The 144179-nt window shown below is 40.3% G+C and overlaps 4 protein-coding genes and 1 pseudogene across 4 annotated transcripts; 2 read left to right on the forward strand and 3 right to left on the reverse strand.

Annotated features, from left to right (window-relative positions):
- Positions 1-21981: 21981 nt before the first annotated feature.
- LOC137298149 (NF-kappa-B inhibitor alpha-like) lies at positions 21982-24608 on the reverse strand. Its single transcript, XM_067830262.1, has 2 exons — positions 24532-24608; positions 21982-24091 (listed from the first exon to the last, which is right to left on the reverse strand). Exons 1-2 carry the CDS (start codon positions 24577-24579, stop codon positions 23021-23023), a joined length of 1119 nt encoding a protein of 372 aa, XP_067686363.1. The 5' UTR covers positions 24580-24608; the 3' UTR covers positions 21982-23020.
- Positions 24609-34466: 9858 nt separating this feature from the next.
- LOC137297850 (serine/threonine-protein phosphatase 6 regulatory ankyrin repeat subunit B-like) lies at positions 34467-63083 on the reverse strand. Its single transcript, XM_067829812.1, has 10 exons — positions 63055-63083; positions 61284-62327; positions 56237-56413; positions 54447-55552; positions 50328-50363; positions 50111-50221; positions 49478-49662; positions 43005-43114; positions 41066-42184; positions 34467-35585 (listed from the first exon to the last, which is right to left on the reverse strand). Exons 1-10 carry the CDS (start codon positions 63070-63072, stop codon positions 34467-34469), a joined length of 5025 nt encoding a protein of 1674 aa, XP_067685913.1. The 5' UTR covers positions 63073-63083.
- Positions 63084-72529: 9446 nt separating this feature from the next.
- LOC137298270 (uncharacterized) lies at positions 72530-98516 on the forward strand. Its single transcript, XM_067830451.1, has 3 exons — positions 72530-73018; positions 92225-92428; positions 96321-98516. Exons 1-3 carry the CDS (start codon positions 72999-73001, stop codon positions 96562-96564), a joined length of 468 nt encoding a protein of 155 aa, XP_067686552.1. The 5' UTR covers positions 72530-72998; the 3' UTR covers positions 96565-98516.
- A 3524-nt stretch (positions 98517-102040) lies between these two features.
- LOC137298393 (uncharacterized) lies at positions 102041-131907 on the reverse strand. The gene is made up of 18 exons (XM_067830651.1): positions 131654-131907; positions 130945-131103; positions 130309-130406; positions 130073-130159; positions 128879-129064; positions 128518-128627; positions 128110-128271; positions 119547-119658; positions 114849-114893; positions 113003-114453; positions 112177-112253; positions 107717-107796; positions 107135-107273; positions 106481-106684; positions 105639-105757; positions 104385-104459; positions 103604-103671; positions 102041-103476 (listed from the first exon to the last, which is right to left on the reverse strand). The coding sequence occupies exons 2-18, from the start codon at positions 131036-131038 to the stop codon at positions 103350-103352; spliced, it is 3234 nt and encodes a 1077-aa protein (XP_067686752.1). The 5' UTR covers positions 131039-131103; positions 131654-131907; the 3' UTR covers positions 102041-103349.
- A 9637-nt stretch (positions 131908-141544) lies between these two features.
- On the forward strand, positions 141545-142558 carry LOC137297854 (uncharacterized; annotated as a pseudogene).
- Positions 142559-144179: the final 1621 nt, after the last annotated feature.

Raw genomic sequence — 144179 nt, forward strand, 5'->3', positions numbered from 1 at the left:
AGATCATACTGGAACGCGTCTCAACGACTTCATTATATTGATTATGAGCGATGAAGATCACATCCCTCTATTCTTACACGGGCGCTTTCCCAAGACTGTGAACACGGTAACATGACTGCCATAAATAGGTATTAGGGTATAAAGGTTGAGTCATCAGGGGATATTTTAGCTGACTCGCGTTTATCCAAAATCTTACAGAAAAGTAAAATCAGTTGATTATCAATTAAGGACAGTAAATTGCGAAATAAAGCTCTTTCAACTTAACATTCTCAGCGGAATGGTCAAGGACACCAGGGACTGATACGTGGCTTAGAAAATTTGTATAAGCTGTTTCGCAGGTGTTTCGTTTTGGCTTTTGGGTCATGTAGCTGTAATTGGTGTAATAACATGGGAGAAGGTTGGGGTGGTGGGGTGGTGGGGTGGTGGGGTGGTGGGGAGGTGGGGTGGTGGGGAATGGGGATGGGTGGGGTTGTGCCCAGTAGATGCAAAGTGTGCCTTGATTTGGCTGAACTTTAGTGTTTGAGAACTCACTCATTTTATGTATACAGTGACATGGGCAAAAATTAATTAGTTATCGTCTTGTAGAAATCCCTACAAACTGTTCAAGGCTCTACGTCAGCTGGGATTCCGCTTGCTGTTTCCAGTAGAATATGTGCGTATCTGAAACGTTAGAAATAACCGACAGTGAGAGTGGTAACAAATGGGACTGGGTCCAACACTGGGAATTGTTACTTCGTACAAATCCAAATATCCGTAATCGAAAACGTCATGAGTCTTAACAGGATTATGTTATCTCAACTACGACTATCAATTCCAGCTCCCAACTACACGCCCTGACCCACACAACACCACACCACACCCAACTACACGCCCTGCCCCACACAACACCACACCACATCACACCCAACTACACGCCCTGCCCCACACAACACAACACCACACCACACCCAACTACACGCCCTGCCCCACACAACACCACACCACACCACACCCAACTACACGCCCTGCCCCACACAACACAACACAACACCACTCCCAACTACACGCCCTGCCCCACACAACACAACACCACACCACACCCAACTACACGCCCTGCCCCACACAACACCACACCACACCCAACTACACGCCCTGCCCCACACAACACAACACCACACCACACCCAACTACACGCCCTGCCCCACACAACACCACACCACTCCCAACTACACGCCCTGATCCACACAACACAACACAACACCACACCACACCCAACTACACGCCCTGCCCCACACAACACACCACCTATAAATCCACGCCCAAACCCACCCACACTCAAAGCCGGACTCTTAACGCTACACCCAGACTAAAACCCACACCGAACTAACTGACCAGGAAGTCTCAGTTAGGGAGTCACATAATTCTGTATACGATCATATGTGTTACAAAACTCAAAAATGGATTACTCGTTGCTTGTGTTAACTTCACAGCGGCTGAACTATAAATCCAACATTTATCCCGTATTCGTTATCCCATACCATACCATAACATTCACATCTTCAGAAATGCATCCATTGACACAGTCTGAGTGATCACATACCTGATATAAGCTATAAAAGTAATTCCATGCACACACTTTTTCATGCTGACAACGCTGAAGCAATCAGAATTCAAAATTAAGCCTGTATCTGATCCAACACTATATATGTGACCATCTGCTGGTATGTACACCATTCATGTGTAGCAGATACACACAGCTGTAGAAATGGACACACATGCAGCTAACCTGGTTTAAATATCAATATACAAAGAGATTCAGGCACAAAAATCACAAATTATGCTAAGATATCGTTCTGAAAGCTTCCTGAGTTAAAGGGTTTGTGAATCGTTAGCTACGTTGTATTGGTCGGTGTCGACGTGGCGAGCGGCAAGCAGTCCTCGACCATACGTCTGTTTCTATGAAAACTGATAACAGTTTTTCCGAGAATGAGTCCTGTTAATGTCATGGCGACTACACTGTTTGCTTGTACCAGTAATTCTTGTTTGAGTTGTACTTGTCCGTGTCAACAAGAGTTCCCCACCCTCACATATAGGAATGTAATGTCAATCATAGTAAAAATGGAAAAATCGCTTTCCTCTTTTACTCAGTGATACAAAACTGTTGGGTTTTTTGTTTGTTTTATACGTTTCAATTTTGTTCTCATTGTCTTATCATTATTATCATACATCATTATTGTGTTGGGGATGGAATGTAGTTTTGCCCATGTAGTTGTTTGGGCTAGGTTACTTTTTCTAAACGTGTGTGTGTGCAAAAAATTACATACGTATAAGGGACAAAATCATAGCATTATCATGCTGATTTATGTTCTGCTAGTTCACTTTCCAGCCTCCGACCCGCGACTCAATGATCACGTTGAGTTCGGGATCCAGGATAATAAATGCGAATTATGTATTTATAATATATGTTACCATTCTCGTTAATACTTTGCCCGATTTGTAATGGAGAAGTTCATTCTAGGACAAAAATGTCCTAATGTGTCTTTCACAGCATTATTCAGTTACAGCTACAAAAACATCACCTGAATTTCGGGATAAGTTTTATCCAGCAATCCAGGTAAATAACGGACAATGTGCAGTCCAGGGTCATAAGAAATATGTGCTACAAAGCAGAGTTGATTGTATGCTTCAATCCTCATCATAGGCATGTGTTCATGGATCACTATCAACTCTTGATGACTGCAGGTGTTAGAGAAAAGGTGAGTATAATCCTGCTCCACTATTGATACCATACCATACCATAACATTCACATCTTCAGAAATGCCTTCACTGTCACAGTCTGAGGGCGTGATCACATACCTGATACCAGTTACAAAAAGAAAAAAAAACCATGAATAGGCTATCTGTTTGATTGGCATTTTAGAAGTTGACGGAAAATAGAAAAGTATAATATATTTACTTTCTGGCTAACATCTTCTTTATTTCTATGATTCGACGTTTCGGTATAGCTTCGCATCATAGAAATAAAGAAGGTGTTATCCATGTCTATGTTAGATGCCCATGGTGTATATTTTCCTGTGTCTCTACTATGTCATTCCATGACACGGAAACTTTACACGTACACTGTGTTGTGTTCGTGGGAGAAACAAGTGGAATGTAAACACGGGATTACAATTGACCAATGGCCCTGAACTGGATGAAATGTTGACGGAAATAAAAGCTTATTGACATCCGTGTGGGAATAGTACAACCAGTGTATGTGGTATTGTTTTGTATTGGGAAATAGTTCAGCAGTTAACACTGTAGCTGACAATTAACGGATGGACTGTGAAGGTATTTCAGGACCTTATTATTAAAAAAATGTTAGATTCGACAGGAAACAGACTGACTGGTGTTATGATTGTACATAAGGCCGGTGGAGTAGCCTAGTGATTAAAGCGTTCGCACGTGAAGCCGATTGCTTGTGTTCGATTCCGTACATGTGTACAATATGGAAAGCCCTTTCCTCGAATAAAACTAAACTCACGTTCTCAATTCCAGACTTGTATATGAAGTAATGTCATGTGGAGACCAGGTTCTAATGGGAGAAATTGCACATTGAAGTGCAGTTACTTAAAACAAAACAAAACTTGAGCAACACAGTCAGTAACACATCAAAATGAGATATTCTGTAATTATCTGGTTCATATATTTTCATAATATGTGAGTGTGTTTGTATGTGTGTGTGTTAAATGTAAAATGGGATTCATATAATCACAAAATGCCACAGTGACCTTATAATGTGTGTGTGTGTGTGTGTGTGTGTGTGTGTGTGTGTGAGAGAGAGAGAGAGAGAGAGAGAGAGAGAGAGAGAGAGAGAGAGAGAGACCTTGATCCCTGATGATGAAATAAGTCCATGTCTATGTCCCCATTACGTGACGGTATTGCACAATGGTAAGCGTCTCATATATTGCATCACACTGTGCGATGAGGTGACAACACAGGTCAGGACATGTTCAGACTTGCTGAAGTGAAAACACAGCCAGTCGCTATATGTAGGTCTGAGGTTATCGTGTCACCTTCATGGTGTTGATATGTATGCTATCAGACAAGGCCATAATACGTTCACATGTGGTTGGGCTGACTGTAACTAGATACAGGCGTATTGTAGCATTACATAAACTTACACGTGTGATGTACAGCATATAGTCTCTGAGAAATCTTCAGCGAGTATTGCTTAATATCACATCAGCAATTTCGCAGCCATTCGCAACGATTATAGGACCGAACACTTTTTTATACTGATTCATAAACATCAAAAGTCAAACGCCGAAGATTAACCAGTCTAAATAATGAAAAGCAAAATAGTGATGAAAATTACAGAAATGGATCTTTAAAATGTTTCTTTAAAGAACAGCATTTCCTCTCCTCTATTCATCCTCTATTTGCGTAAAATGTACGCTTTCTTCGTTGACTGTATCCAGTAACACTCCTGCCATACGAATTGTTAGGATACTTAGATACAGTTAGGAATCGTACAATTTCTTATACGCTTTTAAACCTTCAACTTCATTACATATGTTTTACTAATCAATAACTAATTTAAAAGTATATTTAGGAAATAAACGTACGCGTTCGGTTTTAAATCAAATTTAGCGCTATTATAATTTCGTTAAATACCTCTGATTTTCCAGCACAGTATGTTTATCTATATTCGACCATATCCGCGTTATTCAGATTTTAAACACATACATAATGCTGTGGAAAATCAGAGGTATATAATATGATTATATACCTGTGAATGACTTTGATAAACCAATCACAATCCCGTGTTTACGGAAGTCATGGTAGAATAGCTACTATACTTCCTATAATGCAATGTAAACTAACATGGTTTTCAGAGGACTATGAAGCTGTAACACTTATATTTGTACGGAATTATAACTTATCTGTAACAGTTGTAAAGTTCAAAATCGAGTGGATAGGTTTTGATACCCCTATTACCTTATTCCAGTTAAGTTTAATACTGGAGGAAGCCCCGAAGGCATTGCGGGTCTTAGACGTTAGCCACGCTGGTAAACCACGGAGTAGAACCCATGATATCATACATTTTGGCACATTTACAGGAAGTACCACATGTGTGGTCATCCGAGACGGGCAACGCCTACGCGACATAATAGACTATTGACTGTTTTTAAATAAACATGCTATACATATGTGCCTCAACAACAGCGCTCACTCTTACACATAACATGCATATACAGAAGGTGCACCATAAACAAATGTCTCAAATTTCATTTTGGTTTTAGACAGTACTCTTATCCGTAAAGTGCTATTATAAACGCAGGTTACTCTTCATCGTCAAGGGAAATCACAGTTTTGAAATATTGTTTGGAAATTCAGGAACTACACCTATGGATCATTCAAATGAGTCAGATGGAGGGCATGATCATAAGGGTGGAATCTCCTCTTCGTTTCCGATATGTCACAAACAGGTGTCCAATGTAAATGTAAAAGGAGTGACAATTTAGGGGCATGGTGGGCGAGCTGGTTAAGGCGCCAGGCTAGTGATCCAGCGAGGTTTCGGTTTCGGGATCGAGCCCACCTGTGACCGGGTGTAAAAACCTTGGAGTCTACTTTGTGTGCAGACTCTTTCCGTGTTGTCACAACCCCTAGTGTACAGTACATAACCCTGTGCACTTAAAAGAACCCACGAATCCGTTGGTATATGACCAGATGGTGGCCACTTGAACACGTGCATACACCGAGTTGCTGGTACAGCAACGTGCAGTAAACTTGGACAAAGTGCTGTGACTATGTGTCCAAGTCCACACAGCTGTCAATTGGGTACCTCTTTAAGGATGAGAGAGCCACTATAAACTCGGTGCGCTTAGTGGCAGCAAGAGTTGTATACTCCCCGGGGAGTTGAGATTGAAATACAATGTGCTGTTGAGATTGACATCCAGTGATCGAGGGAAAAGTACCAGCGCCTTGAGCATGCACTAGTGCGTGGATATGTGCGCTATATAAATATCCTATCCATCTAATACTAAAGGGTACATATTCCGCCCATCTCCTGGGAACTGCCATAAACCTTTGGATAGTCCCATTAATCAGCAAATAGTTGTCACGTTCTCATTAATAGCTTCATCTGCCCTTCAGGTATTACCTAGGCGTGGCCAGCACGTGGCAATGCATATTATGATGGACTGATGTTGGTAATTCTGTAAACTTACTTTGTCACGTTCTTGCTAATAGCATAGGGTTTCCACACATAGGGTAAACACTTCTTCATGCGCCCTTTCCGAATGCAATATTGCTTTTAATAGAATATATGGAAAAACCACCCACATATATTAGAAAAAAAATATCTGTTCAAAGATATACATGGACTTAAAATTGCAATCGTGAATAAACGTTTACAATATGAACAGGTACACTTCCAGCTATGGTACGTTCAGATTCATGCACATAAACAGTCACTATAATAGACAGGTGTCGTCAAAATAGTTCCCTGCACATGTTTACTGCATATAAAGTATTAAAATAATTTAACTGTAAACAGTTTGCATTGACGAGGACTCTACCTACGTACATTTGACGTCATAAATGCTGGCAATCTCTCTGACAAGCATTTGAACCATTGTAGTGATACACCTCGACCCGCGGGAGATGTCTCCTCAAGCCTATTGTGCAATACACCTGGGTATAACAGTATGACGCAAGTAAACCCTGGCACAGGTACAACACGTTACACTGACTCACCTCGCCAGCATTCACAATATTGCACAAGGCTTTCAAATAAGCACGAGTTCTTGAATATATCGATTATATATATGGTAAAGGTAAGGGCCTAGAAATTGATCAACTTTGACGACATACTGGGACTTTTAGCCGGATAACACTGTGTGTGGGTGAATATCAACAGTCGTTCTATTTCAAAAGCAGCATAACTGGATACACGGGGATAACTTGCCGATTATTTTCATCTCGTGAATGTTTTGCATTGGAATAACAAATGAGTTATAGAATGATACTTCCCACAACGGATGGATTAATAATCTCATTATCATAATATGTTGTTTACAAAATATTTTACGGTTAACATTTAATATCACTCACGGAAACTACTTCTTACATATCTGCAACTAGAGAAATATAGAAAATAGAAGCTCAAATCTGTCAGTTGAGATTGCAATCCGACACTTATGCAAGCCAGTGAATATTTAGAAGAACAAAATTTATTTTCATATATGTAAACATAAAACAATATGTCACACTTTCCTTACATGCTGGGGTTTGTTGTAGGAAAAATCATTTTTTTAGGTTGCTATATGATCTTTGTTGCCAGTAAAAACTTAGTGATTTACTTATTTTCCTATTGTTTACAGTGAGATGTTAAATGCATGTTGACTTTAATCCCACCCCAACTCCTACATCTCAAAGTCATAATTAGTAGGAAGTACGAATTCATTCCGATGTAATTGTCAACTAATGATCAGTTATCATTATAAAAACACTGCTTTCCAAAGAGGTTGGGAAATGACCAGGCAATAATATTCTCAGGTGGGTAATGTCCAAGTGGGTAATCACCCTGCACCCCTCCACCCAGAATACCCACATGCCACCTACACCTTGTAACAACAAACCAATTCGGTATTTCCTGGAACAGTGTTAGAAAAAGCAAACATGCTTTTTCACCAATTCAGGTTTCTGTAGAAATATAATATGTTTTAAAAAAACAACCCTAAATTGATTAATATAATTGTTTACTCATTCCAGTCAATCTTAATCTGTTAATCTCAGTCTGTTAATCCAGCTTTCATCTTTACTTGGTTCTTCCTTTACTCTCATAGAGTAATTGGTTTTTAGGATTCTTCCATTATACTTAGGTGAAATCGTTTTCTTGTTTTAACTAAATGTACATAGACTGGGCTGTAGGTATGTCAGATGTCAGAGGTGTTGCACTGTTTATAGGTATAAGAGGAATAGATTTGAGCATGAACCAGATATCAGCTGAGGAGATCATCACACACCAGTTGACAATGGAGGAACAGAAGTTTTACAAACTGCTGGATGACCACATAGTGCAGCTTGACAAGAAGGAACAAGAAACATTTTGCATCACCCAAGAAACATATGACAAAGCTGTGGAAGCACTGCAGTTGAATAAGGATGTAAAGTGTTCAGCAGGCAGCCATTTCAAGTTCTGGTGTGCTAAGCACTTCAAGCACTTCAAGGGTCTTCTTCATGTTACATATTCTATCAACACTTCCACCAGTTCAACAACCAAGAAGTCATCGTATGAAGTCGTCGAACCACCCTCCTCGAACTGACTGTGCTGTGCTGGAAATACTGGATGAGCAGGGCATTCAAGATGAGGACGATTTAACAGATCTTTTCAACCAGTTGGAGAGCAGACACGTTGAAGATCCCACCGGCCCACTGACAAACCAGACTTCAAGTGACTGTGCAGACACAGATCCTCGACTTCTGCCATGCAAGGTCCTACAAGCTCAAGGTGCAGGGAAAGATGCAACATACAAGCTATATACAGCACATGGTCGTCTGAGAAACACCTATGGTGCAGAGAAGCTGGTTGGCATCCGTAATGTTTGTTTTCCATCATTACAGCATGTGGATGTCACCAGTCTAGAAGAAATCTCAATCATCCAGGCAATCATCAAGAATTAACACAGGCTGGGCAACATGAATGACACAAGGATCAAGTGTATGTGCTTGTAAGGGCAGCTGTATAATTAACAGATGTTGTAAAAACAAGGAGTAAAATGTTCTACAAAGTGTCACACAACCACAACTAATGTGTGTCAAAATAAAGTTTAGTACGGTTTTACCTGTTGTGTAAGTAAGATGTGTAAATATTGAAATAAATGTATCTAACTGGAAACATTCTATACCTTAGTAAAATGCATAAAATCTTCATTGTTACCTGATTTGAATGATGTGTGTCAAAATAAAGTTTAGTACTATTTTTACCTGTTGCGTAAGATGTGTAAATATAACAATAAATGTATCTGTAACTTGAAATAGTCTATACCTGAGTAAAATGCATTGTTCAGCCATTGTTCCACAGATAAATCGGCGTTTGTACCAGCTGAATTGCAAATTGACAATTCAGTGGAGACAGTGATTGCAATTTCTACTAGTAGGATCAGAGATTCTACCAAATTGCAGTCTCTACCTTGACACATACATACATGCATGCATGCATACATGCATGCGTACCTACCTACCTATCTACCTACCTACCTACTTACCTACCTACCTACCTACCTACCTACCTACCTACCTACCTACATACATACATACATACATACATACATACATACATACATACATACATACATACATACATACGTTTAGCGGATTGGTTTATGGAAATCACAAGATTTATAATGCTATTTCCATTCATATGATGTTTCAAATTGTAATTGTACTGTAGAACCTTATTTTCCAACATTGTAGTCGAATACAACAACAAAGAAAAACGATGTAATATCTTACGGTTAATAAACTGCCGTGACAAAAGCTGTCAGAATCCCGTTTGAACCAGCAAAATATACCACAAACAAGTCTGAAATATTCAACAATAAACTATCGTCCAAAAGAAATGCCACCCAATATTCATTGTCTACAGCAACAATTAAGCTAAATACGGTAACATTAAATTGTTATTGCAAAATCAATCATTCAGCAACAGTATTTAGTGGATAACAAAAAGAAAAACGACGCAGCGAAAGATTATATGAATGACACTGGGGTGCTTTATCCAGTATTCCGACTCTCATTAACCTACTCAGATAATGACCTACTTTTCAGCCGATAAACAACTCAGGTCACACTGAAATACAATTCCTTTTTTCACAGGAAAATGGTATTTTTAAATGAATTTTAATTTTAATTAATTATTTTAGTAGAATGCAAACGAGTGGCTCAGTCACAAGTCTTAAGTAATGGATCACTAACATATTAATTCTTGGCATTAGAGGAAGAGCAGAAATTCTAAATGAATCTTGTTTACACAGAGCAGTCAGGAACGGAGTGTCAATCTTGGATGCAGGTTGTAGGTCTGATGTTGTTGACAGTCGATAATAGGCAGAGCACACAACTCCAGAATAATTCCGTAAGCCCGTGTACAACCAGCCTTTATACATAATGATTTGGTCAGAACTCTCGCGAACTGGAAGTAAACAATAGATTGCCAAAGACAGGTAACTGGAGCGGTATCAAGATGGCCTGCCGCTAAATACTATTGCCATTGAATTTATATAATATGAAAGTGACCTACAACTGAAGCTCAAGACTCTAAACATCGTGACCCAGTGGTAACTACAATTTAACCCATGATAATACAATTTACAGAAAATATACTCTCGTAACAAATAGACATGTTGTCGGACAATGACTAATTGGATAAGGTAGTTTCTGCAGGTGTATGATTGTGAAGGTTATCATTCTGCTTCGACACTACTCGTGATTGTTATCGATCACTCGTTGTTATCAATACCCGTTCGTGAATGACTGAATCATTTGCAGAACAGTATTAAATCATTACTGAAGGCAAGGTCCATCGTACGATTCCATTATCTATCATGATAATGTGGTTTTGAATCAGTATCAATTGCCGATAACAGTTACTTCTTTGAGAGGCATTTTATAAATTGTAAAGATGAAGGAAAAGCAAGTTCTATGGATAGTTAACGTCTTTATTGCAGTGAGTGGGACTTTTCGGTGTAGGTACTAAGATGGCTATCAAGCAAGCCACCAGCAGCCGTTCCTGAAAAAAACGGCCCTGGGGTAGTAAAAGGTGTAATAAAGTGCCCATTCAAAACGCTGAATATCCGGGTTCGATTCCCCACACAGATCTGATTTGAGCTGACGTTCTATTTGTACTTAAAGGCGGTAGGGTAGCCAAGTGATTAAAGCGGTTGCTTGTCACCCCGAAGGCCCGGGTTCGACTCCCCATATGAGTACAATATGTGAAGCCCATTATTGGTGTTCCTTGCCATGATATTCCTTGAATATTTCTAAAATTGGCGCAAAACTATATTCACTCACAGTTGCCGGAAACATGAGCAAAATCGAATCGAAATCTTAGGAGATAGACAATGTGCGGTTGTACCTCAACGTTTGTGAAAACAAGACACCAAACAATAGCGATAGCATCCTTCGTGTTAAAGACTCTTGTGAAAAGACCGTTGTCATTTTGGTCACAATACGTATGCATATAGATAAGAATTTAGAGCAAATAAGGCACCCACCCATTTCTAGCTTTGGTAGTTCTACCTTTAACACTGTTTATTTTATTTTTTTTTATTACAAGATATCAAATCGATACACAGAAGTTCAAGGGAAACTACTGGGTAAAAATCCCCGTGTTTTGATTTTGAGATCAGAGAAGAGATTCCTATTCAGCAATGTTAAAATAATAACTGGGAGAACAGTTGGTGTTCACGAGGTTGCTAACCTTTCAACGAAAATGCTTTGACCAAAAAGTTTCAAACAATTTCCCTGGTACCTTTGAAGCTCTGCATCTAAGTAAACGTCAAACGACATCTGACTTCAATTTTGACAAATAACCCTAACTCTTGAAGCTAGATTTTAAGACAGAGACGTAAATACAGGCATGTGACCAGGTCTTGTGACACACACATACCCCACTGACCAAAGAAGGAAGCATTCTTGTACTTTTTTGTTGCGACAGTGGCATACAAAGTTGGAAAGGCTGGTTTTCCTTATTGGACTTCGGAGACAGCAAATAGTCACACACATCCATGCGTTTTGGAGATTTCATAAACCCTTTCGCTTGTCTATGCTTTGGGCTGTGTAAGTGCATCAACATCCCACCTAGAATCACATAAAGTACATAAACACCCGGCATGTGACCGGTACGACCAACTTAATGTTGCCTGTCGAAAGTCAAGACACAAAAAACACAGACCCCTCGTGACAAACCAAATGTTCCTTACCATCGGACAATAGAGCATCATACCATGGGCATCCTTCTTATATAGATTTGTAATAAATTATGCATATATATATATATATATATATATATATATATATATATATATATATATATATATATATATATATATATATGTGTGTGTGTGTGTGTGTGTGTGTGTATAAAATTCTTATTTCACATACACATCAAGAGTCAATCTATAAAAAAGGATTCTGTCAACTTTGAACACTTAACAGTACTTGAAAATAGGATCGAATGTTTAACTGTCTATAGATAATAGTATACAGATAGAACTAGAAAACAAAATTGTAAATATAGCAATTATACGTCATTTCCAGCTCCTTTACATAAATATTATCAGATACTGGGTCTGTGGCTACACTGCCGAACTTTTGCTTCTTTTCTTGCAGTGTTCTATTCTTGACACCATTTTATCATAATGATCAAAATACATCACGGATGAAACATAACATTATTATCTTTCATCGCGTCTGTGCCTTATTCTCTGGGAAAATGATACCGTTGTCTCATTTACTTGACACTGTCGCTTTCTACACGTACCCCATACAAAACATTACTAACGGAAGTTGTTTTGGGGACAGATTACATTTGTGGGGAACACTGCATATAAAATGTATATAAATACCCAAGGTACGTTTAAGTTTCTTTTCTTAGATCTGATACACATCAAGGTTTACAGTGATATCCCCTCAAGAAAAATATCTCGTTGTGCATGATGGCCAAACTGCAACTCTTTCTATTATAAAACACACATGAAGCAACTGGCTAATACTGCGAAGAGTATTTTCGTCTATTTTTTCCGCGATGATACTCATGGCTAATAAGGACAAATTCTCAGAATCATCAGTAATTTTGTCGCTTTTTCAGTAACTGCGTATTAGTCGTTTTCTTGCATTCCAGTCCGTCTTTTTCGTATCCTTGTTAAAACCGCGACATGGTTTCTGAGGTTAAACTGCAGCATGGTTTCTGAGGTGGCTTGAAAAGTACAACCCTTTCTTAGCCCTTCTCCGTGAAATTAATACTTCATTGGAGTGAAACAGACACAGAGGAATATTTAACATTATTGGAAAGTTAGGATTTGATAAGAGATGTGTAAATTTACAGTTTCTCTGTATTGTTTTAAATGTGACATTTTCTAGACAGTGTAAACAATACCATACTGATCTAACTAAACGTGTAAACCTTAAATTGGGCTTTATGACGATGAAGTTCATGTATCATTAATTGTGATAAATATAAAGATATGAGAGAGAAATATCCTCCACATATCAAACATGTCCATAAAAACATTATGTTAAAAGTAAATTTATTGAACACCCCAAATCCTTTTGTTATACATGCTGTTACAGCGTTGCTAAAACATATATTTATTGCTAAATAATTACTTTAATTTGTATTCACACGACATTATATATGCATCATATAATAAATGTAAAATGTGCCATATGGCCGTAAATTACAAACAGTCTGCCTGTTTGTTGTTATGCTTGTTACATATTCGTACCTGGTGAGTTATCACCTCGTTACACAGAGAGGGCGATGTTGTTTGTTGATGAGGCTGGTGTCGAGTGTTCATAGTGGTGTACAGTGTGGATGAGGGTAGTGGTTTGTGTGGATGAGGGTGGTGTCTGGTGTGGATGCGGGTGGTGTCGTGGGTGGATGAGGGTGGTCTGTCTGGATGAGGTTGATGTTGGTGGTGATGAGGGTGGTGTCTTGTGTTGAGGTGGTGTCGTGTGATGATTAAGGGGTGTCGTGTGTTGATGAGCTTGGTGTCGTGTGTTGAGGTGGTATCGTGTGTTGATGGGGTGGTGTCGTGTTTTGATTAGGGGGTGTCGTGTGTGGGTGAGGGTGGTGTCCTGTTTGATTAGGGTGGTGTCCTGTGTTGATGAGGTTGGTGTCGTGGGTACATGACGATGGTGTCGTGCGTTGATTAGGGTGGTCAGTGAGGATGAGGTTGGTGTCGTGTGTTGAGGTGGTGTTGTGAGTTGATGAGGGTGGTGTCTTGTGTGGATGAGGGTGGTGTCGTGTGTTGGTGTCAGTATGGGTTGGATGAATTAATTGGAGAGTTACAGTTCAACAGTCGTAGTGCAAATGCATCAATAAACATCACGAGGATCCTATTTCTATCAATAACCCTGAAAATATGTTCACATACAAATGCCCGGTACACAAACACATTGTCTTGTTAAACTTACTTGAGAGTGACCACTGTGTTTTCGGGGAAAGGTTTGTCGTCTCTGAAGGCGGAAGTGTATGTTTCCTACTGTTGTGAAGTTTTCTCCCACAGATGCAGAAGTACTACGGACAACAGCCTTTCCTGGGGAATTGGAACAGAGTCAAATGGGATCTGAAGTATGCGCATACAGGGATGTTTCAAATTCCCTGTTTGTTTTATCGACGAGTGTTAGTGTTGTTCACTTTCAGTAGAAATACATTCGTAAACAGATACAAAATATAGTGTATGCATACTTTGTTCTTCAAGAAAGGTACTAACTGAGGCCTGCTCCTATCTTCGGTCGTGCAAATACCGTTTCCTGAATCTTCTCCTTAACCAAATGAAATGTCATTAGACACACTTAAGGTATTCAGATATTTATGTTTTCCGCAATGTGCACGTGTCAAATGTACTTAAATGAACATAACGCCAAGCTTCTCTATCCAGCTATATTGCTATTTGCGTTCAGTCAATACAACGTAGATCATATCTTGATGTGGTTTTCAGTTATGTGGCAAATATTCATTGAAAATATCATCAGGAGATAGCAACAGGAGCACGCGTTCCCGGGAATGTGGCTTAATCGCTCATTCTCCTTTTTGATTGGTTGATCGTGAACCAATGAATGATGAAAAGTTGGACATTATGCTTTAATAGGTTGGATACTGCACTTTAATTCTGACGTGATAGTTCTGATATGTCTGATATTCGACACCGTTAAGTTCATGTGACAGCAATACAATTATGAATATAATTTATGCTTTGGGCGTTTACATGTCTATAATCACATGGGTGAATATTTTCTCGCGAAAATATAATGGAAACATATATTTGTACGTCCACTCACTATTATAAGGGTTTCATTTTGCTTCGCGTCCTTGGTATTGATGTTTAGGCACAATTAATAGGGGAGTATTACAGATGTGTATACGTTTATATACGTTTATTACTTTGATGACAAGCGCGATACTACTCACGGATTTGGTGCTGACAAAGCTCGAAACATATATAGTCGGAACGAATCGGGATGCGAACCCGCTGTCACATGTTTTTTGTGTGCTACTCATAGAGAAGAAAATTCTTAGCATATACAGACCATCAAATACACATTAATTAATACGTATGTACACATATTTATATCAGATTTGAAAACATTTTTCCATGAAACGTGATTCCAGGGGAATATCGGTATCGTATGAGAAACGACGTCATAAGTCGTGAAGGGTTAGCAAATTTCTTTTACATTATACTTTGATTGGTGGATATGGAAGTATGACTGTATAGTGCATATACCAGAAACACTAATAACGCTAACTCACCAAGCGAACTCCAGATTGAAATTTCCCAGGAAATAGGTATGTTACCGTCCTTGGACAAACGACAATAAATTCAGTGGCGCGTTTCGGCAGAATGTATACGATTGTAGACAGCAGTATTTAGGTATGTTACATATCTGGTTTTAGAGTCTGGGTCAAGGCAGCTATGTACACACCTATCTTTGGCTTATGTGACATTTTTCACGTGACACGCTCATATATTCCTCCCCACTATGACCTGGGAAGTATTGAGAAAAAGAGTGAAGATTTTAAAGAGAAGGATAGCGGTGGGTCTGACCATGAATAATTGTTTGGAAATTAGGTTTAAACTGGTACGCCATGTAAGGAAGACTGGTACTGACTGGACCACCCACCCATTCACCAACTCGCTCACCCACTGACACAGCCATTCACCCACCGACTCAACCATTCACCCACTGACACAACCATTCACCCACTGACTCAACCATTCACCAACTTGACTCAACCATTTACCCACTGACTCAGTCATTCCTCTACTCGCCCACCCACTGATTCCACCATTCACCCGCTCACTCACCCCCTCGCTCATCCAAACACTCAACAGTTCACTCGCTCACCCACTGACACAACCATTCATCCACTCACTCACCCACTCGCTCAACCACAAACTCAACAGTTCAATCACTCACCCACTTACTCAACCATTCACTTACTCGCTCGCACACTCACACAGTTTATTTACATCGTGGCATATACATGGTTGAAACATTCCAGACACAAGAAGCGCTGTAAAGAGTTCTTGAACAGTGTTTTGTGCGTCAGTATGACGTGCGAGTCCGACGTGATGGGCTTGGACGTCAACCATCTTGGTGACACCATTGAGCCGGGAGGTTAATACATAATAATGTATATCAGATGTGACTGAAAACATTTGTCTGAAAACATTTTTCCATGAAACTCTAAGTGGTTGTGTCGGATTATGGAAAATGAGCGAAACGTTTAACAGAAAGGATAAAAGTTCTTGTAACCATGAATGGTAGTTTGGAAAGAAGATTTAAATTGGTACATAATGGGTGTACGGGTTTTGGATAATTTATGGTAAAGCACGACGCAGAAACAGACATTCTCTTCATGTGAAGCGACAAGGATGTTAAGAAGACAGACGACTGTAAAAGTTTCTTGAATAAGAAATTAGAATTCGGTGAAACAAATTGCTTACACTGTATCCGTTTGTTATGAAAAACTGTTGGTACATTAGAGCACCATGTGTCTATCTTTGTCAGGTAATGGTAGAGGCCCAACGCTTAACAGGTGTTCCGTAGACTCTTTGGGTGGGATCAATGCCCTTTTTGCCTCTGTTCGAGCCAAGATGAGGCCGTCCTATAGATACAACATGTAGATAACAGCAACACGTATTTCATTATCTCTCTAAGATGCGGCGATGTGAAGACTTTCGGAGCTAACGTCTTCGGAAGCCCTTAATATCATGACTGCGATTCAGAGTAGAAATCCCTGCTCTGAATATGTTTTGAACGAGTCTCTTCCTTATTGCATCGTGTAGGCAAGTGGCCTCGTATGCTCGTCACACTGGAGGCCTAGGTCTGATTCCCCGCAAGTGTGAAAATTATGAAGCCTATTTCTGGTGTCCCATGGCTTGATATTGTTGGAATAAAACTGAAAGCGGTACAACAACATACTGGCTCACTTACTGACTTATACTACAGAACGAGTTTCAAGATGATTATCTAAAAGTTGTGAATAAAAGGGTACATCATCAGGGTACATACAAATTCAAAACCACAAACGTACGTATAAACGTAAAATTTGTAAATGTACCTGTACATAGCCATTTGAACAAATTTAAAGAGCTAGTGCAGGTTTAAGGTATGTACGCGCGTCACACACGTATCAAGCAGTGCTCAAAATGCATTTTAACATAACGTGCAGAAAAGTACAAAAGGGACACATGAAAGAAATGTTTTCTATCAAATGAATGAGACTTGAATCTCTATCTATGTCTGTGGAATGTCCTAACACCTCCATGCTTACTACAACATTGAGAGATCACTTCAAACCTCTAAATCAGTTTTAAATAACGACACAAGTATAACGATATGAGTAATGCCATTGCATGCCTTTTTTTAAAAATCATACAAACATGTGCAAAAAACCAAAGCCAGTACTAGACCTTCTGAGAAGCCTGTATAACATTAACACCACCAAGTTTATCATCCAAAACTGTGTTCCACAGGAGATATCGCTTGTGTCAGATCAGACGATATCTCCTAGGAGATATCGTCTGATCAGTAGATTTTGCACAATGTCTGACAATGCTATGATGTCATGAACTTCACGACGGCACAATGCTATGACATCGTTGCACTGTAAATCTAATGCCAGTGCTGTGTTCAGAGATGTACATTTTTCATTGACAGCTACACTGGGGCAGGTGTTTGTTGGACACGTGACCACATGACCCACCTCTACATTCACATGTGTCCTTCTCAGTGAAGCTAAGACTGCCAAATTCCACATTAAGATCCATGTTTCTCCCTGACCTTTGTTCTGTGTTAATTTTGTGTGATACAATCTGAAAAGAAAACAAGAAAACATAACGTACAAGACTGCAATAAGGTTGAAGAGTGGTTCAACAATGAACTTATATCAATATTAATTTGAAATCCCCCCAAAGTGTAACCCAGGAATGGGACCGAATTCCTCATGCAAGAATGAACGTGAGAATGGTGTCTCAAAATTAAACGAACACTTAACACATAAAGAATACTCTGTATAAACAAACTACTGTGATATATATCAGTCAGCATTATTTGAATCCAGTGCCTGTTTACATCGGTGTTGATTTTCATTCTTACTCCTAATGTCGTACTTGTAACATAATTATCGTTAATGTGGTGAGTATTTACATATGGAATATAGAATACCAAAAATAGGCTACTGTCCCACATCTTACATCAGGTGTAACAACTGACGACAGGTTTAGTGACATGAGCAGTGCCAAAGTTTATTCATTTACTCGTTTCATCACAACTCCGATTTACAACTTTTCTTCTGCAACCAACGCTTAGGAGTGATTAAGGGATCGAGTGGTGGGGCCCGATGACCTGTTGGTTCATGCTATCCTTTACCCATTGCGTTGATCGATGTTCGTCAAGCACAAGACTGATTTGTCCAAACTTGATTATTTACAGAATGATGTCACATGGCTGGAATATTTTTAAGGGCAGAAGCAACAAACAGAAATAGCATTATCACATTTTCACGATATTCACACTCAGTGAGCAGGTAGTCCCCTGATTCCACCAATCAGACATTATTAATCGAGACAGGGTCCATACCTTCACAGTGAGAAAATCTCACTTCCTTCACTTTTAAACCTTAAGCGTAAAAATATATCAGATAATAAACTGGTCTCATATTTGCACTGTTTGGGGCTGGGTTTTTTCAAATAACATTAATTAGAATCATAAATAGCATATTCAGAAGGAACAATATGAAGGTACTTCAAAATTCGGAATATTGATTATTTGTATTTCTCATAAATCCATGAGTCGTTGCATATTATTACGAACAGAATATAAAATACAAACTGAAAATGAACATAGGCAGCAGATTATCTGCCTATACACATTTCCACACGACAAGAGTATTGAGAAGGGTTAATCATCACTTTGTATTAAAATTGTCTTATAACCAATAACTATTTGTTGCTACTTGTAGAGGGACATGTACGGCTCCCGGCCCCTTTCATCTCGCCCATAAGTAGTGGTGTTCCGATTAACTGAAATATTCGAAGATTAGGCACCAAACGACCGAGCAGTCGATCGCATTTTCTCATAATCGAACACGAACACTTGATGATGGAACATATCTTCAATGTTGCTAGGGTCTGAAAACTTATTTAATTCTTAGAAAACTCACTTCACCAACTGAAAAGTCATGACTAGAAATTCTTGAATACTCCAGGAAGCGTATGGCCATGACATATTAGTCATCACTGTAAAGTATGAAGTCACATCATGTTATACATATCTGCAGGACCAACCTGGATAGGACAAGCCAACTGGAAAATGACGCAAGCCAACTGTTTTCGTTGGTAATGAAGCAAGCATAAATTTGAGATTTCAGCCAATTCCCAACATTACGCATTTAGTTTTAAATACAATGCTTCTGTCTGCAGGTACTCTTTACTGTAATTTAGTATCATAATCGGACGAACAACACAGTATTGTATTGTGAGCGAGCTTAGTTTTACAACGCATTTAGCGGTATTCCACAATTTCACGGTAGGGGAATTTCACACCGACACCCACCCCTCCCTCTGGTTTGAAAATGCCCACCTCATCGATGATGACTATATTCAAATAATATACCTTATATGCGTTGATAGTATGTAAATAAGTCTTTATCACTTGCCCCAAATACCAGTGTAATATCACGTGGGTGATATTGCTTCAGCCTTGCTTTGTATCTACTGTGAAAATGGGTTATTTCCGCGACTGTAAATACTTCCTTTTGAGTTTCGCATCAGCTGGCCACAAATCACAAACTCACACAGCGTGTGAAGTGTATCAACCATATGCCAGTCAATGTTCTCATGTAAAATTGACAGGAATGCTAATTACTACCCGGAAGCAATATTAAATGGTTCTTTAAAAAACTAGTCTGATCTCAGTTAAAATAGAAACTTGCATTTCCCATCCTTTATATCTCAATAACATATTCACATAATCTGACTTTGTTTTAGCTTGAACATACTTCCGTAAGCGCAAGCAGTAAGTAGATGAATACACTTAACCGTATTTAAAGACAGTTTCCGCCTACCATTTCCAAGATATAATATCACACATACGCAAACGTTTGCCACAATATTGAGTATACTAGCAATGACAATCTACATTCAGCTTGGCTTGCAATGGGTAACCTCAAGTCGGAATACCACATCGAGAGCATTACATCGCTCAATGCCCATGCTGGGCAAGACAAATGTAGCCTGTTCCTGTTAGTGACATTACTGGAACCTCTTCCTGCGGTGAGTTATTGCCAGTAGGTAACACGATGGGACACGCATATACGCCCAGTCACCAAAGGAAAATCCTAACCACTGAAGTGAATCGTTTAGTGAAAATCCAGGCCATAGTGATTTTAATTATAGTTACGAATTACGCGATAAATAGCACAGTATAGTGGTGTCCTGTATTCCTAGATCTGCTGCCCCTTGTCTGATGGTACATCCTTGAAAGTGACTTGACGATAAAGTCAATGATGACGATATATATTCCAAATTACGAAGTCATCTCACTGTCACCACAGGGACGTGCAGAGTAAATACACAAATATCATCGTTAGGTGCTGCGTCGTATAGTGCTCACAAACAGAATGAGTCGGACGGCACTGAATGTTTGTTTTCGTCAAATATTTGCCAATACTGTAGCAATACTGTATAACAAACACGTACGCCGTAACAGTAATACTGCATGTCAAAGACGTAATACGTAATAGGAACATCTAATATCAAACACGTACTCCGTAACAGTAACACTGTATGTCAAAGACGTAATACGTAATAGGAACATCTATCGATCAGCAGATCGATGGTCATGCTGTTGATCACTGGATTGTCTGGTCCAGACTCGATTATTTACAGACCGCCACCATATAGCTGGAATACTGGTGAGTACGGTAACAGTAATACTGTAAGTCAAACACGTATGGCGTAATAGCAACAGTAAGCCAAACACGTACGTGTTAAGACTGATATTGTAAGTGAAACACGTCTGCATACGTTTTAACAGTGATACTGTATGTCAAGCATGCATACGGTACGACTGATACTCTGCGTCAAGCACGTATGCCGTAAGACTAATACCGTAGGTCAGGCACGTATGTCGTGACGACCGTATTGTTCCGTAAACACTCCTGCGGTATCAGGTGATATCGCCTAACCTCTCCTCTAAATCGCGTAGATCTACACGGCTAGTTGCCTTTCACGGCGATCCTTGTCATATACAGCATCCTGGTCCCCTTGTACTTGTGAAAGAAACCTACACGAATCGGAGGTTTGTATGACTTTGTTGAGTGAATGTCTTTGTGCAGTGGGGAAGTAGAACGAAAACATGTGCTCATACTATCTGTTACGGGTTTGTCAGGTCCAGGTTCGATTATTTTCAGGCTATAGTGATACAACTAGGATGCTACTTACTTGAACGGTAATACACCAAACACAAACACGATCTGACTTGAAATCGTGCATGTACAGTAGCTGACACCAACCTTGCTGTATTCTTGTATTAACCATTGTAAAGATTCAAGAAATGGGATAGGAGAATATGTACGAGAAAGCACAGGAAGTTACTTCTTTTTGATGAATATATCGGTGTCTCTTAAAAGAATGTTGAAATCCCGTTTTCTTGTAAGTTATTTCTTGTAGGAAACTGTTAAGTCAACTTACGTCTCATCACCAGAGTGACAAAAAAACTAAACATTTTCTAATCAAGAGGTCTGCGTTTATTCGTGTATAAACATAATAAAATATATAACATCCATATTTTCTGAACCAACAAAAATGTTGTTTATGCAAGTAAAAACATGTCCAACAGTAACAACCAAACTTAACTATCAAATCATAAAGACACACACAACGTAATAAGCATTAACAAAACAATGTTACTTTTCCGATCACAGGGAAATACTGTAATAATGTAACAAACATAAGCCCCATTACTAAGCCATGGAACTGTTCCAAGCATCAAAGAACAGTTACAACGAAAGGTATCAACATAAATTACGGTTCTTTTCAAAAGCAAAGTACCGGTGATCACACAGATACATTATTTTGATACAGGCAATAGAGTTGTATACATTGATCAAAAAAGTAACTTTTGCAGCTTCCAAATGGTTGAAATGGGATTTTTGAAACCCACGAACTTTCATGAACTTTCAGCATGCATAACAAAACCTTACAAAGCATCTTCAGATCATTTTACTTGAAATAGTCAGCGGAAGAATTCTAACATAGATATAATAAATTACCATAAAACCATCGTAACTTTTGCCTTTGAATATTGATTATATAAACATATGCAAACAAAAAGCAACAGATGCCATTGCTGGACACTCTGACGAGCCTGAGTATAACATTAACACAACCACGTAGCTGCATATTCTGAAGTAGAGCAGATACTACGAAGGAAAACTACATAACAGTGTTCATGTGACAGTCATTCATATCACAAATATTTGATTTTTGGCACATGTGTACATAAATCAAGAAATACAGACATGAGGTAGTTAGCAGACAGAGATTATTTCACAATATACGATACACACATGAATTCATAGACTGAAATCTGTTCAATTGGTTACTCGTCTGATGTCATCATATAAAATAAATTCAAGTAATGACAATGGTAAACCTAACACAACTGAGTACGTCTTCGTTAGACAGGTTTCAAAAGTTACAGAGTACTGCCCCATATCAAACATGGTTTGTCCATAAAATGTGACACATGAGATCATGTTGGTCACAAAACAACAGAGTGTCCATTGATACAAAAGTCATCAAACATTTCACCTTCCGACTGATCGGAACCGTCTATCTCCGTGACGTCTGCACCGTTGGCGAGGAGGATGGAAACGACATCCCCATACCCCCTCCCTGCTGCAAGACGAAGAGGAGTCTGACCTCCGTATGTCCTGCAACAAATGTCAAGATGGCGCTGTGACAACAGGAAGTCAAGAAGGATTCTGTTTCCGGTTTCAGCAGCGTAATGGAGAACTGTCCTGCCACTGGTGCCGTCACGGACATTGATGTTAGCTTTCTTAGACAAAAGAAGCTCAAGAACTTTGAGATGTGACGACATAGCGGCCAGATGAAGACATGCATGTCCATCATAGTTCCTTTTCTCCAAGTCCTGGGGTATCCTTTGGTATGGAATTTCATGCTGGTTCAGAAGTGTCTCCTCATAATACACAGGTCGAAGAAGACACTCCACGATCTCTTGGTATCCCTCACGACATGCAATGTGAAGTGGTGTGTTGCCATGGATATCGGTAACATCAACTCTTGCTCCGGCCGTCATCAGTCGCCGAACGATATTCACCTGACGAGTAATAACAGCCAGGTGAAGGGGCGTCTGTTGAAGAAAGTTTGTAATGTTCAACCACTCACTGTTGGGTGCCGCCGATATAAACAACAACACCAATGATGAATGTCCTTGAATGATTCCCGTATGAAGATCCGTGTCTCCATCTTTATCTTGATGATACACCTGAAAGACATCAATCGATCTCACGGGTGTCACAAGTCTGTTGTTGCCGGTCTCCTGAACGGACACTCTGTCTGTGAAAGATATTGACTTGCTTTCATATCCTTCATCTGTAGAAACATACCTGGGGCAGGTGCTTGTAGTGTCTAGTCGGACACATGTGTTGATCTCTTCATCCCCGTTGCCCCCCTCTACCCCAGATTCACATGTGTCCATCTCATGCTCATTGAGGTTGAGGCTACCAAAATCCACATCAAGATCCATGTTTCCACCTCGACCGGAATGCCTCTCTAACTGGCGGTCTTTGGTCATATTTTCCACAGGTGTCTGAAAGCATGGTATTTATATTGTAATGACGAAAGGTTCATCCTAAATTCATAAACGTAACAACTTAATGAAGCTTATAACTCTGAAAGCCTAATGGTGCCATTTTCGTAGTATACATGTTCCTTTCCAAACCCAAACTCATCGTGTTTTTACAAAGTAGAATTCAAGAATTTTCTATTTGTTTTCAAAATTTTTTCGCGAAAAGTCGGAGAAGTCATTTTCACTTTTAAAACATAATTCACCCTATCCCCATTAACGACAGATATAGCCAGCAGAATTATGAAAGACTTGGTTGTGGCGAAAGATGTAATACTTTGGAATGAAAAAAAAGTGGCAATTCAAATTCTCAATAGGGGGTATTTACATATGAACTGCGCTGTACGTTTTGATCCATGAAAACGAGGTAAATTCTATCTCTGATATAGTGAACGAAAACTCACGGAGATCATGGTCTGGCGTTCAGTAACTACGTCTTTCTCTTTGGCCATGTTTAGTGCTGGCTGACTGTCTTCACCGTTGTGTTCACCTGCCCCACCGACGAAACCATATATACCGTGATGGGGGATTTCCCTGCTCTATATATAGACATATTGTAACGCTATACCGCATAAACTGACACGCCTCGGTATACTGCGTGTGGAAAATCCCCACTGATATGTAACGCGGCAGTGACTATTTAATGAGTTCGTATGTTTGGTTTTTTTTTCTCTTTTCTCAAGAGACCATAAGGCACAGAAAGACGCGTACGGATATGCTTTCTCACTTTTCCTGACATAGTTGAGTACTTTGATGTTTAGTGTGAACATGGCCGCCGCTACGAAACATGCTCACATTTACGCGAAATGGAATACCTCCGGTATAAGCATTAAGCGAAATGGAATATCTCCTTAAGCATAAGGCAGGGTCGGCACTATCTGGAACTAGTCGCCTCGGTCAAGGAGCGGAAAGCTTGTGTTTTTTTTCTCGAATATAGTAAAGAATTGTGTAAAAGCATAATAGCATTCAATGATTTACTCACGCTCAAATGAGGAAATACTGAGTAATACAATAAAACATGAAATTGTCCAACTGAAACCTGGAGGAGTAAATATACATTGTTTTGATGCGTACATATTGACCGTGACTGTAGTGGCTCCTATGATTTCCCGGAAGTAAGTATACGTGTGTTCCTGCACCGCCGTATATACTGATTCATGAAATTTTCATGTAAAGGAAAACGGAAACTATTCAGACATTCCCTGTGAATATGAACATGACTTATTAGTAACATAGCAGGTAATCAATTTCACGATCATAATGTTTCTCCATATAACCAAGTCCGACGTATTAAGAATCATATCGCCGTTTGAGTATTTTACGTACGCTTCAACTCTTACCATCACGCTGTGCTTGAATAGCCTTAGGCCACCTTCACTTCTTTTGTACCATATATTTCTTTCTAATTCGCTGTTGTATTAGATTTGTGTCACCGATTCCATAACACCTTTCACCAACTTTACCAATTTGCAATCACTGAAAATGCAACGTAAAAGGTTTTTCCTTAGTAAAATAGTGAAGCAAGTTCAAGATGCGTTTTTTCTCAAATGATTAATACTTTCACAGTCTTTATGGGGTATACGAAGTCAACGAACTTCAGGTGTGAAAATGAAAGTAACTCGGCGATACCTCCTTTAACAGGAAGACATCCCGGACAAGAGGCATAACTCACAACATGGTCCTGGAAACGTGGTTTCATTTTTGTGAGAGCGGCAGGCCGATGTGTATGTTTGCTGCGCAGTAGGGCTGAAAGAGTATTTTATCATCCTCTTTAATTTAATGTTGATAGTTCTCCCTTTTATAAGACTAATTATAGGGATGAACTTTCTATCAGGTAAACAAGTGTTGAAATTCACTAATGAAAATAGGCTTAGGCCGGATAACTTCGATTAAGTACCATGGAAAGAATTTCGTATAGATTTAAAAGTATATTTTCATTGTGAAACCAGGCGGACCACTTCATATTCCAGTGAAATGTGCCGGAGTTTTTTCATTCGATAAAGACTAAATGGTAGCCCTACCCGAGTTAACGTTACTGTCTTGAAGATACAATGTAAGGGAGACTACTCAGAGTTGACCCGTTGTCTTCCAACAAGCAAATTGTCATCTCGAAGAGAAAGCGCGAGCGAGACCATGTAATACGTGCCCGTTGTGTATTTCAGGTAAATATTCTCAGGGTTCAGGGATCAAAACCAAATACTGAGGGTACAGCAACCTATGTCGCCCTAATGTTCCGTGAACAACGTATTTATCTTAAACATATCAATGTTGAATTGTTAGAAGCACGGATATCGGATCATATTAACAAGAAGTATCCGAGTAAAAAATTATAGACTGTGGCTAATACCGACAACGACAGAAAAAAGAGCAAAGGTACCTCCCTTCCATCGATTTGCATTCGCAAAATGTTACTCGCTTGTAAGAAAGGTACATTGAAAATAACAGAAGAGCGATCATCCAATCAGAAAACGACATGTATGTATGTATGTATGTATGTATGTATGTATGTATGTATGTATGTATGTATGTATGTATGTATGTATGTATGTACGTATGTATGTATGTATGTATAATTTATTCAATTTGCCTTTAGAACCTTTTTTCCTGTATGCTTTACAAGGGTACATATGAGGAGTATATCACTCCCGTCATTTTATGGTTTCGATACTGTTGATGTTAATTCGTGGTTTTGTTTTGCGTCAATGCTAAAAACCATTTATCATTTCAAACCTGTGTTCCACAGGAGATATAGCATGTGTGAGATGACATGATATCTTCCAGAAGATATCGTTTTGAGAGTAGATTCTGTGTAATGCCCTGACAATGCTGTGACGTCACGAACCTGATTAGGTAACAATGCTATGACATCCATGCACTGCAAGCCTAGTAGTAGTACAGTGTTGAGAGATGTGCAGTGGTGACATTTTTCCTTGAAAACTAATGAAGAATGATGTTTTGATGGTAAAAATAATCTCATCCCCGTGTCTAGTAATATCAGTTATATATCAACACACATAAATAATGTCTATTTTCATAAGTTGAATTCGTTAGGTTGATAACTGCAAAGTAAAGGGGAAAACGCAGAATTGATATACTTTAGCAAACAAGCAACATTAAGTTTTAATACATGCGATCATTCCAGTAATCCAAACTTTCCCCACGTGTTCATATTAAGCGGGGTTTAACTGAAGCAAGGAGCTATATTTCATTGCATTAAACGTCACAGTCATATGTATGCATGTCAGTCACATGGTTCTGACGCCGTGTTTTCTAATAAAGAATGAGTTATGTATATTGTCACGGCCATGAATATTCTTGTGTTGTAATATACAGTGATTTTATGAAACTCAAATATTTCCCTCTCTCGCTTTCGGGAAATACAACGCGATCAGAATAAACGATATCTGTATTATCACAATCGTTATGTCGTCCAACAAACTTCTAAAACTTTACATATTACAATTCCATGTTACATCACCATTAACACTGGAGGCTTATCAAATTTGATTTCATGTAACTAAAAAAATATCCAGCTCTTTTAACTATCACTCACACCATAAGCAGTTGAAGCTGTCATCACATGACCCATACCCTCTGAAATTTTGCAAAGTTGTGCCGAAAAAAGCATATTGTTGATGTTCGAAAACACGATATCTGAGATACCAATCAACTGCTATGTTACACGTGTTCCTGGTATTTTTTAAAGCATTTCTAATCAAATGTTACTTTAGAAGAAATACATGTAGATATATTCTTCGGGTGTTGACTTGGTGCCAGTACTGTTCATTCCAGTTTTCTTCTTTTATCCAACTAATGTTCATTTATAAAATTAACAGGAAAGTTTAGTTAGTCTATTTTAGCTATTTCTCCTCAGGTTATATGGATTATGGTTACTATAGCAATTTGGTGTGATTGTAATATGTGATTGTTAACACTAAAGATCTATATGTGTCCTTAAGGGTCAGTTGTCAGACATTTAATTTTCAGGAGACCCGCACTGGCTGAGTGGGTTAGATCGCTGACTTTGTGTAGCCTCGCTCTGAGATTAGAGGTTCGCAATTCTCCCAAATGCTAAAATCTTTACCGAAAAAGTGTATCCCAAATATGACATGTTTACATTCTAACACTTTCTAGAAGGTACTGTGAATTCAAATGTGATTGTTATGGCGGCGTAGTAGGGCCACGGTGACTTTTTGTGTGAAACTATCTCCTGCGAAGGGCATTGTATCGCCTGTGTAGGAGTTATAAAGTCCTACGTAAGACATATACTCCCCTAAGTAAGACTTAATATAGGGGGGCTACGGAGGAAGAGTACCTCATAAGAATGATTTGATATCACCTGTTTAGCACAAACTATCAGTGTGTGTGCATGTGTGTGTGTGCGTGTGCGTGCGTGCGTGTGTGTGTGTGTGTGTGTGTGTGGCGTGGACCTTAGTGTAATTGCAGTTGTGGAGGTTTGGGTGTGGTTATGTTCCATCTATTGCACGATCTATCGTTCGCATCCACACCTCGCACACAACTCTCGTTTGAGGCTTGTTTTATCATGATTGTTTCCAGGTCGACTTTCCTGGGGTTGAAACGTGCTGAGTACGGAATAAATACTGGCAATATCGAAAAGGCAAAGAACTGTCGTTATAGTTATTTTATGATCATAAGGGAATAAGTACACATAGATTGCCACCGATAGTCTACGACACAGACTATTTGTGCACCCAGATTATGACTCATGTGCAACGACCTCTGAAAATCCAACACATAATAGTAACGTAGACCACAATGAACACAAAGAGGTAAAGAATAACAATCGGTCGAACTCATGTCAGTAGTGTGCAACAATTAGTTGAACACATGAAGTGAAGGAAACAAAAGACCCTGCCAGTAAATGAAACACATGATAGTAGACTCTAATTAGGAGATAAACGCCGTCGGTTCCAAATGCATTCCCGTGCTTCAAATACTCAATAACACCCGGAAATTGGCCAACACATGATGTTTATCGACATTGTAAACACAAAAGTAACCCAAAGGGTTTTACTGTCTGCACTCGTTTACATCGAATACGGATACAGCAGTGAAGTGTCATCAGCTGGCCGTTTCAGCTGGTTCCCATGGTAGCATTTGGAGTTGCTCATTTGTGACGTCATTCTAACTTTACGTCACAATATGATTTGAATGACGTCACCACTGTTGATGACGCACTGTTCTACGTGTCAGTACGCAGTAAATAGTCTTGCAGATTGCAGAACACAGTAACTTTTGGTTTACAATAGTAAATGAAACACAGCTGTAAACTCTATACTAGTGAATGAAACACATGACTGTACACTGTAACAGTGACTGAAACAGTCAGGTGTATGTATATTAACATTTATAGCTAAAATGGATAGAATTATCATTAAAACGACCGCACGTTATCAGAAATGAGCGGGTCACTGTAACTTGATAATGCCCGCAAAATGCTTGACGACGGGCCGTTATCAAGCCCGTTGTTAGGTGACCTCATAAGTAGCTCATCTGTTGAAGTTCAATCACCTAGGGCTCGTTTGAACGTGAGTTCATTATTGACCATATATCTGGCTCACATTCGTCACATGTGCCTGTGTCATTATGCACTTTCCTGCCTGTGCCAACCGTAACAATTGTACCATAAATGACAACATACAGCAATGAAAATATCGACTTGAAGTCTAACGTTGTTGATCACTGAAAACAATGGCGGCTGGTAGTATGAGCAAAGGTCAAGGTCGAATGTCGTCACTCTCAATAGTGACGTCATTTGTGTTGTTCTGTGACGTGTCTATATTTGTAAAATGTGTGTCAGTGACCTCCGTCGTTTTGTTGTTGGCAGTAAATGCTTCTAAACCGTTGCCACTGTTTTTATTCTTATTTTATTAAAAATTCTATTCATTTTAGCTATAATACTTTTAACTCTATTTTTCAGGGCATTATCATTTGCAGAAGCCCTCGGTCTTTTCAACAGCCCTCCTTCCTCGGTCAGTTAATGAAAGACCTCGTACTTCTGCAAATGATAATGCCCTGAAAAATAGAGTTACCCTTATATATTATACCGATCATCAAGAAGATTTTAAATACTACATAGGAGAGGGAGTGTCCTACGTAGGAGATACAAAGTATTACGTAGGAGGTACATCTTACGAAGGAAGTAATAACTCCTACGTAGGAAATACTAAGTACTACGTAAGTGCTAGTAAGTTCTACGTGAGAGATAGTATGTCCAACGTAAGATAGTATGTCCAACGTAGCGGTCTTACGTGGGAAATACTAAGTCCTACGTAGGGGATAATGGGACTACTACGCTTCTGTAGAAAATATTCTACAGAACAAATTCTACAGAAGCACAGTGTGTGTGTGTGTGTGTGTGTGTGTGTGTGTGTGTGTGTGTGTGTGTGTGTGTGTGTGTGTGTGTGTGTGTGTGTGTGTGTGTGTGTGTGTGTGTGTGTGTGTGTGTGTGTGTGTGTGTGTGTGTGTGTGTGTGTGTGTGTGTGTGTGTGTGTGTGTGTGTGTACAATTAGATAGGTGTTCCAAATACTACTTTTTGTTTTGAGGCCACACATGAAGGTCACTTATAAAGCTTTATTACTTCTCCTTTCATGATTTACACTATACTTCATACATTTAAGACTATATGTGTCTTTAATTCGGATATTGAAGCATGACTGAATAGAACATGCCGTAAACCTTTTTTCTGCAGCCTATTCACCTGTAACTTCAGCATAACTTCATCGGGGTAAATTTCTTTCAGCTTGTAGCTGCTTGTTTTTTATGCTGCTGTATCGAATCAGTTTTGTATATACAAAGGTAAAATTGTTTTTTGGTTTATTTTAAGAAACTGGCATATCGTTTTGTACGTGCCATCATGAGTGACCAAAATACGCACAGTGTTCGCGGATGTGTTTATTAAAAACAGCAAAGGCAACATGCTTGTGGTAAAGCTCATGCACGTGCTGTGGTACTACAAAAGATGTTTACCGATATGTCCTAGGAAGACAATGAGAAGGCAGACTGGATAGGTTGTCACTTCACACACCGTCGCTCAGCTTCGGCTCGATGTGTGACTACTTTTCTCATGGCTTGTTGTTGAATGGCTCCATGAGTTGGGAAGCCCCAGAAACAACTTCAAAGACACGTTGCAGCCACGTGGCATTGCAATGTTACTCTTGATTCTAAATATAGATACACTTTTCATTTATATATGATGCTGATGCAATTTGACTTTAATGTGCCAATGACAATTAGCCACATATTTCAGAGAACATATAAATGAGAGGTAAAATAACAGTTTAATATTTATTGCCTATCGTCAAGGAGGTTGACTAGTAATGATAATGTTTATTATCCTGACGCCATACATCATGTTCTGTACATGACCAGAGATCCAAATTGGCTTGAGTCAAAATAAAGTGAATTTAGGGTATCAATCTGTTTGCCATCAGGACGTCTTGGCAACATGTCTAGGTTTTTGTGAGTTGTGGCCGTTTCATTTTTTTCTGTTGTTGTTGTGTTTTGGGGGTTTTGGGGTTTTTTGGAGTTTTTTTTGTTTTTGTTTTATTTTGTTTTGTTTTTTTTGTGTTTGTTTTTGTTTTTGTTTTGGTTTGGTTTTTTGGGGGTTTTTTTTCTTCGGTTGCTTTTGTTTTCCCGGACAGGTCAGAACATCTGTGTTATGAATCTGTAACGTATGTATAATTCTGAACATTAAAGTGCTGAACATATCCAAATGTTATATTTACAATCATCGTGTATCGATAATTCGAATGTCGATAAGCCATAAGTATGACACGCTTTGGACAGGACCGTCCAGTGTTGTTTTTGTTTTTTTTCAAGAAAGATAACTCTGTTTACCTTGTGACTCGGATGGTGAACGATGACTACGAAAATACACGTGTATCATTGAAAGATATACATGTAACAGCCATCAAAATCGTATTTGTCTTAGTATGGGACTGGCTGATGTCAGACTTATAAATGGTAGGCATATTTTGGATCTTCGTCATCAATTCCACATGCAATGCTTACTTAGTAGCTAAAATTACCAGGATTGAAATTTAAGCATCGGGCATAAGGAGCGTTAGGAATTCAAGACAATCTGAATATTCTGAAATGATAATGAATATTTCTGATGAAATAACGCATAATAATTACATATGAAAAAACGCAATCAGGAACGAATTCTGACCAAAGCTTACGAAGTGTCGTAAAATCCACTAAGCTGTTCCAATTCATTCAAAACTGCCACATGAGTCTTCGCATCCTCACAAGAAACATAAACATTGGCGAGCATTACCTAACAGTATGTGCTGTGAAAAGAAGCCTCCGCTAACATTACGTCATAGAATACTCCAGACTAAATCACAAATTTCGATCGATCACCCAATTCGAGTAATTTCCTCGACTTGAACCCAAGTTGGTTGAAATATAGCATCACTATAACTGCACAATGACATTAGCTGTGCCAGTTTTACTCGTAAAGAACGAATGCTCAATGAAAGCTTAGCCCAGAACAGACTGCATCATGTGTAACAGGACGCCAGCATGCGGTTTTAGACGAGATAAATGAAAAAAGTACTTCTGGACCGGTCAAGTCTCTCATGCTCGTCCACATTCTTCATTGGTTCCATGGAGTCACTAGTTGTTGATCGATGGCTGAGTTGATCTTCGAAAAGATCCGGGTTAGTCTTCGGAACCATATTTGTCGTAAGAGGCGATTGACGGGATCGGGTGATCAGGCTTGCTAACCAGGTTGACACAGATCTGCTGCACCTGAGCACTTGACACACAACTGAATGCTTTCTCATATGTAGATCCTGAACATTAACAAATGTGAAGGAAATGCAACCTGTGGTTATAACGGTAGTTCACTGCTGTGATAATCTTATGAAAATAAATTTCATATCCCAGTTGTGTAGATTGAAGTTGAACCTAATGAGACCGACAAATCAATTATCGTGCTGATCTAAACTGTAAACGTTCATTGTATTACATCAAACCATTCAAAATATACAAAATAAAATATGTGTCTCTGACATGACTTACACTAGCAACTAGTCTGAAATGAACATATTTTATTGAAAAAACATTCATAGTAAAAAAAGAAATTTATGTAATGAAATGGAGCCCTGACACTTTCTTCATTTTCAGAAGCTAAGGAAATCTAGACTTGCCACATTTTCTAGACTTGCATGGGCTTTCTGCTTTCTTGGACATATTTGCTTCAGGGTCTGTACGTCAGACTATGACATGATTGAACGGACTTGCATATACACCAACAGGTTACTGGGACTATTACAACAGAATTATTACAGCGTGGGCAAGTTAAGAAAAATAGTGTCAAACAAATGACGTAATGAAATGACGTATGTTTTGTACATGCACACTGAGAAATGATCAGAGTAACGAACCTAATATTGCACATAGGATCACAAACAGTGGTAAGTCTTGTTTACACAATAACAACAATGTACAGTTGTAAAAAGACGTAACAATAGAATATACAGACAGATACAGAGTTATACATTGTATTGTTTCTTTTGCACTTACCATGAAACATTGCTCGATAAGGTAATGGAAGCATTAATGGAAGCTCGATAAGCAAATGTCTCCATACTCATTCTTAGGCATAGCCCTGGTAACAAAGGACGCGTTTCGTCTTTTTGACCAGATTAAGTTCAAAAGAAAAGCAGAATCTTTGAACAATTCCAACAATTTCTCCATATATCAGTGTTACACATCCATCCATTCAGTCCACTTTTTCCAAAACAACTGTCGTGTGTGTCCATTAATCATCAATACGAAAGTCATCAAACAGCTCATGAAGTTTAATCATACGTGATAAAACATTGATTATACAAACATATGAAAACAAAAAGCAATAGATGCCATTACTGGACACTCTGACGAGCCTGAGTATAATATTAACACAACCACGAAGCTGCATTATCTCAAATAGAGCAGATACTACGAAGGAAAACTACATAACAGTGTTCGTGTGACAGTCATACATATCACAAATATTTGATTTTTGGTACTTTTGTACACAAATCATCAAGAAATACAGACATGAGGTAGTTAGCAGACAGAGATTATTTCACAATATACGATACACATATGAATTCACAGATTGAAATCTGTTCAATTTGGTTACTTGACTGAAGTCAGTTATACATTTTGTATGAGCATACAAAATAACAAACTTAAGGTAAAGACAATGGTAAACCTAACAGAACTGAATACGTCTTCTTTGAAACGGTTTCCAAAATCACAGAGTACTGTCCCATCTCAAACATGGTTTATCCATAAAATGTGACACATGAGATCATGTTGGTCACAAAACAACAGAGTGTCCATTGATACAAAAGTCATCAAACATTTCATCCTCCGACTGATCGGAACCGTCTATCTCCGTGACGTCTGCACCGTTGGCGAGGAGGGTGGAAACGACATCCCCATACCCCCTCCCTGCTGCAAGACGAAGAGGAGTCTGACCTCCGTATGTCCTACAACAAATGTCAAGATGGCGCTGTGACAACAGGAAGTCAAGAAGGATTCTGTTTCCGGTTTCAGCAGCGTAATGGAGAACTGTCCTGCCACTGGTGCCGTCACGGACATTGATGTTAGCTTTCTTAGACAGAAGAAGCTCAAGAACTTTGAGATGTGACGATATGGCGGCCAGATGAAGACATGCATGTCCATCATAGTTCCTTTTCTCCAAGTCCTGGGGTATCCTTTGGTATGGAATTTCATGCTGGTTCAGAAGTGTCTCCTCATAATACACAGGTCGAAGAAGACACTCCACGATCTCCTGGTATCCCTCGCGACATGCAATGTGAAGTGGTGTGTTGCCATGGATATCGGTAACATCAACTCTTGCTCCGGCCGTCATCAGTCGCCGGACGATATTCACCTGACGAGTAATAACAGCCAAGTGAAGGGGCGTCTGTTGAAGAAAGTTTGGAATGTTCAACCACTCACTGTTGGGTGCCGCCGATATGAACAACAACACCAATGATGAATGTCCTTGAATGATTCCCGTATGAAGATCCGTGTCTCCATCTTTATCTTGATGACACACCTGAAAGACATCAACCGATCTCACGGGTGTCACACGTGTCTTGTCGGTCTCCTGAACGGGCATTCTGTCTGTGAAAGATATTGACTTGCTTTCATATCCTTCATCTGTAGAAACATACCTGGGACAGGTGCTTGTAGTGACACTGTCAAGTCGGACACATGCATTGACCACTTGATCAACCTTTACCCCAGAGTCACAAGTGTCCATTTCACTCTCTAGAAGACTGAGGCTAACAAAGTCCACATCAAGATCCATGTTTATATTTCGACCAGAGGACCTATCTAACTTGCAGTCAACATCAACATCAATGTTTTCAATGGCGTTGGAAAACGTACTCATTTTCCTTCTCGTTTTCATACTCTGCGAAAGAGTCTGAAAAAAGAAGCAAAATTGAGTAAGACCAAAATAACATTTCCAAGTATACAGTTAAAACAAATGTAAAATAGCAGTACACATATACACCCACACACATATAAAAACCTTCAACACGTGAGGGGGTTGATATATAATCCTACGTCAGCATTATCTGGACGACATTAGGTGTTTACATCACTATTGAACATCATTGCATCATAACGTCACATGATACTCACACGTGTCTTGTGCAGCATTCTCCCACGTTTTAGTAGTATCTAATTCATCAACTCGATAGAAGTAATTTATATTATTATTATATGTGGAATTTCCATATGAGATCTAGTTTCAGTCGTTTTATTCCAGTCCAGAGAAGTAAACAAGTAAACAAGTGAAATGAATAGTAAACATTTCAGTAAACATGTACCGCTGAACACGTGACCAAACATATCCGAAAGTATATTCTGAAACATTTCATAGCCAAAACTCAGTACTTTTAAAATGTACCTGGTATATCGAGACACTGAAAAAACTTACTTGAGTTGTATGATGCTGTCTGTTGTCTGCATGGTCGTCTTTCGCCATGTTATTCACCAGCCAGCGTTCTGTCAGTGGCCTTTGTATGCCCGTATGCTTATATATATCTATACGCCATGTACATCCGATCTATTTATAGTCCACCTCCCGTCGTCTTTCATTCCATTATGAAATAGGAAATCGATGCTCATTCCTACATTCCCATTATTAATCATTTAATATAGAATTTGAGCTCGTACATAGATGTCAATACCGACGTGATATAAGTCAGACAGACATTTCCTTAAATATGACCTGGGGAAAAACCCTACTGGTCACGTGACCACTTTCCAGTGCATTCGTGTTGAGACTCGACTGTTGCAGAACGCCGAGGTTTGTGCAGGGGCGTCTCTCTCTGATCTGATCTACATCAGATGAAATACCATTCCTACTATGTAATGACAATTATTTCCTTGATGTCACACGATAATCCTCAAAATATGATTTTATATGTCAGGCAAATGAATATCGAAGATTTATTTCTTTGTGTTCTCCCAAAATGAAACACGCATGTGATATTTAAAATTCAGTCCTGCCCATTTCACAAATACTACTTCACAGTCGTTTCTATATGGAATGCCTGTTCCAAATGCACTGTTTAGTTTTGTAATGACATTTACAAATTGACACAAAAAACATGCCTTGAATACAGCCTGCATACAGTTGGGAATGTATTAACGAGGCACTGTGTATAAAAGGGTAGTATTCTTTCTGTAAACTGGTGCAATTTTTGAACAGTGAGAACATACTGTTCTAATACTAGAGCGACAAATTGAAATACTTGATCACTGGATTGTTTGATCCAGACTTGATTATTTACAGACAACAGTCACGTAGCTGGAATATATATTGCTGAATGTGGCGTATAACTAAACTCACTAGCTCACTGAAACTAGAAATAATGGGATCAGACATAACGTCAGATGAGTGTCATTTTATCATCCACCACATCACAATGTCACGTCTTTTAGGCAGAAGTAAATTGCATGGGTCCACAACAGGCCCCATGCACCGGCCAGCGAGTGAGTGATTATGGTTTTACGCCGCTTTATCAATATTACAGCAACATCATGGCGGGGGACACCCCCTAAATGGGTTTCACATATTCTACTCGTGTGAGAATCGAACCCGAGCCTCTGGCGTAACAAGCAAACCCTGTAACCTCTAGCCTCCACACCCCTACTCACCCTATCCTGCCCCCACCAAACACCGATCATCACTGTAATAGCTCAGGACCTACACACAAGGGGCTTCCATTGTACGTCATAGGAACGCTACAGTCACCACCGCCTCCAGTGTTTCCGATCCACGTAGGGTGTTGGTACAAAGTTTAGTGTTATTCCACAACGACAGTACTGACACTTGTGTGCCCGATTGGGTTCAGTCCAGTGTTGAGATGGCGAACCAATATCTTGAGTGGCAGAAATGAATATTTTGCTAAAACACACACTATCTCGTAATGAACCGAGCCGGAAGTGGTAGTCACGATATATACACTTTAAAAGAAGTATATTCTCCGACCGAAGAACCCATACGGCTGCATTTTAGTATCAAGATGAAACTCTCCAACGTCACCGGTTTCCCGTTATTGAACACATACGAGAGATATTTCAGCATGCTATTGTTGTTTTTGGGATAATTAAACATGTTATCTGACCACGGATGTCCTGCAGAATTCGGACACTACTGTGATCCCTTGGCCATCAAGATTGCCCGATTTAACTATAATGCAGTATAGTGAAAATATGTAAACCGATGGCTGTTTAGGTTTCTGAAATAAGGAGAATGGGATACATTTTAGATATGAAAAAATGGCACAGGTGCAAACAAAACATATTGATGACGGCTGAATATATAAATGAAATATGAAAGAGCAATTTTTTCTACATGTCAATCAATGTAGTAATAGTTGTGTCATCTGGAGTACCTGGGATCAAGGATCCCATAATCCTTGTTTCAAATTATACGATTCACCTTCATTTTGTCACCTGGTTTGACAGCACGACTCCTGCTCGCTACTTGCATGCCACCTGCACGATAATTGCGCTATACTTGTAGCAAGCCTATATTGGGATTATAGACATGTGAATGAAACAAATCAAGCATTGTCGATTTTTTAGCCCCGAAGTAATATTTTCTAGTGATACAATGTTTGACTGGAGAGATGTTGTTATCTCACTTGGTCTGTCAGACGGTGCATGTCATTCGGAAGCTACTCGCCTCGTTCCGTGACCTGCCATCCGGAATGACACAAGTAGGTACGAATGGGCGCATATAGGTTCTTCCCTCGGAAGATATGACTGTACATCATGACTATCACGTACGGCTCTGTTCATTACGAGATAATATGTTTTAGCTAAATATTCATTTTTACCACTGAAATTTTTGGTTCGCATATCTCGACGGCTGACTGAACACAATCGGTCACATAATTGGCGGCACCGTCGCAGTGGCATAACATTTAAAAAGGGCCTTAAGACTCGAACACCGGGTTCGATTCATAGCATAACTGTGAAATCCATTTCTGACGTCCCCCGACGTGAAATTGCTTGAATATTGCTATAAGCGGCGCAAAACAAAAATCGTTCATCAATCATTCACTTACTCACTCACTTGCTGGTCAGTGAGGCTTATTATAGACCTATACAGTTTAATCGAAAGAGGTGAAATTGTGAAATTTGGATGTCAAACTGACAGGCAGCGGACGATATGTCCGTTCCTGTTATTTCGATTTGTACTGAGTGAGTTAAGTATTACGCCACACTCAGCACTATGTACTCTATGTTCTGACATTGGTGCCTGCAGACCGATTAAATGATCACTGGACTGTCTTATGATAGACGGCCGCCACATAGCTGGAATACTCCTGAGTGCGGCGTAATACTTAAATTCACTCAGCACAAATCGAAATAACAGGAACGGACATATCGTCCGCTGCTGCATGTCTCTCACACACACACACACACACACACACACACACACACACACACACACACACACACACACACACACACACACACACACACACACACACACATACACACACACACACAGCCATCCCATCCTATTTCCTTGAAAACCTCGCGAAAATTGAATGGAGATGATATTCAAACAATGCTCTTTCTGGAATTTTCGAGAAAAAAAACAACTCTCAAATGTCAATATATTACTAAACAGTGCACACTGTCAGGCAATCCAAACAGAAACGACTGTCAGACGCCTATTCGCCAGGACAAAGTCAGCCGCCAAAGCAGCTCAGCCAAGGAAAGATAACTCTGAATTTCCAAAACTCCAGGAATATCCCATATCCCGAGGGCAAAACAGCTATCCAGTCATTCCCTTCGTTACGATGTCTCAGTGCTTGTCAGTTGCCGATCGTTTAGATCAAAGTTTATGTTAAATTGTGCTCTGCATAGTTTAGCCATGTTTCAAAGTTCGAGGGTGCCGCCAGTTTCATGCACCAAAATATGTTTCACTACGCTCGATTTGATTGGTTTGCCACGATTCTTGGTAGTCATTTTCGCTTGTTGAGAGATCAGTATCAGTGATCAGTAGCGGCCAGGTACAAGGTATGAGTTTCGAGTCTTCTTGTAGGTTAAGGAAAGAATAATTACGAATGGTGCATGAAGTGGGCTCGCACGACTGCTTTGTTATCCACCCACCTTCCCGGTAGATTTATTGATTTGCAGTCTAAGTATTATTCGTTACACTCCTACACAAGTCTAACAAACCCTAATTGAAGGTCGCATCAGGTAACACTTGAGCGACCCATGACCGTCCAGTCAACTGTGAGACAGCGACTGTTTATTAGGAATGGGCGGGACTTACAAACTTCCCCGGTCACTGATACCGATCTCTCAACAAACGACAATCCTCATAAAACACAGATATCTGACCTGCAGCATGTACGGTGTGGGGTTTCTGTTGACCTGCTTACCATGGGGTAATATCTCCACAAGCTGACACTTATGAATACAAACAACAGATCCGTTGACAGGTAATCCGATAACATGATGATCGGATCTTCTCTCTAAATGAAGAACGTCCGACGGACTTGTACCGTTTATGTCCGTCCCTTGAAGCATATGCTCACTTCCACTTGCTAATATACTGGAATTAGCTTCATCCCTGTGTATCGTTTATTAAGAATGAAAATTGTCCTAACTTGTGATGGAATCAACAGTTTGATGTGTTGACTGACTGAAATCCACTCCAAAGCCAACGTTTGTATTGATTGACTGAAATCCACTCCAAAGCCAACGATGTGGGGATTTCGTGAGATCGTGAGATCGCCACAAGCGACTGAGTTAGGTCACCACAATTCCACATCTCATATTGCTTGTATCTGCTTTGAGCAACATCGTGGCGCTCAGGTAACTGGATCATGATGAAGTTAAAAGAAAGTCTTTCACATACAATTAAATACGCTAATGGATTGAAGCACAATACATCAGCACGTTTATTGAGAACAAGAAACCAGTACTTGAGTAGACCTTGACACCAGTTGAATGCAAGATCATAAACAAGTGTCAAAGGAATACTGCCTATAAATATAATAGTAGTTTACTGCTATGATCTTCTTACTAAAATACATTTCAAAACACTGTATGTGACAACAGCAAATGTCCTAGTCATTACAATAATAATATACGTTACAGTAACAGATCACTGAAAACTATCATGCTAGAAATGTCACAAAACTGATCAAATCAATCAACTGATATATCAAAGATTGGATGTTGTTCTTGTTCGTTGCCTTCAGGAACGAATCAGCTTCTAATTCCGTGAGGAAATTGGTTCGCGTGATTGTTAAGGGGAAACAAACACACTGACACAAGCGCATGGGAGAAGAATCTCTCTTCTCTTCATCTCTCAGATAGATGAGATAGATATACACACTATCTATCTAGCACTACTTGTCACAAAACAACAGAGTGTCCATTGATACAAAAGTCATCAAACATTTCATCCTCCGACTGATCGGAACCGTCTATCTCCGTGACGTCTGCACCGTTGGCGAGGAGGGTGGAAACGACATCCCCATACCCCCTCCCTGCTGCAAGACGAAGAGGAGTCTGACCTCCGTATGTCCTGCAACAAATGTCAAGATGGCGCTGTGACAACAGGAAGTCAAGAAGGATTCTGTTTCCGGTTTCAGCAGCGTAATGGAGAACTGTCCTGCCACTGGTGCCGTCACGGACATTGATGTTAGCTTTCTTAGACAGAAGAAGCTCAAGAACTTTGAGATGTGACGACATGGCGGCCAGATGAAGACATGCATGTCCATCATAGTTCCTTTTCTCCAAGTCCTGGGGTATCCTTTGGTATGGAATTTCATGCTGGTTCAGAAGTGTCTCCTCATAATACACAGGTCGAAGAAGACACTCCACGATCTCCTGGTATCCCTCGCGACATGCAATGTGAAGTGGTGTGTTGCCATGGATATCGGTAACATCAACTCTTGCTCCGGCCGTCATCAGTCGCCGGACGATATTCACCTGACGAGTAATAACAGCCAAGTGAAGGGGCGTCTGTTGAAGAAAGTTTGGAATGTTCAACCACTCACTGTTGGGTGGCGCCGATATGAACAACAACACCAGTGTTGAATGTCCTTGAATGATTCCCGTATGAAGATCCGTGTCTCCATCTTTATCTTGATGATACACCTGAAAGACATCAACCGATCTCACGGGTGTCACAAGTGTGTTCTTGTCGGTCTCCTGAACGGGCATTCTATCTGTGAAAGATACTGACTTGCTCTCATATCCTTCATCTGTAGAAACATACCTGGGGCAGGTGCATGTAGTGACACTGTCAAGTCGGACACATGCATTGACCACTTGATCAACCTTTACCCCAGAGTCACAAGTGTCCATTTCACTCTCTAGAAGACTGAGGCTAACAAAGTCCACATCAAGATCCATGTTTATATTTCGACCAGAGGACCTATCTAACTTGCAGTCAACATCAACATCAATGTTTTCAATGGCGTTGGAAAACGTACTCATTTTCCTTCTCGTTTTTATATTCTGCGAAAGAGTCTGAAAAAAAAAGCAAAATTGAGTAAGACCAAAATAACATTTCCAAGTATACAGTTAAAACAAATGTAAAATAGCAGTACACATATACACCCACACACATATAAAAACCTTCAACACGTGAGGGGGGTGACATATAATCCTACGTCAGCATTATCTGGACGACATTAGGTGTTTACATCACTACAGAACATCATTGCATCATAACGTCACGTGATACTCACACGTGTCTTGTGCAGCATTCTCCCACGTTTTAGTAGTATCTAATTCATCAACTCGATAGAAGTAATTTATATAATTATTATATGTGGAATTTCCATATGAGATCTAGTTTCAGTCCTTTTATTCCAATCCAGAGAAGTAAACAAGTAAACAAGTGAAATGAATAGTAAACATTTCAGTAAATGTGTACCGCTGAACACGTGACCAAACATATCCGAAAGTATATTCTGAAACATTTCATAGCCAAAACTCAGAACTTTTAAAATGTACCTGGTATATCGAGGCACTAAAGAAACTTACTTGAGTTGTATGATGCTGTCTGTTGTCTGCATGGTCGTCTTTCGCCATGTTATTCACCAGCCAGCGTTCTGTCAGTGGCCTTTGTATGCCCGTATGCTTATATATATCTTTTCGCCCTGTACATTCGAATTATTTATAGTCCACCTCCCGTCGTCTTTCATTCCATTATGAAATAGGAAATCGCTGCTCATTCCTACATTCCCATTATTAATCATTTACTATAGAATGTGAGCTCGTACATTGATGCCAATACAGACGTAATATAAGTTGTACAGACGTTTCAGTTTAGCTTAAATATGACCTGGGCAAAGCCCCTACTGGTCACGTGACCACTTTCCAGTGCATTCATGTTGAGACTCGACTGTTGCAGAACGCCGAGGTTTGTGCAGAGGCGTTCTACAATGATCTCATCTACATCAGATGAAACACCATTCCTACTATGTAATGATATAATTGTTTCCTTGATGTCGCACGATAACCCTCAAAAATATATGATTTTATATGTCAGGCAAATGAATATCGAAGATTTATTTCTTTGTGTTCTCCCAAAATGAAACACGCATGTGATATTTAAAATTCAATCCTGCCCATTTCACAAATACTACTTCACAGTCGTTTCTGTATGGAATGCCTGTTCCAAATGCACTGTTTAGTTTTGTAATGACATTTACAAATTGACAGAAAAACATGCCTTGAATGCAGCCTGCATACAGCTGGAAATGTAGGAACGAGGCACTGTGTATAAAAGGGTAGTATTCTTTCTGTAAACTGGTGCAATTTTTGAACAGTGAGAAAATACTGTTCTAATACTAGAGCGACAAATTGAAATACTTGATCACTGGATTGTTTGATCCAGACTTGATTATTTACAGACAACAGTCACGTAGCTGGAATATATATTGCTAAATGTGGCGTATACCAAAAATCACTAGCTTACTGAAACTAGAAATAATGGGATCAGACATAACGTCAGATGAGTGTCACTTTATCATCCACCACATCACAATGTCACGTCTTTTAGGCAGAAGTAAATTGCATGGTTCAACAACAGGCCTCATGCACCAGCCAACCAGTGAGTGATTATGGTTTTACGCCACTTTATCAACATTATAGCAACATCATTGCGGGGGACACCCCTTAAATGGGTTTCACATATTCTAGTCATGTAAGAATCGAACCCAAGCCTTTGGCGTAACAAACAAACGCTGTAACCTCTAGCCTCCACACACCCACTCACCCCATCCTGCCCCCACCAAACACCGACCATCACTGTAATAGCTCAGGACCTACACACATGGGGCTTCCATTGTACGTCAGAGGAACGCTACAGTCACCACCGCCTCCAGTGTTTCCGATCCACGTAGGGTGTTGGTACAAAGTTTAGTGTTATTCCACAACGACAGTACTGACACTTGTGTGCCCGATTGGGTTCAGTCCAGTGTTGAGATGGCGAACCAATATCTTGAGTGGCAGAAATGAATATTTTGCTAAAACATACACTATCTCGTGATGACCCGAGCCGGAAGTGGTAGTCACGATATATACACTTTAAAAGAAGTATATCCTCCGGCCGAAGAACCCATACGGCTGCATTTTAGTATCAAGATGAAACTCTCCAACGTCACCGGTTTCCCGCGTTATTGAACACATACGAGAGATATTTCAGCATGCTATTGATCTTTTTTGGGATAATTAAACATGTTATCTGACCACGGATGTCCTGCAGAATTCGGACACTACTGTGATCCCTTGGCCATCAAGATTGCCCGATTTAACTATAATGCAGCATAGTGAAAATATGTAAACCGACGGCTGTTTAGGTTTCTGAAATAAGGAGAATGGGATACATTTTAGATATGAAAAAATGGCACAGGTGCAAACAAAACATATTGATGACGGCTGAATATATAAATGAAATATGAAAGAGCATTTTTTTGCTACATGTCAATCAATGTAGTAATAGTTGCGTCATCTGGAGCACCTGGGATCAAGGATCCCATAATCCTTGTTTCAAATTATACGATTCACCTTCATTTTGTCACCTGGTTTGACAGCACGACTCCTGCTCGCTACTTGCATGCCACCTGCACGATAATTGCGCTATACTTGTAGCAAGCCTATATTGGGATTATAGACATGTGAATGAAACAAATCAAGCATTGTCGATTTCTTAGCCCCGAAGTAATATTTTCTAGTGATACAATGTTTGACTGGAGAGATGTTGTTATCTCACTTGGTCTGTCAGACGGTGCATATCATTCGGAAAGTACTCGCCTCGTTCCGTGACCTGCCATAAGATATGACACAAGTAGGTACGAATGGGCGCATATAGGTTCTTCCCTCGGAGGATATGACTGTACATCATGACTATCACGTACGGCTCCGTTTATTACGAGATAATATGTTTTAGCTAAATATTCATTTCTACCACTGAAAATTTTGGTTCGCATATCTCGACGGGTGACTGAACACAATCGGTCACATAATTGGTGGCACCGTCGCAGTGGCATAACATTTAAAAAGGACCTTTAGACTCGAACACCGGGTTCGATTCATAGCATAACTGTGAAATCCATTTCTGACGTCTCCCGACGTGAAATTGCTTGAATATTGCTATAAGCGGCGCAAAACAAAAATCATTCATCAATCATTCACTTACTCACTCACTTGCTGGTCAGTGAGGCCTATTATAGACCTATACAGTTTAATCGAAAGACGTGAAATTGTGAAATTTGGATGTCAAACTGACAGGCAGCGGACGATATGTCCGTTCCTGTTATTTCGATTTGTACTGAGTGAGTTAAGTATTATGCCACACTCAGTACTATGTACTCGATGTTCTGACATTGGTGCCTGCAGACCGATTAAATGATCACTGGACTGTCTTATGATAGACGGCCGCCACATAGCTGGAATACTCCTGAGTGCGGTGTAATACTTAAACTCACTCAGCACAAATCGAAATAACAGGAACGGACATATCGTCCGCTGCTGCATGTCACACACACACACACACACACACACACACACACACACACACACACACACACACACACACACACACACACACACACACACACACACACACACACACACACACACACACACACACACACACACACACACATACATCCCATCCTATTTCCTTGAAAACCTCGCGAAAATTGAATGGAGATGATATTCAAACAATGCTCTTTCTGGAATTTTCGAGAGAAAAACAACTCTCAAATGTCAATATATTACCAAACAGAGCACACTGTCAGGCAATCCAAACAGAAACGACTGTCAGACGCCTATTCGCCAGGACAAAGTCAGCCGCCAAAGCAGCTCAGCCAAGGAAAGATAACTCTGAAACTTGCGACTCCAGGAATATCCCATATCCCGAGGGCAAAACAGCTATCCAGTCATTCCCTTCGTTACGATGTCTCAGTGCTTGTCAGTTGCCGATCGTTTAGATCAAAGTTTATGTTAAATTGTGCTCTGCATAGTTTAGCCAGGTTTCAAAGTTCGAGGGTGCCGCCAGTTTCATACACCAAAATATGTTTTTGGGACAATTAAACATGTTATCTGACCACGGATGTCCTGCAGAATTCGGACACTACTGTGATCCCTTGGCCATCAAGATTGCCCGATTTAACTATAATGCAGCATAGTGAAAATATGTAATATACTGATGGCTGTTTAGGTTTCTGAAATAAGGAGAATGGGATGCATTTTAGATATGAAAAAATGGCACAGGTGCAAACAAAACATATTGATGACGGCTGAATATACAAATGAAATATGAAACAGCATTTTTTTCTACATGTCAATCAATGTAGTAATAGTTGTGTCATCTGGAGTACCTGGGATCAAGGATCCCATAATCCTTGTTTCAAATTATACGATTCACCTTCGTTTCGTCACCTGGTTTGACAGCACGACTCCTGCTCGCTACTTGCATGCCACCTGCACGATAATTGCGCTATACTTGTAGCAAGCCTATATTGGGATTATAGACATGTGAATGAAACAAATCAAGCATTGTCGATTTCTTAGCCCCGAAGTAATATTTTCTAGTGATACAATGTTTGACTGGAGAGATGTTGTTATCTCACTTGGTCTGTCAGGCGGTGCATATCATTCGGAAGCTACTCGCCTCGTTCCGTGACCTGCCATCCGGAATGACACAAGTAGTTACGAATGGGCGCATATAGGTTCTTCCCTCGGAGGATATGACTGTACATCATGACTATCACGTACGGCTCTGTTCATTACGAGATAATATGTTTTAGCTAAATATTCATTTCTACCACTGAAATTTTTGGTTCCCATATCTCGACGGCTGACTGAACACAATCGGTCACATAAGTGGCGGCACCGTCGCAGTGGCATAACATTTAAAAAGGGCCTTAAGACTCGAACACCGGGTTCGATTCATAGCATAACTATGAAATCCATTTCTGACGTCCCCCGACGTGAAATTGCTTGAATATTGCTATAAGCGGCGCAAAACAAAAATCATTCATCAATCATTCACTTACTCGCTCACTTGCTGGTTAGTGAGGCCTATTATAGACCTATACAGTTTACGCGAAAGACGTGAAATTGTGAAATTTGGATGTCAAACTGACAGGCAGCGGACGATATGTCCGTTCCTGTTATTTCGATTTGTACTGAGTGAGTTATTTATTACGCCACACTCAGTACTATGTACTCGATGTTCTGACATTGGTGCCTGCAGACCGATTAAATGATCACTGGACTGTCTTATGATAGACGGCCACCACATAGCTGGAATACTCCTGAGTGCGGCGTAATACTTAAATGCACAAATCGAAATAACAGGAACGGACATATCGTCCGCTGCTGCATGTCACACACACACACACACACACACACACACACACACACACACACACACACATACATCCCATCCTATTTCCTTGAAAACCTCGCGAAAATTGAATGGAGATGATATTCAAACAATGCTCTTTCTGGAATTTTCGAGAGAAAAACAACTCTCAAATGTCAATATATTACCAAACAGAGCACACTGTCAGGCAATCCAAACAGAAACGACTGTCAGACGCCTATTCGCCAGGACAAAGTCAGCCGCCAAAGCAGCTCAGCCAAGGAAAGATAACTCTGAAACTTGCGACTCCAGGAATATCCCATATCCCGAGGGCAAAACAGCTATCCAGTCATTCCCTTCGTTACGATGTCTCAGTGCTTGTCAGTTGCCGATCGTTTAGATCAAAGTTTATGTTAAATTGTGCTCTGCATAGTTTAGCCAGGTTTCAAAGTTCGAGGGTGCCGCCAGTTTCATACACCAAAATATGTTTCACTACGCTCGATTTGATTGGTTTGCCACGATTCTTGGTAGTCATTTTCGCTTGTTGAGAGATCAGTATCAGTGATCAGTAGCGGCCAGGTACAAGGTACGAGTTTAAGGAAAGAATAATTACGAATGGTGCATGAAGTGGGCTCGCACGACTGCTTTGTTATCCACCCACCTTCCCGGTAGATTTATTGATTTGCAGTCTAAGTATTATTCGTTACACTCCTACACAAGTCTAACAAACCCTAATTGAAGGTCGCATCAGGTAACACTTGAGCGACCCATGACCGTCCAGTCAACTGTGAGACAGCGACTGTTTATTAGGAATGGGCGGGACTTACAAACTTCCCCGGTCACTGATACCGATCTCTCAACAAACGACAATCCTCATAAAACACAGATATTTGACATGCAGCATGTACGGTTTGGGGTTTCTGTTGACCTGGTTACCATGGGGTAATATCTCCACAAGCTGACACTTATGAATACAAACAACAGATCCGTTGACAGGTAATCCGATAACATGATGATCGGATCTTCTCTCTAACTGAAGAACGTCCGACGGACTTGTACCGTTTATGTCCGTCCCTTGAAGCATATGCTCACTTCCACTTGCTAATATACTGGAATTAGCTTCATCCCTGTGTATCGTTTATTAGGAATGAAAATTGTCCTAACTTGTGATGGAATCAACAGTTTGATGTGTTGACTGACTGAAATCCACTCCAAAGCCAACGTTTGTATTGATTGACTGAAATCCACTCCAAAGCCAACGAGGTGGGGATTTCGTGAGATCGTGACATCGCCACAAGCGACTGAGTTAGGTCACCACAATTCCACATCTCATATTGCTTGTATCTGCTTTGAGCAACATCGTGGCGCTCAGGTAACTGGATCATGATGAAGTTAAAAGAAAGTCTTTCACATACAATTAAATACGCTAATGGATTGAAGCACAATACATCAGCACGTTTATTGAGAACAAGAAACCAGTACTTGAGTAGACCTTGACAAAGTTGAATGCAAGATCATAAACAAGTGTCAAAGGAATACTGCCTATAAATATAATAGTAGTTTACTGCTATGATCTTCTTACTAAAGTACATTTCAAAGCACTGTGTGTGACAACAGGAAATGTCCTAGTCATTACAATAATAATACATGTAACAGATCACTGAAAACTATCATGCTAGAAATGTCACAAAACTGATCAAATCAATCAACTGATATATCAAACATTCGATGTTGTTCTAGTTCGTTGCCTTCAGAAACGAATCAGCTTCTAATTGCGTGAGGAAATTGGTTCGCGTGATTGTTAAGGGGAAACAAACACACTTACGCAAGCGCATGGGAGAAGAATCTCTCTTCTCTTCATCTCTCAGATAGCTGAGATAGATATACACACTATCTATCTAGTACTACTTCTCACAAAACAACAGAGTGTCCATTCATACACAAGTCATCAAACATTTCATCTTCCGACTGATCGGAACCGTCTATCTCCGTGACGTCTGCACCGTTGGCGAGGAGGATGGAAACGACATCCCCATACCCCCTCCCTGCTGCAAGACGAAGAGGAGTCTGACCTCCGTATGTCCTGCAACAAATGTCAAGATATCCTTTGGTATGGAATGTCATGCTGGTTCAGAAGTGTCTCCTCATAATACACAGGTCGAAGAAGACACTCCACGATCTCCTGGTATCCCTCGCGACATGCAGTGTGAAGTGGTGTGTTGCCATGGATATCGGTAACATCAACTCTTGCTCCGGCCGTCATCAGTCGCCGGACGATATTCACCTGACGAGTAATAACAGCCAAGTGAAGGGGCGTCTGTTGAAGAAAGTTTGGAATGTTCAACCACTCACTGTTGGGTGGCGCCGATATGAACAACAACACCAATGTTGAATGCCCTTGAATGATTCCCGTATGAAGATCCGTGTCTCCATCTTTATCTTGATGACACACCTGAAAGACATCAACTGATCTCACGGGTGTCACAAGTGTGTTGTTGTCGGTCTCCTGAACGGGCATTCTGTGTGTGAAAGATATTGACTTGCTTTCATATCCTTCATCTGTAGAAACATACCTGGGACAGGTGCTTGTAGTGACACTGTCAAGTCGGACACATGCATTGACCACTTGACCATCCTTTACCCCAGAGTCACAAGAGTCAATTTCACTCTCTAGAAGACTGAGGCTAACAAAGTCCACATCAAGATCCATGTTTATATTTCGACCAGAGGACCTATCTAACTTGCAGTCAACATCAATATCAATGTTTTCCATGGCGTTAGAAAACGTACTCATTTTCCTTCTCGTTTTCATATTCTAAGAAGAGTCTGAAAAAAAAGCAAAATTGAGTAAGACCAAAATAACATTTCCAAGTATACAGTTAAAACAAATGTAAAATAGCAGTACACATATACACCCACACACATATAAAAACCTTCAACGAATGAGGGGGTTGATATATAATCCTACGTCAGCATTATCTGGACGACATTAGGTGTTTACATTACCACTGAACATCATTGCATCATAACGTCACGTGATACTGACACGTGTCTTGTGCAGCATTGTCCCACGTGCACGTGGAATTTCCATATGAGATCTAGTTTCAGTCCTTTTATTCCAGTCCAGAGAAGTAAACAAGTAAACAAGTGAAATGAATAGTAAACATTTCAGTAAACATGTACCGCTGAACACGTGACCAAACATATCCGAAAGTATATTCTGAAACATTTCATAGCCAAACCTCAGTACTTTCGAGAGTATATCGAGACACTGAAGAAACTTACTTGAGTTGTATGATGCTGTCTGTTGTCTGCATGGTCGTCTTTCGCCATGTTATTCACCAGCCAGCGTTCTGTCAGTGGCCTTTGTATGCCCGTTTGCTTATATATATCTTTTCGCCATGTACATTCTTCGTCTTTCATTCCATTATGAAATAGGAAATCGCTGCTCATTCCTACAGTCCCATTATTAATCATTTAATATACACTTTGAGCTCGTACATTGATATCAATACCGACGTAATATAAGTTGTACAGACGTTTCAGTTTAGCTTAAATATGACCTGGGGAAAGCCCTATGGGTCACGTGACCACTTTCCAGTGCATTCGTGTTGAGACTCGACTGTTGCAGAACGCCGAGGTTTGTGCAGAGGCGCTCTACAATGATCTCATCTACATCAGATGAAATACCATTCCTACTATGTAATGATATAATTGTTTCCTTGATGTCGCACGATAACCCTCAAAATATGATTTTATATTCAGGCAAATGAATATCGAGGATTTATTTCTTTGTGTTCTCCCAAAATGAAACACGCATGTATGAAAGGGTAGTATTCTTTCTGTAAACTGGTGCAAGTTTTGAACAGTGAGAAAATACTGTTCTAATACTAGACCGACAAATTGAAATACTTGATCACTGGATTGTTTGATCCAGACTTGATTATTTACAGACAACAGTCACGCAGCTGGAATATATATTGCTGAATGTGGCGTATAACTAAACTCACTAGCTCACTGAAACTAGAAATAATGGGATCAGACATAACGTCAGATGAGTGTCATTTTATCAACCACCACATCACAATGTCACGTCTTTTAGGCAGAAGTAAATTGCATGGTTCCACAACAGGCCTCATGCACCAGCCAGCGAGTGAGTGATTATGGTTTTACGCCGCTTTATCAATATTATAGCAACATCATGGCGGGGGACACCCCTTAAATGGGTTTCACATATTCTACTCATGTGAGAATCGAACCCGAGCCTTTGGCGTAACAAACAAACGCTGTAACCTCTAGCCTCCACACACCCACTCACCCCATCCTGCCCCCACCAAACACCGATCATCACTGTAATAGCTCAGGACCTACACACATGGGGTTTCCATTGTACGTCATAGGAACGCTACAGTCACCACCGCCTCCAGTGTTTCCGATCCACGTAGGGTGTTGGTACAAAGTTTAGTGTTATTCCACAACGACAGTACTGACACTTGTGTGCCCGATTGGGTTCAGTCCAGTGTTGAGATGGCGAACCAATATCTTGAGTGGTAGAAATGAATATTTTGCTAAAACATACACTATCTCGTAATGAATCGAGCCGGAAGTGGTAGTCACGATATATGCACTTTAAAAGAAGTATATCCTCCGACCGAAGAACCCATACGGCTGCATTCTAGTATCAAGATGAAACTCTCCAACGTCACCGGTTTCCCGTTATTGAACACATACGAGAGATATTTCAGCATGCTATTGATGTTTTGGGGATAATTAAACATGTTATCTGACCACGGATGTCCTGCAGAATTCGGACACTACTGTGATCCCTTGGCCATCAAGATTGCCCGATTTAACTATAATGCAGCATAGTGAAAATATGTATACTGATGGCTGTTTAGGTTTCTGAAATAAGGAGAACGGGATACATTTTAGATATGAAAAAATGGCACAGGTGCAAACAAAACATATTGATGACGGCTGAATATATAAATGAAATATGAAACAGCATTGTTTTTGCTATATGTCAATCAATGTAGTAATAGTTGCGTCATCTGGAGTACCTGGGATCAAGGATCCCATAATCCTTGTTTCAAATTATACGATTCACCTTCATTTTGTCACCTGGTTTGACAGCACGACTCCTGCGCGCTACTTGCATGCCACCTGTACGATAATTGCGCTATACTTGTAGCAAGCCTATATTGGGATTATAGACATGTGAATGAAACAAATCAAGCATTGTCAACTATTCGCCTCGTTCCGTGACCTGCCATCCGGAATGACACAAGTAGTTACGAATGGGCGCATATAGGTTCTTCCCTCGGAGGATATGACTGTACATCATGATTATGACTTACGGTTCTGTTCATTACGACATAATGTGTATTAGCTATATATTCATTTCTACCACTGAAATTTTTGGTTCGCATATCTCGACGGCTGACTGAACACAATCGGGCACACACGTGTCGGTACTGTCGTTGTGGAACAACACTAAACTTTGTACCAACACCCCACGTGGATCGGAAACACTGGCGGTACCATCGCAGTGACATAACATTTAAAAATGGCGTTAAGACCCGAAGCCCACGATGGCCGGGGTCCGATTCATCGTATGACTGTGAACCCCATTTCTGACGTCCCCCGACGTGAAATTGCTTGAATATTGCTATAAGCGGCGCAAAACAAAAAATCATTCATTCACTTACTCACTCACTTGTTGGTCAGTGAGGCCTATTATAGACCTATACAGTTTACGCGAAAGACGTGAAATTGTGAAATTTGGATGTCAAACTGACAGGCAGCGGACGATATGTGTTTTCTGTTTATTGATTTGCAGTCTAAGTGAACTCTCAGTATTATTCGTTACATTCCTACACTGAGTCTAACAAACCCTAATTGAAGGTCGCGTCAGGTAACCTTAAGCTTTGAGCGACCTATGATCGTCCATTCATATGTGAGATAGCGACTGTTTACTAGGAATGGGCGGGACTGATACTGATCTCTCAACAAACGAAAATCCTCATAAACACAGATATTTGACCTGCAGCATGTACAGTTTGGGGTTTCTGTTGACCTGGTTACCATGGGGTAATATCTCCACAAGCTGACACTTATGAATACAAACAACAGATGCGTTGACAGGTGAGTGAGTGAGTGTGGTTTTACGCCGCACTCAGCAATATTCCAGCTATATGGCGGCGGTCTGTAAATAGTCGAGTCTGGACCATTGATGAACATCGACCTGCGCTATTGGGAACCGATTACATATATCAGCCAAGTCAGCGAGTCTGACCACCTGATCCCGTTAGTCGTATCTTACGACAAGCACAGTCACCTTTCATGGCAAGCATGGGTTGCTGAAGGCCTATTATACCCCGGGACCTTCACAGGTCGTTACGTTGACAGGTGATCCGATGATTACCATGATGATCGGATTTTCTCTCAAACTGACGAACGTCCGACGGACCCGTACCGTTTATGTCCCTTGAAGCATATGCTCATAAGATCATAAACAAGTGTCAAGGGAATAATGCCTATAAATATAATAGTAGTTTACTGCTATGATCTTCTTACTAAAATACATTTCAAACCACTGAATGTGACAACAACAAATGTCCTAGTCATTACAATAATAATATATGTAACAGATCACTGAAAACTATAACGCTAGCAATATCATAAGACTGAACAAATCAATCAATTGATATATCAAAGATTGGATGTTGTTTTTGTTCGTTGCCTTCAGAAACGAATCAGCTTCTAATTCCGTGAGGAAATTGGTTCGCGTGATTGTTAAGGGGAAACAAACACACTTACGCAAGCGCATGGGAGAAGAATCTCTCTTCTCTTCATCTCTCAGATAGCTGAGATAGATATACACACTATCTATCTAGCACTACGTGTCACAAAACAACAGAGTGTCCATGGATACAAAAGTCATCAAACATTTCATCTTCCGACTGATCGGAACCGTCTATCTCCGTGACGTCTGCACCGTTGGCGAGGAGGATGGAAACGACATCCCCATACCCCCTCCCTGCTGCAAGACGAAGAGGAGTCTGACCTCCGTATGTCCTGCAACAAATGTCAAGATGGCGCTGTGACAACAGAAAGTCAAGAAGGATTCTGTTTCCGGTTTCAGCAGCGTAATGGAGAACTGTCCTGCCACTGGTGCCGTCACGGACATTGATGTTAGCTTTCTTAGACAGAAGAAGCTCAAGAACTTTGAGATGTGACGACATGGCGGCCAGATGAAGACATGCATGTCCATCATAGTTCCTTTTCTCCAAGTCCTGGGGTATCCTTTGGTATGGAATTTCATATTGGTTCAGAAGTGTCTCCTCATAATACACAGGTCGAAGAAGACACTCCACGATCTCCTGGTATCCCTCGCGACATGCAATGTGAAGTGGTGTGTTGCCATGGATATCGGTAACATCAACTCTTGCTCCGGCCGTCATCAGTCGCCGAACGATATTCACCTGACGAGTAATAACAGCCAGGTGAAGGGGCGTCTGTTGAAGAAAGTTTGGAATGTTCAACCACTCACTGTTGGGTGGCGCCGATATGAACAACAACACCAATGTTGAATGTCCTTGAATGATTCCCGTATGAAGATCCGTGTCTCCATCTTTATCTTGATGATACACCTGAAAGACATCAACCGATCTCACGGGTGTCACAAGTGTGTTGTTGTCGTTCTCCTGAACGGGCATTCTGTCTGTGAAAGATATTGACTTGCTTTCATATCCTTCATCTGTAGAAACATACCTGGGACAGGTGCTTGTAGTGACACTGTCAAGTCGGACACATGCATTGACCACTTGACCATCCTTTACCCCAGAGTCACAAGAGTCAATTTCACTCTCTAGAAGACTGAGGCTAACAAAGTCCACATCAAGATCCATGTTTATATTTCGACCAGAGGACCTATCTAACTTGCAGTCAACATCAATATCAATGTTTTCCATGGCGTTAGAAAACGTACTCATTTTCCTTCTCGTTTTCATATTCTAAGAAGAGTCTGAAAAAAAAGCAAAATTGAGTAAGACCAAAATAACATTTCCAAGTATACAGTTAAAACAAATGTAAAATAGCAGTACACATATACACCCACACACATATAAAAACCTTCAACGAATGAGGGGGTTGATATATAATCCTACGTCAGCATTATCTGGACGACATTAGGTGTTTACATTACCACTGAACATCATTGCATCATAACGTCACGTGATACTGACACGTGTCTTGTGCAGCATTGTCCCACGTGCACGTTTTAGTAGTATCTAACTCATCAACTCGATAGAAGTAATTTATATAAGTATTATATGTGGAATTTCCATATGAGATCTAGTTTCAGTCCTTTTATTCCAGTCCAGAGAAGTAAACAAGTAAACAAGTGAAATGAATAGTAAACATTTCAGTAAACATGTACCGCTGAACACGTGACCAAACATATCCGAAAGTATATTCTGAAACATTTCATAGCCAAACCTCAGTACTTTCGAGAGTATATCGAGACACTGAAGAAACTTACTTGAGTTGTATGATGCTGTCTGTTGTCTGCATGGTCGTCTTTCGCCATGTTATTCACCAGCCAGCGTTCTGTCAGTGACCTTTCTATGCCCGTTTGCTTATATATATCTATACGCCATGTACATTCGTCGTCTTTCATTCCATTATGAAACCTTTACCCCAGAGTCAATTTCACTCTCTAGAAGACTGAGGCTAACAAAGTCCACATCAAGATCCATGTTTATATTTCGACCAGAGGACCTATCTAACTTGTAGTCAACATCAACATCAATGTTTTCACCTGTGTTGGAAAACGTACTCATTTTCCTTCTCGTTTTCATATTCTGCGAAAGAGTCTGAAAAAAAGCAAACTTGAGTAAGACCAAAATAACATTTCCAAGTATACAGTTAAAACAAATGTAAAATAGCAGTACATATACACACCCCCACACATATAGAAACCTTCAATAGGTGAGGGGGTGACATATAATCCTACGTCAGCATTATCTGGACGAGATTAGGTGTTTGCATCACTACTGAACATCATTGCATCATAACGTCACGTGATACTGACACGTGTCTTGTGCAGCATTGTCCCACGTTTTAGTAGTATCTAATTCATCAACTCGATAGAAGTAATTTATATAATTATTATATGTGGAAGTTCCATATGAGATCTAGTTTCAGTCCTTTTATTCCAGTCCAGAGAAGTAAACAAGTAAACAAGTGAAATGAATAGTAAACATTTCAGTAAACGTGAACAGCTGAACACGTGACCAAACATATCCGAAAGTGTATTCTGAAACATTTCATAGCCAAAACTCAGAACTTTTAAAATGTACCTGGTATATCGAGACACTAAAGAAACTTACTTGAGTTGTATGATGCTGTCTGTTGTCTGCATGGTCGTCTTTCGCCATGTTATTCACCAGCCAGCGTTCTGTCAGTGGCCTTTGTATGCCCGTTTGCTTATATATATCTATACGACATGTACATCGGATCTATTTATAGTCCACCTCCCGTCGTCTTTCATTCCATTATGAAATAGGACATCGCTGCTCATTCCTACAGTCCCATTATTAATCATTTACTATAGAATTTGAGCTCGTACACTGATGCCAATACCGACGTAATATAAGTTGTACAGACGTTTCAGTTTAGCTTAAATATGACCTGGGGAAAACCCTATGGGTCACGTGACCACTTTCCAGTGCATTCATGTTGAGACTCGACTGTTGCAGAACGCCGAGGTTTGTGCAGAGGCGTTCTACAATGATCTCATCTACATCAGATGAAATACCATTCCTACTATGTAATGATTATAATTGTTTCCTTGATGTCGCACGATAACCCTCAAAATATGATTTTTTATCTCAGGCAAATGAATATCGAAGATTTATTTCTTTGTGTTCTCCCAAAATGAAACACGCATGTGATATTCAAAATTCAATCCTGCCCATTTCACAAATGCTACTTCACAGTCGTTTCTGTATGGAATGCCTGTTCCAAATGCACTGTTTAGTTTTGTAATGACATTTACAAATTGAGAGAAAAACATGCCTTGAATGCAGCCTGCATACAGTTGGAAATGTAGGAACGAGGCACTGTGTATAAAAGGGTAGTATTCTTTCTGTAAACTGGTGCAATTTTTGAACAGTGAGAAAATACTGTTCTAATACTAGAGCGACAAATTGAAATACTTGATCACTGGATTGTTTGATCCAGACTTGATTATTTACAGACAACAGTGACCTAGCTGGAATATTGCTGAATGAGGCCTATAAGTAATCTCACTAGCTCACTAAAACTAGAAATAATGGGATCAGACATAACGTCAGCTGAGCGTCATCATCCACCACATCACAATGTCACGTCTTTCAGGCAGATGTAAATTGCATGGGTCCACAACAGGCCTCGTGCACCAGCCAACCAGTGAGTGATTATGGTTTTACGCCGCTTTATCAATATTACAGCAACATCATGGCGGGGGACACCCCTTAAATGGGTTTCACATATCCTACTCGTGTGAGAATCGAACCCGAGCCTTTGGCGTAACAAGCAAACGCTGTAACCTCTAGCCTCCACACACCCACTCACCCCATCCTGCCCCCACCAAACACCGACCACCACTGTAATAGCTCAGGACCTACACACAAGGGGCTTCCATTGTACGTCAGAGGAACGCTACAGTCACCACCGCCTCCAGTGTTTCCGATTCACGTAGGGTGTTGGTACAAAGTTTAGTGTTATTCCACAACGACAGTACTGACACTTGTGTGCCCGATTGGGTTCAGTCCAGTGTTGAGATGGCGAACCAATATCTTGAGTGGTAGAAATGAATATTTTGCTAAAACATACACTATCTCGTAATGAATCGAGCCGGAAGTGGTAGTCACGATATATGCACTTTAAAAGAAGTATATCCTCCGACCGAAGAACCCATACGGCTGCATTTTAGTATCAAGATGAAACTCTCCAACGTCACCGGTTTCCCGTTATTGAACACATACGAGAGATATTTCAGCATGCTATTGATGTTTTGGGGATAATTAAACATGTTATCTGACCACGGATGTCCTGCAGAATTCGGACACTACTGTGATCCCTTGGCCATCAAGATTGCCCGATTTAACTATAATGCAGCATAGTGAAAATATGTATACTGATGGCTGTTTAGGTTTCTGAAATAAGGAGAACGGGATACATTTTAGATATGAAAAAATGGCACAGGTGCAAACAAAACATATTGATGACGGCTGAATATATAAATGAAATATGAAAGAGCATTTTTTTCTACATGTCAATCAATGTAGTAATAGTTGCGTCATCTGGAGCACCTGGGATCAAGGATCCCATAATCCTTGTTTCAAATTATACGATTCACCTTCATTTTGTCACCTGGTTTGACAGCACGACTCCTGCGCGATAATTGCGCTATACTTGTAGCAAGCCTATATTGGGATTATAGACATGTGAATGAAACAAATCAAGCATTGTCGATTTCTTAGCCCCGAAGTAATATTTTCTAGTGATACAATGTTTGACTGGAGAGATGTTGTTATCTCACTTGGTCTGTCAGACGGTGCATATCATTCGGAAACTACTCGCCTCGTTCCGTGACCTGCCATAAGATATGACACAAGTAGTTACGAATGGGCGCATATAGGTTCTTCCCTCGGAGGATATGACTGTACATCATGACTATCACGTACGGCTCCGTTCATTACGAGATAATATGTTTTAGCTAAATATTCATTTCTACCACTGAAAAGTTTGGTTCGCATATCTCGACGGGTGACTGAACACAATCGGTCACATAATTGGCGGCACCGTCGCAGTGGCATAACATTTAAAAAGGACCTTAAGACTCGAACACCGGGTTCGATTCATAGCATAACTGTGAAATCCATTTCTGACGTCCCCCGACGTGAAATTGCTTGAATATTGCTATAAGCGGCGCAAAACAAAAATCATTCATCAATCATTCACTTACTCTCTCACTTGCTGGTCAGTGAGGCCTATTATAGACCTATACAGTTTAATCGAAAGACGTGAAATTGTGAAATTTGGATGTCAAACTGACAGGCAGCGGACGATATGTGTTTTCTGTTTATTGATTTGCAGTCTAAGTGAACTCTCAGTATTATTCGTTACATTCCTACACTGAGTCTAACAAACCCTAATTGAAGGTCGCGTCAGGTAACCTTAAGCTTTGAGCGACCTATGATCGTCCATTCATATGTGAGATAGCGACTGTTTACTAGGAATGGGCGGGACTGATACTGATCTCTCAACAAACGAAAATCCTCATAAACACAGATATTTGACCTGCAGCATGTACGGTTTGGGGTTTCTGTTGACCTGGTTACCATGAGGTGATATTTCCACAAGCTGACATTATTGAATACAACAACAGATGCGTTGACAGGTGAGTGAGTGAGTGTGGTTTTACGCCGCACTCAGTAATATTCCATCTATATGGCGGCGGTCTGTGAATAATCGAGTCTGGACCAGACAATCCGGTGATCAGCAACATGAGCATCGATCTGCGCAAATGGGAACCGATGACGTATGTCAGCGAGTCTGACCACCCGATCCCGTTAGTCGTATCTTACGACAAGCACAGTCACCTTTTATGGCAAGCATGGGTTGCTGAAAGCCTGTTCTACCCCGGGACCTTCACAGGTCGTTACGTTGACAGGTGATCCGATAATTACCATGATGATCGGATTTTCTCTCAAACTGACGAACGTCCGACGGACCCGTACCGTTTATGTCCCTTGAAGCATATGCTCACTTCCACTTGCTAATGTACTGAAATTAGCTTCGTCCCCGTGCATATTATTGGAAGAATGAAAATTGTCCTGACATGTGATGGAATCAACAATTCAATGTGTTGGTTGTCAAAGACGCTTCTGTTCACTGTAGGCATAATAGGCAAGGAACTTACAACTACTACATATTGGTACCATAAACAATTCCAGGTTGCCTATTTAAAGAGTTCCGATGGTTGAAGTTCGGGTTAGATCACGGAACCATTTTCAAGGGAGTTGCTGAACTATAAACGCCCACACCAAACCAACGAGGCTGGGATTTCGTGGCGAGATAGCCACAAGCGACTGAGTTCGGTCACCACAATTCAACACCTCATATTGCTTGCATCTGCTTGCAGCATTATCGTGGCGCTCAGTGGATCATGATGAAGTTAATATACAAATAAATACGCTAATGAGCTGCAGCACCACACATGAGCACGTTTATTGAAAACAAGAAAAAGAACAGACCTAGACATGAGTAGAATGCAACATTTCCACAGAGAACAGATCCTAAGATCATAAACAAGTGTCAAGGGAATAATGCCTATAAATATAATAGTAGTTTACTGCTATGATCTTCTTACTAAAATACATTTAAAAAAACTGAATGTGACAACAACAAATGTCCTAGTCATTACAATAATAATATATGTAACAGATCACTGAAAACTATAACGCTAGCAATATCATAAGACTGAACAAATCAATCAATTGATATATCAAAGATTGGATGTTGTTTTTGTTCGTTGCCTTCAGAAACGAATCAGCTTCTAATTCCGTGAGGAAATTGGTTCGCGTGATTGTTAAGGGGAAACAAACACACTTACGCAAGCGCATGGGAGAAGAATCTCTCAGATAGCTGAGATAGATATACACACTGTCTATCTAGCACTACTTGTCACAAAACAACAGAGTGTCCATTGATACAAAAGTCATCAAACATTTCATCTTCCGATTGATCGGAACCGTGTATCTCCGTGACGTCTGCACCGTTGGCGAGGAGGATGGAAACGACATCCCCATACCCCCTCCCTGCTGCAAGACGAAGAGGAGTCTGACCTCCGTATGTCCTGCAACAAATGTCAAGATGGCGCTGTGACAACAGGAAGTCAAGAAGGATTCTGTTTCCGGTTTCAGCAGCGTAATGGAGAACTGTCCTGCCACTGGTGCCGTCACGGACATTGATGTTAGCTTTCTTAGACAAAAGAAGCTCAAGAACTTTGAGATGTGACGACATGGCGGCCAGATGAAGACATGCATGTCCATCATAGTTCCTTTTCTCCAAGTCCTGGGGTATCCTTTGGTATGGAATTTCATATTGGTTCAGAAGTGTCTCCTCATAATACACAGGTCGAAGAAGACACTCCACGATCTCCTGGTATCCCTCGCGACATGCAATGTGAAGTGGTGTGTTGCCATGGATATCGGTAACATCAACTCTTGCTCCGGCCGTCATCAGTCGCCGAACGATATTCACCTGACGAGTAATAACAGCCAGGTGAAGGGGCGTCTGTTGAAGAAAGTTTGGAATGTTCAAACACTCACTGTTGGGTGCCGCCGATATGAACAACAACACCAGTGTTGAATGTCCTTGAATGATTCCCGTATGAAGATCCGTGTCTCCATCTTTATCTTGATGATACACCTGAAAGACATCAACCGATCTCACGGGTGTCACAAGTGTGTTGTTGTCGGTCTCCTGTACGGGCATTCTGTCTGTGAAAGATATTGACTTGCTTTCATATCCTTCATCTGTAGAAACATACCTGGGGCAGGTGCTTGTAGTGACACTGTCAAGTCGGACACATGTGCTGACCGCTTGACTCACCTCTGCCCCAGAATCACACCTGTCATGAAGACTGAGTCTAGTAAAATCCACATCAAGGTTCGTGTTTGATTCTCGACCGTGATACCTCTCCAATGTGAACTCCGTGTTCATATTTTTCGGACGAGTCTGAAATAGAATTGAATGAAATTTAATAGGAATAACTATAAGTTTAGGATTTACATTTTGGTACAAAGTCATGAAACATAAATAATCAAAGGTGAACTTTGTAATGATATAGATATATACATTTGCATGTAGAGAGGTACAGATCAAAGTGTGATCATTGTCGCATATTGCTTATGTGCAGGCTGCTGCAACCAAAAAGTCACGGGGATCGTTCATTGAACCCTCGACATCAAATTTATAATTCAAATATAAAGAATCCGGCATTTGGAGATATTTGTTTTCTTGAATAACAAAACTTCTAAGCTTAAATATTTTCCCTTTTACGGTATCTTGCATCACAGAATTATTGAGACTTGTTTTTGTTCGTCAAAAGAATAAGAATTCTCCAGCACATCATTTTTTTCCAAACAATCTTGCATCGTCGAAAGATGGCACTTAGACAGTGGGACAATCAAATCCGACTAGAGACTACAGTCACATCATTTCGAATACTGAATATAGTTGTGGATCCACAGAAGGACCTGTGTCACCTGACCTCCGAACAACAGCTGCATGTATGTGCAGTCGCAAAGGAAACTTGACAAAGGTACATGTATACTGAACACGAAATAGAGCCTTAAGCGATGCCATCCTCACTTGGTGAAAGTTTAACATCAAATCAGTATTATCAGTCGATGTAAGCGGCATGTGCATCATAATCATCATGCTAACACCACATGATACTCACGTGTGTCTTGTACAGCATTGTCCCAACTTTTAGTTGTAAACTAATTTATACCGGCGTTTGTTAATACTTATACATCGCATGTGGAAATACCACAATAGATCCAGCTTCAGCCTGATGGGTCCAGCATAGACAAGTGATCCGGTAAATAAATCGACGTCACTGACAAACACGTGCTACTGGGCACGTATCAAAACATGTTAGCAGAAAATAGAATATCACTCTTAAAACAAATAAAACACTTCTCTTGGTGCATATAAGATTAACAAAAACGGATTCAGCCAAAAATGAGAGTATCTGTACATCATATTGAAAACAAAACGTACTTGTGTTGTTTAGTTCTTTGGCTGTAATTGTACCTCAGACAGCTTTAGGATATGGGGAAACCCCTGTTGATCACGTGAGCTCTTTCAAGCGCATTCGAGGTCAGGCGAGACTGTTCGAGAATGTGCAGTTGTGCACAATGCTATGACACAAGTTGAGTCCATATTACCGGCTTCTAGCGTCCGCATTTCTAGTGATGTTGTCACTCCCTCATTTGCATTCACACATAAGGTTATAAGGTTATAATACCACAGTTTCACCCACGAATTAACTATTAATCCTCAGCTACAACCAACCTGAAGATATGTTCTGCCGTCATAAATACAATTATTAGAATGATTCATCTTTTATCGAATACTGTTGACATAAATCCCTTCCTCTTGTTGAACCGCCAATGTTTTATGCATAAACAGACAGTGTTGATTATCGAAAAATATAAAAATATGAACTTCATCAGCCAACTACCGTTTCACATAAAGACTGACATATCAAATATTACCCTATGTAAGTGCCAGTGAGATACAATAATATCTGGCAACTTAGAGTATTAAAACAGAACCCATTATTTTGTAACTATTATCTAATCAAGGAAATGCAGTACCAGGGGTTCATGTCGCCGTAAGTCCTAGCAACAAAACACCATTGGCCCATACTTATAATGACGTAAAGATGAATTATACAATTTCTTCCCATAAGCATGACACAATTTCATAGTGATGTTGATTGGTAATTGCGCATAATACAACTGGATTAAAATACTTTACAAATATGTGTTCACAGAAATGTTTGAAAAGAATTATACTTTCAAATATCTGGAATTCTTGGACGCCCGGTGCACGGATCTCCCTGTAGCCACAATAATGCGCTTGTTAAATTACTTCCCTTGGAGTGTGCCGGGGGCCAGGACCATATAGTTGGTTCTAGTGGAAGACTGATTCTTTTCCCTTGGTTTGAGAGCACCACATCTTGTGCACACTATTCTTCTGCACTGAAAGTAGGCTGGACGTTAGTTATGTGTGTTTGACAGGGGCGTAGCTACCATTATGCAAAAAGCCCGGGTTTACACATGATTGTTACTAAAAAGGTTGGGTAAGTCCTCACATTACAGCTTTCCAACCTATCGGGTTTGCATGAAAATTAATGGCTTGAACGTACCTTTCGATGTTTCCTTGTATCAACTGACACAGAAGGAACCAGTGATGCCACGCAATGAATTCATGACAATAGTAATGAAGAATGAGTGAGGGAGTGAGTGAGTTTAGTTTTACGCCGCACTCAGCAATATTCCATCTATATGGCGGCGGGCTGTGAATAATCGAGTCTGGACCAGACAATCCAGTGACCAACAACATGAGCATCGATCTGCGCAATTGGGAACCGATGACATGTGTCAACCAAGTCAGCGAGCCTGACCACCCGATCCCGTTAGTCGCCTCTTACCACAAGCATAGTCGCCTTTTATGGCAAGCATGGGTTGCTGCAGGCCTATTCTCCCCAGGAACCCTCACGGGTACTAAGGCAGAGGGTCAGTAATTTGACATATAAGAGTACAGTTTTAACAAATGATTTGAGCACGGCAAAACCTTTGAAACAGTCTTTCGTGGGTCTATGTTTGGCAAATACCAAACTCAAAGTCAACAGACGCCTGACCCACAATCGCGAAGAAGACACCAAGAAGACATTTGGTATACAGTATAATGTTAAACAAGTTATCATTTAACAGCTTCATAGGATCTTCCGGTAGCATACTTGAGACATAAACGCGTTAAACTGTGTCTGTGAAACAAGGAGTAAATTACATGAAAGTGTGTGAAAATGTCACATCATTTTTCTTTTCATGATGTTTCAATATGATCATTTATTTAATAAGCGACGTCTAACCTTTTCAAGTACCGTGAGCAGTTACACTAATTATTCAAAACACTAAACGTTGTGACCCAATAATAATTATTACTTAATTAATAGCAAAAAATGCAAAAAAAAAAAAAAAATGCAAAAAATACACACTGATACATTTGTAAAATAGATTCCGTTTTCTTGCAGTAAGTGGTAAACAAATGTGGCTATCTCATTGTTGGGATAAACTTCTATTTTAGAACCTTTTACAAGCAATAAAATTATACTTAATATCTCTCATAAATAGACATAATATACACATTGTCACTGTAAACCAAAGGTCACAATTTATATATTTCAAATACCGTAGTCCAAATACACCAAGGCCAAAGGTTCCCTGTCCATACGACGCCTGGAGAATATACAGCATGCTATCGTAGCCTACATTAGCATGCCGGGACGTGCAGGTTACAGAAAGAACGAGTGGTATTTGGCAGATAAAAAATATATCTGCATTGTTTCCATATTGCAATAAAATGAGAAAAAAAACCTACAGATGTCAGTTATAGCCTATACCAATATCCATGTGTGTGTGTGTGTGTGTGTGTGTGTGTGTGTGTGTGTGTGTGTGCTGAAAGCTTCGGATAACTTGTTAGAAATAGATGATCCCTCATTGTAAATCCGTCGTTTATGTAATAACTGATCACTTTATTTAATCCGATGAAACAATCAGTCCGACCAGCACCCAGTGATACGTATGGATGTGATTAACTGGCACAGATCTGGATCACCACAGCAAGAATGATTATCAACGGAAATAATTCACATTATATCAGAGGTCAGGTGAAAGGCGATTAACGTCACGAATTTAAAAAGTGGTGTTCTTCAATAGCGACAAATAGTCTGCCAAACGACTGACGGAGTTTGGTTTTACGCAATATTTCAGCAACATCACACCGGGGAACACCAGAAATGGACCTCAAACATTGTACCCATGTGGGGAATCAAACCCGTGTCGATCTTCGGCGTGACGAGCAAGGCTTTAACCGCTAGGCTACCCCACCGCCCACTCCCAAACGAAGTTGCTATAGTGGTAGATCACTGATAGATGATTCCACAGTTGTAACAAGGATAGCTCACTCACACACCTAACACTGATCAGTCCTTGTTTTCCCCCTTAATGTCACGACTTGAAACAACAACACCACGTAAAATTTGGTGTTTGCACCACAGACCATCCGAGGCTTTATCCCTTACACCATACAGGCCGTCTGACTATCCACAACAGCACAGAGACGTTCTCATATATTGTATAAATTACGTACTGCCGTCTTATATACTGTTTAAACATGCATATAAATATATATAGATACATATTTAAATAGATATACCTGCGGCAGTCGCAGTACCAGGTTTTGCACATTATCAGACAGCTATGAAACTGTAGCGGAATGTAACCAGGTGAGTGTTGTTCTTGTATAACTTGAAGAGAGGTCACTTGCAGGTGTACAAATGCTTGACAATTGATACATACCACACAGAAACAGTACTAGTGTAAGTTGAGCGAGAGAGCTGAACACTGCCTTCCATTTTCTCATTTACATTGCCAGCGTATTGTGGAAATCCCAGACGTCAGCCTGCGAAGAACATCCACACGCCTCTTGGTACAGAGGTATTTCCGATATCTATTTATAGAGACACGTAAAATCCGGGGAACACAGCGTGATGTTTATATAACTACACATATTTGGTTATCAAAATGTTCGTTTATGATTCTTGACACACACTTGAATCATACACTGCACCGATCTACCTTCTATTTAAAAAACATGTGGATTAATAATTTTGTAACCTGCAAGTTGCTGTGAAAGTCTATGCTTTGTGTGGTGGTAGGGACTGTACAGTGCATGATGTTGTTGTGCGGATGTGAATATGAAAACATGTTAACAAACAAAGGTACTTTCCAAAAGGATGAAAAATTAAATAATCAAGTAGGATCAAACTGGTATACACCGTCCTAATACTCTGTAAATTTTTATCATAATTATATATGTATAATTAAATAGTCTGTTTCTTGTAATTCAAATACCGGATTTGTTAAATCTTCTCCATCATTTCGTGTGGGATTATGGCTGGGCGTTGTTATAAGGCAGAGACATTCTGGCATATGTAGACATTATTTTGCAACATACAGATTTCTATTTCATATTTTCTGTTAATGTCAGTTTATATTATATTTTCACTTAAAACTAATAAATCAAATTCACACCTATGTACACCTCGTTATTTAGTTAGCTGAACTAAGTATGCGGGACTTATGTAAATATATATTGGTAACAAGTTTATGGCTGCCTCAGGTGGAGGTTAAGGTGTAAAGGGAGAACACTCTGCTTACCTTGCAAAATACGTTGTTGTTTTGGGTTCGTCGTTTGTTTGCTTTTACGTCTTGTGACATTAGGTTACTGCTTGAGAGAACGAGTACTAAGAAATTGTAGGCAGACTGGTATCAGACGTACTAAACACATATAGGCTGGAAATTCGTTGTGAAAGTCTGGGTGAATGTTTAGTCATCAACTGCCATAGCTATTTGTGTCAATAAATCCTGTGACTAAGGTACTATAATTACTTATATTGTCACGGAGCACTCTTCGTGTTATAAAATAAGTATGACCATTTCTGTCAGTAGCAAATATAACAGCCGGGTCGTCATGACATTCTGGGAAAGACTCTGCCAAAAACAGATATTAATACATTTGTGGCGGCATTAAATATCCTCTAAAAGCGCCTGTAAAATCCTATTGCCGGAACTGTCAGACTTCCGTGATACAAATCAGCTGAATCACTTTTACGTTCAAGTTGTCATATTCGTTTATTTGAGCAGCTCGATTTCACCTGAATTCATTATGGGTAAACTGCTGTAATGACTTTTACAGAAACATATCTGGAAACGTCTTTTGACTGGACTATGAATATCGTTGTTCGTAATGTTTGGCAGGTTGACAACGACTGAAAATTGGCTTACTGTTATTACGAAGTTCAACGTTTCACATTTCACGTAATATGCGTGCTCTTACTACACGATTGGATGTCTCTTATACACACTAAAAATACGCTCTCCTCAACAACCTCTCACATTCCTACAGGAGTAATTATCGGCCTCCGGCTCAGAGGACATTTTACCTGTCACCAACATGATCTCTCTCTCTCTCTCTCTCTCTCTCTCTCTCTCTCTCTCTCTCTCTCTCTCTCTCTCTCTCTCTCCATTCCATCATGTATATACTGATTATTTATATATTTACTAACTACATATCACTTGTATTTTCAGTGATAAGAACTACCTATAGTCTGTCTACTGTACTTCTTTCATTGTTTCAGTGTATTACAGTATCAAAAGGTCATTGACGAGTAACACGTTATAACAGTGACGTCCCATTAATTCTGACCGCACCGTGAAATCCCGGACAAACCAATTCCTGGGCTGACATGATTTCATTGTGTATAGTTTTACCTGGTCTCCTCTTTGTGTTTTCTTACACCCTTGTTCACATACACTTCCAGCACCATTCTTGTTCAGAGATATTTCTTGTGTAATGGAGAGACCGACGTAGGCTTGTCTCGTCAATTGCATACAGGATTTTGACACTGAACATGTAACACGTGTATATTTAACACACGCGTGTACATGACATCAGATCGGAAGGATGGTCTGAAGATTACACGGGGGTATAAATCCGGAAGATCGGAATAAAGAGGTACCCGTATGTTAAACCTGTCATGTGACCTTTCTTCATACCAACTGATGCTGGGCAGCCATTGTCCAAATATTTCCACATACCAAAACGTATGTAGCCAATTGCAAGACATTGCAAGTATGTATATAATCTCCATTCTTAATCCTCACCATACCGCATTTTGCCACTATATCACTTGTATTAATTACTGAGCATGACATTCATAACCCAAACTTGTCATCACATCAAGAAGCCTAAGGCAATGCCATTGTCACTTTATCTGTCCATTGTTGTCTTCAGCTATATACAGGCATTCCAACTGCCTGTTCTAGGGACAGACACGAGCAGGATGTGCCGCTCGTAGGCAACGTCTTGAGGTTGGGCTGGAACTCCGCTGACCTCATTTATGTATGAAAAGGCAACCGAGCTTATTGCTGTCTTGTGTATAAGTTTATCATCTATTGTTTAGCCAACTAAAGAAGTTTAAACTCAACGTATTTCTTCGTCATCGTCACGAGCTAGTTCACCTGTACACGTGTATGTGTTGATTGTTTAATTAGTGAACGTCTGCTTTCGCAGTATTCCATGAATGTCACACCCTGAGATAAAAGAAATGAGCTCTTTTGTAGGTCAGATTATACAGTAACTCATTATATATTTTATACCTATTGTGCTTTGGTGCATATGACTGGTGCGACTACACATTCAAATCAATGCTATTAGGAAATTTAACGTAACTGATCTGTGTTTATGCCAAAATGTGCGTGGAGATCTAATACCAAAACCACAAAGATTTTATTTGATAGGTTCATCTTTATCTTTACTGTTAGCGCCGTTATGACAGACTCATTTCAAGTACCAGGGACACGAGCCGATTGATCAGTGTTGGCCGTCGGTGGGCACACCTTGGCCTCCCACACCTGTGTCGTGTGGTCAGTCTGTATCGCCTGCAACGCCAACACTATGTTTCATGCGAATATTAACCAGCAATTTATCTTTGAAAAGATATGAAAATCACAGTTCTTGTCACAATTTTGATAACAACCGGGAAATATAGCTACTTAATAAACACGAAAACGACCCACGTTTTCTCATCAAGAAGTAAAATTTTATAACTACACTTTATATTTGATAGGATAAATTATTCAAAATGTCAAGTAAGTTACACTCTATCATGCCAGCATGATATCCACCATGTCACGGACTACATGTTACTATACACGCCTACAGAGTCAGTCATTACCGTAATATGTAGTTTACGATAATCAGTTCACAGTACAGTGCGCCGTATGACTATACGGTGTAGTATTGTAAACAGTATTTAGGTTTTAGGTTTTCAAATTTTCACTGTCAACATGCAGATACACAGGGATGTCATCCTAGCTGGTTGCCATCTCAGTTACTTGAGACATGTCTAATCGAAGAAGGTGCATGGAGAAATCATTACAGACATAGAAACTGACAGGACTCAGTAACAGGCAATCAGCATTCAGTGCGATCATTTACGGTACATATCCTCGCACTTTCCATTCCGTTTGGGGCATCTTTCAATCTATGTCCATTGAAATATTTATGCATCTTCGTTCAACTAGATGCGAGAGTCGGTCACAGGCTGACAGTTGGAGGCGAACAATTAGATCAACACATTTAATGTGCAAATATTTCACCACTCATACACTTATTGTCAAGTGTAAATGCAGATGTTTTCAGTTACATCTGCAAGCAGTACATTACCTTTGCCCCATGGCTGTACTGAAGGCTAGGCCCATGGATGCATAGTAAGTCCATCTTTTCAAGAGGCAGTCTATATAAGCGCACAATGCCAGTCCGTTATAAAGGGGTGTTTAATTTTAGTAGAAATTATCATTTATGCTATCAGTTCTTACCTTTGAGACTTGTGCAAGTCTAGCAATACATGTGCACTTTCACTTTTTCAAAAAAAAACAACTGTTTCACACGAGTTCTATACTAGCTGCTTCAAGTAAACGACAGACAAGTGACATGTTTATTTGACAAAGCAACGTATCATTGAGGCACAAACTGCACGGCTAGGGCACTGTGACATTTCGTGGATTTTTACCTTTAAAACATATGGTATGTGCATGCAGTTACAGGGTTCACGTGTTTCAACAGAAAGTCATATATGTAAAAAGCAGGTAGCACAGCTGCTTGTACGGTAAAGGTTTGAAGTGGAAACACAATTACCGCACATACATGCATGAAAATACTGTATCACTTAATATAAAGGGCAGTTTTGAAGGTCGTAAATACTTCACGTGTACACATCATTCGCGTTCCTCCATGACTCTTTTGTACGCAGGAACAAGTTTAACCAACGAATTCTGCATCGTTTCATGTCAGAGGTTACTGTCATTATGGTTGAGGGACTGTGAGACAGACGTACCAGTCACGTGCATCGAACACGTCCACGTATCCTACCTAACATGGCATGCACTATGTCCAACAGCTCTTTGATAATATAATAGAAAATGAACTCACCAACTCACGCACTCATTCGTCATGAAGTATTGTCACTGATACACACCTGGTCTAAAAACCATCTAACATAACTTGTCTCTACGGTACATGCAAATGTATTTTTCAAAGACGTGAGGCTGTACAAAAAATCATTATGTTTGCTGTATAGAATTATATAAACCATGAACTCACATGATTCACGTTGTTTGAATTATCTGACATCTGTGACATCTGGGCCAGTACATAGAGGCGATATTCAGTTGAGTGGAGCGCAAGGATTCTGTTCATCAATTATAGTACATATCTATTTTGTATCGCCAGTTGCGTGAAGCAGGTCGATATGAATGTATGAATCGCCGAAACATTTACAGATATAATCAAACATTTTAAGTCAAATCTGTTGTATGTTCGCTTCGTCGAAGTCAGGATCGGTTCCCAACGGCACCCGGACTATCTGTAGCTGTAACAGCACATGAATATTGAGCCTACGGGTAAATGACAATAAAGTTGTTATGGAATTACTGATATTACAACGACAGTAAACTACTTTTATAACAGATATGGATATAACGAAGTTAATTAATATTAGTCCTGGCCTGTATTTTAGCCAAAATGTGTAAACGAATTACTGTTTGAACGAACCATTGCTGTCACATGCATTACATGTTTGCTCGTATCAAAAGTGTTATTTCAAAATTGATTGTATTACTGTTTGTCCTGTCCTGTAAACCCACACAGGCTATAAAATGCCTTGACAGCATGTTTGACATTCCAAATAACTTAGTATAGAGGGCAATTCAGATAAATTTCTTTCGATTTTAAAAATGTAAACAATCCGGAAACTGATATGACGTGTAGTGTATCGTAGCATTGAAGTGTTGGAAAAACTGGGGTTAAAGTGTACCATGAGTGACGTCCCCGTGTAAATGCATGTGCTCCCACACAACATACCTATTTTCCGATTCGTGAATAGAGTATTAATCTGTTTATGGATGTAGGGTTGTCGAATATACCCCTACTTTATTCTCAAGAGAATGACTTATTGAAAGTCGCAAGGAACCTTCCCAATGCTTTGTAAATACAACGCCATACTGCAGTTACTTCCCTTTGTCTGTCACGTATACGAAATAATTAGAAACAGTTTTCATTCACGTGAACTGTTCTTGCTCATGTGATGAGTTAACACCTGGATTGTTGTTTTTATGAGATTGTTACCCCATGTCAATGACTTTTACGTTGAAAAGCGAGGCCATAATTTGAATCTATCGATTTTAAGGTTGGAATACTGACGTTAGTTATTCATGCTGCGCGGGAGCCTGCGCATGTGAGTCACCAGTGAAATGTAAATTAGGTGTGTCCTGTGATATAGACGGTGTTCACCAGAAGATGAACATTTGAACGAAGGGAGTGAGGAAAGCCTGGAGACGGATTCAGGCAGCTGTCAGGACTATACAGCAGTGAACAGAACTATCCCCTGTGAACAGAGTTAGCGACAGTCACACTTTTAGTGATATAGCTGTGGATTGATATTTCACCTGGTACTAGCAGACGACATTTTTCACCTGAGTTACCTGAGTTATGGCCATGCGAAAAGTTCCGTGAGTCACTTTCTATTATTCTCGATTTTTGTATGTGTTCAATAGAAAATGTGTTGACACCAGCGTGAAATATCCCAGGCTGACTCCTGAGTGCGGTGTTGAAATTGTTGAGGAGGTTAAACCCAGTCATTTAACTTGTCATGAAGGAGCGTTTCAATGTGTCCTGTTATTAAAGTGACATTTAACAAGGCGTGTACTTGACCTTTTATTTGTATAACCACAAGATAAGATATATTATCTGTACAGTGTGATATCCGAATAATTACTGTCCTCGATACGTTCGTAGTGACGAGCTGACATGTAATTTTGAGCATTAGATATACATTTGTGAAATTAATATATCGTATTTAATCAACGGAAATTCATTTCATATCGCTCAGTCATGATTATACAATGTATATACAATGTATATAAAATGTATATACTAAACATGACACTTTCTCTTGTCGTCATACACGTTTGGTAATTGGATGTCATGACTTTCTCTGTAACCTGTGACAAGATTTTATCTTAAAAGATTACTCGGTTGTGTGGCGCTATGCATTTACTTGATTACCAGTGCAGCCTCAATGTAACCTTGTATCATCACTACCGAAATGTGACCTACGTGCAAAAGCATAGTTGAACTTTGTAAAGAGCGTTAGCTGCTTTAATGCCGATAGCTCATCCGATGAAATAGTGACATTTCAATTTCGTACTGTGTGTTGCATGGTACTACTATAGGCCGTTACGCCATGTTGACAAAAGGCTAGTGTGTTTAAGAATATGGTTATTGTTTCATTTTTTTGTTAAGCTGCATTTGCCGCTGGCGCCGGACGAAGAGGGCGAGCCGTTTTGTTCCGCCTATGTCGACAGGTGGCTTTCAAATGTGGCGCATTTTGTGTGACAGCATTATTAGGAAATTTGAAATACGAGATGAAAAAAATGTGTTTGCTTCTTATTCAGAGGTTATATTTCATGTTATTATGCACGTTTGTGTTGTTTTGGTGCTTTGTCCTCTTGTTGTTCAAATATTCTATGTATGCAGTAGCGTACCTCACGTGATAAAAGAACAACACGTTTAGACTTAGACGTATATCAGATTTAAAAGTAAGCAAACCGATTTCATTGTTATCTTTTTCTTCCATACGTACCTTATCAGTGTTATTATCGACGGTAATGCGTGGAAAGTTTAAGAATGTCAGGGCGAGGTCGCCACTCACTCAGTATGTCAGAGGATATGCAGGTGTATATGAACTACATTTATTTCATGCCTTGTCTACAGCTACATACTCAAACTTCAGTTTTCACTGGAATGGTGTACTGCTGTACAAAATATATGTAAAGATGGAATGCCTCTAAAATAAAAGGGCGGTGGAGTAGCCAGTTGGTTAACGCGTTCGCTTGAAGCTGGGAATCGATTCTCCACATGGGCACAATATATGAAGCCCATTTCAGGTGTTCCCCCGCCGTGATATTGCTTGAATTTTGCTGAAAGCGGTGTAAAACCATATTCAGGTGATTAGCTTCTTTGGGATGTGACGACCTAACTTTCAAGAGTTCGATACTGGTTTGCATATACCCAGAGTAGAAACGTAACAACGCCACCACCTGCCGGGCTGCAGCATACAAGATGAGTTTGTTATCGGTTAGTTAAAAGGATAATAAATCGGACATGCCTGCCACTCGCCTTTACTATAGATGTTCTGCAGGTGCGTTGAAGCAGTTAAATATTCAACCTTGGTTGCAGTTTCTGTACATTTAGGGTATCAGTGTGAGGATGGGCTTGTGTAACAAAGGATATACATTGTATCTAGTATGTTGACGCTCATCACTCTCACCTATGTAGGTGCAGCTGTGCATTCAAACTATAAATATCTAACGTCATTTGTCTGTCGCGATTATAGGTAGGCCTGTTGTAGAATGTGTTAAATGAAGCGTATCGGGAAACCTCATCAAACCAGACTTCCCTGTTCTGGAAACGCATCCTTCCGAGCGATTACTGTTGGTAAACTCTATACAACATAAGGAAAGTGACATTACGCCGTTCTTGTTATTCCCTAATCCGGACACTTACATAACCGAATGGTTGATGTTATTGGGAGCAGTCCCACGCGGACTGACGGGGAATCACTGGACCTATTATCCAGTTCCCAGTATACTCTGGTTAATGGGTGATTGTGCATTTTCTCATATGTGTGTAGACTATGAATCAGCTCGTTGTATGTAGACTATCAAGTGTAGCTGTGTGTAGCATCAGCACGATGTATCAAGATTGTCTTTACGTTTTCAGGACTCTTCTTACGTACCTGACTGTGTATGATTCGATTTAGTACATGGTTTACTGAACATACTATATTATCATACTCAGGCGGTTGGAGCCAACTGCAATGGTCACTGTTTAACTATATAGCAAATATCATAGTTAAAAACTAGTTGGAAAACCTAAATTATGAACCGATCCCTGACATTGTTGTATTCGTCTTAGAAGCGAAACTTAACGCCATAAATTGATATATTGCAACTCCATGAGACGCACTCTTAATAATTAATCAAATTTTTACTCTAGTACGAATGTCGTCTTGATGTCCATATATGGACGTAAACTTAGTTAAGACCTTATCATATAGTTGTTTTGTTAGGTTGTTTAGTTGGCTGTTTTGTTGCCGGGGAAATCATCAAAGCGCACAATGCCCAACGCCCACCTATCATGACGACTCGAGTATCAGATGAATACATTGTAGCAATCAGTTTATTATTATCGACTGTGTAGTAAATGAACCTCGCCGATATGATTGTGACATCATAATGATTCCCCCGTGTGTGTAAAGTCATGAGAAATCGTAAGTGGAGGGCGGGTAAGCGTAATCACATTCTGTGAGTTTCCTGTGCTCGGGAATATTTGATCTCATTGAGACTTCCCCCTTGTGTGCGGCATGTGTGGCGACTCGCCCCGATAGACTTGCTGAAACTCCTCTGATACTGAGAGACGCACATTTTGCTGATTTTCCACAGCATTGTTTGTTTTTTTTTAAATATATGTTTCCCGATGAGTCAGTAAATTACACTGATACTAGCTTGGCTAAGGCGGAAACAGGGTGGGTAATGAGTGAATATCAGTATTAATCCATACAATACTTGAATTATACGCGGAAGTATCACGTATGATTCATCGGTTACATTTAACACAAAAACAGATTTGGACATACCATGCCTAACGCCCATAAACTTTACCATCCTTGTCCTTTAACGGTATAAAGTCTCAACAGAAACATGTAGTGTGTGTATCTGTGTGGTGTGTGTGTGTGTGTGTGTGTGTGTGTGTGTGTGTGTGTGTGTGTGTGAGAGAGAGAGAGAGAGAGAGAGAGAGAGAGAGAGAGAGAGCTCTTATGATGTACTGAGAGCATGCTGTTGTTGGTGACAGGTGAGATGTCCACTGAACCGGAGGCCGATAATCACTCCAGTTGTAGGAATGTGAAACATTCCGAGCATGTGACTCAGTTGATCGATATGTGACATGTAATATACAGGGAGAATTGGTCACATGTGTCATGTCGTACATATCACATGCCTTGAAAAATACATATATATTCACTGTTTACTAACAAAAAACCGGCTTGTGATTAAACACTGTGTATCCCCATGGGTGAATTTAATACGCATTAATACTTTGGCAGTTGCTGAAGCTGTCATAATCGGGGTGGTAAATGTATGAAACAACTAAGTGGAACGAACGTTGACCGCTTCTATCCCATTACATTATTATGTCAGGTCAGCGTGTTTCGTGTCCCGTGTTGTGGTCAGCTCTAAAATGTCACCTCATATTGTGTGGGTTTTACACCTATGCGTTAAGCTTCACCTCTCTGAAAGGAAAACAGGTTAATAAGGTGGTGTCACACGGGGCGGGGGACAGAGCATGCAGCTCCTCAGCGGATAGTGTAAGTCAATGCTGGGAAAACAGAATCTACAGATTCATTGTACGGTGGGGGATTCGTGGTTAATTAACGCGTGTAGGTTTTATCAAGTTCGGTGTCATGTTGTTTCCGGATTGTAATAACTTTCAGCGTGAAGGCGAAAATAGGATACAGCTGCCAAAAATTGCAAATCCATCGACTCATATATATGAGTAGGGGCACAATGTAGGGGGATATAGTGTCGACGTTTCATTGTACCCTGTTTTTGAGAACATACAGTTAGTGGTGTTCCGATTAACTGAAATAATCCCAGATTGGTCGCAGTGGCCAAAAGACCAAACGATTTTGGAAATATTGTTTTAGTCTTTGAAAAACTTGACGATGGAACATATCTTTAAAGTTAATGGGATCTGAAAACCTGTTAAATTCTCAGGAAAGTCACTTCACCAACTGATAAGTCATGACTGAATATTTCTTGAATACTCCAGGAAGTGTATGGCCATGACATATTAGTCATCACTGTAAAGTATGAAGTTCCATCATGTTATACATATCTGCAGGACCAATCTGCATAGGACAATCTGGAAAAAAAACTCGATGATTATTCGTTGGTAACGAAGCAGTCATCAGTTGTTAGATTTCAACCAATTCCTAACTCTGCATACATACAGTCGCCTGTGCATGTTCATCTGTGCTCGAAGCCACCGCATGCATATTTGCCTTCCAGGCAACCCAGGCATGCAGACAAATGGTGTAATGACAGACCACATAAACGCTGACCTTAACATGACATCACCTGATAATGTAAAGACTTCACGTCTTAGATAAGCGGCCATGTTTTACATGTGCCCCGAACCCATGCACCAGGACAAAGTTTTAAATCAGATGATAAGCAATAATACAACGAATGTCGAATTTATATCTATCCCATGTCTCCGAGTAATTGTTTTAATTATTTCAACTTTAAATCCTGGCAAAAATGAACAGATTATTTATCTGGTAAACTATGAAGTACGTGACATCTTTCCCCAATATCCCGTGAAACCAATTTCATTTTAATATTTGGTCCGCCCTTTGGTCCAGGAAAAACATAAATGTTATACCGATTCCCACAGAGCTCTCTATACGACAGATAAAACTGCACTGTAAAATTGTGGGATTATATGTACATGTGTGATAGATTACTTAACAGATAGACATCGTGGTTTGGTTGGCCAGTGCTAGGAGGAGATAAGATGAAACGGACAAGATTAATGTTTCAGCTGGATTTACATAAAACATCTGTCCATACAGATGACCATACAGAAAGCGTTTGTGGGTTTAATTTCCAGTGCTACAAGTATGCTCTTGCGGCGAAATGAAAATCCAGGATGTGAAGGCTAAATCCTGTTTTATTTGTTGTTCAATTTAGTAAAATTCCGGTCTACAAATAACCAAGCATGGAGCAGGCAATCCAGTGATCAACATCATAAGCATCGATCTAAGGATTTTCGATACGATGTCATGTGGCTAGGTGAAGACTTCGTCCCAACTCGGATTTATCATGATACAGCGCTGTTTCTATAATCAATACCTTGAAGAGCTGGAAGAAAATGTTAGTGTGTTAAGTTGCTCAATCGGTCCCATTCATAATTTGGTTTTATAGTTTCTAGCTAAGCTAATATAAGCATTAAGCAAGACATAGGTAAAGCTTCGCCGTGACCTACAGGGGCGTTTACACTACTAACAGATTTGTCAATGACGTATACACTGCACGTTTGTCACCCATCTATGGGGAATGTCGCACCGAACAATCGCCTTCCCGCTCACCACCCACGACCTGTCGAGATGCACGTTAGGCCCACTGTGAGGTCACACACTGCAGTCAGCATGCACACTATGTGTCTATTGTCATGCACCACCCAGACAATGCCCTGGTACAATGTCAAATGTGTCACCATGCAGCTAACTGGCGGTGTGTCGCTCTCGGGCATGGTTACGTTGAGTTGATTATGGACATCCTGTTTTGATAGCATGCAATGCATCGTTGAGATACCAGGCAGGAATAGGTTCCCAGCAACTCATAATGTCCGTAAGAGCCGACTGAATGTATGTTGGTGATCACGCTCTGGGCGTTGTTCATGATATCAGTCACGGGAATGTGTAGTCCAGATTTGATTATTTACAGACCGCCATCATATAGGTGGAATATAAGTGAGCGAGTTTGCTTTTACGGCTTTAACAACATTCCAGCCATATCACGGCGGGGCACATCTAAAATGGGGTTCACAAGGTGTACCCATGTAGGGATTCGAACCCGTGACAAGCGAACGCTTTAACCGCTAGGCTAACCCACCGCTGGAAAAAGATGACAAACAAAAACGTAATGAGGAGAATCTATAGACATGACCTGTTGTAGGAATACACATTGTTACATTATTTATGCATCTCACAGTCTTGACTGATGCAGGTCATCGTATCGCAATTGCGTAGATTGATCCCTACGATCTCAGTCACTGAATTGTCTTGTCTAGACGAGATCACCTACCGACTGCTGTCATTTAACTGAGTGCTTTGTGCCAAATTAAAATCGACAAAAACGCATAAAAATGGGGATCGCATAGGCAGGCTTCCTAATTTGGCGAACCCTTTGCTTCGTATACCCCGTCACATAAAGAGCACCCGCTTACATAATCCGGCTGTATAGGACACAACAGTAAACTGTCTTCGAGCGGTTTGGTTTAATACAACCCAAAATAAAGAATCGTATAAATGGTTACGTAGATTTGAGTTGCTGACAAGGAGACTACGTTTTGGCAGTGATACCGACCTGTTATGACGATCCTCAAATATATTCTGTTTGTAATATTGATTTTCCTGGTGGTTGACTTTAATACTGCTTTTCAAGATATGTATTCATATTGTTATCAAATAATTGTATGAAAGTTCTTCTCTTGTATTTGGACCGCAGTCATGAGAAAACGTTGCCCATGAAAGTACATACTGCAGATATACACTTATCTCTTCAACGTTTAATTACATGTCTCTGTTGCCGTGCGAAACAATATAAGAACAGCACCGATGTTCATTTGAACAACGTGAAAGCCCACTCATGATTCACAAGTATATAGTTGCCGGATAAGGTAGTGGAGCAGCTTGGTACGCTTTCTTGTGGGCAGTGCAGAGGAAGACATCATATGAACAAACAGAAATACACCTATGCCAAACACAGTGACATTTCCTGTCTATCATAATAGAACGGGACGAACCCATTTATATGAATTTAGAATGCGTCCATTCACAGATGCTAAGACAAGACGTCATACGTGGCATTCTTTCACCGCGTTCCCACATAATGACGTAAATGGTGTCTCTACATTTACTATATTTTAATTTAAGTATATCCTTATATGGAACGCTCGAGATCATAGTCGCCCAGGTATACAGAGATTATATCGCGCCTTTCAATAAAAATGGGATTCAGGTGTTAAAATCTGAGCGTATAACAAAAGCTATGTAATGTAACATTAACTTAGATATGAAAATACTTTTGATTGACTAATGTTATTTAAACATATCTTCTGATTTTACTACATTACATTAATCTACAACTCGTTTATTATTTTTAGAGGTCAACAAAAACGGCAGGGTCCCAGCGTCAACAAGTATTAACCTCACCACACGCAATTGCCCTCTCCCATTAATTACTGTGAAATATCATCACACTACAGGTCCGCGTTCCACCTCATATTCATCACTCGGGGCGTTATTGAAATTAGTTACAAGCATGGGCGTACAGCATTTCACTGATGAGCAAAAACCCATGGCTATCTTGATACACATCTCTCTTGAGATAGCCGTCCTTGCCCCCGGGCTAAGCCATACGAGACACACTTGATGAGACACACGCGTTGTGTGCAAACACATTTAATCTCATGGCCTACAAACGAAGACTGTCAATACATTCGTACGATGCAGGCAAACACAGCACCTGTATGGGCTTCATGACTGCCGAGCGTGTAGACCATAAGCATATGGATTTCTGTCCGGGTTGTTTTGTGCTGCTTCGATGGGGCCTCCATGTTATGGTTATATCAATTCAGTTGATTGTGCTTGAATGCGTGTCAACATTTTGTATGATGTCTTTATGTGCAGTATGACCTAATTCATGTTTAAAAAATCGATATGAACAGAAATTTATTACATGCATGTAGTTTGGCCATTTCTTGGCAGTTTCGTACACTGGCTGTGTTCGCCAAATTCTTTGATGCTCCGCGTGGATTCTTTAAGCAAGCAGTGAAAGTGCGACAATATGTGTAGATCTACGTATGGGGAACGCGCATGCTGCAGTCATGTGTTTAGAGATATGCTACAAAAACAAAAAGAAGGCTCTGAGACCACGGCCATGTATAACGAAAAGATCTAAGGCATTGGCCATATCCAGAAATGATCTGCAATTTTCTGAGGCGGTGACCGTGTTTAGAGCAAGACCTGCTTAGTTCTGAGGCGATTGTCATGTTTAGAGCAACGTTCTAAGTCGGTTATCACGTTTTAGAGCAAGACGTGCAAAATTGTAAAGCGAGTACCATGTTCAGACCAAGAAGTGCAAAGTTCTCAGACAACGGCCGTACATATTTCGATCAAGACGTGCAGAGTTCTTTGGAGGTTATCATGCATAGATCAAGAACTACAATGTTCTCAGGCCATTGTCATTTTAAAACAATCTGCAAATTCATGCGGCGACTGAGGAGCCGTACGGACGTTTCCGACGCTACTGGAGTGTGCTACTAGACGTCCCGCAGTAAATGGTGGTGTAGCCCCAAATCCCTCTTACCATGTCCCTAGTTGTGTAATGTATACAGAGCAGGGGCGTCTCTGTCTACACAACTGATGCATGTTGCGGCGCCTGGTCTGTCAGCGAAACAATTACCACAGTCACACAAAGCCCTCCTACTTGTGTCAGTACATGATACGTAAGGTGAAAGGTACGCCAGGTCACACAGTCCTTTTGGCAGATTAGCGATATCCTGCAAAAAATACACTGTTCAGACACAAAGAAAGGATTGCCTTGTTATCGTGAACACCGTGATGTCAAATAAAGCCTTTTATTTTAGATTTATGCCAAATGGGTTCAGTATAATCCATTATGATCACATTATATACTAGTATCTCTTATACATGAATGCCTTTGTTGAATAATCGCCCAGGCTCCATGAAAACCAAGACTTTGAAGTGTTCCGAGTTATTTCGTGTATTTTTTTTATTGTCTAGTTACCTGTACGTAGTTGAACAATGTCTATCGTTATTTACCTGGTTGTATATAGCATATGATATGCCAGTATCGTTTTGATAATACTTACCATTAATGCTCTTCTAATCCCAGTAATCAACAATTGCACAATCTCCACCATGGATGCACCATAGTACCACAGGACTAGCTGTGAGTTCAATTGGAGACGCTGGTAGGTACTCCCTGCTAAGCTTACAGTGCACAGACTGGGCAGTATAATGTTTCCCAAAATAAGCGTGAACATTCGCCCTAAGAGACAAGATCTTAGCGAGTCTCAAATATGGCTGGGTTTGACGAAATCACAATGGGCAATACTGATGTATATTTCAGTACCATATTTATTTAGCTCAGTGTATATAAGGCACGATCTTATCCCGGCTCTCATAATATTATGTGGTGAGTGACTCTGGTTTTACACCTCTTTTAGCAGTATTCCAACACTATCAAGACGGGGAACACCAGAAATGGGCTTCACAAGATGAGCCTGTGTAGGGAATCGAACCCTGGTCTTTGGCGTGACGAGCGATAGCTTTAACCACTAGGCTACACCATCGCCCCCAGTACTATTATGGAGTTCAACCTTGTACCTTAATATCCTGTGGCATGTTAGTGTCACCTACGGTGGTTGTCCTACATAGGAACAGTACCGTGTGTTTTGTGATGAAGAAAGCCAATTAACCTATTTATGACTGACTCAACAGGGAAGTTTTCAGCACACTGCTGTCACTTCAGGTTAGATCTGTCTCGAGTGATATGGGCCTACGAGATGATCACCTCGAGCAATAACATTCATTACGACCACGACAGTTTAAAATATTTTGTATGTTTTACCCCTGGTTACTTTACAAATGACAAACCGATAAACAACATGATAAACAACATGACAGGGCATGTAGGTACGATTCTGACATAATATTTGATATATCTTATGAATCTTTTAAACACGCATATTTATCTGAATGATTACGTTTGTAATCCAAGTATTCTAAAGCGACCATTAGGTTTCCTGTGGTATATAAAGCATGTTCTATGAATATGTATGGAGAAGCGTTGGATGAAAAAGATGCAGATGATTTCTCTTATAGTCAAGCTTAGGGATATCTTTACTTTTAATCGGTCGGTAAACTAATTTCCGTTTTACTTGAGAAATGATCATAAGTTATAAGGCGGATAAGTTACAGCTGTCCATGGATCTTATAGGTGCAATGATGACGCCTCTGTAATTCCTCAGCTGTGACGTATGAATCTAACTACAGATGGAAACACGTCAGTATAATGTGATGACGGCATTGCAGACGTCAGATACGTTGTATTAATACAACTGAACACCGACAGCAACACTGCATAGCAATATGGGATACTTGATGCATTTGTAATCTCATAATATACAGTAATTCAAATACCCATCGGAACTATTTGGCATGAGTTCATGTCAGCATAAATCAAGAACAATGGGCTCTTGGATCCGAAGTTTGACAGAATAACTGATATCCCAATTATAAAACACTATACGTTATCGGCCAAGATGAAGACAGGTCAGGGAGTCAGTGTAAAGTTTGATCAAACGGTGGTCTGTCTGTGCAAGTAACTACTTAATGTCAATCCTATTAATAATCAACATAGCTTTGATATACAACCTTAGGTATTCCTCTAATGGACCAATGTGTGAGGTTTATGGGCTGGAACGCCCGTTGTATATAGACCTGGGATTCCTCAAACAGCAGGTTGGACAATGTGTCATTCAGATATCAGTTGTGTCGAATTTACGAGATTGTCGTATTGGTTACCAACATAGTTTATTCACGCAACATTCATTTGGATGTTTGACTCTCCATATTGTACATGTTCACGGGAGTAGGTGCCTTGGAATGTGTAGCTTTATAGAATACTCTTCTCTCTGACAGTAGATAAGTGACAGTGTATAGTTACTTCTTCATGTTTGGTTCACATACATGTTCCTTGTTGTGGGATCTTCGTATGCGCACGGACCTCCTATTGCCTACAAGACCATGGTCGTTTTCTTATTGCGCTCTCTCCCCGTGCACAGTCCATGCACCTACCCAACTCCTAACCGTCACATCAGGTACTGATATGTCTTAAAAACAATAAACCATCACTCAAAGTGATTTACTTTCAAACGATATCCGAAACAATTCAGTTGTACTTCCAGATGTTTAATTTCCTTCGATCATGTCCATATTTGAAGAGTCTGTCATCAAAAGGTTTTACGAGTACATGCAACATCATTTATTCCAACCCTTTCCTGTTTCGGTCTCGGACTCTTATTCGGTTGGTTTTGTTATTCTGTGCCCCTGGCCGACTCCCGGCCAACATGAACCCAGTGACGTGTTTGAGAATGACCAGTGAGTCATAAGAAGGGTCCACAGGTCCAGATTATAAGTAGCTCCACGGAAGCTGACCTTCCCATGGGACACTGTAACATTTCACACACCTCTGATATAAAGATCCCATTGAATCCCACACGTCGCTTTCCGCATCCTTTCAGTTTTTCCGCCTTGTTTGTTTGGACGAAGTAATGCACTTTCACTCTCGATCCGTTTCAGGACCGTGTTGCTATTTGTGTAACCCACTTAGTAAATGTCGACTAAATGTTACTAATTGACAAGCCTTGCCTTTCCCTGTCACAATTCCTTCACTCTCTCTTCCTTAGGAATTTCCGGACAGGTTGACCCTGACAATCAGTGTCAGTGGTATATTTATAACATCCTAGAGCGTAAACGGACATGGCGCTAATTAGGTATGCAATTAGGTATCAATTAGGTAATATGAGCTGAATTATATATTATTTCTGTACGATATAGTGACACGATAGCGGTATGATTGATGTGTCCTTTCTGTGAATATTGGCTGAAAATGATTTCGTAAATACAAATACACATAACAGCTTCAAAAAAGTCCATTTGCCTCAAGTTCATCACATAATGAATTGATAGTTCCTGGCACCATTATCAGCTGAGATGTCGTTCCATCTATAAACATTGCGATACGCACCAGATTGAAACACCGAGATATATATGTCAGCTCGTCCTCAACTTTTCTGGATATAAATCACATATAGTACATCTTTAGCGTATCTGAGTCATATCACTCACAGGAAGTCTCGTCCACCGTGCATGCTGGGAACCAAAGGGGGTCTGTGATGTACAGCATGGCGGACGGGTCAAGCGTTAAACAGTATCTACAACCTGTCATATTCACCAGACTTAAACTATGGCCATGATAAGATTACTGCAATGTGTCCATTTCTTTGAGCAATGAACACACCGTATTCATTGACAAAGCCTTCGCTAATACTTATAAACGTATTCTTGAGCTGATTTGTGGACATAATGTGCATAATTATGCGTGATGTGCATATTTCATCATTATGAGATACATGATACATAGTACTTCCGGTCTAAGATATTTGGGAGGCGACGTGTTCTGTTTCAAAGCATGGTCACTTTTGAAAGGTAGGAACAGACAACAATTCAGGACATCTTTGCAGGAAATAGATTATATAAACGACATCTTGATAACAAGTCCATTTCGAAGTATGTGTCGGCTTTAGCTTGACATGTCGGTCGGTCATCCCTCTGTATACAACATCGGGAGGCTAAAAGCAGATACCGCAAATATTGGTTCAGCTCCAGTAGTATTTAGACTGGGATTTTCAAAGTAATGTGACTGTGATCCTTAAAACTGAACAAGCTGTGGGCCAATACGCGTGTATCGGACAGGATTCAGTTGGAATGATGTCTAACCTGATGGATCAGGAATGACCTGAGGATCTTTTTGTTTTGTATGTTTAGCTCAAGGAATTTGCAGGGAAGTTACTTGTGAAAGTCAAGCGTCATTATACTGAAGGGCTGAGTGAGCTGAGTTAAGTTTGCTTAAGTGTCGCTGTATATCACAATTTCTTCAGACCTACCCAAACTTCAACCCATTACAGATCTTTCATCCGATCGCGTTCGGATCATTATGTTGTCAGCATAAAGACATTGTAGTCGGATCCCTTGCTGCTGCCAATTAATTACCTGCAATAGTTGATCTACGAATTAGATAACGCTCTAAACCTAATATAACGAATAGGTGTATTTAATGAGTTCCAATGTCGCAAAAGCATGGAACTCAAACTACACGTCCTAAAGAGGTTGTTGACCACATGCGTCACATGCTTGTTACTGGTTGAAAAAAAACCCCTGGTGACATGAGGAAAGGTAACTTGGGTAGACAGACGACTGAGGATGGGGATCACACAGCATGACCGATAGATATGTAGCTCAATCCATTCAATCAATGAAGCTGTAAAAACAACATGGTCACACACGTGTGTTTATTGTTCCGCTGTCACATTACACGTGTGGCGACTTAATTCGCCAAGGTGATCCCCATTTATTGATCTGCTCCATCTGCGGTATCACACTTCTGTCTTCAGTGATGAAAACATGGACTTCCCGTGGTTTTTGTGTGGTAGTTAAATGTGTGAGGAACAGGTGGTATCTGAAAGCATAAGCTACGTGTGTATTTGGATAATGTTTTTGCTTGCGAATCGCATGGCATATTGTCTAGACACAAAATACACAACACTTATTAATGCTAAGTTCTTGTATTCAGAATAAGTTCTGTTTACGGAGGGTACATTTCGAAAGATCAAACTCAGAATTGTGACAGATATTTATGACCTTATTCATTATTGTTTCGTGCAAGTTTCCAATGTACATGACGGAGCATTGTAGACTAGATTACTAGTCACTTGATCTTCAAAGCTGCACTGTTTGGTAATCGCAACATGCACATGTGTACCACTTTGACGTGTCAACCATCGTTGTTTCAAGCTGTTCTTATCGAAACTGATTTCTCATACCCAGAAACCGCTCACCCTGTTAGGTAAGCCTTCTCAGTGAACATACCGCTGTGTGCATACGTATGTGCGTATGTGCGTATGTGCGTGAGTATACTTTGAATCTGATAACTGAATCTTTCCCAAACATCTAGAGCGAAGCCTTTGATTAGTAGTCTAATTTATCAACAGGTAAATCGACTGACGAACTGAGTAGGAATGTCAAATTATCGACATTGTGTACGCTATAAGCCAATGTTCTAAATATATGGCAAAAGAGTAATGATTAAAGTAACCATCTGTCGTTAATAACAGTGCATATAGGTGGATGTTTTGACACCAATACCTGTTCAGCGTCGGGCTGTACAGTGATTCCCAAAATTGGGCAAGACTTGGTTTCAAGGTGATTGTGACGCATCCTAAGGTCGTATCTCAATAATAAAAAACGCAGTTGGACATTTTCCAAGGATTTTAGAAAAGCATGATTTATGTATTGTCAACTTCATTATTGTGCTCTTTCATCAGTAAATTTCTAAGGGTGTAACAGGGGGATATATACATACATGAAGCATACAAAAGATGTTTAGCAATGTTGTGGAATGAACACACATGAGGCCACTAATATATTAAAACAAAAATGTGATAGACTTTAATAAAAAGAATTTAAGTAGAAAATACAAACTTCTGGTTAAATTGTTATGGCAAACCTGTATGAAGGTAGTAATAATTTTCGGATTGCTTTGTCAGCTGTCGCACAGTCATATACAGAGAGAGTCCGTTCGACAAGGTACGTATGCTATCCCGACAAAGTGCCTTTAGAACACTAGTCCAGAGAAGCAATACAGGTCTCGCAGCTCATTGTTTAAGGATGCTTGTGGGTCAGCGATACAGAGGGCGTGCACCAACAGTTGGGAAGCGTGGCATACTCAGTTGGAGATAGCCATGGAGTCCCTCCACTTGTTATTTGTGAAGTGCCGGTGGTTCTCTGTGATCATCACTTGACATGGAACACACACAGCCTTTCACTTATATATTAACCTTTTATCTTTACTTTCTCCAAATGCTTTCTTCACATGTTTACCAGTGCTATCTGTCGGTGATAATGACGCTCCCAAGTCTCAAGGCCATGGTGGCATTATACAAGACAGCACGCAATGACAACACCGCTGCACCATTGTAAATATAACGCACTGCTCGCGTTCAGGAACAGCACTCACTAGCAATCAGGGTGTCGTGGGAGCGTCCCACATTGTGTACAGTGAAGCCCCATTTGCCCACCAACCGGTCATGGTGGATTTCTACATGTAGGGTCAAGGTGCAACTCTAAAGCTATGTTTCCTTCATCCAAATTAAGCCCGGTTCTACAAAGCGATCACACTGCTGGAACGATCCTAACTCTAATTCATTTTGCGCTTACCACAGTCGTAGAACTATGGTCACTCTTCGGGACGGGGTCGTAGAACACGTCTCTGATGGAAATTAAGTGATCTAAGCGTTTACATGATCACTTCAAGTACCTGGATTAACGGGGTTTCACTTCCGCTAACACATGTAAACTGGACCGAGGTGCACATAGCTTTTCTCTGTATAGTGTCATGCCCTTGTCCCCCCCAAACCCACTTTCTTGACGGTTTTTGAAAGGTCCAATCCTACAAAGTCACAACAAGTACATCTACAAATTCATGCTAATCTGGACAACATCATGGTTGACTATCATTGGTATATCATTAATCCTGGTATTTACAAAATAATGACAAATAAATTTCAAAAGACAAAATGTTTGTCTTGAACTTTTGTTCAAGAAAGCGCAAAACAAGTGTGAGATTTAACGTTGTGATACTCGCGCCACGTATCTCAAGAATGTTCTACAGGAATGTTAAAATATTGGCGCATAATACGACATATACATTACAAACTGAATATGCTACTTAGAAAGTCGAATATCCGTATCATGCAGGATGTATATTATCAACAACTTTCAGCGTGCAAGTAAACAGGGATGAGGCCTCTTATTCAGATGAATACTCTGGATGCCACAACGTTGATACAGGATGCTCCGTAGCTGTGTCTGAGTGGGTTTTACGCCGCACTCAGCAGCGATCCACCTAAATGGCGGCGGTCTGTAAATACTTATAATCGAGTCAGGACCAGACAATCCGTGGATCAACAGCAACTGGGAATCGATGACATGTGGCAACCAGGTCTGCGAGCCTGACCACCCGATCCCATTAGTAAGGTCTCATGAAAGGCATGGGTTACTGAATATTAACCTGGATCTTAATGAACCATAGGTTGTCGTGACCCATGGTAAATACACATACGTATGCCAGCGTAACTGGAGCGAAAACGGGCTGTCCTGATAATGATGTCCCCGTGGGATTCTTGTCTGACAGGTTGTTGTTGTTGCATGCTTCGATGAACGACGACAGAAACTAGTGACTGTAACTAGCCATATTGGGTAAAGAATTCTCTCATACTATGTGGAAGCTGTACTGAACAAGATATGTATTGAGTCAGTAACTGCATCAGAATTTGGGGGCGGTGTCTACCCAACACACAGGAACTATGTGCACATATGGTTATACATAGGCGGATCCACCCCTCTTTTGTCCAAAAATTGTAGTATGTGACCATTGAAACTCGGGTGAAAGTAACGTGAGCAACCCCACTGTCACACTCTCTTTCTCAGAAAGCTGTATCCGTCCCTGTTATAGTTTATAGATATGAAACGCCATTAAACCAGTGTACATACTGTAGTGACGTGTAACACATTAATGACATATATGAAGAGTTTCTGTATTGTCTCGCATGTCCATACTGATGACATATATGAAGAGTTTCTATGTTGTCTCGCATGTCCATACTGATGACATATATGAAGAGTTTCTGTGTTGTCTCGCATGTCCATACTGATGACATATATGAAGAGTTTCTGTATTGTCTCGCATGTCCATACTGATGACATATATGAAGAGTTTCTGTGTTGTCTCGCATGTCCATACTGATGACATATATGAAGAGTTTCTGTATTGTCTCGCATGTCCATACTGATGACATATATGAAGAGTTTCTATGTTGTCTCGCATGTCCATACTGATGACATATATGAAGAGTTTCTGTGTTGTCTCGCGTGCCCTGATGACATATATGAAGAGTTTCTGTGTTGTCTCGCATGCCCTGATGACATATATGAAGAGTTTCTGTATTGTCTCGCATGTCCATACTGATGACATATATGAAGAGTTTCTATGTTGTCTCGCATGTCCATACTGATGACATATATGAAGAGTTTCTGTGTTGTCTCGCATGTCCATACTGATGACATATATGAAGAGTTTCTGTATTGTCTCGCATGTCCATACTGATGACATATATGAAGAGTTTCTGTGTTGTCTCGCATGCCCTGATGACATATATGAAGAGTTTCTGTATTGTCTCGCATGTCCATACTGATGACATATATGAAGAGTTTCTATGTTGTCTCGCATGTCCATACTGATGACATATATGAAGAGTTTCTGTGTTGTCTCGCGTGCCCTGATGACATATATGAAGAGTTTCTGTGTTGTCTCGCATGTCCATACTGATGACATATATGAAGAGTTTCTGTATTGTCTCGCATGTCCATACTGATGACATATATGAAGAGTTTCTATGTTGTCTCGCATGTCCATACTGATGACATATATGAAGAGTTTCTGTGTTGTCTCGCGTGCCCTGATGACATATATGAAGAGTTTCTGTGTTGTCTCGCATGTCCATACTGATGACATATATGAAGAGTTTCTGTATTGTCTCGCATGTCCATACTGATGACATATATGAAGAGTTTCTATGTTGTCTCGCATGTCCATACTGATGACATATATGAAGAGTTTCTGTGTTGTCTCGCGTGCCCTGATGACATATATGAAGAGTTTCTGTGTTGTCTCGCATGCCCTGATGACATATATGAAGAGTTTCTGTATTGTCTCGCATGTCCATACTGATGACATATATGAAGAGTTTCTGTGTTGTCTCGCGTGCCCTGATGACATATATGAAGAGTTTCTGTGTTGTCTCGCATGTCCATACTGATGACATATATGAAGAGTTTCTGTATTGTCTCGCATGTCCATACTGATGACATATATGAAGAGTTTCTATGTTGTCTCGCATGTCCATACTGATGACATATATGAAGAGTTTCTGTGTTGTCTCGCGTGCCCTGATGACATATATGAAGAGTTTCTGTGTTGTCTCGCATGCCCTGATGACATATATGAAGAGTTTCTGTATTGTCTCGCATGCCCTGATGACGACACGGAGTTTTTTTTCAGATCCTGGGCATATCTTTTGATACTCTAATTGTCATTAACAAAAATGGAGTTTTCAGGTAGATATTAACTGATTATTCTCTTTAAGTACCGGTTTGATGTACATTCAGTTAAAACAGGAACATTTCTAACGTTTATACTTAACTATCACATAGTAAGAACATTGGTGTTACAGTGCTCTGGGGGCTGATCATCCAAGTTTGTTCAGAGCTCCTCATCACAATCATATGACTAAATACCTCTTTCCATGTCCTCTGGTTGTAACTGACGTGGTCATAATCCACTCTGCGTCATTTTGTTGTGTGCATGGTTCACTACGTGTGAAGTGAAGGGTTTGACCTCTTTAATCATCATCTGTTGTGGATGGGTGTTAGGAAAGTAATGTCACAGTATGTTCATTAAATTCACATCTGTGAGTGTCCTTTCTTACATAGTCAGATCGCACACACAAAATAACGGTATATGAGAAACCCATAGCCTGTTAGTTGAACCTCTCTAGTCGTATGTCTTTGCTCTTGTCATGTTATAAAAGCGTATCATACAAATGGTAAATGGTGTAGGATGACAGCCATGATTATGATTCTCGTTGACCAATCAATAACTTTTGTGACTGTACATATGCCCGCGGATCTATCTACATCAACGGCCCAAAACCTGCCGCAATTTTCGTTAGAACGTCCCCGAGTATCCCATTTTATGAGCTAGTGGTTCGCTCCACGGACTGAAGACCCAGGTTCGGCTCTTGATATGGGTTCAATGTATGAAGCTTGTGTACTGTTCCCCTACCCAAAGATCGCTGGTGTGTTGCCATAAGGTGACATAAATCTCAATTCCCTCTCATATACTGAACACCACATTATATTCTGGTCTTTCTTGGTGTTATAGGAAAGAAGTCGAGCAGATGTTCGACAAATACGTCACCAACTTTACTCGGCGACTAAAGAAAGATGCCGCTCTCACCATGCTGGAGAATGAGTTTAATCTCTCTGAAGAGGAAGCCGAAATCATCTTCGGGGTATTCGACAAGGACCAAAATCAAGAACTCAGCTTGTGGGAGTTCAACCAGTTCTATAATACCATTGGTGGAGAGTAAGTACGTCTGAATTATGTAGCAATACGTCACTTGGTAGACCTAAATGTGTGTATGACGTCATGGCCCGTGATCACGTGTCAGCGTACACGTGGCTCAGATTCACGTCACGGATTTTTATATTTATATTATTATTATCCTATGTTATTTACTAGTGAGTGAGAGAGTCGCTTTTAGCAATATTCTAGCAATATCAGGACAGGGAACACCAGAAATGGACTTCACACACCGTATCCATGTGAGGAATCGAACCTGTGTCTTCGTTGTGACGAGCGAACTCTCTCACCACTAGCCTAACCACTCTCACCAACCGCGCCAAACAATACTTAAAAACCGCCATGGTATAGCTGTAAGGGAACTGATACAGATTAAACCAGTGATATCATAAACGTTATGTAACAATGTATTGGTCTAAGCAATCCTTGAACCTTTGTAAAAACGTGTGTGGGAAGGCACGTTTGACTTAATTTGTAACCATTTACACCCCCTCTACCTCCTGGCTTTCACCGCTGCTAGCCTGAACGTAGAATAGTCGCCCACTTGCAGGTTAACAAACAAAGGCCAGAAGCAACATGGCATTAACCAGGTGGGATATTTACTGAAGATCATGGGGATTATGGCCCTTGTATGTCATACCTGGTGCAAAGGTAAACTGACTTCTAACGCCATGGGTCACGTTTTACCTCAGCTGTTCTCGAACATGAGGGGAGGATTTATTATTACAAAAGAGTGAATGAGTGAATTTAGCTTTACGTTGTGCCAAACACTATACCAGCTACGTGGCGGAGGTTTCTAAATGATTGTATGGATCTGACAATTCAGTGATCAACAACTTGATCATCGATCTACACAACTAAGATGCAATGACATGTGTCAACTAAGTCAGCTAGCCTGACCACCCGATTTCGTCTGTTGCCCCCAAACTTTTTGAACTGAGTGTAGGAAGAAAATGAAACAGTTCTTCGATTAAATCCCGAACTCTTATATGTTCTTAGACAAATGGATACTTCTTGCACAATATATTAGTATAACTTTAAACGCTGACTGAAAAACGCAAGTAAGTCCCAAACATACACTCCCACTTCCAAAACCCAGACTAAGATTGATTGTTGCTGGGACCTAATTGCTCCCTCGGCGGCATATTATAAGCGAAATGTAAGTGGCACTTAAAACGTACATGTGGTCACTTCGGTATTTAATCAAAGGTGTCTTCGCTGTAAACATTCCTGTCAAGATGATGTATTCCTGAGGACATTATTCAGACGCACTAGTCTGCTTCATGACATATTCGTTTGCGCTGGAGGTGACATTGTTTGCTGTGCACTTTCAGGTGTTGAACGTCCTTGTCAACAGAGGCTGTCGTTAGTATCCAGAGCACGTGGCTTTTTGTTCACTGTCTCGTAATCACTCGGTAATTGGTGGCCCTTCGCGGTATACAATGATGGCTTAGCGTCAATACAAATACATGGTGGTTCTGAAATATCAAGCTATTTGAACAATCTGGTTTGCATGTGTCTCGTGTTGTCTGGTGACCCTGTTCCCTTCAAGGACTCTTCAGTCCTGAAGCTGAAATTTGCTAAGTAAAAATTAGTAAGTCAGTATAGTATAATGCCGCAGTTAGCAATGTTTTGGCAATATCACGCCGGGGAACTGCAAAGTATGAATCAGTGCAGTCAGATTTATTCTGTAGAGATAGTTCATATACTCGAGATAATAAGAGCTGACCACTATACATAATACTAAAATAGTGTTTCTGGTATGTATCCAGGACCCAGTGGACTAAGTTCTGAGGTGGTCGACCTTGAAGAAACTGAAAAGGTCAAGAAGTAAAACATGCATGCTGACAAGATTCTGGACTAATAGTGCTTATGTTGCTGTTTTACGCCGCATTCAGCAAATTCAAAAGGAGTTGAATAAGCCAAGGACTGATATTATAACAACGCTGATGTTAAATCTTAGTATCAATGTAATACGCAAATCACATACAATTATATTCTTTTAGACACAATACTTAATTGTCAAGTATATTATTTGGTCTAAATGTAACGCAGATATTTATTTACTGCATGAACCCAATGTTCTGTTTTCCAAACTACTTAGCAAAGACAATATGTGACTCAAAAGGGTTAACTGTAGATTGCGTGAGGAAGTCGTGCAGCGTTACGAGCTGTCGGGGTATGCTTTCGCGTATGCGCTCTGGACCACGTGTTCTATGTGGTTCTTTCCCATAACACTGCATGGGGCGACCTGGTTTCGCCCTCTGAATATGAATCTCATTAGGACATTATAGTCGACATCAATGCAGATCCTTTCTTAATATACACCTGGCGTTTATTACCGTTATTAAACGCCACTCCAGAGAACAATAGGGTTTTATGGGTTTTATACACATAATAAACAGAAATCTAAGTAAGCATGAGGCCTTTCTTGTCATCAGCAACCTGTTACCATCCATTACAACCATCACCTGTATATCCTTTTCAGGACAATATAGTCAGAAGTTACATGCTTGCTTTACGAAAACTTTATCGTACCCTTTTGTACGTTTTCAAAGTTCTGCTACCTGCTCAACTTGAATCTCTACAAACAAGGACATTGGAAGTGCAATTTCACGATGGGCCTCTACCTGATATGCCTCACTGTGTCACGTTCACTGTCCGAATGTTAACAGATAACCAGATATGCACTGAAATAAAATAAAAAAGAGATAATCTCCAGCACGTTACGCTTTCAGCGACACACCCATCGCAGCCATACGTTTGGTACTCATTACGAGCGCGTTATTTATTCCCTAACATGCACCATCTGAAAGCCACCAGTTAATGAGTGCGTGTTTGGGTGTCGGCCTGTTTCCATAATGTATTGTAAAAGCATTTGATCTTTTGTTAGCCTCGCCGTTGGAGTAAGCTATTTCAACAACTCCATGATAAAGGTTCTGAACACAAAATTGCCTTTTCCCACGTCTGAAATAGATTTTCTACTTTAAATTCGTGTTCCCAATTGTTCACGTGTCAAGTAAAAGTCCTAACTGTAGTAATTGCCGATGAAGCTTTGACGCCCGTTTGACAAACCCAGTCGATCGGATTAAAGTTTTTTGGATCAGTATCAAACCGTCTCCACATAAGCTATTTCTCGAAATCAGAAATAATTCATGCAATTCTTTCCTTCTTATCCTGATAATTGATTTTCAAGCATCTGAGAAATTTAAGCTTATTTTCAGTGTACTCCCTCAGGAATGTTAAACATGCATGAGTGCAACCTGTTATTGAAAGACATGACCTACCATGCATGTCCACGTGCTCCGTAATCTAATAAAATATCAAATTTGTCTAAATCTTGCTAACCCCGAATTGTCCAAACATTCTTGAACACACGCTACACCCCCAGCCTTACCCCCAACAAATTCAATTCAACTGATGTGCCTACATTGCCCTGCTTTCTTGAGCCTGAGGTGATCAAGCCATGGGTACCTCGAGGTTATGAGTGCATGTCCACCCACCTATTGGTTTTTAAAATGACATGCATAACAAATCTACGATATTAGACAGTAAGAGATAATATAATGGTACATTGACAAACATATCGGATCAGGTCCTTTTCTGGTGCAACTTTTGGTGGACGTGAAATCAAATTCCTTAAATCTATCCCCAGCATCAATGGTAAAACGGTAATTTGATGCCTCGAACTCTGAAACTTCAGTGTTTTGGTCCTTGCAAATCGGCCACAAAGTGATATCCAAGAAAAATGAATGCATGTTGGTTTACGAGGTCACAGATGGATCCAGAAGTGTGATCCAGACAAAGGATGTTTCTCTTGCACATGATAAATACACCGTCAATTTGTGATTGATATTTCTCAGTTTAATGATAGTATGGCTTTCTTTTCACCTAGTGCCCACACCTACCTAGTAATGTTCAACGAACTCCAAAAGGACCACAGCGGCTGTGTGGACATCGGGCGTCTGTGGGATGTCATAAAAGATATGAAAACTGGCCAGGGCAACTCGTTAGAAGAGAAAGACGTGGAGATGTTTATCAAAACCACTGCTGGCACCGAGAAGCAGATCGATCTGCCCAAGTTTATCAACCTCTTATGCCGAATAAAGATGTTCCGGGGCGGGGTACAGCCTCACTAGTCAAGGAATCAAGTACAGCAGCAAGAGGCACGCAAGGGTTCTGTGACAAGTGGGCATGATATTGATTTGGTGACAAACGCATCCAATGGCACGGATTTGTTAGATATCAGTGATATTTTGGGGTATGTTTAAGGTGTATTGAAATTCTTTAACCAACTACAATAAAAAAAACATTAGTTGGTTTCCTCTGAAACTATTAGTTCTATTCACCATCAAAAGCGCTGCGTTTGATTACAGTGCAACTTTATTTAAGCAGGAAATATTCCCAAACCCTGTAGACTGTACATATGTTGTAAATGATCAAGATGAGCTTGTGAACAACAAAAACCACAATATCCCGAAGGAGATACAAATGTAACCTGGGAACCAGTCCAAGATGGTGATCAGGTTCTTTTAGCTGCCATGTAAGTCTTGCAATGTACGTTTACATCCAAGGGAGAGGGGATGGGTTGTGGTAACTCAAGCAATCAACCCGTTTTGATCTCAGGTTAAGGCATAATAATGCAATTTCAACTGATACGACAGAACACAGGCAGCATGAGATACATATTTAAAGAAATGGGTTACATTTGTTGCAGTTATGAAGCAAACTTGGAGGAACAGGATATGTTATGGTTGTTGCTGTTGCATATTTATCCTTCGTCATTGATATAAATAATGAAGATCTGACCAAGTGATATGTTGTATATTTTCCAGTAACTTCATATAAGATAATGGGAAATCCGTCACTGGTGTATAACCCTTATATTGACACCTGTTCAGTGCATGTATGATACAATGTGATGCTAGTCTTTTGGTGACTGTGGCTTTACAGTGCTGCTGATGCTTATCTCCCAGCATAACAAACAGCACCTAGCTTGTCAATCTGACACTGTCTCTACATATATAAAGTGTTAGCCATAGACAGTAACCTTTAAATGACAGTCACAAACGGCAAACTGAGCTGCAAGGGAGGTAACTCGTGTAACATGCTGAAACTAAGTAGTTGTGGTGGTGGTAGAAAATACATTTTGTTGATTGTAACCTGCAACCTGCAACCTGCAACCTGTAAATTAGCAAAATAGAAATATGCCCATGAGAAACATTCTTCACAGAATGTCTTCCAAAATGGACACGATAAGACACACTCTGGATACAACAGAATAGTTGATACAGCCATGTTATTTATGAGAACATTGCTGTTTTAATAATAATTTTTTGCCACCACCATTACTCACTTGCCATGGACCAGTCACCTATATTACAATATCATTCATTCATTCATCACTATCATGCTATAAACATCATTCCTATATTATCATGACTATAATAACTAATCTATTACTATTACTACTCTGTAGTTTGACAATTCAAGTGTTTCTTTCATACATACATACATTAAATAGGAAACACATGCATTGTGTGTGATGCAGTAAATTACAGGTGACATTTTCAGTGACCTTTCTTTTGGTGCTTATTTTGGTCATATAATCACATATTTTCTCCTTTTATCTGAACATAACTTGTAGACTATTAGCTGCTACAGCTTGCAGATTGAAAGGGTAACATTTTTTACTTCTCTGAGCTCTTTAAAAAATTATAATTGCTGTACTATTTGATGAGCATGGATGAATATAAATTTGGTAATTTCCGTTTTTTGTCTCACTTTCAAGTGTATATACATGTATTAACATGCAGCTGTGTCAGAACAAATGAAATGATACCTAGTCTATCTGAAAGACATGCCTGTCAACACCTGTTTGCAAAATGAAGCCTGTCTTGTTTCAAGGTAGGTGCACTAGGTATTGAAAACAAATGAAAATCCAACAATATGTCAACACAGCTTCACCAAAGCTCTGCTTTGCATTCCGACTGTACACTTTTTATTGATATGTCTTGTATATACTGTACGATTTACATTATTATTTACAAACTGTAGACAAATCAAAATAAAATATAATGTATAATCATTATACTATGAGTGTTTTTGTATCTGTGACTCAGTGACTTTGGTTTCTATTCACTTTCAGCACATGTTCTGCATTCATGACTGATTTGCACAAAGATTTGCCTTGATATATAGTACCCATATTGTTAAAGTGAGCGAGTGAGTTTAGTTTTACGCCACACTCAGCATTATTCCAGCTATATGGTGGTGGTCTGTAAATAATTGAGTCTGGACCAAACAATCCAGTGATCAACACCATGAGCCAACCACATACTGTTAGTCGTCTCTTACGCCAAGCAGAGTCTCCATTTATGGCAGGCATGGGTGGCTGAAGGCCTATTCCACCCTGGATCTTCATGGGATACATGTTGTAAAATGAATTCAGAAGATTGTCAATGACAAGCTACCACTCTAACCATAAGGCTAAAAACACCCCGTTAGAATCAATCTGAATTGTTCCAGTAATCATTCCTTAACTATTCTCAGTTTAATAGCTGCAGTTTCAGACTGACTGATGAGCAAAAGATTAACCTGTTTCACTACCAACACTCACGAGCTGATACATGCTGCTGTATTACATAATATGAAGAAACTGGTGTTCACAGTGAGGGAGACAATATTTTTCATGACAAAATGTTTTGCAAGCCGTTATAGCAAGACTGATAATTCTACCAAAAGGGTTGAAATTTATCATCATTATAGTCATTAATCTACATTCAAGCATCATGGCAATAATAAATTGTGACTTTTCAAGCATAACCAAATCAACAAAAGATCTGGTAAGTCATATTTTCACAAAGGCTGTTTCAGCATTTGAATAAACTGCAGTTCTCTCCCTGATTTTTGTCCTCTTTACATCATCTACACATGTAGTGGCTGCTGTTTGCTCTCCAGGGTTTGTCGACTACATACCCTTAGCAGCTTGTTTGGTAACAGTGCTAACAGTCACATTACTGTCTCCTGCTACTGATTACACAGGTAATGTGAGTGAGTGACCGCTTTAAATATGCCTCAGATCCCACAACAAGGTGGCGGTGAGGTAGCCTAGTGGTTAGAGCATTCAGTGCGGAGCGAATGTTTCTCGCCAACGGTCTAATTACGGAACCAAACTGCAAATTGGTCAGCGCCCGCTCCTTCGACCGTGACGGACAAAGGAACTGGGCTCCTGTCCATATTAGCAGAGTTTCTTCACCCAAAAGAGTCAGGAGGCCGGATGCCCATCATATGCCATTATTTAAAAATATCCATGGTATTCCTTGTCTGATCGTAACAAAATATCCCAGCAGTGTAGTTTTTTTAGGATGCTTGGATGGTATAGTTACTCAATTTGATCCTATTTCTGTGTTTTTAACCTCGATATTTAATCATGTTATGTGAAAATATGATGCTTGGATGGTATAGTTACTCAATTTGATCCTATTTCTCTGTTTTTAACCTCGATATTTAATCATGTTACATGAAAATATGATGCTTGGATGGTATAGTTACTCAATTTGATCCTATTTCTCTGTTTTTAACCTCGATATTCAATCATGTTACATGAAAATATGATGTCCACAGGCACGTAGCAAGCCATTTGTTTCACTCCGGAAGATTGCAACGCTTCATATTTAGGTAATTTTGAGTGTTGGTTCAGCTGTGATAGCAAATATCATACGTAAAGTTTGGTAGCTATGGTAGCTACAATGGTTTATTATTTATGATAATAAAAACACACAGTTGATTTATTTGAATTCGTAAACAATAATCGACGACTTTGCCTTTGGTAGAGAAATCTGAAAATATTCTTACGTAAACAAACCCCCCTTTCCACCTATTTACCCAAGTACACAGCAAATGCCTGTATGGTAACCTCAAACCAGTTTCGGCCCATAAGTGTTTTCAGGCTGCATGTGACACAGAGATTACATCTTCCTTGCTGTAACTCGTGTTTGATGGTGTAAACCTACACGTGTTATTTGTCATCATTCTCTGGATGGTCAATTAATGAATTTATAAAAGGTATAATCAGTAGTAACACCACTCAGGTTACTCAACAAAGGTTCCCATTTGGCATTTCTCCTGTCTGGAGTAAATACTCAACATTATAAATTAAAGTCTGTAATGGCAAATGTATTGTATGTTATGTAATATGTGCATGTAAGTGATGCAAGAGGGTTTATCAGCTGAGTTACAAAAACAAACATCGATCAAAGGATTAACCGATAACACACTGATTGATTAATTACTTTTGTCAAAAGGTAGTGTGTGTAGATGACTACACCCTGTCGTAAAGTGCGATTGTAAAAACAACATCCTCCCTTCAAAGAATTAACCACCCTTGCGTTGATCGATTGATTGATTGCTCATTATTGATTAACTAAATTACTTAGAATAGCGGACATCATACAATTAGTTGCCAGGTGTGCTATCTTGGGTGACCAGTGAGAGGTTTATCAGGTTTTCACCAACGAAAGACGTGAAACAATGTGTTACTTTTTCGCAAATTAGACAGTTGTGTAAGACACGCGACACAGAGCACAATTATTTACCAGCTGCAGATGTATGGAATACGATTTCTTTTATGTGGATATTGATGGATACATTCCTGAACAAAGTAGTAACCTGACATTGTTGCTATAAAATTAGTCTGTTTTACATTCATTATTTGCATTTTGTTTTAATTTATTTGTTGTAGCATTCAGCAGAATCGATATGACAGAAAACACACACTAGATCGCGTATGTGTGTGAAATAGGATCCACATTGGCAATCTATACAATGTATAAATGTAGCTGTTATGTTAAAAATTTACTATGAGTATAAGCAGACCGTGTGTTCTTTTATTAATTTTCAAAATCATACAAATATGACAATAAACTAATTAGGGTTATGAGACAAAATATAGAGACGTACATTGGCTTCGTTATTTTTCCGTCCTAATAGTTTTTTACCATTTCTACCACTGGCAGATGATTAATCTTCAAAGTGTTTCATTTGTTTTCATAATACATTTGTAATGAAGTAAAAATGACTTCACCTCAGTTGATCTGTCTATCATTAAACTATCAGTTGCACATACGGACTGCGCAGCAGAGGTCACGAACCAGTCACGAATTCTGGGATATCATCCGGGTACTCACTTGAGAAAAACAATAACAAAAGTTTACACCAGTCCACGGAAATTGCTCCGCATCAGTGCCCCTTTAAAAATCACTTACCTAAGAAGACACAACAAATGTAAACTGTCTTTCAGTAAGGGTTAGGACAGAAGCTTACAAGTAGAGAACCCACCAGAATAGTCATACTGCAATTGATAAACTCCAAATTAAAGAAAGAGTCTATCTTTGATACAGATTATAGCAACCAACATAAAGAGAGAAAATCCCTCACACATCTTAACCTGAAGGGTGGTATACGATGACACATGGAGTGACAGAAGGGAAGTAACTCTGCTCATTTATACTACACATGACTACAGATATATGCATGTTCAATTGTACATCTCTTAATGAGCTGAGTACAGAAAATAAATAACTAAAGTTTCATGTCAGATACAACCAACAAATATGAATGCAGCAATATTTATTCTACATCTTCACAAATCACAAATTAAATATTTAATGGCAGCTACACTGTTTCAAATTCAATAGAAATGAGTTAACACAGTTCGCATTTGTTCAACAAATAACAATAACATTTGCCAAACAAGCCCTGTCCTTTAAGAGATAAGCCACACATACATTCATTACCCTGAACACAGCTGATGTTCCTGGGCTGTTTAAAGCAACAGTGACCTCAGGTAAATAATGAGTGAGTAAGTATGAATTTATATCCCTTTTAAAAACTATTGCAGCAATATCACTGTGGGGGAAGCCAGAAATGAACTTCATACATTGTAATCATGAGTGGAACTGAACCCGGGTCTTAGGCATGACAAGCAAATGCTTCAACAACAAGGCTACCCCTTCCCTCCCCTTCCTCACTGATAATCAGTGATTATCCAGCAACACAGTTTCAATGTCTCAGTTCAGTCTAATTAAACTCAGACCAATGTGTTGGATCCCAGTGCCCAAACATCTGAATACACTTGATTAGAGGTTGCATCGAAACTTGTTAATGGTATGACCAACAGGAAGGTAACATTTAACACTCAGGAAACAGTTGCTGTCTTGAGCATTCTGACACTGGTTTCTAAAATATTTTTGATAGGGTCTCAATTAAAATTTCAAACTTAAAGAAAGAAAATTCCACATGGATTAACATGGGTTTTGGAAAGCCTTTGTTTGATCTATTTTATTTTTCTGTTGTCTGTAATCTCAGATTTTCAAGGCTGCATGAAATTTGTGAAGCAGTAGCAAGCACTATCCTCTGATTTTACTGATGAAACAGTGGGCACTTGTCACACTATCTGGACCAAAAAGATCCAAGTCTGGAACAGTACCAGTAGAATCACTTTTTCACAATAGGCAACAAACGACAAAAACAAAAGGAATAATTATTTAATCCAGGTTTAGTTATACGGTCAGATATAAAACTCTTACAAATCAGCCATAAATTCTCAGGCAATGACTTCAAAATATATTATGAAACACTGGTAACCTTTTCTCACATTGAAAAGTATTATTCTTTGGTTTTTATGCATTAAAACATGCTGATTTGCAGGAGCTTCTACTGTACACTCAGAATTGTGTATAACCTACACATTTTCATGTCTATTAAGTATGGTCAAAATAACTGCAATTTCATTTATATTTATAGCTGTATATATCTTATATTAGTTTTTGTTTTGAATAACCGTTCCATTTTAACCCTGTACAATATTCAAGTGTAAGCAGCCAGTTACTCCTGAACTGGTGAGGAAGTTCCACGGTTCCTGTCACCTTACCCCAGAGGATGGTGATGTGTTGTCATGGATACCAAGATGCTTGTTTGTAAAAAAATCTGTTATTGCCATGTTGTTTATTGCTTTAAATACATTGCCTGCAGATAGCTCTTCCACTGTGCTGGAACAGAGACAAATGAATACAAAGTATTTGGTGCAACTTTAGTATTGAAAGAAAATAATGTAAGCAGGAAATATTAATGAACAGGACATGACACAACAGTGATCCTGATATTTGCTTTGCTTACCCATTTGACTCCAACTTTGCCACTGAAAACGTCTCTCTCAAAATGTCCTCAGCCAGTCTTGACATCACCTAAAGACAAATGGCAAACATAAGTTACCATGGTAAAAGTAAGTGAGTGAGTGAGAGTAAATGGGTGTGCAGGTAGGAGAAGGTCTTGGACATACCATTTTTATTAAACAAGCTAATGAATGGGTATCAAACCAGTGAAAGTGAAAGTGAATCTTACACTTTCTTACACGAACGAGTAACAACTTCTATTATTCCGTGATTGCAACGATACAGATTCTTGTAAATTGTCATGCCATTTCTGTATTGAAAAGTCACACTCATGAAATAAAAGAAGTTGTCATCCACAAAGCTTCTCCATATTGTACTTCCCAACTTTTTAAGTCCGACTCAAAGGTCTTTATCATGAAAATGAAATCTAGTAGTAACAGACATGGTGCTGACACGCTTAGAAACACAATCAGGGTGAACGGTCAAAGGGAGACAACTCTACACAGTTATACGATGTCAAAATCACCCATGCACCAGGTTAAAGATTGTGAAGAAATAGTCTGTTAGAGATTAAAAACAAAAATAATTAATCTGTTCAATAATTATGTTTAAACACGCTGACAAAAGGTAGTAAGATTACATTTGTGGAATTGAGATAAGGTATTACATCAATAAAGAATTGTATGGATTTCTGCATCAGTTAAGATACAAATGTTGTCACTGTTGTTATGACTCTATCTTACTTCATACATATCCATGGAAGCCATTGAGGTAATTACACTCACAGTGTAGATGGTGTCTTCTACAACAGAGCCAACTACACCAGGTTCAATCTGTGTTGGCTGGAACCTCACTCCAATCTGAAATACAACAAGGGAATGACATACACTAACATACAGACTACACCAACACACAGTCGAAAAATACAAACATAATACTCATAGAAATGAATAAGAGATCACATGAAAGTACAAGTGTTCCTTTATATATCTCTAGAAATTTACTCACAGTGCAATAAACACCTTGTGAAGAAACCCCGAAAAGAAAAGAGGAACATGGAAACGAAGAAGGGAACATGTGAAAGTACAAGTGTTCCTTTATATATCTCTAGAAATTTACTCACAGTGCAATAAATACCTTGTGAAGAAACCCCGAAAAGAAAAGAGGAACACTTGTAATTTCCCTTCTTCGTTTCCATGTTTGACACTATCTTGTGAGAGTTTTCTCATTGCGTGTGCTAGTTTTGACTATCGTTTTACATGGATACCCCACTCAGACGGTCTACTTCATCTAAAATGCATCAAAAAATTTCCGAACAGCTGTCAGACGTCCTGTTTATGTCTGACTTAATTCTCGAACCAAAACAACAGAGCTCCTCCCAGGGAGGCTGGCAATCGTTTGCAGAGTAAACTGTCTTCAGACATGTTTTCCACTTTGTAACAAACTGAAGAGACAGAGATATAGCCAGATAACGAGAATAAGTCTGGACCTGACAATTCAGTTTCTGATATTATCAGTGAAAACACTGTCATTGATTATACGACCATCAACTAAGTCTCACTACCTGTTCCAACTAAGAGTAGGTTTTACACTGCTTTTAGCCGTATCCAGCATTATCACAGTGAGGACACAAAAAATGGGCTCCACATGTTGTACCTATGGTGGGAATCAAACCCACATCCTCAGCATGACCAGTGAGCGCTTTAACCCCTAGGTTACCCCACCAATCCACCTGTTCCTGGAGAAATCAGGCTTTCATCATGAATTCTTCACGGCTGACTACACTAAAGAAACCATCTACGCTGGTGGCTGAGCAGGCTAGGTGGCTGACTTTGTGTGCTGGCGATTAGGTGCCTGACTCTGAGGGTGCGGGTTCGAATCCCGGATGGGACTCAACCGAAAAAGTACTAGAATTTGTACTTTACTAAGAAAGTGAAATCCCAAATATGACATATGTTGCATCTACGCTCACTCTTTGCCAAAGACAATTCTCTCCAGCTTCAACACCGCTGCAAGATACATGGGACAGTACACACTACCTGTTGAGCAATGTCCTGTACAAACACAGCTTCATCCCCAGGGGGAGCAACATCCCTGTTGTCATGGTTACTCTCAAGTTCAACAGACGGTTCCTCTTTCAATTTCACCCTTGGCAAATCTTGTCAGAAATGAAAAAGATGATTTAGTGATGGAAGTCATGGTGTTTGAGGAAAAATTCAAAGTCATTACTTCAAAATATATAACTTGTACTGCAAAGGAAGTAATGTATGACACAAACCAACCTACTCTTGTTGACATGGTCAACAACTTCGTCAGATTCTTGTGCTGTGAAAAGTGAAAGAGCTGTTTTAAATCTGGGGTTTTTCTTTATCTGGAATCCACTACCCGAAAATACCACACTTATTGAATTGCTAAAATTACTAAAGACTACTATTAAAAGCAAAACCAGTGGCTACAGTGAATCATGTTTTGAAGCAGTAAACTATACACCAATAGTGAAACAACATACTGACCCTCAAACCCTGAACCCCCAAATCAGTTTTTGTTCCCTGCCCACACAACTTTCACTCTCATCGTACAACCCCAGCATGCTTACATAAATATTATGAAGATGATTCTTGTATTCCTCTAACTAATGTTTAGTCAGTGGTTGTACAACTTAAGTGCAAGTACTTATTTTCTGCTATTGTTTTTAGCAAAAACCTGCCTCACACTATCAATATAGCTAAAGATGTCACACAAATAGTAATGAATTACTTTTGGGAGATTAACGACTGACTTCCCTAATGGAATTTAAAACAGGTATGGTATTCAGGAATGTTTCTGCTCCAGAATCCCTGGTCATATAGACAGAGTTTCATAGGGTGACATTTGAGCTTACCAACAGACACAATGTCAAGGTCACTTTCGTCACTGTCATCCGATGGTACCATCTGAGCTAGAAGAGTGTCTACCTTCTCCAGATACAGTTCATGGTCTGACAGACTTGTCAGTCGTCTTTCGCCTGGGCTATTAGGGGTATGCTTTTGTGACATCGATGTAGACACTGGCTGATTCACTTCACCATCAACATGTTCTGCAATTTCTGGAAAATGTGGGTTTACCTTCCATCAACAATGCTTGTTACATCAAAAGAAATCAACTAAATTAGTTGTGAACATGAGATCTGAACATGACAAAAGTACCTTAAAATTCACTCTTAACATGTGCTTCTTTAATGTGGGAAGTCACTGAATAAGAGTATCATGATGCAAAGAAACTAGTGAAGCTTTACAAGGTCTAGGCGCACGAAAACTGGCCATAAATATTCAACATATTCAGAGATGATTGATGGATTTTGACATTTTGTTTTGCAGAAGTGGCCAAGGATGTAGACAACATAAAGGGTGTAGTTAACATAAAAGGGGTATGCTGGAGTGTTTGTGAGTGAGTGAGTGAGTGAGTGAGTGAGTGAGTGAGTGAGTGAGAGAGTGCACCACTGTTGTATTTGCCCTTGTCAATAACACAATATAGAAATGTAATATAGAACTTGTACCTAGATGGTGAGGGCTGAAAGCATGAAGACGACACCAAGTCATAATCTGCTTTGTGGTCCAGAGTTGCTCCCCTTTGAAGGAACTTTCCTCCTTCAGATGGTCTAAAATAAAGTTCCTGACAGATGCAGCCCTTTGCCACTGGAAACATCAAGCAACATAGTCATACTGAGTTACGTTTTGATAAAACCATGAATACATTTTTCTATATATTAACAGAAATCCCCAAACCTCTGCTCACAGACATTAGCAAAGCCAGTGTATCAACAATCTTATCATGTCTGCCTGTTTACTTTCATTAGACTATAAATTACCCTCTGAACTCAACGATCTTGGTCTGATTCTGCATGAGTGCGCAAAACTTTAATGTTGCATCAGCATTATGTCATCTATGCTTCTTGTTCACAGTTCTCTGACTGAAACTATTATGAGTACAGAATTATTCATATCAATGTCAACGAGAAATTTGATGAGATCTTGTAAAGAATTATATTATCTTCAGTATCCCGACTTTCATCACTTTCTGCTCAATGCTCAGATTTGTGCCACTGCAAAGCGCGAGTGCGCAATATGATGGAGCATACCTCTGATGCCCGTCTCTTGCCAATATTCCAACTGAGCCACTCCTCTGTAGAATGTGCACAATATGGGTGCAGACTGCGGTCTGGAAAAAGTTTAGTACAAAATAATCAGTGAATAGTGTCACCAAGGCAAAGGGGATTCAAACTGGGCTTGCAAATACACGCTCTACTCGAAGGCTACACCACAGCCCTTCTCCAGCTAAGATATCTGCTTGGAGCTTGTTTTGTCTTTTCTTCATGCATGGGTATAAAGATTTTTTTTTCGGCAAGGAAATCAAATTCCCTCCCAGTCATGATGCAAGCTATTTTATGAAGATCACATGACAGAATCTGATGTGGAGGTAAGCTAAAACCATTTATAATAGTTGCTTGATACAGTGAAGGTCCTTGCATGATTTTGAAAAATGTAATTTACTGAATATAATTGATATTTTATACGCATTCTGACACATGCTTATCATGCTTATCTCCTCCCTCTATGCGAATCTAGTGGAACACTTGAAATCCCGTGAAGTCAGCCTCCCTTGCCCACCAATATGAACAGCCATGCTTGCCACTGTCTCCGAATCTGCTAAGCTCAACACAAAATTTACTGTGAATTTAGCCTGAATGAAAGGGCGGTTGGGAGGACTTGACAGCATGAGTCAGGATAAGTATGAAATATAAATTTTATTCAGAAAATTCCACATTTTTCCATATCACGACTCATGCTTATTATGCTTACCGAATCCAACTGAAATGGCAGTGGGTCAGGCCACGCTGGATTCTGTTGATGGCCATAAGTACATATAGTACTTCCCCCCTTTGGGTACCATAATGGCAATATATTTGGTCCTGTTCTTCCAATATTCATTTGTGTGATGGGGATCACATCCAGTCGAACTTGACTTCTCTTGAAGCTTTCATTGACTGGAATGTGATGATATATATAACAACTAGCGTCCTGCTAGTGTCTAGTGCAACTGTATGTCAAGACTTCAGTCAAAACCAGTTGTGACCCTTCTTCATGTATAAGCATCTTTATTACGAGGGTCAGGATCATAATCACTCATGCTACCCTGTTCAAGACGTGTGCATGGACTTTCAACCATTATATTCCACAGAGCATCTTGGTCTCAACAAGTCAAATTGGGGGCTCGTCTGGGATAGAGTTCATTTGACATTTGAGACAAATGACTTTCTGTCATAGTTTTGTTTCAAGTGGTCCAAATTGGTGAATGCCAGTGACGTCCTCCATGACGATGTCCCATATGTAGTGGTTGGCAAACACCGTATTTCCATTCCAAAAGCAACCTTCTATTATAGTTGTTAACAAACAGTTTCCATATAGAGCCAGTGATGATACCAAGGTTCTGACTTCAAGTGGACAGGAAACTTGCAGAGGTTCAAGTCCTGCTGCTTTGTAGGCCCTCAGTATAACCGCTCTCATCCATACTGCTATAGTGTTGCGGGATACTTCCATAAGCGTCTCAGTAGATAATGGGATGAACAGGCGCTTGAAACATTGTCTCCTTGTCTTAGTACGTTTGAGATATATTTCCAACACCCTGACTGGACATAATGATCCTGTGTATCATGTGGCCTGAGGACTGTAGATAATGCTGGGATGTGGAATTGTCTGTCTGGTTGTCCAGGCAGTTGAATTTTAGTGATAAAATCCTATCTTACAATGACTGGAGTTGAACTGTGTACAACTGAAGTCCAAAACATATATTTCTGGCATATGTGTCAATAATTCAAGCGATGTCCGCTTGTAGACATAACTCATGAGTGCTGAACCGAATCCCAAGGAATTGAAGATCTTGCTGCAGCTCTAATTCCGATTTCAGTAGATTCACAAGCCATCAGAGTTGAGTTAGTAGCCTAATGGTGAAGTCTAACTGTAGTCTGAGGTGACTTCTCTTATGACGAGCTTGAATGCTGTCATCCAGGTAGAAGGCGATGTATGTAAGTGACAATGGGCTTGGTGACCCAAGTAATAGCCATGGGGCTGAAGATATTCCAAATGGTAGGACCGTATATTGATAGTGCTGACCATTGAATAGGAAGCGCAGATATTTCCTGGAGTCCGTATGAATCGAAATGTCCAGATAATCAGCTGGATGGATGAGCTGCCGCAGTTGTGGTAGATGGATCATTCTGGTTTCAGCAGATAATCCCTATTGAACTCCTTTATGATGTACATAAATCGAAACTTTTCCTTGGAGTTTTTCTTGGGAACCAGAAAGATTGGGAAGTAGAATCCTGGTGTTAGTCAATCCAGATGTAGTTTTTTGACTGCGCCTTTCTCTAGTAGAGATGATATGGCTTCGGCTAACTTGTCTTGCTGATTTCCAGCATATATGAAGAGCGCTGGGTCTTTTGTGACCGGCAGTGTTGCCTGTAGTGGGAGCTTGTAGCCATCTCGCTCATGACACAATCGTCATTGAGAAGTCCCCAATTCTGACAGCTGATGAGCTTATGTGACTCGTCTACATGTGATGTAATAGGAAAAGTGTTGAAGGCTGGAATGTGCTGTTGCTGATATTCAGGCACCATCTGAAAGGCTGTAGACAAAGTTTCCGGGATGGTAGCTATCAACACAATTGCCGGAAAGGTCAAAGTGTCAGTGTTCTCATTACTCACCTTATAGGTGTGAGCTTTGTTGGAATCCTTTAACGGAGAGACTAGGTCCAAACCGTTTGGGATCCTTGACGTGATCTCTGAGATGAGAAGAGGGCTTCCTCCAGTGATAGAGATGAACGACAGCTATCTCCATGATTCCGTGAGTGCATTTGGGAGCGGGACACAATGTCCATGCAGTGTCATCATTGAAAGTGACAAACGATGATGTCTCCAATGAACAGGGATATAGGCAGAGAACGCTTGCAGTTGTAACGAGATCCATGAGCAAGTCGATGAAATGAGCATCATCCATACAGCGACGTGAAGATATGGCCAATAGTGATGATTTCCGTGAACAGGAGTGTGCACACAATGCCTCCTCTTCATATGACGGACCTAAAGCAGTCGGTGACTGTCACAAACGGTGACTGGAGTTGTAGCTGCTGAGTGGCATTTCTGATCATCTTCAAAACAGTGATCCATCAGATTCATCATATGAGTGGTGAACTGTTGCATGAAGTGGCCGGTGTCCAGTGACTGTGGTGCAAGCAGCAGCGGTTGATTCGCAGAACCATCTGAGGTGTTGAATGCAAATGTTGTGGATGTCTGCGTAGATGAAGATGCAGCGTAGTTGCCAACATAGTTGATGAAGGTCTGGATGACGCTGATCGTTGATCATGAGAACTGACGACTCGTACCTCAGGAAGTAGTAGTGGAGGTTCGTCGTAGATGTGACATTCATCGGGAGGCACTATCTCATTGCTGAAGGACTAGAAGCCGTGGAGATCTAGTAGCTGAAGATGTAGACAATGACGAGGTTGAGATGAACCCAATTCTGATGACGCTCTCTTCTGTGATCTATATGAAGTCCTGCTGATATCTCGACCACACGCCCAGGGTATGTCTGGCTGATCGGTAAAATTATGAATGTCAGCTGTTAACAACATATGGTTACTAGACACTGAATCAGCCAATACAGACATGACAAGCGAGACCCCACATTGTTTGTCTTAAGCACGCCTTTGAACAGTATATAAATATAATGCAAATTCTGAATTTGATAATGCTTGCAAAGTTCACAGAGAACAGTTGAAGAACAAACAGGTTTGCATGAAGCACATACTACATGCAGATTAACTGCAGTAGTTTACACTGGGAGCACGATTTAATCAACTACGACTAAGTCAAAGTTGAAGAAAACAGGTCCAAAAGACATGAAATTTTGTAACTAATGTAAGTTTCAAAAATAATGTTACATATCGATGATAATATTTACAATCCAAAAACCGAATACGACACAACTTAGATTATAGGATCAAAACATAAGCAAAACTTATTGCCATATCAGGACCCAAAGTGCCTCCAACAGTCCTTGTCAGGTGATGAAGGAGATAGTGACAAGCATGGCTGGTCATGTGACCTTATTGGCAGGAAAGGGAGGCTGCGTATGCGTAAGTTTATTGTACGTCTGCTTCAATTAGAAGGGAACTTCACAGGATCTCGAATGTTCCACTGTCTTCGTAAGAGGGAGGAGATAAGCGTAATAAGCATGAGTCTGGATAAGGAAAAATTAGATCTAGGACAAACTTATATTCAACAAAGAAGTAGTTTGATTGTTTATGGATTACAAACTCACGAGCAAGAGAAATCATTGGGTCATATTTGCTGCAAGAGAGACGAAGCCAGGCAAATGGTTCCTACATACTGATTGTAATAGAAGATACAATTCCCTGGAAAATAATGGATGAAGATAACAGAATAGAACTGGCATCCTCATGTTAACCATCAACCATATTCAAGACATTACATCTGACACAGGATATTCATAGAAGAAATTACATGTTTAATGAATACCTTACCTACAACTTCACGGACAACTGGATGTCTGCGAACTGCAGCTCGTATAAGAGATAACAGATCTGGATAGTCCACTAATCTACAATTGAAGAAGCACTGTTACGAATAGTGAGTGAGTGAATATTTAATGTCACATCTGCAATATCTCAGCTACATGGTGGCGAATGTTACAACTCAGTCAATACTGTTCATGCAATATTCCAGCATTGTGAGTGATTAAGTATGGTTCTAGCAATATTACAGCAATATCACAGCAGGTGACACCAGAAATGGGCTTCACACATTGTATCCATGTGTGGAATCCAACCTGTGTCTTCAGCGTGACTAGTGAACACATGAACTACTTGGCTACCCAGCCACCCAACCATCACTGATACACACTACGCAATATAGCAATCAATGGTTAAAAACTTGTCACTTTGTGGTGCAAATTTACCAAATTGAAAAGTGCATACACCAATATGAGTAAAGAACATAACCGTCAACACTTTGTCTCAAATGGTAGAAGTGAAAATATTTTTAAGCCATTGCTGTGTGTGAGTTGCTTAATGCCAGTTAGTATTCCCGTTATAAACACAGCGTGTTGCCTAAATGGGGGAGAAAAGAAGTAAAAGATGCAGGTTTACCACTTGGTTGAAACCTACAAAGGTATGATACTGACAGACCTAGATATATATATTTATGATTGAGGCAATGCAGAATTCAAACCACAATCAGAGGCTTCTTGGATGCCAAAGGGACTCAAGACAGTGAACTTCAGTGCCTGACAACGAAGCAATCACACCTCACCCCCCAATAAAAATGTCAACATTTGAAAAGAATCCTTACCTCAAAGGAAGGATTTCTTCACTAAATCCAGCCAAATCCTTAATTTTCTTCTTCCACACATGAATCTTCTTCTCAGGGTCAAAATTTGGGCATAGCTTTTGACTGGCTGAATTTGTAGCATCTGGTTTCTGGTGAGCTGGGTGCATGCTAAAGGGAGATGATCCGAAAGAGAAAGTAAGAGATTTCTGTCCCATTTGTTGTGGGAGTGTTGTGGTATTTGTCAAGGTTTTTGCAAGCAGTGACTTTTGTGGCTGGCCTACTACAGGTGGAGTTTTGGCAATCCCTGATGACTGACTGGCTTGCTGTGTACAAGACGGCTGATTTGGCACAAGGAGAACCTGATTATCTGCCCCTGGTACGACCTTCAACAAAATCTGTTTGTCACCAATATTGGCTAAAACAAGCGACTGATTTGATTTGGTATCTGAGTGAGGTGGAGGCATTTTAGAGGTGAGATTTGGCACAGTCGGGTTGGATAGTTTGAGATTTAGATGAGGTTTGGTCACATTTGAGTTCACAGGCGTATTGGAGGGTTTCAAGATACCAGGCTTGACTCCACCTACCCCCTTCTGTTGAAGCACTGAGTTTGCATTGGGTACAAAAGACCCAGCATTAAGTAGAGACTTTAGTTTAGCTTTCCCACCAGTTTCAGACCCTTGAAGAATATGAGTTGGCTTGGCAACTGATGTGGACACTGGCTCACTATCAGCCGGAACCAGTTTTAACCCTGTTGGTGTGACCTTCAGGACAAGATTTGTGGTCTTTGAGGAAGGCGATGCACTAGACTGAGGTATAGATATTGACCCTGATGTCTTAGCAGTTGAGGTAGGTGTAGCAGGTGACTTGTTGAAGGCACTGGGGTCGGACTGCTGCGTGCCTGCTCCGTGAGGGGTGCCCAGCTTGTAGGGAAGCAGGAGGAGGTGGCCTTGCTGGTCCTTGCAACGCATGTACATAACACCAGGCTGTGGAGTCAGATCAGTCGAGGTAGGAGACACTGTGGAATGTTTATCATCTTTCTTAGGACTTGTGTTAAGTTCACTATGTAAAACACTCTTAGTTTTTAGATGAATGACTTTGGGAGTACTGTTTGTTGTTAAATTGCATTTGGGTGCTGTAGAGGCTTTACCATTGACTTTGAGATAAGGTAGACTATTCACATCCTGAGCGCCATTTTGAACACAACTGTCTTCGTTTCCATTTGTACTCCCCACTTCTGTCTTTACTGAGCTATGTTTGACACTGTTCTCAGTATCAACTTCCATTGAAACTTCTTTCCTCAGCCTATCACCTGCACTGCACACACTATTATCAGCACGATTTTCAATCGTCATATTCACATTGTCACTGCAGTTATCTCCTACTTGTTTGTTATGCAGTGGGCCTGAGTCAGATGACAACGGCAGAGGAACTTCATTTTGTTGTGTTTCTCGCTCCAGTTCAATCTCCACTATCTGTAATATATTAATCAGATTAAACACTCTTAACACTTTGAATGGATGAATATATACTACTCAAAAGAAATGACAAAACACCCTATTCCCTATGTATGACAATTGATAATCTGTCACATGAAATAATAGGGCACTCTTTCACTTCTTTTGATTCCTATGTATCAAAGCACCCTGAAAGCTTACAAACAGAAATAACATTTAATGCATCAACCAAAATACCACACAAACATGCAACACTCGTACATTCCATTCTTGTTGAAATTCCTTCCATCTTGCAAGTGTGACCTGTCTCACTGTTGTGTCATTAGTTGGTGACTTAGAGCTAAAACAGTCGAATCTCATTTGCCAATGATGCCAGTACACATGAATAACTGAAGTTCATGAACAGTACTCACTGTTTCAGCACCAAGAGTCTGTAGACCAGTGCAGGTTTTGTCAAGCTGAAACAAAATAGGTACCATGTTAAGTTAAGTTGACAAACCTAAATTATATAAGTAATCACCATTTGTTAGATTGATTGATGTTTCTTGCCACACAAGATAAGACAGCTCTCTGTAAGTAACCAAGTCCGGACCAGACAAACCAATGGTTAACATCATCAGAATCAACCTAATGAGTGAGTTTAGTTTTACGCCGCACTCAGCAATATTCCAGCCATATGGCAGTGGTCTGTAAACAACCGAGTCTGGACCAGACAATCCAGTTATCAACAACATGACCATCGATCTGCACAATTGGGGACAGATGACGTGTGTCAACCAAGTCAGCGAGCCTGACATGACCATTGATCTGCGCAATTGGGGACCAATGACATGTGTCAACCAAGTCAGCGAGCCTGACCACCCGATCACGTTAGTTGCCTCTTACGACAAGTATAGTCGCCTTTTATGGCAAGCATGGGTTGCTGAAGGCCTATTCCACTCCGGGACATTCACAGATCGAATCAACCTAATGGGACATGATGACGGACAGCATCAGTAACAACAGTCAGTGACCACCTAATCCATTAGGACATCTTGTACAAGAAGCTTGGAAATCTCAACCATAAATTGTATCTTTATATACTTATCCGATCTCACATTCTACAGCTCTCTTCTTCTATGACCACGTGTGGAAACATGCTATGAGCTAACGTGGAATCAAATCTTGCTGGTCTCGTATTGACCAACCAACCTCTTCCCCCACCCCAACATCGACACCTGTCCATCATCTCTATAAACGTGCAGCACGCTCAGATGATCACGTGACAATCTGTGCCTGTCATTCTCCATTCATTTCCAGTAAACTATGATGTGGAGCAGGATAGGTAGGCACCCACTGCGTGTGATAGGATGGTTAAGATTTCAAAATTTTGAAACTAATCCTATCTCAAATTATGCATTATCCCACATTTGGCACGAGGGCCACAGATTACCCATACAACTCTGCAAACGTGAGTATGCATGACACAAGGAGGCCATCAGAATCACCATCTCCCGATATGGTAACTCCATCCTTGTGATTGTTCCCTTCAAATAACCCCCTGGTTTACACAGCACAAAATCTCTAGGGAGTGGGCACACCCACATTAATGTATTTTTCAGCCGCAACTTTTGACCAGCAAAAGGACCCAGTTTGGCAAGTTAGTCCCGCCACCCCACGATTTATCAGGTGACCCCAGTGATCTGGCCAGTCCCTACTTTGAAACTACCCCCCACAGACACACACTTATAGTTTCCTCTTACAACAAACACTGTCACTAAGGTGATAATAATCCCCAGCTGCAGTTTATACAATTAAACTTCAAAAGGAATGAAAGTGATGTTCATAGCTTAAAATGAAGTTCAATGTCAACAAAAACAAAATCAAACTATCTTGATATCTTGCTCTGTAGTTGTCCAACAAATGCACAAATATTTTCAAGACTCCCTTTGACCTTGACATGAATGTCACAGCGAATGAAATGTGCAAAAACAGTAATAAAGAAATCACGTACTGAAAAAAATAAAAAAATCGTGCCTTCCAAAGATGAAGCTTGGTGTCAAATATGAAGAAAGTCCACTGAAGGTTCGTGAGATATCTCGCTGAGGGTAAGATTCTTTATGGATAACAACTTCTTTATTGCATATGATGCGACGTTTCGGTATGGATCCTTATACCGTTGTCAAGCAAGAGTGGGGTAATACATCACAGAACAGACTTATATACATGGACAGGGATAAAGTAATAACAACACATAGGTATGAATCAAAGGCGGGGGATTAACAACAACAACAATGGGTGGTAGTAATGATGAGACAATAAGAGGAAGCCAATAGTGGCTGTAGCTGTGACAAAGTATACATGGCTGATAGGGTAATTAGTAATGGTGGCTGGTGAGCTCTAATCTGTTATTTTTATGAGTTCATTGTATGTAGTTGGGATGAGATATCCCTAATCTCTGTTGATTGAGGGCTTGTGTCTCCTGATTTGAACTGCTTCTGCCAGTTTTCTTTGGGTGAAGTCCTTGTGGTTTTTGGATAATATCTCTACACTGTATCAAATTATGCTGTGATTGGGACATTTGATGATGTGGTCGGATATAGCAGATTTCCGATCTGATTTGGTTGTAGATGATAAGTGTTCTTTGATCCTGATGTTTATGGGCCGGGAGGTTTCACCTACATATGCCTCGCCACAGTCACAGTTGATTTTGTAGACGACACCTTTTGGTGGCTGTTGTTGTTTAGAGGTGTTCCTGCCATTCGCTTTGAGCATGGTTTTCAGCGTTGTAGAACTGGTAAAGTAGGTTTCAATGCCTGCTTGTTGCTTTAGGAGACGGCTGATGTGGTAGGAGGTTTTTCCAATGAAGGGTAATGCGATGCGGATAGGTGCTGGTTCAGGTTTGTTGGTGGGCTCTTTTCTTGTCGGGTGGAGCGTGGATCTGATGATTTTATCAACTAACTTTGGTGGGTAGTGGTTGAACTTGGTGAAAACATGGCGGAGGTGTTCTATTTCTGCACTTGGACTGTTGGAGGAGAGGTTTATGGCCCGTCTAGTGAGGGTAGAGATGATCCCAGTTTTGGTTTTCAGGGGATGGTTGGAGTCGAAATGAATGTATTGGTCAGAGTGGGTTGGCTTTCTGTAGACACTGGTTTCTATCTTGTTGTCTGGGGACCTAGTTACAAGGACATCTAGAAAGGGAAGCTGGCCATTCGTTTCTGTTTCTAGGGTGAATTGGACCCGGGGGTGCTGTTGGTTGAGGTGTTGCAGGAGGGTAGTTGAGTCTTGGTCTTGACATAGGATGACAAAGGTGTCGTCAACCTTTCTGTACCAGCAAGTAGGTTTGATGGTCGAGGTGCTGAGGGCTTGCTTTTCAAACGAGGTCATATAGATTTCAGTGAGTAATGGGGACAGAGGGGAGCCCATGGGCAGGCCGTGGATTTGTTCATAGTGGTCGTCTCCCCAGGTGAAGTATGTCGAGGTGATGCAGGCAGAGGTCAAGGCAATGATGGAGTTAATGGTGAGGTTGGTGTCAAGGGGTGTTTCCAATTCAGATATGCGACAGCGGAGGATTTGTAGGGTTTCATCTATTGGGACACTCATGAAGAGGTCCACAACGTCATAGCTTAGGATTTGGTCAGCTTCGGTAATTTTGAGGAGTTTGGTACAGAAGTCACAGCATAATTTGGGACAGTGTAGAGATATTATCCAAAAACCACAAGGACTTCACCCAAAGAAAACTGGCAGAAGCAGTTCAAATCAGGAGACACAAGCCCTCAATCAACAGAGATCAGGGATATCTCATCCCAACTGCATACAATGAACTCATAAAAATAACAGATTAGAGCTCACCAGCCACCATTACTAATTACCCCATCAGCCATGTATACTTTGTCACAGCTACAGCCACTATTGGCTTCCTCTTATTGTCTCATCATTACTACCACCCATTGTTGTTGTTGTTAATCCCCCGCCTTTGATTCATACCTACGTGTTGTTATTACTTTATCCCTGTCCATGTATATAAGTCTGTTCTGTGATGTATTACCCCACTCTTGCTTGACAACGGTATAAGGATCCATACTGAAACATCGCATCATATGCAATATAAGGGTATAACGATAAATACCCTTGTGACCCGGAAATGAAGGTCAGGTCACAAAACCAGACTGGGACCTTTCTTACTTCACGCTGAACACGCTGCAGGGGATAACACGTTTCCTCTTACAACAAGCACAGTTTTCTCTTAAAACAAGCATTTTTTCACTTAAAAACAAGCAATTTCCACTAACAATAAGCAAAGTTTCCTCCAACAACAAGCATTGATTCCCTTAACAACAAGCATGGGCTGCTGTAGACCAAATGTAAAACAAGATCTCCACTCTAAAAATGCTTTATGGTTCAACTTCTTTATTATACAAGGTCACAACGTTCCGAGACAGTTCCTAGTCTCTTCTTCAGGTGAATGTTGTGACCATGTATAGTAAAGGAGTTGAACCATAAAGCATTTTCAGTTTATTCCACCAACTTCTAAATGCCTTTGAAACAACTTAAGATCTCCACTGATCCACATCTCCTTCCCAGTTTCCAGCAGTTTTCTCGTACAAGTATAGTTTCCTCTTACAACAAGCAGTTTCTTCTTACATCAAGCACAATTTCCTCATTACAAGTATAGTTTCCACTTAGAAGCGTATATTCATATACAACAAGCAGAGTTTCCTCTACAACAATCATACCTTCCTCTTACCAACATCGTTGCTCATGTTGATGATAACTGGATCGTCTGGTCCAGACTCGATTATTTACAGACCATCACCATATGGCTGGAATATTACTGAGTGTAACATAAAACACTCACTCACTCTCACTCACTCACTCACTCACTCACTAAAAACGATAGCTGTACATAGATCTACATCACCTTGGTATATTTCCTGAATCTTAATTCACAGTATCTAACAGAATGTACAAATACTAAATTGGCTAAATTGACTGTTCAAAGCAAAAAAAAAAAGCAGCTTGTAAAAAGAGAAACATAAGCAAAATGCCTAGAGATAGTTCTGTTCAGAATTCTGCTGCTGCTACATACCAGACTATAACATAGTCTGGTGTCATGACAGTGTGTGAGTTACCTTCAGGTTGTGAATGACATCAACCCGCTTGTTCCGTGGGTCCAGGAAGTGAAGTTGGACACGGACAGGGAACTCCCCCCAACCTCTGCGAGTTAAGTGGTATGGGGGTTGTCTGCAAGGAGAAGGCAACCAATGAAGCACACAAACTGTCATCTTGCCCTTTTTACATGCAATAATCATTCCATTATGTAACTGTCATCAAACTGGTTATCAGAAACAATGGCTTCATTACAGAAGCATCACTTCTGTATTGAAACAATCGTTATGAGGCAATGGTTTTGCAGGCTGAATTTGCAATCATTTTCCCACAGCATCTGACATGTGAGTTAACTGACTATTGCATATCCTGCAATTGACTGAAGACTACAGGGCACTTCACGAACCAGGTATTGATTTCATTAGATAATTTAGGACCTGTTAATCAAGCCAAAGAATAAGACTGCAGTTGTTGGGAAAGGGTAAAAACTGGGCTTTTCAAGTCAATCAACTCCTTTTCCTTGGGAAGATGTTCAAGGAGTAGAAATGTTTTGGATTCTGAGATATATGATTTAAGTGCAGAAGGAAAATACACTTAATTGTGTCAGGATAAAGTGTAATTTTCTCCTTGGGTTACATATAAGCATTAAAATGTGTCCATTAAAAATCCCTATGACAGTTGTAACTATTTTGATAATAAAATATTTACAAATCAAAAATATCGTTTTTGTCTTGTGGGACCACCTTTACAGGGCCCCCTAAGCTCCCTACAGCAAAAATCAGGTAACTCTGGCTATCTACCTCTCACCTCACTTTTCATGCTGAACATATCAGACAGAATGAGGCGATGCGGGTGGTGCAAATCTATAACACACGGAAATAGAAAAGACACTCACCTGGTCACCTGACCACTGATGTCAGTCAAGGCAGGGGCGTGACAAAGCTGAGGACCCACTTGTCAAAGCTTATATGCCCATTTGCTAGAATTTGGGAAATCCCAAATGACAAAGTTTGGAGACCTGGACGTTCGAGAAACTCACCAAACTGAACTCTGTCCATACAGCATTAGCAAGTTAAGCGGGAACATGGAAAGGAAAGTAAGGCATCCAGCCAAAGTGGGAGCAGGACTAAAAAACCATCACCAAATACCACCACTGATGAAATGGTAATGGATAGTCACTCACCACTGAGTGCAAACATATATATAGTCATCTGACAAAGCTTAATCTGCTTGAGCAGAGCTATTCTGTCCACCGCAGAGAACTGACTGACCGAACCGAGCACGGTCTCGCAAGCATCTGTCCAGTTGGTAATGACGGATGATTGTGCTTGGACAACTCCAAATAGCCTCTGAGCAGATCCCCTCAATGGGCAGAGCTGCAGCATGTGATTTTGACGTGGACACTGCTCTCACCGAGTGAGCTTTCAACCCCCCTTTGGGACATAAGCCTTTATGTATATAGGCCATGCAGCCTGCTGATACAATTAATCGGGATACCATCTGTGTGTTAGATGGATAGCCAGCTTTGCCCCCCACCATAACAGCAAAATAGCTGTTTCTGCTTACGGAGTAAGGCTGTTCTTTTAATATAAACTTTAAGAGTTTTCCTAACGTCTAATACATGAGCCTTACGGTATGTATTATCAGACGACGCAGGCAGCATAAACACAGGTAGATAGATAAGCACTGTCACATGAAGTGAATGATCGATCTGTGGTTGGTATGAATCCGGTGAGCGTATGCTAACCCAATCCTTACAGAACACAGTAAATTCCGGGTCTGAAGATATGATGTGTAAATCGCTAACACGTCTACCAGATGTTACCGCCACTTAAAAAGCCGTTTTCCAACTCAACAGTTGTAACGACAGGTTGGCCAAACGAGAGGAGTGGGCACCATTCTAATACTCTAGACAAACCCCATGGAAGACTTGTGCGTCTAACGACCGGATGCAGTCTGTCCACGCCTGCAAAAAAAAGCTGTACCAGGGCGTGTTGTCCCAACAAAGCACCCTCGATGGGTATGTGGAAGGCTGAAATAGCCGTTGAGTAGCCTTGAATAGTAGAAGCGGCTTAAGCCAGATTCTAATTGAGACTGTTAAAACTCCAACACTTCAAATTAAGGGATCGAAAATCCCTCTATTTCCACACCAGCGCATATCAGGCCCATCTATCCTCAAACTGTACATTCGTGGGGTCCCTCCGCGAAGCCAGAATTATGCCTGCAACTGATGCAGGAATTCCGCTCAATCCTGGGATTGGGGAGTGGCTGGCCGTTCTGGGATAGTAGGTTCGGTTGCCGTGGTAATAGTACAGGCGGCTGCACTAGCAACCCGAGTATCACCCGGCAACCAGCACTGAGACGACCACAGAGGTACAAGAAGCACTAGTAGCTGCGCTGGTTGGGTGGCAAGCTGAGACAGGAGTTTGGAAAGCAGGGAAAATGGCAGAAACGCCCACAACACCGTGTCCGTCCACTCCAGCTGGGAGGCATCCCCGGGAATCGCTCTCAGATCCGGAATCCAAGAACGAAACACAGGAATCTGATTTGTCACCCCAGAGGCAAACAGAACGACCCGAACAACTGGGAGATAATCCTTAATATCTCCCGATCGAGCAACCACTCATGGAGAGCTAGAACACGTTGTGAGAGCGCATCTGCACACACGTTGTCCACCCCAGGGAGATAGACAGGCATAACCCATATGCTGAACTGATCGCACCATAGCAGAAACTGCTACGCCTCCTGAAGACGTGACAGAAACACTGTGCCGCTTTGCTTCAGAATGTATGACATTGCCGTCCAGTTGTCCATCTCCAGACGAACCACACGGCTTGGAACCTGATCCTCAAAGTGTTCGAACACCAGCCTGACTGCTCTCAATTCTAGCACATGTGATGTGTAAGGTCACCTATTGCTCGGGCCATAGGCGAGACACTGAGGTTGCCCAGGATGCCCCCACCCTGTGAGGAAGGCATCCATCTGAATTGTGAGCGACGGCACCTGAGTCGCCCAAGGTAAACCTTTGGACAGGTTTCCGCTGTCAGTCCACCACCACAAGTGGGGAATCAACCACTGGGGAATAGCCAGATTCTTCTCTTAGCTCTCCGAGTGGGACTACTGCTGTGCCAACGCCTGCTGTCCACCGTCGCCGCCATGTTGCATAGCAACTGAAGCCAAGCTCTTGCTGAGATCACAGGGAACTGCGGAAAATGTAACACTATGCCCTATACCTTGGTAATGTGCTCTTGGGACAGAGAAACCAACCCTTGGGTTGTCTCAAACCTCGCCCCCACCAAAACCAGATCCTGTGTCAGCACCAGTTCTGAATTCTTAAGATTGATTCCCCAACCTAACCTGGTGAGAATATCCATCACCGACTGTGTGTGGATCCTCGACTTAGGTGTTGGGAGAGCGCCCTGGGGATCCAGTCATCCAGGTATGGGAAACAAAAGTTTCCCTGTGCCCTGGTGACCTGAGCTGGTACTAGCATGAGTTTGGTGAATTCCCTTGGCGCCGTTGAGATGCCAAAGGGGAGCACACGAAACTGATAACAAACCCCATCAACAGAAAACCTGAGGTATTTCCTGAATTCGGGATGCATCGGTACATGGAGGTATGGTATGCGTCTTTGAGGTCGATTGACGGAAGACAATCCCCTGCCTCTACAGATGAGATCACTGACGGCACCTCTCGATCAAACGGCACCTCTATCATGCTGTTCAGACACTTGAGTTTAGAAAAGGTCTGAATCTTCCATCCTTGGTAACCAGGATATAAATCGAGCAGGACCCCATAATCTCCTGGCCCAACAGATAGGACTGGATCATGGAACAGGGGATTGTCAACTTGTCCGGCGACATCGTCACTGGACTGCAGCAAATCACAGCAAAAGCAGGAGGCCATCCGTGAGTGTGGACAGTACCCACGGATTGGACGTGGGTCAGTGAAAATCTGGCGACAGACAGCCCTAGCTTATGAAGGCCCATCACGGCACACATCATCGGACTCATGCAAAAGCGCATCGATTCGCGTGCCAGATGTTAATAGACCTCCGTGAGCTGCTGCGCTAACATGGACGAGGTTATTTCCTTGTACCTGTCTCTTGTGATACCAGATGCCGCTGAAGGACAGCAAGGTGTAACCTTTTGTTGCTGCAAGGCATTCCGATACTGCTGCTCAAAGAAATGATAAGCCGACGCCTAACTGTAGCCAAATGACCCTCCAAGCGTGTTCGTGGAGTAGACGCACTCGTCGACAACAGGAGAGTCAAATAGCGCATCCTCTCCCATTGAGTAGCAGTGCTTGAGCTCCAGGAGATCAAACCGCGAGCTGCAAACCGACAGAATACTGAATAGCATAAACGACTTCGCTAATGAGCGAAGGCAATATGCTGGATCTCGGCTACCCTGCACAGAGTAACGCTTCACCAGGAAGACGAAACACTGCTGGATCAGGGGCGTCTGAAGGGATGACCACCTGCGGCAGTATTACAGGCGGCAAGCCGGTGTTCGGGAACCACCAGTTACGTTGTCAGTGACCCCGTTGCATGAGGGACCCATCAACAAGGACAATGGATCCAAAAGAGCCGTGTTGTTCGAACTGGCCGACCTTTGGCTCACCAAAGAACCAGGGCGCCGAGACCCCATAGGATCGGCTGCCGAAGCAGAGACCCCCAGAGCACTGACCAGAACTGAAACAGGCAGCAAGCCAGTGTTCGAGAACCACCAGTTAGGTTGCCGGTGACCAACGGTACGAGACCTGATGGACTGGGGCCGACAAGCGGAACTGCACCAGAATCGGTGCTCGGTAAAGAACCCTCAGATCCATCAGCAGAGCCGAAGCTTGGATCTGACACTACCCCCACGGACAGCATCCATGCCCCATACTCTCTCTCTCAAATGACCCCTGACTGCAAAGATCAGAGGAACGGATGCCGAGCTCCTGCTGGAGATAATTGCATAGTGTTATGAAAAAGACAAAGTCTTGAAACCAACTTACCCATTTTGACTGAAACAAGAACAAATGGGTAAAGACATCTTAGCATGCAAAAACTTACTAACAAGAAACCTGCAGGAATACGTGAGACGCAAACGAAACACTTCCCGCACTAAAAAGAAGCCATAAAGGCCGCCATCTTGCCAGCCATATGACAGGAAGGTAGGACCTGACCGCAAAGTTACAACAATTTATGAAAGAAAATTTCAGCCAAGAAATTCCAACTAACACCCGCGCGAAAGAAAAGGAACCATACATACAGTAGCTGACTCTTTCTCACTCATAATTCCGTACGTAGAGAGCACAAAGACTATCTAAATAGACCACACACGTCTTTCCAGTCCAATGACAGCATGAAAAGTGAGGTGCGATGGCCAGAGTTACCTGCTCTTGGCTGTAGGGGGCCTGGGGGGACTTGTAAAGGTGGTCCCACAAGACAAAAACGAGTTGTTTTTTTTGTAAATATTTTATTATCAAAATAGTTTCAACTGTCATAGGGATTTTTAATGGACATAAGAATGCTTATATGTACCCCAAGGAGGACTTCTTCTGAAAAAGAATGATATTTTATACTCATCCTGACTCATGCTTATTTGCTTGTCTCCCTCTTCTATCTGAAGTTTTAGTGGGAACTTGAAATCCATTGAGGTTCGCTTCTTCAAAAGAGGACGTAAAATCATACGCAACGAGTACCTTCCCTATCCTCCACATTTTGGTGCAAATATTGGTCACATGACCAGCTATATTTGTCACTCTCTCCATCATTTTGATAGCCCAAACAAGGATTTTCAAGGAAATCCAAGTGACAATGGGAGTTTGGGAGGGTTGACCTCATGAGTCAGGTTAAGTATCAAATATCAATTACATACTTTTCCTCATCCTGACTCATACTTATTTGCTGCAAACTTCCACTTAAACAACTGTTAGAAGACCTCTATGCCTCATGAAGAAAAAGAAATGATGGAGTAGACTGATATTTGGGCTGTAAATGAAGTCTTTCTAATGTTGGAAGGGTTGTTTACATCTGTAGATGACTTCCTGACATGAGAACAATACAGCTGCATTCAGAGCAGGGCGTAGTCTCTTGAGAACCAATCAGATTCCAAATGTGATGCCACCAGTGTCAAATGATCATCGTGAAATCTTGTGCAGTTGATGATTCTCTCGTTAACACTGGGGCTTGTGAGCAACTTTGCTGTCCCGGAGATACACAAATGAGCATGTGTATAGATGACTGAGTAAAAACAGGCGAAACCTTACATCGCTTAATACTGAACGTGCAAAACCTTACATCGCTTAATACTGAATGTGCAAAACCTTACATCGCTTAATACTGAACGTGCAAAACCTTACATCGCTTAATACTGAACGTGCAAAACCTTACATCGCTTAACACTGAACGTGCAAAACCTTATGCTGCTTAATACTGAATGTGCAAAACCTTATGCTGCTTAATACTGAACGTGCAAAACCTTACGCCACTTAATACTGAATGTGCAAAACCTTGCGCTGCATAATACTGAACATGTGAAACCTTATGCCACTTAATACTGATGGAGGTAGACTGTCCTCCTGGTAGTTGTAACATTGTTCTTCAACTGAAGATAATACTCTTGTCATCTTATTCAGATGTGAAATAATTTCCACACTTCCTTCATGTTGGTATAAGTTGACTGTAATAACCAGGTTCAATGAAATACGGTGCACAATGACCATGATACTTAACTCTTTATGGAGTAAGCCCCACTGATGTGGGTGTCAGATGCTTGGAGATGAATCGTTGATCCTTCTTTGAAGTAAATAAAATAGGTAAAACTGGAATCTTCTGGTGTTAAAAGGTTAACGTTTGTATGCTCCTTTTGCATTCTGCGCTATAGTAGACAATTTGCATTCCCCTAAAGTGTTTGTGCATGACTTCTCTAAAGTCTTGGACAATCATCCTTGCTACCTCTTCAATCTGGTTGAGGGAGTAGATTCAGTCCTGCAGTAGTTGAGACAAGGTGTTCGTACGTAAACTGCTGATTCTTCTTCTGAGTGACGAAAGTTGACAGGCACATTCACTCTTCCTTGTTCACAGGATTGCTGAACTTGAGATGAGAGTCTAAATGACATCTATCTTGTAAGATCCTTGCAGGGACTGCTGATAATCTTGTATGCCTCGTCTACATCTGGTGCTCTGATGGAGGGCTCCACATGGTGAAGAGGAAAGCGACGAGCGTTGAAAGGTGGCATATGTTGTTGTTGAAACTTGGATGCTGACTTGAATGCCGTAGATAACTTCTCAGAAATCTGAGATATCACCGGAAACATTAGCGCATGTCTTCCTTCTTCATCCTATAAGTGTTGGGTTAGTTGGAATCCTTGGATGGAGAGACTAAGTCCAGACCATTCATGATCCCTGATGTGACTTCTGACTCCGAAAAGAAGGCTTCCTCCAGAGATTACGATCGGTAGTATATGTCTTCATCTTTCCATGAGTGCGACACATTCGATGGATGCCGATGATCCTTCTTATGTGAGTCCAGGTCTGAAGGGGACGAGTGCTGACGTGTGAGTGCACTCACTCGACGTAGGTGGATCTCTCTCCGGACTACGACGGGATGATAAGGATGATGGTGACAATCCTCCTGAGCAGGTGCGTGCATCCTCTTCAACCTGAGTACAGGTCTAGTTGAGTGATCACATGGCGCAGCAGTTGGCGCAGTTAAAGTGCGTTGAGTGCAGTGACAGCTGCCTCATGGAGATGTCTGCCGCAATGACTGAGGCTGCTGACGAAGTCTGCATTGTCTGAGGATCCAGAGCGGTGACGATGTAGTCGAAATTCAGTAGTTAATGAAAAAAAAAAACGGTTACCCTAATCTAAATCACCCAATTAGACATGACTTATGAAAGTCGACATTGCCTTCCCTCGCACGCTTGTGAAAAGAACGAATTTGTACAATAAATTCTGAAACAGATACATTTCTGTAAAATTAACAGTAAATAGTGGAAGAACATAAGGGCTTACACGCCGGAGAAACTAAAAGCGGGTCAACCGCTGACAGCCGTAATTTACACTGTAAACCCGATTTCATCAACTGAGACTAAGTCTCAGTTGACGAAATACATGCTATATCAACACACAATAATCACAAATAAACAAATTGTGATACATATACATATAAACCAAATACAGCATATGATATAAATATAGTTGAAGAACCAAAATAATTGAAAAACTTATCGCCGTAGGGGAGAGTCAAGGAAACTCCAGCCGCCCTCGTCAGGCGATAAGGAGAGAGTGAAGAGCATGGCAGGTCACATGACCGTTTGCACGGGAAAGGGGAGGCTATACATGGGTGAGTGTATTTTATGTCCACTTCTTTTAGAAGGGAACTTCAAGGGATTTCAGGTGTTCCACTACCTTCGCCAGGGAAGATTAGATAAGCAATAAGCATGAGTCAGGATAAGGAAAAATATAAAATAAGTCAGTTCATTCTATTTTGGCCAGGACTTCTTTGCCACTGTCCACAGGTTTTGCTCTGATTTTATTCATGTATTGTCAATTTTGTGTGAAATATATGCTAACGTCACAGTAATTCAACTCACGTTATTTCTACAAGATCGTTTGGCTTGTAGCTGGGATGCAGAAAGAACCAAACCTTCTTCACAAAGGTGTCAATGTTTGACTTGTCCTTTGGCCCACGTACATACACCATCCACTTGTGAGTTGACTGGTCATTGACCTCTCTACGCTCCAGTGGGATGAATCTGAACACATGTCACACGTGATAAAGTGCAAGTATATCCTGGAGAACTCACCTCTACTACAACAAACAAAAGGGTATCATCTAGCACAGAGAATAAAGGACAAAAGTGTAAACTTAATTGTTCTAATCTGCACTTAACAGGTAGTCATAATGACAACTCTAGGTTGTGCAACATGTACAGCATCTCTGTTAAATTATATTTAAAAATCAAGGTAGTAGATTTTATAAGCAAGCATAAAGGATTTACTTGGAGATATTTCCAACAATGATTTTCTTTTTGATCTTGAAGCGTGCACCCCTGCTATCCACGATCTTGTCAGGGGAAAGAAGTACAGATGGTGGAGCCGACTCCAGTGGCTGTAACAAAACACTTGAATAAACACATGACTGAACAATGCAAGCTATCATCAACAAATTTAGGTCACCAACAACATCTCTGAAGATATGCCAAACGTGGTGATGTACCAATTGAGGAGACCAATCATCAAAGCTCTGAATATATCCATATTACAATCACTGTTTCACATTATTTCCATCTAATGCCTGTTTAACTTTCCATCTGCTCTAAAAACATCATGTTGATTTCCTCTTGCAAACAAAGTGTCCACCTTATTGGATGAGGATCTATCTGTGACTGAAGGTGTTTTTTCATGCTCCATAAGATGATCCTGTGGCCTGACATCAGGCCCTGTTTCCAACTCCCTATCATGGGCTGTGTTGCTGGTTATTGTAGCTGGGACCTTCCCAAGCCTGGTCTTTACTGTCGGATGGATAGAAGGGGGTTGGCATTTGTCCTGTAAAAAATGGCAAATAAGGGCAATGTTTGAAAAGAAAACTGCCAAGTTGTCATCAAAACCCACAAAATGTAGATGCTTCAGGTCCTTACTCATGAAAAACACACACCTTACTGTGATAACAGATTTACACATAAGTTTACAGAAGGCCATACGACCACTATAGATTTGAAACAACCTGCCCTACACAAGTCACGGTTTACCAGTCATGGACCTCCAGGCAGGTGCCTATCCAAACACTGTTGGGGAGTTTACCCTGATATCTGACTCAGAGTGAGGTGAGTAAAGCACAAGATCTGGTCTTCAGTAACCCCATGCTTGTCATAAAAGGACACTAATGGGACTAATGGGTGGTCAGGTCTGGTGGCTTGGTTGACACACGTCATCATATACCAATTGTAAGGCATAGACAGATGCTGTTCATCACTTGTCTGGTCCACACTCAAAATTATTTACAAACTGCCGCCCTATATCTGGAATAATGTGGTGTGCAAAGTTAAACAATTAACCAACAAGGAGAAACACTCCTTTCAACAGCGTATCAGAAAGGATTAATATGTTTTTCTCATTACTTTTCAATTCATTCGTCAGCCAGTTCTGTATATCAGTCAGAAACTACAACCTTCATATTGTAGGCCATGTTTCAATGACAAACATCCACAAAGAGTTGATTAAGTTGGCTTTAACGTCACATCAGCATTATCCCAACCATTTAGCGACGAGGTCGGATCTGAATTCACACATATTTGTTTCAAAAAGATGTGAAATGTTGGATTGTGAGTGAAATTCACACTTAAATGTTATATATCAAAACCCATTACCCTATCAAACCCACGAACAAACTCTCTACTTGTTAGTTACAAATCCTAGTAGTTCTCATCCAACTTCCATCTTTTTACCTTCTCTTTCAGAAGATCATGGAACACCCTAAACATAATTGCTACCAATGAGTCATTTATACATATCACAGTGATAGCCTGACATTATATAAACCCTATATCCAGCTACCTTGGTTCCTGGGATTGACGTTGAGTAGTGACAGGCCACAATGCAGGCCCGCAGTCTGTCCATAACTAGGCGTGACTGGTTCAAATGCTGAAACACAGATAGACAAGCTGTGACAGTTGTGTTGGAAAGGGGATCTCTATCATGCAAATAATCAGGTCCTGTGATCATCTCAAAACAATCTCATTTTTGCTCAGTAGTTGGAAAACATTTGAGTGTCAACACGCCGTCTGATCTACCTGATCTGCAATACTGATCTCTGCTTCCTTGTGTCTAATCTCTGCCTCAAACTGGGCCTTAATGATGCTCTCAATCTTCCTTATGGTGGCTTCCTTGGCTAAAATAAAATGCAACACAAAAACATAACTTTTATTATGAGTATAACATATTGAACTAAAATTGCATGTGGTAATTATTTTCAACCCAGTAATTAGAAATATCAACCCAGTCTTGCATATTTTAATCCAGTTTGTGATCAATACTAAACAGGCCCCCCTAAGTAATGGAAGGAATTATGGCAAATTTGAAGGAACTGCATCTCAAATGTATACAAACGCAGCCCACTTGCGAAACAATAGCAGTGATATCGTTAGTTTAGTGGTAATTACATAAACACAACGCCCCTATTGGAAACAATGTCGGTAATACTTGAAACACACTCAGTCATCTTAGAAAACTTCTAGGCTCCGTTTTGTGATTTGTTAATCCCACTTATTCCCAGAGTTAATGATACACAGTTGAAGATTTATCAACCTGAAGTTTTGAACATTTCATAGTCTTGGTAATTGTCGAGCAGCACACTAAAGTGAGTACCATCAAAGTAATATTTCTTCAGCATAAGCAGAGTCAGAAATACTCTATCACTAGGGTCTCACCATCTTCCTGCAAGACTCTTTGTCGTTTAGCCTGCTGGTCAGTGACATCTTCGTAATCCGGGTCAATATCAATGTGAGACCGCTTGTTACTCATTATTGTTCTCAGCTCACTTAGAGCAGTTGTACATTTCTTTCAGCCACATTGTCACAGTTAACAGGCTGAAAAGAAACAGATCATTTTCAAGTCAGTGTAAATTTATGACTCCATAAAAAGATAGCTTGACAACTACCTACTATCAGAGGTTTTTTCACCTTTAATTATGAATACATAACCATTTGTGGCCTACACTTACCCTGCATGACAGAAGTATTGTTGATGCCACATGAATTGCAACCACATCAGTTTTGTAACCTATACCGTTTCAGAATTATTTATCTAAATTGTGGTCAAGCAAACCATGAAAAGGAAATATAGTGCAAAAATGGAAGGTATCATTTCATTTGACAATCACTAAAGCTGTATGAACAAATTCAATAATTGTATACATCAGAGCAAATAGATGAAAAACAATGTAGCATGTCAAATCACAAAGGAAGTGAATGCTCGAGTAGTGGGCCTGAAGTAACCATATCCTAATAAGGTGTATATATGTTCATACCCGTAAGTGAATTTGTGACTTCAAATATACACTTTTGACACAGATTTTAAATACTTCTACATAACAGCAGTATATTGGTGGCATCTGGTACAAAATATATTTACACACACCGCTTGAGTCTGTAAACATGGTAAACACGAGTTCTTGATTATTTGGAGAACGTATGGATCTTCCCCAGCAGTTTGTCTCTGTCGAATGATTCAATTATGAAACATGTGCGTTTAGAGACAAATAACGTTCAGTTAAGAATACTGTCGGTTAGATGATAAGGGTGGTGTGGGCGTTAGTGCTCTTCCGTGCTACTGAGAAATCAATTGAGCACCTGTTCGTGGGTGCCGCCATTTTGTGAAAATTAATCCACTTTGAAAATTAGAGTTATCTCCCCTATTCCACCTGCCTACAAGGGTCAGTTTTTTTTCGTCACATGCCTATCAGTTATCCGTAAGTTTGCTCACTTACACCCCACTGCACCACTCATAAGTACAGTTTGTAGCTGATGTTCATGCACCAGAATTAATGGTTTGGTGCCACGTTTTGAAATGGCAGTATATTTTTGTGAGATGTATCTGCTTGCTAGCGCACAAAGTAACTTGAAAGTAATGAAAATAAAGACGTAGAGGCGAGGTTATTGTTTCTTCGTTATCTTTTGATGCTGCTGAAAGGACTCTAAGCAGTGGCGGATGAGAGGGGGGGGGCGCATTGGTTGCAACCCCTCCTTTTCTTCCAAGGTCATGGTCTGATTCTCAATAAAAAACAATAACGTTTGGGACATAAGAAAATGTGGTGGTGTCTTGTAGGTGTGACCAAGATAGACGACCAGGGTGTGTCGCAAAAACATCAACGTTAAAAATGGCTTAATCAATAATCCACTATTCCCCAACCATTTGTCAAACATTCGGTGTGTGCTGTTTTCTGGCGAGGCTTTGCTGCTGGTGGTAGTCAGAGTCTTTTAAGGGCGTTTAGGTCATGTGATATACATAAAGGCGATAATTTATGGATGTCGCATACCAAATGGGAGGGAGGGGTGTTGAGGGGATACGTTGTTCCGGTACAACTGACAGACCAATGACTCTTAAATGAACAGCATGCTGTCGCTTCCTGCAAATTCTTGGGTGTCACCAAAACCACCCACGACTATATCTATCCAGCACATACAAAAAGAAGCTGAGTTCATACGAAAACGTTACAATGGGCGGTTTACTTTGTTTACAGACTCTAAAGAACAGACATCAAGATAGGCTGTGTCGATTTGTTGACGGTGGTACAAGACGTTGCCGCGGTGCAATCATTAGTGATCGTCAACTCCTGTGGATTGGTGCAAATAAACAGCACTTGGTTCGTTGTGTTGGCTTGTATGCGCTGACGAATGGATGATGAAAACCAACAGTACCAATGATGTTCAGTGCGATTATTCGACATTTCGTATCAAAATGACACTCAGACAACATTCACAGAGGAATCGCCTGGTACACATGCACTTTTACGTGCGCGCGCTTAGGCGTGAGGACTTTAGTTTGAAAACTCGCTGGCAGTCAGTATTTAAAGATTCTTTGTTCAGACGTGTGATCATAACGCTTATATTGCATGATTCGAACTTTAGGAAGGGCGGGAATGTCTGAAACTGCTTGGTATCAGGACCGGCATGAGTCATTCATGAATTTTGATTATATATAATTTTACAAAACAAATCGCACGAATGTCCGATGAGTTTTCCTGTTCATATCCAACTTGATGTGCACATGGTATAGCACTACGGGCATAGTGTAAAGTATGGAATGGATTTTGGATTGGAATTTGGATTGGAATGATGGAATAGTATTTGGAATGGGAATAAATGGAATATACTCATTTTGCACTGAACAAACCAAGAGTTGTGACACCCTCCAAACATAACTTAAATTGACAGTTTGTAAACAGTTTGGGAGTCACTTTCCCTCCCACTCACACCCTCGCCAATCTAGATGGCAGATAAGGATTGTAGCAGACAGGGTTGTGGCAATAGCCTGTCTCAGAGTCCCTTAACCGTTTTATATTCCAGTGTGTGCACCTAAGAGATATAGGAATCACAAACACGATATTGAAACCATCATAAAGTTTGCATTAATAACCAGTCAGCATGTCATCATGGTAATATAAGCACATACAAAAGATTACCTTACCACACTTCCCTATGACACGATATAAAGTAAGTCTGTGGATCTAGTTTTTGTGATATATCCTTAATACCACAAGTGACATCAGTTGATTGAGTGTAATATGTTGCTTTATTTGACCAAATATGTCAACACATTGTCATCATCAATTAAACAGTACATAAACCAGTGTCCAGACTTTCTTTTTTTCCTAATGAACCAAGATCATGAAGGCGACAACCTGAAAATGTTTCCACCATTTGACATCTTCGAGTGATACAGATTGGAGGTTCACAAGACAGAGAAAGTGAAAAAATGTCCAAGAAAAGTTTTCTCAAGAAATCTTATGCTGATGCTGTGAAAGGTAAATTTTGCACTATCTTCTCTATTAGTATCCTCTTAATGCTTATGAATGCGGTACAAATAACAAACAAACCAAACCTTAATTGTTCTAAATTGTTCCTAACATACATGTCACATGAAAAAAACAGTTAAGATATTAGATTTGAATATTCAACATTGAATCAAAGTATTTATTGAATCGTTTACTGGGTTAGTGAAATCTTAATATCTGAATGTTATTCCGTGACATATTGGCCCATGTTATTTAAACTTTATGTAAATTTCACAGGACCAACACAAGGGAAGACGGAATTAACAGGTAACTCTGATCCAGATGACAGCATTCCTGGGCATATTGAAATAAAGCCCCACTGGGCAGGATTTCAGTATTCCACCTGGCCCAAGACAACACCTATCACAATAGATACAACAGACTCAGACTCTTCACCAATTAAGCCCAACAATACACTGAGTCAGAAAAGAAAAGCCCAGTTCAACCTACATCACTCTCTCGCTGCAGATAGCTCTCCCATCACCATTACAGAGTCAAGCGATGATTGTTGTAGTAGTCCACCAAAAAAGGCATCAATAAGTAGCCATGTCCGAGCCAGGCGAACCACCTCAAGAGAATTGTTTGCTGGAATGAGTTCTGATAGTGATTCATCTCTTCCTGATATTGAAATAGATCAGTCAGTTGGAGAACATGGAGACCAAATGTCTTCAAAGGGAAATGATCTTGTTGTTGATGATGATGATGATGATGATGATGATGATGTTGATGATGACAATTTACCATCCCTTCAATATCCTATAAGATGTCTCAATACGTCTTTTTCACAAGTTCCAATAGAAAATACAGATCAAATGTTTAAGACATTCTATAACAGTGATCCCTCTTTACCAGTGTACAAGTCGCTGAAGCATGGAATATCAACGAAAGAAGCTGTTCTTCTGTTGCTAAAAAAACTGAACTCTAAAGAGCTAGCCTGCAACATACCATCAGGTATAGACAAAAATGTTTCATTTGTGTACAGCACTGAGAAATTAGGGCACTGGAAAAATGCTCTGTGTGATGGTATAGGGAGGTGGACCCAAAAGGGTACTCGTACAGAGACTGTCTTTGTAGACTTGAAGGCAGAGATAGTGAAACCCTGTACACCTTTCTCTGACAACGTGCTTCGGGTGAGCAGGCGATCGTATTCATGTAAGTCATGTGACAAACTTCACAGGATTGTGATTACACTTCAAGATCCAAACACTGACCAGATGCTTGATCAGCTGTTCGTCCAGTATTACTTTGAAGGACAGGAGAAACAGGTTGAGGTACAGCCACATGGAAACAGTAATAGAAATGAACAATTTACCAGAACATCCGAAACAGTAAAAGAGAGAATACAGGAATTGTGCCAAAACAATCTGATGAAACCTAAAGAGGTATTTCACACCATAGTTGAGGAACATGGAGGCTTAGAGACTGTGCCAAGTGGTGCGATGATTCCTAAAGATCGACAGCAAATAAAGAACTTTAAGAAAAGTATCAAATCATCTCACAATTTTGACCCCCTCATGGAATGCACAGATCTGGCGAAAAAACAAGAAACACAGAACAATAAATTTATAAGAGATGTGCGGTCAGCACCAGAATTTACAATGTTTCTAGCGACTGACCAGCAACTAAAAGACCTTGCCAAATACTGTACTGCAAACAAAAATATTTCTGTTTTAGGGATTGACACAACCTTTAACATTGGAACCTTTTATATCACAGTTACAACATATAGAAATTTGATGCTTAATACCAAGAGTGGCCATGAGCCCGTGATGATAGGCCCAGTATTGCTCCATCAGAAAAAGACCTTTGATAGTTACTTTAAACTGCCATCCTTAATTCTGCAAGAATGTCCAAATCTGCGGAATCTAAAAGTTTATGGAACCGATGGGGATGAAAATTTGTCCAATGCATTTCAAGTGTGTTTCCCACAAGCAAAACATCTACTGTGTGATATACACATGGTAGATAATATTGACAGGAAGTTAAGGAGCCTATCAATTACTGGAAATATTGCGAAACAATACAGTAATGACATATTTGGATACGTAGTTGGAGACAGTAAGTTCAAAGGATCGGTCGATTGTTTTTCCCAGGATGAATTTGCTGAAAACCTATGTCAACTAAAAGGACCTTGGATGGAAAGGCATCCAAATGGGAAACTTTTCTGGGAATATTTCCTTGAACATAAATCTGAAGTCATAAAACAGTCCATGATGGCAGACCTTAGATCAATGTGTGGTCTGGGATTCCCCCCAAGACATACAACCAAAATGCAAATGAAAGCATTAATTCCGTAATCAAGAATGATCTTCTCAAAGAGCAAGGACAAAAGCTGGATCCCTATGAATTTGTGGTGAAACTGGAAAAAATTATTAATCAACAATACAGTGAGGTCAAATTAGCTTTGATCGGGAAAGGTGAATATCGCCTCAAATCAGAATATTCACATCTGGGAATGTGTGAAAACTACTTCTGGAGGAAAACAAAGGAGCAACGTGAGGCAGTTTATAGAAAGTATGTACTTTCATTTTGTCTTTTATTCATGTAAAGCATTCTGTCACATCTTTTCAAAATACTTGGCGAGATTATCAAAATTACTTGTAACTTGAGATGTTGTTAAGTACACCACAATGTAATGCATATCATCTACAAAGTAAACATATCAGACAACACAGGGAATGAAATGCATTGAGAATCTGAAAACATCGCAATATCTGTAGCTAGCTGTAGCTATCAATTCTATTTGGAGACAGGAAGCCTTTTTTTTGGCATGTATCAATTAGCTTAGCCTTAAGGAACAATAATTGGTCATCTGCTCAGTTCTGGATTGTGAACCATACAATAGTTTTAGGATTATTTGAATGAATATGCAACTTTTAACATATGTAGCAGCCAATAATATTTTTTATAGTGTTAAATATATGGTATATCCTGATCTCATGAAGTTCATGAATATTGGATATATCTACATATTGTGTTAGGAAGTGACTAATTAACATAAATATCAAACAAGATGTTTGAATGTTGGTTATGTTGTGAATCCTCCAAATACCAAGTAAAAGATTTTCTCGGTACTAACAAATCTACTGACTGCAGTAGAGGGATGTAACCAGAGTTGTTTTGACTGACATTTGTGGTAATATATTTCCTCTAACCTTAGACACGTATTACAAAGACATTAAAAAGGTATATTGTGATAGAAGTGAAATGGAGTAATCCCATGTCTTTTAGTTTTAACATGCATTGTGTTGTTTTTTCAGGTTCTTTCAGGAACCATTACAGTCCTTCGTTCCAGATGATGATTGCCTCATTGAAAATGATGACACTGACGTACCTTCATTTGAGCAAAGTGACCATAGTTCTAAAAAAACTGAAAATCAGTGCAGAGGAAAGTGAAATTATTTGTGTTCCATTTCGGACTTTAGCAGACATGTTTTCATGTGCAGAAGATCTTTTATCTGACAGTGGAAACATAAAAACCCGTCCTGGGTGTGAGGACAACAAATCCTTCTTCATCAAAAACACCTTGGAGTTAGCCAGTCCACACCTGTTAAAATATGCTCCTACAACTCTGACCATTTCATGTGATAGTCAGTGTAGAAGATTCCAAAGTTTCAGACTGTGCCAGCATTCCATAGCACTAGCTCAACACCTTGATGTATTGTCCGAATATTTAAAAAAATACAGGAGACAATCTCCCAGAGGCAGTATTACATCACTTGCTAATCACAACATGCCCAGAAACCGTGGCAGCAAGGCTACAAAGGCAACACAGAGGAGGAAAGGCAAAGCCAATTGTTTATCCTCAGTGCCAATGCAGTATGCTAAAAGTATAGCAATGGATAAGGACAACCATCAGCCCTTCCATATAACCTTTATGGCAGGACTGATAAGAAAATGCTACGGATGTGGTCAGCAGTTCACACCCAAAACAAGAGAACCTCCTAATGATTTACTTTTGAAACGATTTGATCACAGAATATACCAAAATCCAAAGAGCAAGGAAAAAAGGAAAAGTATTTTTCTCCAAAATACTTATTTCCATTTAAATGCGGACTGTGCTAGAAGGGTTTGTCCCAATTTTGAAATGTGTCAAGTGTTGATACATAATGAAATTAAAGATCAGCTGAATGAGGAGCACAAGAGGATATTGTCGCGCCTACAGATCAAATACGACTGAAAATAGTGTATGACATGTAGTAGCAATAATGTTTCACAAGCTGATATTTACTTTGATAAACGTAGGGTTCTATCTCAAGAAGGGTATGTTTCTCATTTCTCATTATTTTACTCAGTCCCACGAAAGTGCACTTTATCTAATACAGTGACGTTTGCTAATCATAAGTGTTTTGTGAAATCATTTATTTGTGAGAAAGTGTACCAAACGTCATTCATGAAATCGGTCATGCTAATACTTCTTTTATTCAAAGACACACATAAATCGTTAAAATGTGCACTTCAAGATCAGGTCACAAGATAGTGACTTCAAGTAAATGTTTATCGAGTAATACAGATGTGCACAGTAGCTCAGACTCTTTAAATTATTTGAAATTCATCATTCTTTACTGTTTAAAGAAGTTAAAGTATATAGATAGTATGGGTAGGTTCATAGTGGACATGGTCTAAGCTTTTTTCAGTTGAATTTGTCATATATATGAAATGAGAAATCATACAATTATCTGTGTTAATTTATCTTTGGAAAGCAGTTACAATTAGAAGGAAGACTTGATGACAGTATGTAACATTTGTGATAACATAGACGTTATTGATTGCTTTTTCATGATGATAACCAAGCTAAAGATAAAAATTAGTCCCAATATATATGTTATTTTCATTTACATGGTGTTCTGTTGTGCTTCGTAGGAATATCATGAGACTTTTGTGTTGAATAATCCGTTTCCCCCTCTATATTCCTTACATCTATATATGTGTAATCTTGCCACAACACATGTGCCTGCCACAATGCCTTGCGTCAAAGATGTACAGAAGAATAATAACAAGGATACACATTAGTAATTGTATCCCCATAAATAAGCAAGTCTAGAAGTGTAGACACTACATGCCATCAGCTTCACTTCAAGACATCTTGTTTTTATTATCTACTTAACCAGAGACCATAGAAAGTACATTTGATAGTATAAAACTGTATTTAAACTTATTGCCCCAGAGTCATGTGCCTTGAGTGTGTGGTGAATGGGCCTTGGCTGAAGCAAGACGCTGACACCCAGCTGACACCCACGTCTCATTGCTAATGTGCCATTTATCAGTGATCAGCTGTTTGTAAACTATCTTAGCAATTTGGGAATGGAGACTTGTTTATAAAGCGCAAATCTGTGTCACTCCAAATTCCATTCCATCAATCCAATCCAAAATCCATTCCAAAATCCATTCCATACTTTACACTATGCCAGCACTACGATAGGAGACTAAACTAAAAGACCTAAGCGTTAAGAGATCGACCGGGTACTTGTATTGTTGAGTATAATTATAACATGGGGGCACAGAAGAATGTTCTTATACAAATGGATTGAGAAACGTCTCCTTTAAAGTTCATGTTCGTGATTCGGTTTTGCTATAATAGGGCATACGTGCTTCCTCACACCGACAGTACGTTTTGTGAATGCAAAACTACGGCTAAAATGATTCTAAGCGGTATGCAACGTGGTGTGACACGTTTTATGGCAAATGAGGAGTGTATTTCACATTGGTCAGTGCGTTGACTTGGCTTTCCCAAGACATGGTTAAACAGTCTGCAACACAAGTCAGCAACTATTCGCCACTGTTGCTCTGTATTTTGCATATCACATATGGATAAGAATAGTTCGTCTGTTCATGTTCATTGTGGACTTAAGACCTTTCAGGGTTTAAGGGCTGCACATACATCAAATTCTGAGAATATCACAGTGAGACATTATCGCAGAAAATATAATTACACGTATATCTGCATATAGAGCACAAATATATCTGGCCGCTTCTGGTAGTGAAATTCATTCTTCCTTAAATAGCCATCATGATGGATCACGTTAAACTTGCTGTGAATTATTAGTAAATAATCGAATGACGGCTAAAGGGACGTCACTCTGATTTTCATGGCGAATCATGTACAATGTGAATGCCCCCCTAAATATTATCATGATGTATAAAGTTGGTGAATCCCCTGCATATCATGTACAGAATCAATATCCCTCCCATATTATTTAGGCATAATTTAAATGGGAAATTATGTACAAAATTGGAATATACGGTGTATCTGGGTGACTGGGAGAGAAGATATCCATTTTGACTTTTGTCACCTGACGTCTCTTGGATTATTAACAACGGAGGGCTCTCGTTTAAGCCAGCGTTCAAGTATCTGTTTGCTACAACACTTTAGAGATCCTGCCAGCTAGTATTCCCGCTTCAGCGTTTCTTTAAACTCGACGTGAATGAATGCTTATGTGATACCAGGGTCGGAAATAGAGTAAACGTTGTTTAAAAAAGGCTCTTGGTGGTTACTATAAAGCTGAAGACTTTAAGAGATCATTTATTCTCATCTCCACAGCGTAATTTAAGCCTATCGTGAGAGTAACAAACAGCCTGGATAACGGTACTCTTAGTAACCATCTTCAGTGCCTCGCACTAAGTATAGATTTGGCTAACTGCTAGATATAGAGAAAGAGATACAGAGCTGATTGAGAGCTAAAAAACGGCACATCATATTTTGACAGTGAATGGATTATCACCATCACGTATACCTGACAACACGGTCTAAGAAGAACGCACTCTTGCACCCACGGACGCACGCATACACGACGTCTTGAGACGTCTGCATTGTGTGCATTTAACATGTAATGTTTTTCATACTAAGTTTCTTCGCTCCTTATTTGATACTGGCAACCATCATGAAACAAATCTGCATTGAATTCCATTAAAGGTCACATGCAACCAAAAAATCAAACATAATTAAAACACAATTATCACTTATCCATGACATATAATATACATTGCTTCTTGTTAAAAAACCCCAAATAAACAAAATTACAAGCGTACAATCGCGATTCAAAAGTGCAATATTTTGTACTTGAGCTTACTTCCATCTAAGCGAAACCCTCAGGAGGCCGAACGAAGTCACTGCGGGTGGTCAAGTGCACTCAAGTCTAACGACGGTTTCCGATTGGTTATCTCCCAAAACTTCTACATGCTAAAACTTCTACGGAAAGTCAAGGCAGAAGTATGCACGTACCTATAGGCACAATGGAACGGTCCAGGGGTAGGATTATAGCGGGACTAATTGGGAGTAGAGGTTCAGTAACAACTTATTACTTACTAAATAAGATGAAACACTTTTATACGTGTACAGTAACAACATGATCCAAGCTCACCAATTCAGTGGAGACATAAATTAATTAGCTAATGAAAACTTCAGTCTTCTCACTTTATAAGAGATTAAAACTGTAGTATATAACCTATGTCAACCTGCAATAGGAATATGCAAAATGGCTGGCATAAGAATAGTAGAGTTTCTAACCTCACAGAAAGGAACCCCACAAGTCTTGCTAGACGGTTATGTCTACAACAAGAATGTTGTCCGACAAACTTGTATACACTGGAAGTGTGAGAAGTCCACATGCCAAGGAAGATTATCAACGTCGGGTGATTTTGTTAGTAATGTTACGGACCACAACCATGCTCCAGAAGACAGCATGAAGATACGCTTTGTCAGCGAGAGCCAGGGAAGAGACTATCCCGATGTCATCCCTATACAATGACGAGGTTGCCAGACAAGAAAACGTTCGATTACTGCCATCTTTCCCCTCCATGAGCAGTGTCCTGTACAGACATAGAAGAAAGAACATCCCAGCACTTCCACAGACAAGATACGAGGTTGATCTCAATGGCGCCTGGACAGAGACATCTGATGGGAGAGCTTTCCTTCTGTTTAGTGATGGGGATGACGACAGGAAGTTAGATCTGGATCTTCAAGTTATCCGCTAGTGTTTGCCCTTCTCCCTGACCGCCAGTCCACAACTTACTCTAGACTGTTCAGACTTCTCAAGACTGAAGTGCAACAAAAGCTGAATCGCCCCCTAGCACCCGCCCGTATTCAAAGTGACTTTGAGATAGGTGCCAACCGTGCAGTAGAGAGCGAGTTTAACGGTATCAAATTGAAGGGATGCTTCTTTTACTATTGCCAGTCCACTTGGCTCAAGACTCGGGACCTCAGACTGGCTGTTCAGTACAAGGAAAACCCTGCTGCCAAGACATGGATCAGAAGAGCTGCCGGCCTTGCCCTCATCCCCGTAGATGTCGTCCAGGACACTTGGGTTGATGCCATGGAGTCAGCCCCAGATGTGCCTCTAGCTACTGCCTTCAGTCACTACATTGTCTCCACGTGGGTCGACGATGACGCCAGATTTCCCATCCAACTTTGGAAACATCACCTGACAGTCGGACCCCGCACCAACAACTTGCATTTTTTAAATATTGATATATTACATGTTTATTTATAACATTTTTATGTCAATAAACGGTTTATCGTGTACCCCATGTACTTTTATTCAACTTGATCAAGTAGTCGGACTAGTGGCACTTGGGGTAAGGGTCAGGGAATTAGCTGTGCACTGGACCATGTATTTTGTTGTTTTAGTCTGTAGAAGTTTTGGTATGTAGAAGTTATGGCAGGACACCTTCCGATTGGCGGGTTCATTTGCTGATATGCTGAAGAGTCATTGTGTGTACAGAAAGATGATCTGTTTGCTGGGCATTTCAGAAGTATGGCGAGTCACAAGAAAGAAAGATTCTTTATGTATGTTATGGATAACAACTTCCTCTGTTGTACTTGATGTGTCGTTTCAGTACGGATTCATATATCGTTGTCAAACAAAATCATATATGCTAGAAGAAGTTGTTATCCATAAAGAACGTATATAGAGATGTTGGTCTTTGTAAATACACGTTCTATGAATTTGCGTTCCATCCAATCAAAACTCATCTCAGTAGAGATGGTGAACTACTGCGTTGCTGGAAACTGTCATTCGTCTAAGTACAAATCACGATTTCAAACAGACAAGAGTTTGCACCACTTTCCGTCAAATCCAGTCAGCCGAGAAAAATGGATGTAGTTTGTTTGCAACCCACATACATAAAAACAGGTCACGTGTACAAGTATCACACCTGCCTAATTACACAATGTGGCCGAGACAGGACTCGGGTGCACGAGTCATAAATGAGTTTATTTTGCATATAGCCTGATAGGTGTTAAGTTCAAATTGCACGGGTCAATGATTGAAGCTGTGTATTACATATTGTCTTTAGCAGACAGGCAGGCAGACATGTAAGTGTCAATAAACCAGACATTGAGCTATCTCTGTGACAGAGGCTGCTTACCACAATCAACAAGTTTTTGGATATAACAAGTAGATTATTTACTTGGTCACGACCTCATACTCTGGACAGGCATACCTATTCCCTTCGCATGCGTTTTGGCACAGCGCAGCACAGCTGTTGAAACCACTTTTACCACCAGCGCTGGGGGAAATTTAGTGAATCGTTTGAACTCCGATTTGGCGGGCTTTTTTCATCGTGTTTTTTTTCAACTTTATAGGTAGAATTGACATTTTTGATGATTTGTTTCGGTAAGTGCATACCGAAAGGTATCAGAATCTGCAAAGTTGGGTTTTACGTTGCATGTGACCTTTAATTGTTACAGACAATATTGATCAATAATTACACACGCCTTGACTTATTTTCAAGGCAATTTTAATCTAACCTGTAGAGATAAATACACAGGGTGACGTAATGATATATATTGGTGGTCGATCATGTCTGTCCGATAGGTAAATAGTGCTTCTTACGAGGCGGAATGGTTGAGCTTTCACTTATACATTATACAGATGCGTTTCCGCGCGGCGGCGCCATTCTGCACTGCCACATATTCCTTAATTGGGTATTGCCTCAGGTAGTCGATATCTGTTATTGATTTTCCGATGTCAGCTGAATCCGTCAGGTACAATACATAATCGACGTCGTGTCGATCAGGCACCGTTCTCCCTATTTTGGAAGGGAAGATTTAAAGTTGAGGAGTTACGAGACATGGAATGTATGTATATCTGTCAGCTATGCAGAGTTTAT

The sequence above is a fragment of the Haliotis asinina genome, chromosome 10 (assembly GCF_037392515.1).
Source record: "Haliotis asinina isolate JCU_RB_2024 chromosome 10, JCU_Hal_asi_v2, whole genome shotgun sequence".
In the NCBI taxonomy this organism is placed as follows: domain Eukaryota; kingdom Metazoa; phylum Mollusca; class Gastropoda; order Lepetellida; family Haliotidae; genus Haliotis; species Haliotis asinina.

Excerpts from the sequence above, each read along its gene's own strand:
- LOC137298270 (XM_067830451.1), top strand. The coding sequence starts at position 72,999 with ATGGCCATGCGAAAAGTTCC. Across the intron at positions 73,019-92,224 it reads ATGGCCATGCGAAAAGTTCC|GAAAGAAGTCGAGCAGATGT; the intron begins GTGAGTCACTTT and ends TTGGTGTTATAG. Across the intron at positions 92,429-96,320 it reads TATAATACCATTGGTGGAGA|TGCCCACACCTACCTAGTAA; the intron begins GTAAGTACGTCT and ends CTTTTCACCTAG.
- LOC137298149 (XM_067830262.1), bottom strand. The coding sequence starts at position 24,579 with ATGGCCAAAGAGAAAGACGTAGTTACTGAACGCCAGACCATGATCTCC. Across the intron at positions 24,092-24,531 it reads AACGCCAGACCATGATCTCC|ACACCTGTGGAAAATATGAC; the intron begins GTGAGTTTTCGT and ends CCATGCTTTCAG.
- LOC137298393 (XM_067830651.1), bottom strand. The coding sequence starts at position 131,038 with ATGAGTAACAAGCGGTCTCACATTGATATTGACCCGGATTACGAAGAT. Across the intron at positions 114,894-119,546 it reads ATGTCATTCACAACCTGAAG|CTTGACAAAACCTGCACTGG; the intron begins GTAACTCACACA and ends ATTTTGTTTCAG. Across the intron at positions 114,454-114,848 it reads AGACTCTTGGTGCTGAAACA|ATAGTGGAGATTGAACTGGA; the intron begins GTGAGTACTGTT and ends AATATATTACAG.
- LOC137297850 (XM_067829812.1), bottom strand. Across the intron at positions 56,414-61,283 it reads TTTGTATCAATGGACACTCT|ACTCTTTCGCAGAATATGAA; the intron begins GTTGTTTTGTGA and ends GCTTTTTTTCAG. Across the intron at positions 50,364-54,446 it reads CATGGACACTCTGTTGTTTT|ACTCTTCTTAGAATATGAAA; the intron begins GTGACACGTAGT and ends CTTTTTTTTCAG.